This window comes from Theropithecus gelada, chromosome 13 (assembly GCF_003255815.1).
Source record: "Theropithecus gelada isolate Dixy chromosome 13, Tgel_1.0, whole genome shotgun sequence".
NCBI classification, from domain to species: Eukaryota; Metazoa; Chordata; class Mammalia; order Primates; family Cercopithecidae; genus Theropithecus; species Theropithecus gelada.
This window is the reverse complement of record NC_037681.1, coordinates 28340201-28484379: the sequence shown is the minus strand read 5'-3', so window position 1 is coordinate 28484379 and position 144179 is coordinate 28340201. Positions and strand designations below refer to the sequence as shown.

General features: G+C 42.6%; 1 long non-coding RNA gene across 1 annotated transcript; it reads left to right on the top strand.

The window, feature by feature from the left end:
- The first annotated feature begins 55649 nt into the window (after positions 1–55649).
- Positions 55650–117001, top strand: LOC112604984. Its single transcript, XR_003115317.1, has 4 exons — positions 55650–55688; positions 58215–58352; positions 66781–66916; positions 115099–117001. It is a non-coding gene; the product is annotated as an uncharacterized LOC112604984 (long non-coding RNA).
- The last annotated feature ends 27178 nt before the right edge of the window (positions 117002–144179 follow it).

Below are 144179 nucleotides of genomic sequence, written 5' to 3'. Positions count from 1 at the left end.
CCTGGGAGGCGGAGATTGAGGTGAGCTGAGATCACACCATTGTACTCTAGCTGGGCAACAAGAGTGAGACTCCTTAAAAAAAAAAAAAAAAAAAAAAAATTCCTTCCATCCCCTCAACCCCCTGCTTAAAAACCTTGAGTAAGTGTGAGGATCTGCCCTCATCAAAGACATCCCATAGTCCCCCAGGGCAGTGGTCCCCAACCTTCTTGACACCAGAAACTGATTTTGTGGAAGGCTATTTTTCCATGCATCGGGGTTCGGGAGATGGTTTGAGGATATTTCACGTGCATTTCCATTTATCATTAGATTTTCACAAAGAGCACACAACCTAGGTCCTCGCATGCGCAGTTCACAACTGGTCTTGCGCTCCTGTGAGAATGTAATGCTGCTGCTGATGTGACAGGAGGCGGAGCTCGGGTGGCCAGGCTGGCTCAGCTCATGGGTGCTCACCTCCTGCAGTGCGGCCTGGTTCCTAACAGGCCACGGACCAGGACCAGTCTGCAGCCCTGGAGGCGGGAACCCCCGCCCTAGGGTGTTTAAACATAAAGACTATACTCCTCGCCCCCACCTCAAATAAATACAGTGTTAGGACTTTCCCCCCGAATATCAAATCACTGTCTTAAACGTGAGGACATTTTTTTGGATATGAAAACATAAAAGAAAGAAGTAAAAACCAACCCTAAATCTTATTTCACAGGTATAACTGCTGTTAAGCACACAGTGATCATTGTTCTAGATTTTCTGTCTGCACGAACACTCACACACATCCAAACCCATGCTAAGCACATTCAGAAACCTTATCGATGCAGATTATTTTTGAACTATGGCGGGTGTCCCTCCCTGTCTTTCCCAACCTGGAACCAAGTAGATTTGGATAACAAGGCAGTTCTCACGAGGCAGATTCACGATCTAAGCTCCCCCGCCGACATGAGAGAGGCTTTGGATATGTGTGTGTGCCTGTCCCAGACTTTCCCAGAATGGCTCCATAGCAGATGCAGTTCTCTTAGTCGTGCCCTTTCAGTTGATGATACGTTCTGCTGGGGCAGAGATGCTTTCCCTTCCACTGTAATTCAGTCCCTCCCCTCCCTTTCAAATAAGGTGGAGCCACAGCAGAAAAGCAGCCTGCCAAGCTAGGGGCTGTTTTCTCAGCATCTTGTGTCTAGCTGGGTCCCGGGGACTGAGTTCTGATTGACGAATTGTGGGTCAAGATGGTGCATGTTACTTCTAGGCCCACTACATAACAATTGCCCCCATCACCCTCTCCTTTCCTCTCCTTTCTCCTTTTTGCTGGGTGGATATCCATTCTGGGAGTCCCAAGAGCCATCCGGTGAGGGTGACAGGCCTGTGGAAAGCTGGGGCCCGCAGGGCCATGCGGAGGGAAGCGCCCACTCCTGCCCTCCTCCTGTTGAGTTTGTATGAGTGGAAAATAAATTTCTATCTTCTTAAATCACTGAAATTTTGTGCATTAATCTAATTAGCACAGTTACACTTGTTCCATATCCATGAACACAGATTTATATCATTATTTTTATTAGTTGCTTTCTACCTCATTTAGGAATATACCATAATTTTTTAATTCCATTATTGATGGATATTTCAATTATTAATGTTTCTGTTTCTTTTATTTTCTTCTTCCCTAATAGCATTACAGTGAATATTTTTAAACATAAATCTTTGAAAATTAATTGAATATCTTTTTGGGATAAATGCACCTAATACAATCATTGGGCCATGTGATTGTGATACAGGTGTTTTAAACACTGATATAATTTTATAAACAGACCCCCAGACTTGCAGCAACGGTTCATGAATGTGTCAATGTTTTGAATCTTCTTCCCAGCATTGTTCAGACTTTCTCTGATATATACAAATGTATTATTTGAATCATATTTCTTTAATTAGAAGAGAGGTTAAAGCTCTTTTTACACATTTTTTGTCTATGTAATTTTTATTTTCTTCAGAAATTACTCATCTTTTTGAAAATATTTATCTTGTTACTTTTAAAGCACTCATGGCATATTAAGAATATTATCTTTTTATGACAAATAGTTTTTCCAATAGTTTTCTTTAAGCTCTTTTGTTGTGTTTTTTGACTATGTAGATTAAAAAAAAACATATATTCAAACTTAAAAATCTTTTCCTAAAATATGTTTCTAGCCATGATAACATACCATGTCTTTTTATAACACAAGATTATAAGCACATACACCCAGAATTTTAGGAATTATTTTAATGTATTTTTTTTTACATTATTGTTTTGGTCCATATGAAATTTATTTTGATAAAAAAGGATGAGGAAAGGATATGACTTTATTAGTTTTTTTCCCAAATCGTTAACCACATTTTTATTTTTATTATTTTTTTGGCGGGGGTAGGGTACGGAGTTTCGCTCTTTTCACTCAGGCTGGAGTGCAGTGGCGCAATCTCAACTCACTGAAACCTCTCCCTCCCAGGTTCAAGCAACAATCGTGCCTCAACCTCCCGAGGAGTAGCTGGCGTGCACCATCACACCCACCTAATTTTTTTTCTTTGTTTTTTTGAGATGGAGTCTCACTCTGTCACACAGGCTGGAGTGCAGTGGTGCAATCTCTGCTCACTGCAAGCCCTAATTCCCGGGTTCACACCATTCTCCTGCCTCAGCCTCCCGAGCAGCTGGGACTACAGGCACTACCACCAGGCCCAGCTATTTTTTTTTTCTTTTTTGTATTTTCGGTAGAGACGGGGTTTCACCGTGTTAGCCAGGATGGTTTCGATCTCCTGACCTCATGATCCACCCGTGCCGGCCTCCCAAAGTGCTGGGATTACAGGCTTGAGCCACCGTGCCCGGCCCTAATTTTTGTATTTTTAGTAGAGATGGGGTTTTGCCATGTTGGCCAGGCTGGTCTCAAACTCCTGGCCTCCAGTGACCCAACCACCTAGGCCTCCCAAAGTGCTGGGAATACAGGCATAAGCCACTGTATCCTGTCTGATTAACCACATTTTCTAATAATCATTTTCTAGTAACTAAAAGTGGTCAAATGCAATGCAGGTTTCTGGTCAGCATCTTCACCTGTGCGGCTGAGCTAGCAGTTTCCTGAGCTGCTGTTGGGATTTGATGGGCAACGTGCAGAGGGGCCATGCTACCCTGCAGAGGTCAGCTGTTCTGCTCCTCCCTCAGCCCTCTGTCTCCTGCCTGTGAAACCTGGGCTTCCTGTTGTGACTTTTGGGCTCACTGCATCATCATGGAAGTCTGAAGATTGGGAGAGGTGGCCTTGGATATTCTTCAGTTCTGTAGTTAACAAGGAGAGTGTCTCAGAGCGGGGCAGGCAGGACTGGAATGTGCACTGAGGCATGTTCTTGTGCAGGCTAAGGGGGTTCTTGGGGTCAGTGCAGGTGTGGCTCTGAGGAAGACTTACTTCTGCTACTTACTCTGAGTCTTGGGGGCTTCTTTGAGCTTCTTTCTCTGAGGGCAGATGTCAGGTGACCATGGAGGCAGCATGGAGTGAAATGGTCACAAGCCAAGGAAGGCCTGGGGTACCATGAGCAGGAGGAGGCAAGAAGCCTTCTCTCTCAGAGGCTTCAGAGGAAGTGCGGCCCTGCCGACACCTTGATTTTGGGCTTCTGGCCTCTGGAGCTGTGAGAGAGTAAGTTCCCGATGTTTAAGCCACTCTGTCTGTCACACTTTGCTAGGAAAGCTCGGAAAACCAGCAGGACACCTGACTGGGTGGCTGCTCCTTCTCCGGCTCTCTGTGTTTCCTTCACCTCCCAAATGGCTCTTCTGTCTCAAATCTGCTTTGGAAGTAGCTGTAAATGACATAGTAATAGTGATCGGACTTGTTGCTATTTCTGCTGCTGTTCTTGTTTTATTATTTTCACCGTCGTTGCAATTGCTGGGAGGAATGAAGAATTCTGACCTTGACATGTAGATCCTTCTGGAGAATGTCATCTCAGCCATTGGTCTCCGGAGGCCTGCTTTCACCTCCACCATTCTGGAACATTCTCAGGCAGGCTGATACTCAGGGCGTATGTGACTCTCAGTGCAGCTTGACAGAGAAAGTGATTCAGCATTCCTGGTTTCTGTTTGAGGCTGTCACAAGCCACACCAAACCATGCTATAGCCCAGTGGTGCAAGCCCCATCTTGGACCAAGAGTGGCTTGATCCAGCTGAAGCAGTGGGTTAGTGGTGAGGGGCACCTGGCAAGCTGGTAAGTTGCAGGTCTGCTTGGGACTGGCAAGTCCCCGAGGCTGTCGGAGCATGATTTAAATCATAGCAATGCTTGTAGACATAGAGGCAGAGGGAGTCTTTAAATGTAATATTTGCCATGAAGCAGGTACCACGTGGGTCTGTGCTGAACTGAACCATGATGAATACAGCCTTCCTTGCAGCTATGGGCATTGGATGAGCAGACCTCCTTCCCTGGGAGGCAGTAACCACCATCCTCCTCTGCTTGTCCTGAGGATGAAAGCCATCCCACTGCTGTGACTGCAGGCTGAACACATTGCCTGCCCATAGGAGATGCTCACTACATGGAAGTACATGGCCCAGTTATTAAGTGGGTGAGCAAATGAATTGGGGGAACCAAATAAAAACGAATGATATAACAACAAATATAAATTGTGGAATTCTAACACTTCAGTGTCAAGTAAATGGATTTCCTCATCACTCCAAAGTAGCTGAATAAAATGTGTGCTTTTGTTCCTCAGCCCTTTGTGTCATTTGAGACAGCTGTCTGTCCTCTTCAGTAGGTGACATTCTGCACATTCATTTGAGCCAGGACTTAGGGAATCTTCACATGCTACGGCCATGCTGACCTTTCCACTGAATTTGACAATCCTCCGTCATTCTTTCCCTAGGAACGCCAAGGACTCAGTTCCATTCATTGATTCCAGTGAGCATATCCTTGACTCATGACATTACAGGTTCTCCACGAAAAGACCAGAAGGCATTTGGAATAATGGTATTGATGGGTTCTCAATATGGAACTTTCGGGTTGAGGACCCACAGAACAGAAGTGACTTAGAAAGAGATCATCATGACGAGATTTCAGGCTAATCAAGCCATTGGTTCCCGTTAGCGTTCTGACAGAATTCCGGATCCTCCGTGTGTCCTCACAACTCCCCTCAGAGACAGACGAGGGGACCCAGACCTTCTTGTCAGCCTCACACTTGCCACCTGAGTCTCCAGAGAGCAGAGATGATTATTCCGGATTGGAATAAGGATGCTGAGATTCAGGTAGGTTAAGCAAAATCTCCAAATTCAAGCAGCCTGTTAGCACTGGGGCTGGAAACTGTACATGTTCAGGGCTTTATGGAGGAGGCCACGCTGCCTCTACCCAGAGCCAATCCTCTGAACGTAGAAGATTCTTTTAAAGTACTTAAACCCTTTTCATTCATAATAACGGGGGTTTGGATGTGAGAGTTAGGGAAGAGGTGCCAGTCTGAATCAGTAAGAAGTTTTCATCACGAAGCACTTCCTAACTGACAAAATGCAACTGTATATCACTTAGGCAGGTAGATAAGATATTGAGAAATTAGTAACAAAGAACTGTATGTTCCAAACTGATATAGGACAGTAATGACCACATAATAAATGAGTTCACATGCAAATAGGTGTTTCTGCAGGGCCTGAGCCACTGAGACATCTGCCAGTTTAATCCACACAGAAACTACACTTGGTTATGCTTTTAACTTTCTTGTGACAGGCTAGGAGCATAGTAGGTTCTTCATAAATAAGTACTGGGTGGACATTATTAAGAATGATCATCTCCAGACACATCTGACCTGGACAGCTTCTGCCTTTAGTTCCTCCAGTGACAAATGGCTGCCCACAGGCTAATCCCCCAAAGCTTTATTTAGAGTGAAACTCAAGGCTCTTGCAAAACAGCCACAGATGCCTTTTCCAACCTCCTCTTCAGATTCTCGAGGAGCCTCATCCTGTTGTCTAGCCACGCGCACAGCTGCTCCTCACCCTGGGCCACGCCTTCTCTGCTGCTGTGCCTCGGGCCACATCCCAGCTCCTTCTGCCTCGCTTGACCTTGGCCAGGGAGTCAGGGAAGGGCAGTGATGCCCCCAAAGTTAAGGTTCTTGAGAGGAAGAGCTGGGGCCGTGGGCTGCTGAGTATCCCTGTGAAGGGTCGAGGGGGACAGGTGATTTTGGGTCTATGAGGCTGTTGTCATGGGCAAGAGGCCCAATTCTAGGCTTTTAGTGCAGGGTTCACCCTCAGGCCATCAGAGTGATTAAATCCAAAAGGCTGTGAGGTGAGGCCCAAGTCACTGAGCAGGGTCCTAACCAGCTGGAGGGATGAGCCTCTTCCCTGAACTCTGCATATCAGAGGGCGCAGCTGGAACAGGCCAGGGGGAGCCAGGGCTGTGCAGTCTGGGGTTCAGTGGCTTCTGGCTTAGTGACTCTGCCGTGTGGTGACCGAGTCGCGTGGAGTCCGTGTTTCTTGGATCCACCTGAGCTCCGATTCTCACGGGTAGGAACCAGGCTTAGGATTTGCCTGTGAGACAGGAGACCCTGGAGGCAGCAGAGGAGACCAAGGTCCTGCCCACTGCCTGGTCTCAGCCCTCCCTCTGTCCTCTGGAGCCAGCTCCTGCAGCTGTGGCAGAGAAACTGGACCTCAATGTGCCTCCCTGGGTTTTGGCTCCAGCAATAATCAGGGACAAGCCCAGTCAGCCCAGAGTGTGACGGTGTGGCCGGGGGACCAAGCCCAGAGTGTGACAGTGCCCAGAGTGTGATGGTGCAGCCAGGGTACCCAGTCCAGAGTGTGACGGTGCAGCCAGGGGACCCACCCCAGAGTGTGATGGTGCAGCCAGGGTACCCAGTCCAGAGTGTGACAGTACAGCCAGGGGACCTACCCCAGAGTGTGACAGTACAGCCAGGGGACCTACCCCAGAGTGTGACAGTGCAGCTGGGGGACCCAGCCCAGAGTGTGATGGTGCAGCAAGGGTACCCAGTCCAGAGTGTGACGGTGTAGCCAGGGGACCCACCCCAGAGTGTGATGGTGCAGCCAGAGTACCCAGTCCAGAGTGTGACGGCGCAGCCAGGGGACCCACCCCAGAGTGTGACAGCGCAGCCAGGGGGCCCAGCCCAGAGTGTGATGGCCTGGCCAGGGAACCCAGCGGGCAGGAGGAATCCTAGACTTCCCGTCAATCTCAGCATGGGAGCACTGGAGTGCCACAACTGGGGGCACATTTCGAGACCATAAAGAGGAACACCCAGTTATAGCCACACCGTTTCTTGATACATGGGCAGTAGTTATCTCAGGCTGTCTAACCTATTACCCTAGCACCCAGTGCCTGAAAGCATCGAACACTTATTGCCTCGCAGTTTGTGTGGCCAGGGGATGGGGAGACTCGAGCTTTGCTTCAGGCTATGGAGGACCAGGCGCACCCTCCTGGTTGACAGGCCTCGGGTCCTCAGGGATGTTGTCAGAGGCGGTGGTTGAGTGTTACACGGGCGTCTCCAGAGGGCTGCTCACGACGTGGTAGTTTGCTTCTCCTGGGGGAGGTTTGAGTGAGAGAGAGAGAGAGAGAATGAGAGTACCACTTCCAAGCGGAGTCATAATCTTATAACCTATCTTTGAAGTGACGTCCCATCACTTTGCCATGGTGATAGTCACCAGAAGCTGGTCATGAAGCTGTCCCAGACTCAAGGGGAGCAGGTCATGGGAAGGCAGGAAAGCGGGAGATGGGCATCACGGGGGCTTCTGCAATAGCAAGCATTGACGGAGCAGGGATCCTGCTCCAGGAGGACATCTATTTCTGAGGATAAGACATGAAAAGGCCTCGTCTCTGCTGACAAGGGGTACTCAGTGTGGACAGGAAAGAGGTGTGAACACACTGTCGGGGTGTGCCAAGGCTGGCTTTGATGAGGGCCGGTCTCGAGTACAATGAGGGCAACAGAAGCATCTGGGTCTGCACCGGTGGAGGGTCAGGGCTGGACTCTGGAGAAAGCAGCCCCTAAGAGGAGGCCTGGCGACCCCATGACTTTAACCCAGTGGATGACTGAAGCATCTGGGTCTGCACCGGTGGAGGGTCAGGGCTGGACTCCGGAAAAAGCAGCTGCTAAGAGGAGCCTTGGTGACTCCACGACCTTAACCCAGTGGATTACTGTTGCCTGGAAGAATGGATGAAGATACACAGCTCCACTTTTCATCAGCCTCCACCTGAAAAGCTCTACCTGAAAGACTCTGCCTTTTGAAGCGAAGGGGTGATGATTCAGGGGGAGCGTCTCTAGAATTGAATAGTCCCTGCTTTGTGGCTGGGAGAGGGACCCACAGTAGCACAGACCATCCTTGGCTATGGCTCCCGAAGGCCATGTGTGTCCCCCACATTGTACTCTAGGTGTTCTGATCCCACTCTGTCTTCACAGCTGCCTCCAACTGCAAAGCACTGGGTTTACAAACGCAGCAAACTGCACAGACGGCTGGCCTGTGCTTGGCTGAGAGCTGACACTTGAAGTCCTGGTCTTCTTAGTAACTGCTTCCATCTGGGCTCACTTTGCATCCTCGCCCTGCATGCAGAGCTGTGCGTTCCAGGGTACATAGAGAGGAGGGCCTTGGTGAAGGTGTCCAGCACACATGGTGAAACTCCTTGGACTCACAGAGACTAATGTGCTCACCGGTGCCAGGGGGTGAATCTCAGGTGCAGTTCTCTGGAGGCAGTTGAAAGCTACGGGAAATTGCAAAGTGGCTCAAAATAGAATTGGGGATGTAGATGGTGAGAGTGCCGGCTGTGGTTTCCCACTGGGACTGGATTGCAACCCTGCTCCGTCACAAGCTCGCCTTGTGCCCACCCGCTGCTCCTCCAGGTGCTGTGTAAGGGCAGGATCAGGAAGCTCCATAGACCTGTGGAAGCGGTTGAGGCCATGTGCACCAACGACCAGGATGTGGCTGATGCTTTAATAACACTATTCCTCCCACTTGGAAGACAGGATTGGTTTTAAATCTGCAGTTTGATTCTACTCTTACCTGCAGATCCCTTCCAGGTATCAGAACACAGCTGGGCAAAGGGAGGTCTTCAGTCTGCCATCACCCCACTGCCCATATTTCCTGGAAGTCCCAAATACTGTGTGGTTTGCTCATTGCACCAAAAGCTAGTTAGAGGGGTAAAAAAATTTTTATCTCCATAGTTCTAGATTTGCAAGTTTTTTTTTTAAGAAACATTAATTCTAACAACGAACTCTCCTCAGAGGCCATTCTGTCAGATAATTCTCCCTCCACTCATTATAAAATGTATGTGCAGTGAAATTCTAAAATTGTACCTAGTATCATCATTGATTTGTGGGGCAGTATTCTGTTTGTTTTAGCATCAGCTGACATGCAGCTTGCTTCACTGAGGCTCATATGTATATAATCGAGAAAACCACCACAGGCATTTCTGTCTGGTCTAACTTTTGCAAAATCATGGTACACAGGTCGTCACTATCCTCCTTTACTTGGACAAGGACTCTATTTATCTGGAAGATCTTGTTTTAAATTGTATTAAGTATGCAACAAAAATGGTCATGAATCCATTGATACTAGTATAATCATGGGTAATCAACTCAGATGCCTTCAGGGCACAGAGAGTGGCAGGATTGTGAGAAGTTGCTGCAGGTGGCATGGTGGGGATGGGAACCAGAGAGTGCAAATCCTACCTAGAAACATCCGGGTTTGCATGAAAATAAAATACGGCACTGGTGAAAACATCTGCAGGCCCGGAGCCCCAAGGCTTCTGGTTTGTAAAAATTGGTTGGAATGTGTCACGTCAGGGAGGCTGTTTCTTGCCTTGTGTTACTGCCGATTTGGAGTGACCCAAATCCACAGACAAGGATACCTCTACAGACCTGCACACGTGCATCTAGGTAATGGATCTGACCTTAGAGGCACAGCCATGCAGCCAGTTATGAGACCTCAGTGAAGTACCTGAAGGCTGCAATGGAGGGCTCCTTTCAAAGGTGCAAGAACTAACTGAGTAGCATGCAGAGTGTTAACTAACGGTTGCAGTTGGACTCTGGGACAAATTAGGTCTCATTCCTGTCACTCTGTTAACTGGGACCTCAGTGAAGTTTCTGAATCCTGTGTAATCTCGGCTCCCTCACTGGAAAGCAGGGATACCATCAGTAGCTCCCTCGTGGACTTGCCGAGGGGGTTCAGCTGGGTGATGCAGCCCGTGGTCAGTGCTCAGCAAAAGGACGCCTCTGCGACTGGGGTTCTTCCTTCTGTGCTTCCAGGGGACCTGAGAGGCCAGCGGAGAGTGGAGGTGGTGGGAAGGCGTGGAGAGGAAACCCAGGGTTTCACTGGACACCAAAGGGCATCCACTATCCTCTAGATGGCTCAAACCCTCTTTGCGGCTGCCTGGGTTTTCTTTCTCAGGGCTGCCCGACCCCTTCACCCCTCTGCTGTGTCACTCATTGTTGGTTTCCTGGCTCTGGTCCTCACCCACATTAGCTGTACCCAGCATGGCCTGGCATGGTATTTGCTGGATGATTCCATGAGCCAAATACAGTCTTCCTGAGGGGCCCTTTCTCTCTGCAGCTGCCCAAGGTGTGACATTTCTCCCTGTCTTGTGAGGCATTCTCAGCCTAGGTGCTGTGTCCTTCCTGCTTTTCCCTGGTGTCCTGAACCTCAGACTTCAGGCAGCTTTGGGCTTACACTGTGAGCGCCTCCACTTACCCCTCTGTGCCTGACAGTCACCTCCCATAACTTCTGAAGTTAAATGGCTCAAACAAGTCACAGGCATCTGTCCTCACTTCCACCCAGCCCTTCATTCCGTCTCTGGGAGACACATACCGCTCAACCTGTCCTCACTCCTCAAAATCATCTGGTGACCCACTCTGAGCTTTCCTCAAGTGTCAACACTTGCTACCGTTGCCTTTTATTTCCGGAGTCATCTGGTGACCCTCTCGGAGCTTTCCAGGCTGCCTGAACCGGGACCTCTGCTTATGGCCATTCTGCCCCAGACGCCCCCAGCCACTGGTCTCATTGCTTCCCACCCCACCTGCACCCCTGTCTCATCTACATCCCCTCTCAACTGTCCACGGTTTGCCTCTCACCAGGGAACTGCATGTGCACTGTCCCTGCAAGACCCTTGCAGTTTCAGAAAAGTCACCGCGCGACTTCATAGAGAGTCAAATTTAATTTGGGGGAAATGCAATGCCACTAATTTTAAATTAAGACATATATATATATATATGTCTCCACACACACACACACACACCTACCCACACACGTATATATAGAATATACTGATCTAGACTTTTTTTTTAAATAAAAAAAGATTTGAAATAATGTCATGCTTGTAGTTTCCAGTTCAGGCTGTGCACCCTGATTCTTAGAGCTGGACGTTGACTCTGCTGTGCTGGTGGTGGGGAACTTCAGATGCACAAGGTATGGGGTGCTTCATCTTGAAAATTAATGTCAAAAATCATAATAGTAATTTCCTGCCTGCGAGGGAGCTCCCCCATCACCTCTAAGGTACTTCCTGCCTTGTGGCTCACTCTCCCATGTGTGAGTCCCTTGGACACACTTCCTCTTTTCTGTCCCTAATGTATGACAAAGTTAGCTATGAGCTATCACCTCATAGCTGGAGGATTTGCCTATTTATTTTTCACTTCCCAAACTGCCTAAGTTCAGGCCCTCAGAATCTCGCTGTATTAGTCTGTTTTCATTGCTGCTGATAAAGACAGACCTGAGACTGGGCAATTTACAAATGAAAGAGATTTATTGGACTCACAGTTCCAAGTGGCTGGGGAGGTCTCACAATCATGGTGGAAGGTGAAAGGCATGTCTCACATGGCAGGAGACCAGAGAAGAGGGCTTGTTCAGGGAAACTCCCCTTTTTAAAACCATCAGATGTCATGAGGCTTATTCGCTATCATGAGAACAGCACAGGAAAGATCTGCCCCTGTGATTCAATTACCTCCCACCGGGTCTCTCTTACAACACGTGGGAATTGAAGATGAGATTTGGGTGTGGACACAGCCAAACCATATCATGCACGCATGGATCCCTTCAGCTTCATACTTGCCAGTGTCTCTGCTCCTTCTCAATTCATGTCACCCTAAAGCTTGTTTTATGTTCTGTTCTAGGTTGAAACCGAAAGACATTAAAAAAAGCAGATATATGTATTTTTAGATTTCTTGAGGAAAGGGTTAATGAGTTCCCCATCCCCCGCCAAGGTTTTACAATCATACAGATGAAGCTCAGCTTTTAATATAAAAAGATTGTAGATTGCAGCAAAGCTGAGAACATTCTGCTCTCCCAGAGCTTCTGATAAAATTCTGGGCTCCCAACAGAAGAGGAATTTGTGTAAGGACTGAGAAAGCAATGGTGGTCAAGGTGATTCCTGTCTTCGTGAAGCATCTATGGTTATTATCTTCTCTCTCCTAGTGACACTCTATGATAACTGATGTCTCATTCCATCCAGAAACTGAGGCCCAGAGAGCTTGAGTCACGTGTCCCTGGCCATAAAAACTGTTCAAGCTCCAAGCCCATTCTTTTTCCTTGGAATCGCGCCCTCTCGCCTGTGTGACTAGGATAGTTGCCTTAGCACCTAGTCAAGCGTCTGTCCCATGTGAGTTGCCAATATTTGTTTGCTGAGTGAATAATTTAGTTCACATAAAGTCCTACATGCACATGGATAGGTATACTGACATATTTCAATCTTTTAAGAATGTTTTTTGACAGGATTGGAAAATTAAGTCAGCTCAAAACTACGGTAACTTGAGAAGGCTAAATGTTTTCCTTTGTTTCATTTTCCTATAACTGGAAGGATATGAACATGACCATAGGAACACATTTTTTATAGAATTGTTCGTGTTCTTCTTTGCTTTGACATTTGCCAAATACTTTTAAAAATCTAGGGTTATTATGTGTGTGGACCATTCTGTCTTAATCAAGATCTGCTCATCACTGTTGTGATGGAAAAGAAAATCCAGCCAAAGAAAAGATTACTAACCAGTTTTGATAAATGTCTTGTGACTGTCAGCAACATTGATGCCAACAGATCTCAGACAATAATTTGAGGGCGTTTTATCTTTGTTGGGTGTTGGAAACTTTTTAAAATTATTTGACCAGGACACTTAAGTGGCACACCCTACTGGATTCAGTGTATCTCTAATTCGGTAGGAAATAGTCAAGTTTCCAAAACTTTGGAAAGTAAAATCTGTGCTACGAAATGTATATTTCACTTGATCTGTAACTTTTGGAGCTCTTTGGGGCTGAGACAGCACTCACGAAGCACATACTGTCAAGACAGACAGGACCTCACCTTTTTGGGTCACTGCTTTGCTAAGGAGACACTCCCCAACGTCTTGCAGGTGGATTGTGGGGTGAACAGCCAGAGGCTCCCTGGGTTACACATGTTTCTAATACTAAGTTCTATCCCTGACTTAAAACTGGTTCCCACATTTTAAAATCACAGGCAGGTTTAGCAGACATGTTCCTGCAGTAAGGAGAAAAAAACCATTTTCTCCACTGCAGACGTTTCTGTGGCTCACCTGGCTCCATGTTCATTTTTTTTCAGAGAGCAGTGAATTGGTAAAGTGTGATGAGTTTTTCTTGAGCAACCCCACGGCAAGGTCCAAGCCCTCCTGAATCTCCGAAATGAAGCCCAGATGATGCCCAGGAGCATCAGCGTGGTCTTCTTGTCTCCTTGTTCCTCACTCAGCAGTGTATCCAAATGTTGCTGAGTCTCCAATGCATGGGCAGGTGCATGAGTGTACCTCTCCATGGAGTTTTGGTGACTTCCACGCTGCGTGAAGATCCTCCTGACAGCCTCTCAGGCACCCTCGTTCCTTCAGCTCTTATTTCACTTTCTTGCTTTGGCTTTTGCTCTTTGCAGCTGCCTGGTTTGAACAGTACATTCCTTTGGCCCAGGTAAGACAGTCCCCAGTTCTGGGCCCTGCATTTTAGAGAATCCCACTCTAGCTTCTCCCGCTGTGCTCCTCCTCACCTGATAAGGCAAACATGTGAGCCTGGGCCCACTGGGAGCCCGCTCCATCCTTTCCACTTTCTAGACAACGCTCTGTGTCCCTGTGACTCCAGAATTCCCTAACCAACCAGCCCTAAGTCTCCTCTGAGGTGTGCGTCAGCTCATCCCAAGGAGGATGGCACTGGTGTCACCCCCATGGTAGCATCTTTCTAAAATTGTACGCGCCAGGCTGCAACCCCTCATCATAGGGCAGGGGTGGCTGCAGGGGTGGTTATCGGGAAGGGGAAGCTGCAGCTTGACTCCCAGGTTGGGGGCTCCACACTCAGGCTCAGGGGAGCCCCTGCACTGTGGGAGCAAGCAGGGGCTGGTGGGGAGAAGGCATAGGTCTGGGGACTGAGAGCCTCAGGTTCTTCTCTGGTCCCACAGTGTTGGAGCTGGGCCCGGGCTGTAGAACTCCCGGAGGCCTCGGCATCCTCACAGGTTACACCTTCAGACCCTGGTGCTTCCCTCCCAGCAGATGAGAAGTGCCTGGCCCTCTGGTCCTCGTGCCAGTCACACCTGAGGAGGCCTCCCATGGCCCGTCCCCTCCCTACAAGGGTACCAGGAAAATGGAGCCTCTGGGCAGGGTCTTCCCTCTGGGGTCAATGCCAGGCTATCTCAGGGCTCTCGCATAGTATCAGACTATGCTGGAGTGGGGAGTGTGATATGCGATTCTTATTTTAGACGCTGCTTATCTCTGAGGAGTATCTGCCGAGGGCTGGCGATAAGGTCACTCCCAGCATCTCCCCTCTCCTTCACCACTTCTCCCTTCATCCCACACTCCCACTGATTCCACAGGGATGACATAGCTGAGAAAGCTGGGCCATGCCCCTGAGTGGCCAGGCCCCTATCAGCAGAGAATGGGCAGGACAGGGAAGAAGGATGTAAGGAGGCTTGCTAAGCACCGGGAGCCCTCTGCAGACGTTGCTGCACTCACTGCACAGCACTCGCGGGGCAGGGCTTTCCTACCATTTTACATGTAGGTAAGTGGAGGCCCAGGTAGCTGTCCAGACTTCTCTAGGGACCTACTGCTTGGGAGTAGTTGGGATTGAAGGTAGCTCTGTTTTGTTCCATATCCCTGTTCTTCCTATTGCTTCAAACATCTGCACTTGACATTGTCTTTCTAAAATCCTACGTGTCCCAGGAGACAGACACTCACCTTTCCTTCTTTAGACCTTGCTGTGAGCCACACAGACATTGGGTTGGGTGGCCAACTCATAGGATAAGGCAATTTAAGCGGGAAAACAGTATATTGTGTTTATAGGATAAGGCACAGTAGTGCAGAGATGGCACACAGCACGGGCATACACTCATGTACACACAAACATGCACTTACACGCATGCACACACACATACACATGCACACATGCACATACACATACATGCACACCCACATGCACATACATGCACACACACAAACCTACTGCTTGATTGACAGAGTGGTCATTGGCTCTGAGGTCAGAAATGTTGGTATATATCTGTCCTAATCAACCAATTTGCAGAAATCCTGGATTTTCTGACCAAACGTGGCAGTAAGATCAGGTTTCACCAAATTTGTACTGGATTCCACTTATTGAGATCCAGAATGGATCTTTGATGTTTCCACAAAAAGTGAGGGTTAAGATGTTAGCCTTCTCTGTCCATGTTCTGGCATTTTCCAGCCACATAGGAGCCAGTATGCTCCATTGATGTGACTGTGACTTTAGAGAATATTGAACACATGGCCGAGCTACATCACCACGGGTGAATGTATGGCATGCATTTGGGCAGCCCTAATGCAACACAGTTGGAGTCCTCCACTCCCACCAAGGCAGGCTCCACCCATCCCTGTGGCCTGGTTCTAAATTGCATTCCCGAAGCTATAATCATCTTGCGGTTGTCAGGACATATGGCGGCTGCCCTTGACTTCCATTTGGGATTTCTCAAAAGTCACCATTGTGAGGAGCCATCAGGAATGTGGTTCCTCTCTGTAGCCACGCTTCTCCCAAGTCCTGGGGTTTGAGCTGCGTGCCCTCAGCCCCCTTTTTGTCCTGCCTTGGCAAAGTCCTCTTTCTTCTCACATAGATCTTTTGAGTTCAACAAAGTGGAAGCTCAAATTCTTCTCTCTCCACTTTTCAATTGCCAATTCCCAAGCCAACTCTTACCTCATTCGAATAACAGAGTCCTTGGAACCTCTACTTACTCCTCAGTCAGGCTTCAGTGCCTCCTTCCTCAAGCAGTGTCTCAATTGCAGGGTGGCACCCTTTGGCCCTAAACTCCTCTCCCAAGTCCAACCCTCTTCCTGGGAGGTGCACACAAGCTGCACAAATTTCAAATAATAAATTATATTTGGTAGGGATCTTATTCACAATCTAAACAACTTTTCCCTTTTTACCCTTGGTGAAACTGGGTTCAGGGGAGATGAGATAATTAGTCCAACGCTACAGGCATCTGGTCACTCAACTAGGAGCAGGACAAAAGTGTCCTGGCACCCCATGCTCTCCTTCTCGTGCCTTATTTTTGGGTTCCAGTTGCATTTAGAACACTCATTAATGCTTTTTTATTTTCAAATCTTGCTGGCCTACATGCATATATTCCTGCCTTTCTTTGTTCCAAAGATTTTTTGATGCAGCTTGTGAGACTATAATACAATAAAATAGCAATATGTAGATGGATGTTTTAAGTCAATATGTGAGAAAATATAAATAAAATGGTATGATAAAACCAGAGGGAAAGTTAGTTATAGGAATTTTTTCCATAAGGTGTTACTTGCTTAGTGAAGTTGAATTGAAAATTAAAGCATGGGCTCCCTGGCAACCAAAGCAAAAAGGGAAAGCCTACAGTTGAAGATTCACACTGTCCACAAAAGAAATATCAATTACTCAGAAGTCAGCTTTTTCTGGTCACATTTTGTCTTATTTCTGGCTCTTTTTCTTTTGTCTGAGGACATACATGTCATATCTGTCATTCAACAAAAGGTACATTTATGTTCCTTCCATTCATTCCATCCAAGCTGCTGAACCATTCCCTGGCATTCTTCCAAACCTAGGTCACTCTCCACAGAACAATGGCTGGCAGCTCTGCTTTGGTAACACAGCCTTTCCTTGCTGTGCTCCCTCCTTGTTTCTGCCCAAGGTTGTGTTCCTTCCTCAGAGACTGGCCAAGGGTGAACTGAGGGATGGCAGCTGCCACGTGACATGTTTGCTGTGGTGCATTTACATTTGCCTTGGTACCTGAACAGCTGGACACATAGGCACAAAACTCCCATCATTTGTGTTCATGTGCTGTTCCCTGCTCCCTGGAAGCTGCAGAGGAAGACAAGGCAGGGAATTGAGGTCTCCTGTCATATCCACCTCCTGCCACCATCACTGTCTGCAGACAAGGCTGCAGGAAAGCCCTGTCTCCTGTCGGTCACCAGGAGCCAAGAAAAAACACTCCAGGTGCAAGTGGCAGCTCAGGGGACTTGAGGCAGGGTGCATCCTGTCCCCTGCAGAAACCAGCTCTTTCTTTACAGTTTTTATATAGCATCTATTTTTATTATCTTTCTGTCTCTTTGCCTGTTTGTCATCCATCTATCCATTCGTCCATCCCTTGCCTGTTTCCATAAATTATTTGAAGCAACGTAGAATTTCAGATAACACAAAAAGATAGAGTAAGGCAGTCAGGGTCAAGCCTAATTTTCTGGCACCAGGGGCCCAGTGGGTTGGATAACAGAGCCTTTGAGTGCCATTACCCTCTAATGATGAGAAGCTACTGTTCTTTCTCTAACGACTTCAACTTTGAACTTCCTTTTCTCTTGGGCATCTTGTAGATTGACAAGTCATCTCTTAGGACTATCCAGGTCCCTATTAACATGCTCAGCCAGCACATACATGCCAGATGATTGTCCAATAATAGTACAACATTTGTGTAATGCTTTACAACAATCACGAATTGATTCTCAGGAGGAGAGGATTCCTACTGTGCTTAGGGATTTTGGTGTTCTGCTTTGTTTTCAGACTTCTGCTGAGGCCACTTGGGAAGAGCTAGAGGACTTCAAAGGTCAAACATCACAGGTCACTGCTCTCCCTTTTTCTCAGACCTTCTTATAGCTTGATCAAGGATGGAGTGGGTGGGAGTAATGTTTGAGAAAGACAGTTGAGTGGGGTGGAGGGAGAGACTACAGTACTGGGGAAAGAACACAGAGCTGGAGGTAGGCTTAGACCTGAACCCTTGCTCAGCAACTGGCTTGCTGTGTGATCGCAGGTAGGCCCCTTTGCCTCTCTGTGCCTCTGTTTCACCAGCTGAGAGGGATGGCATTGAATTAAGTGAATCTCAGACATTTCTTTAAGGTAAGCATTGGGAGTCTGTGCACTGGCTAACAAAGGCTTTTCCTGAAGAAACAGCACATGGTGCCCAGCTTGCAAATCTCAGGACTCTGCCTCATGTCGGGTTCTCAGTTCCTCTCTGCCTCACGCTCCTTTATAGCCCATTACAAAAGCTGAAAGGACAAAAATGAAGATAATGAAACACAATGCGAAGAGCGAATCAGTCAGTAAATCCCTCACTCCATACACAGAAAATTATCACCAGCTGTTGCCCAATTAAATGCAACAATCCAGTAGTGCACAAGCAGTTCACAGGAGATTTCAGTGCATGCTGTGCGCCCAGCCAAACCACTTCCACAAAAACCCAGAAGATTTCAACATAAAAACACATTTTTCCATAAACTACATTTGTGTTTTCACTAGAAGCATCCCTACACGAAGACTTGGTGAACAGTGGTGGACTCGGTTAGCAAACTTCACTCTGGATTTTTGTACACATTCTGCCTTTCGCATCATGTAGAAGGGAATCTGAAAGGAGAACTTCTCATCACAAGTGCAGGAAGACTATCTTAAACTCTTAGTAATGCCCTGTAAGATAAGCAGATAAATGCAATGTCATCAGTAGGTGCACTCTTGCATTTAACAACTCATCATCCATTTATTGTGCATCCTCCAGGTGGCAGGCAGTTTGCTAAGTTTCAGAGGATAAAGATCAATAAGGCAGTTTCTGCTATGAGGAAACTCAAAGTCCAGTGTGACAGATGTGAAAATTACAAGACAATGTTACACGTTGTAAGGGTGGTATTAGGATCTTGGATCAAAACAGCAAGCATTAAGATGCTCAGGGGAGTCAGAGGAAGCTTCTAGAAGGAGCTGTGCTGGAGCTGGGACAAAGGCATGGTTAGCTCCTAAATTTAATATAACCAATTTTTTCCCTATAATGTAGGGGTTGTTGAAGAAATGGTTTTCTGTTGGCATGGATGTGGTGAAAAGGGAACACTTTTACACTGCTGATGGGATTGCAAACTAGTACAAACACTATGAAAAACAGTGTGGAGATTCCTTAAAGAACTAAAAGTAGATCTACTGTTTGATCCAGCAATCCCATTACTGAGTATCTACCCAGAAGAAAATAAGTCATTATACAAAAAAGACACATGCATGTTTACAGCAGCACAAATCACAATTGCAAAAATGTAAAACCATCCCAAATGCTCATCAATCAATGAGTGGATAAAAAAATTGTGATATATATCATATATAAATATATATGCCTATATGATATATAATATATAAAATGATATATGATTTGTATGATATATATGATATATACTCATAAGTGGGGGCTAAGCAATATTTTTATATATTTTATACATATATATAATATAGAATGTATAATATATGGAAAGACATTTTTATATATCTCCTATAAGATATATATTACATACATATATATTTATATTACAGATATCATATATGATATACTACATAGATATTATATATGATATACATATGATATCATATCATATATATGATATATATGCGTGCACACGCATGTGTGTGTACACATCATGGAATACTACTCAGCCATACAAAGGAATGAAATAATGCCATTTGCAGCAACCTGGATGGAATTGGAGGCCATTATTCTAAGTGATGTAACTCAAGAAAGGAAAACAAAACATTATATGTTCTCACTCATAAGTGGGAGCTAAGCTATGATGTTTTTCTTTTTAAACATATGTATTTAGAAAAGATCCTACAAATTCTAATATGTATTTTTGAACTTTTCATTTAAAAATATTTTCTAATTTCCATTATGAATTATGATTTCTCCATAGGCTCATAGATTATTTATAAATGGAATTCTTAATTTCTAAACATATACATATTTTATAATTTTCTTTGTTCGTTTTGACTTCTAGCATAATTGCATTGCCATCAGAGGGCACACTCACTATAAATTCACTCTTTTAAAAATTGGTCATTATTTGTTTATGACCCAGTATATAGTTAATTTTTGTAACTGTCTTTGGTGTGCTTTAAAAGTCCCTGTATTCTGTAGTTTGGGAGATAACATTCTATGTACTTATCAGTCAAGTTTATTAATCAAGTTCTTTAAATCTCTATATTCCACTATTTGTTTGTTGTTATTGTTGTTTTGGTCTGCATGAATCAATCAATAATAAGAGCTGTGCCAAAAGTTTTAATATGATGGTACATTTTTCTATTTCTCCTTGTAGTGGTAGCAACTTTTGTCTTATGTGTTTTGTGACTATGTTATTGACTGCATACAAATTTAGAATAGCTTTTTATCTTCTGGGTGATTTTAATGTTCCATTGTTGTGATTTTATGATCAAAACTCTATGAGTGTTTTGCCTCAAAATGTACTATATCTAATATACTAGGTTTCTTTTGGTTGGTGTTTGCATGGTGTGTGCTTTTCTTTCTTGTTACTTTTAACAGTTCTATACATTTTGTTTAAGATATGATTTGTATGTATAGATTATATTTGGAATTTTTTTCACTCTGTGGCATTTTTTATGTTTCTACTGGGTCATTTACTTTATTTATATCAAATGAAATTACGGATATATTTATATTATTTTGTGCTTTCTATCTATCTATGTTTCTTTTCCCTTTCTTTCCTGCATTCGTTTAGTGGCTACCCTAAGAATTATAACACTACTACTTAATTAATCTATATTAACAAATGCTTTTCTCCTCCTCTTGAACAATACAGTGCCATATAAACTAACTCCATCCCTTTGCCTCCTGACTCACTGGTTGCCCATCTCTCTTGCCCTTGGGAATGTCAGGTTCAGCATCTCCACAGCTGACTGTGGGCCAGGGTTCCTGGATGCCACTCAGATTTTGCCAATCATTACAATCATTGCACCTACCTTCCTTTTAATGATCAATCACTGCCACCTGGTTTTTGATTTTAGGGAATCCTATTGCGTTATGGATATCAAGGGACACAGTTCTGTATCAGCATTCCCTACTGTCAGTCTTGACTTGTAGAAAGCAGCCGCACTGAGCTTTCCTGTGAAACTGATGCTCCATTCAACAGGGCGGTCCTTCTTGCTTTGGAAAACAGCCTCCAGGCCCTCCTGTGATGCTTAATTGGCTGGGTATTCCACTCCTCCCTGTTAAAATCAAGTGATCTTCTATGGCACATTCGCGCCAGCAACCCCACTTCTCTGAGACTTTTGATTTCTTTTTTCATGTCTGAGATGTTCTGGGATTCCTGTCTCACTTAGCATAGGCTGGTGCTTTCTCCTGGCTTCCCAGTGCCTCCACGGTGTGTTAGCATCCTTCCCCATGGCCCTAGCCTGCGTGCTCAACCCTTGGTCACCGGAGATTTTGCCCTTGTCCTCCTATGTCTCACCTTCACCTTGATCCCAGGTCTTCAGGCTCCGCTCTCCCAGCTCCTGCTGATACATGTTGGTAAAAGGCCCTGCAGCTCTTTTGGGGAACAGTCCTTCTCCTTTTCAGCAGGCCCGACATATTCCCAGCCACATTGTGCTGAGACTTCAGTGTTGACCTGGTAGCTAGGAGAGCTGGTGGGATAGGTCTTAAGCAGGGGTGAGGGGTAGGGAGGAAGTGGTTCTGGCTCTCATTCTCTTGTAAGGCAGTGGTCACCTGATCTTAGCAGGGAGGAGTGGGTTACTTCTGCTCACCCAGAGGTTTGGACAGATGAAGGGGCTTGAAATTTTCAAAAGCATTGATGTCCATGCTCCAGCCCCAAATCTCAGCACCCAACTTCCCAAATGGGGATCTAACCTTGGCGTGGTAGTAACTTTGCTGAAGTTGAGATTCGACTTCCACTGGAGCTCTGCTACACTGACAATGAACTTCTGGACCTAAATATCAAGTGTTCTGCCCCAAAGTATCAATCACATTCAACAATGGTCATTGGAGTCTCATGTCCTCAGAATTATCCTATCCCTTGAATTTCTCAAATGTGTGGGGTCTCGCGCCCTGTGCGTGCCCTGCAGTGTGTCCCTTCCTCGTTCATGACTGTGAAATGGACAGTTGCGGTGCAGCTTGCTGGGGCTCTTCATGCTTCTGTCCCTGGCTCCCAGTGACGGGGTCTTCACTGCCTGTCGGCCAGAAGGCTGCCGACTTCCGGAATTCCATTTTAGAGTCCAGTTCCTCAGACCAGGCCTGGCACCAGCTGCTCTAAGTCAGGTTCCTCAGGCAGCAGATACAGATAGAAATCTGAGTCAGGAAGTTGATGGCGGTGTGCCTCTATGGAGGAGTGAAACGGGGACAATAGAACAAATGAAATGGTTTAACTGAAATGTAGTTCATGCAAAGGCCTCCCAGATCCCACAGGGAGTTCTGGACTCAGTGTTGTTCTATCTGGAGGCCAGGAGGCCAGGCCTTTCCGCTGTCTGCACTGGCCGGTCACAGGATGGAGGCTGTCCCTGGGGAAGGGGAAAGGGTCTCTTGCAGAGGCAGCTGTGTTGCATTGCAGGCAATTGGGATAATTCCTGGAGAATAAGTTAGCCCTGAGCTGTCAGTGTTGGTGGAGTTCCTCTGGGGAGGACCATGGAGCGACTGCCTGAAACGTAGTGCTTGTTACTGGCTTTCATAATTTCATAATTCCACACTGTGGACCGAACTGTGTCCCTCCAAATTCGTATGCTGAAGCCCCAGTCCTCAACATAACAGTTTTTAGAGATGGTTCCTGTAATGAGATCATAAAGGTGGGACTTTAACCCCACTAGTGTCCTTATGAGAAGAGGAAGGAACAGGGATGCAGATACACAGAGAGGGCTGTTTGAGGACAGGTTCAGAAGAGTTATAATGGACTAATTTGTTTTCTTTTTTTTTTTTTTTTTTTTTTTTTTTTTTTTGAGACGGAGTCTCGCTCTGTCGCCTGGGCTGGAGTGCAGTGGCTGGATCTCAGCTCACTGCAAGCTCCGCCTCCCGGGTTTACGCCATTCTCCTGCCTCAGCCTCCCGAGTAGCTGGGACTACGGGCGTCCGCCACCTCGCCTGGCTAGTTTTTTTTGTATTTTTTTAGTAGAGACGGGGTTTCACCGTGTTAGCCAGGATGGTCTCGATCTCCTGACCTCGTGATCCGCCCGCCTCGGCCTCCCAGAGTGCTGGGATTACAGGCTTGAGCCACCGCGCCCGGCCGACTAATTTGTTTTCAAACTGGTAATGGCATTTGATCTGCATGGACCAGGAGTTTCCACATTCCAGAGATCCTGCTAGAGAAATGAACACCAAATGGGTTGAGGCTTTAAATAAGAAAGAGTCTGTCATTTCTCCCTCATATACTCATTATTCTTGTGAATGATCAGGACAAAAAAAGTGGGCATTGAATTTCCATTGAAGAGAAACCAAGCTCATATCCAAGAATATCATCCAAGTATATTCTTATGGGGAATGTGAAAAATCAGAGAAGTTCCCCCAAAGAAATTCTGAGTCTTGAGTTCTGAAAAAGGCGGCCAGGGTGGTGGAGCGTGGACAAGTGTGCCAAGTGGTTCTCCTGTGTCTCGAGGGCAGTGATTTCATGAAACACTGCTTCATGTTTGCTTACTTATAAATCAGCGAGACTGTGGAGGGCAGAAAAGATGACTGACATGACACTGTGGACTGAACTGTGTCCCTTCAAATTCATATGCTGAAGCCCCAATCCCCAAAATGACAGTTTCTAGAGATGGTTCCTGTAATGAGATCTTAAAGGCGGGACTTTAACCCCACTAGTGTCCTTATGAGAAGGGGAAGGAACAGGGATGCAGGTGCACAGAGAAAAGGCCATGCCAGGACACAGCCAGAAGGTGCCATATCCAAGCCAAGGAGAAAAGACTCGGGAATCCAACCTTGTGGGCACCTTGATCTCAGCCGTCCAGCCTCCAGGGCTGTGAGGAAATAACATCTCTTGTTGACATCCCGGTCCATGGCACTTTGTTATGGAGCCCTTGGCTGACTGAGGTGCTTGGCAGGTTGTAAGACATTCCAGGCACACCAGTGCGCCTCAGGACAGTGGTTAGAAAGCTCTCCAATACAGAAATGTGGAAATATAGCTTAGGAGCACATGCATATGTAGGAAAAGTCAAGGAAACAAACAAGAAAAGAGACAGAGAAAACTCTGGAAATGATAAAAATCCAGTTCAAGCCAGTGGTTACCTCTGGGAGCTTATCCCCGGGGAAGGTGGAAGAGAGAGGTTGGGGAAGAATTGGTTGAAAGTGGGCTTCAACTGTGTTTGCAATATTTTGTTTCTTCAGCTGGTTTTAGGTGCATTGTTATTGTTTATATTTTTCTTTATTTCTTTATATCATTTTGTATGCATTTTCTCTTTCATAGAATATTAGAAAAAAGAATAGCAAAATATTTCCAAGAGACGCTGATTAATTTAATAAATATTTGCTCAACCTTCTTTTCATGGTACTGATAGAATAGACAGAAGGAAGTAATCCAACACATGTTTGGCTTTATTTTTCAGTGAAACTGTGTTGCCATTGACCAAGCCATCCTTTCTGGTCTGGTTCTGGACCCAACTTATAATTAGATTTTTGCTTTTGCAAGGTGAATGGAGTTATGGTTGCAGGACTTGCATATTTAAGGATCATACCTCCAAAGTGTGATGTCTTTAGTTAAAAGATGCACATTTAACGTGAAGGTTTGAGTTCTGCCATGAGGCCAGCCATCACTAAGATTTGCTGCAGGTTCCATTCAGTTGTCCTTGCAGAAGTTTTTATGCCCCATCGTGTTCAAAATAATATGAATTGCTATGGTCTGAATAAAAGAGGCTCAGCGAGATCCCTCACCCCTTCTCCCATATGAGATCACATCAAGAAAGTACCATCTAAGGACACGAAAGCAGGCCCTCACTAGACACTGAATCTCAAAACACCTTGATTTGGGGCTTCCCAGCCTTTAGAAGTATAGGAAATAAATTTCTGTTATTTAGCCACTCAGTCTATGCTATTTTGTATAGCAGCTCGAATGGTCTAAGACACTAATTATACCTGACATTTGTTATTATTTCACCAGTATCAAAGTACTCCCAAAGACCTTCATATCATAACTTACTAGGCCCTACTATTATGAGACGGAGACTATTCCATCCATCAAAGTTCTCCTGAAGGCGGGACAGGCTGCGTTGGCTGCCTGCTGGCCTGTGAAAAGCCCCAGCCTGGGGAATTGGACATCACTCCCTAGAAGACTTGACTGCAGGAAGACTTAGAGGAAAGGGGTGCAATTAACCAAATGGCAGAGATTGTACAATATAGAATGTGATGCTTCCAAATAGCCCTCACACCTTTAGTAAAATTGTGAGACTGAAATGCCAAAGGGCATTAGATTAAAAGATGCAGCTGAATAGGATGAATGAGCACAGAACCGGGGGCAGAGGCATTGAGGTGGGGGCACTTGCAGAAATCATGGAAACGGCATGAAGCTCTCACTCCAGATTCTAACCAGGTTTCACAAGTGGAGAAAGTCCCATCCAACATCTGATTCCACAAACAACAGAGACAGGAGGTAAGTATAGCAGGTGCTGGGACTATCCCATTGAGGGGGTGCAGTAGCAGAAACCAGAGCCCACGGAGGCAAAGGAAGAGGTGGTGGCAGCAAGTGGCAATGCCAGAGGTTAAGACTAAGGCCTCTCCCTCCACATCATTTCTCCTTCATGAACCCAAGCTGCCCCCAAACCCCAGGGACCAAGCATGGCGTATGAGGGTTCTCCTCCAGGGTGCAGGTACCATTCTGTCACCAGCAAGGAAGGCTGATGGGAAGGAGGTGAGAGCCGTAGATCAGGAGGACGTTTCGGCGGGATCACAGGGTATGAGTGGATGGCACTGCAAGGTAGGTTTCCACTCCCATTTTCTGGGTGTCAGTGACATTTCTTGAGGTTTTACGTTATCTCTGACAATCAGTCCTAATGACAGCCTTTGCGGTGGCCTGGCCAGGCCTGACTCAGCTTCAGCCCCGTGCTGAGGCAGCAGGAAGTGATCTCATCAACTCTGTGGGAAGTTCCTACATTATACTGGGGAAAACAGAATCCAGATAAATTAGGTAGAAAAGAAAGCCCTCATCAGCAAGAATGGGAGTTCGAAACATGAGAAATAACTACAGTAGGATGCTGGGGCATTTTAAGTGGGAAATGTTATTAACTTTGATTTAGGAGCAGATAACTTGGTGTAAAACAGAATACAAATAGGCAGTCAGATCAAAGTCTCTTTTATTTTGCTCACACTTGCTATGTGTATTACTCAAAACTTATAAAATAATATAATTTTCCCTCAAATAAGGTTTACAAACTCTTTGATTAAGGAAGGTGTAAATGTTCCTTAATGAAATAGGTAACTACCAGGCCTGGATTTGATTTTTTTTTTTTTGTCTTCTCTTTAGCTTCCTGTTTCCAAGGGGATTTTTTCCCCCAGAAATATATTGCTTATTGGATGTTGCCTCTCTAATTTTGGAGACCATATGTTCTAGGTATTCCGGGAAAGATCCGTGTTTCAAATCCTGGATCCATTGTTCCCAAAAGCCATGTAAGAATCCCAACAGAGACAGGTCCCTCTCATGGGTATGTCCTATGTCCCAGGGATACCGCTCAGAGCATTTTGTGGCTGAAGACATTTAATCTTTCATAGAATCTCCTGAAGAAGATATTATTGTTATTATAATCATATATATTTGGAAATGAAGACTTAGAAAGGTTTTAACTTAGTCAACATTTCTCAACCAGCATATGGCAAAGTTCCGAAAGCCTATTATTCTAACCAACATCCACCTTGAGGAGCAATGATGTTCACCTGTCTGGCTGCTACAACTTGTGTCCTTCTGTGGGCAGCAGAGTTCCAAGACATTCCCCAAGATCTCATTTTCTGGAGGTGCGTGCCTCCCATGGCCCCCTCTTCGGATTGCCTGCAGAGCCTGTGAAGACGGTGTTATCACTCCTGTGACAGCCCTACTGATCAGGTGACTTTGAGTCCATCAAAAGGTAGATTATCCAGGTGTGCCTGATTTGCTCAGGTGGTCCCTTAAGGAGCCTTAAAATGACCCTTTCTGAGGTAGAGTAATTGGAAAAGTAAGAGGGTCTACGGGTGGGGTCACCTGGTGAGGACCTGAACTCAGCCTCCATGAGCTCTGGCCACCAGCTGACCTTTAGCAAGAAAGCAAATCTTTCCTTGTTCAGTCTCCACAACAGGACAAAGCTGGCTGAGCCCTTGCCTTTGGCCCTGTGAGACTCTGACGGGAGTGTACAGCAAACAGGTGTCGGAGTCCTGACCCACGGAAATGGAGACAATGAGTCTGTGTTGCTTTAAGCCACTAGGTCTACAGTTATTCGTTAGACAGCAATAGAAAACTAATAAACCTCCCTCTTTTTCATTTACCATCTTTCTTTCCTTCTGTCCACAAATACTTATCGAGCATTTATTCATGTATTAGAACATGTGCTAGGAACTGTAGCTATAATGACCAGTAAAGCCAGATAAGGTCTCTGCCCTCACATGGTTTATAATATCACAAAGGAGACAGATATAAATCAAACAACATGAATACATGAAAAGCTACAACTTAGATGACTGAGGAGACCCCATAGCACCATGACAGTGTACAGTAGTTGCCTTGGTCTAGCCAGAGAGCATAGGAAACATGTTCCTCGTGGCATTAACAATTAAGCAGGAGCTGACAGATGAGCAGTTATTGCCAAGGCCAAATTGAAGGGAAGGACAATGCAGGCAGAGGGAACAGCATGAACAAAATCTCTGTGGAGATAAAATAATACAAGTGCAAGGGACAAAAGGAAGGTCCTCTGACTGCAGCCTGGCCATTGGGACAGGAGATAAGGCTGGGCTGGTGCATACAAAGCCTAAAAGCCGTAAGAAGTGCGTTTTCTTTTAGGAAGAACAAGGATGTCTTAGTCAGTTTGGGCTGCTATAAGAAATTACCATAGATTGGGTGGCTTGAATGACAGACGTTGATTTCTCACAGTTTTGGAGGCTGGGAAGGCTAATATCAAAGTCCTGACAGATTCAGCGTGTGGTGGATCTGCTTCCTGGTATGAAGATGGCCTTCCTTTCCTTGTATCCTCACATGGTAGAAACAGTAAAGAGAAAGGAAGCAAGCTCTCTCCTGTCTCCCCTTATGAGGGCACACGTCCACCATGAGGGCCCCAGCCTCAGAACCCATCGCCTTTCAAAGCCCCCGCCTTCTAATACCATCCCATTGGAGCTTCGTGTTTTGACATATGCATTTGTGGGGGATACACACACACATGCCATCCATAACAAATAGAAAGCCTATTACGGGAGAATATCAAGCAAAAGGAACGCAGAAAGGCAGGAAATGGGCAGAACAGGTGAAAGTAAGTAGTGTAGACCCTAGGAGAACTGCGAGTCTCCATCTGAGCAATGGCACAGGGAAGGAGAGAGGTGGGCCAGGGGGCAGAGAGGAGGCAGGGTGTGTGGTTTGGAAACTGATTAGATGAGTGGAACAAGAGAGAAGAGTAGCCAGCTTTGGCTCCGCTGTCCTTAGAGAATTCAGAGGAGGAGGAGGAGGGGGAGGAGGAAAAACAGCATGCGGGAGAAGAGAGAGGAGGGCAAGGGGAAGCGGGGGGAGGAGAACAGGAAGGAGTGAGGCTCATTGGAAGGAAGGGGCAGAGCCTGGTTTGTCCCTTCTGGGGTGAAAGGTGGAACTGTCATACATATCTACAGCCAAAGGCACAATCAGGAACATTTACTACATAGCAGAGGCGGCTGAAATGATGACAGTGAATGGAATCTTGGATGATGCAAAAGCAGAGAAAAAAGGCCAAGGACAGAACCATCTGGACAGCCTCCATATCTTTCTCACCTCTTTGGGTGACTCAAGTTTTCTCTTTCATAAATAAAGGAAAAGTGGGTAGCATGCACTTCCTTTCATTAAGTATCCAATTAATAAAAAAATTGAATAATAAATAGTAAAATTTATAATATATGTATAGACTATAAATAATACAATTTAAATAATTTGAATTCTAGAGACTATGATGTGATAATGAGAATTGAGGCTCTATTATAATGACCTTGAGATAAGACAAATACTCAGATACATTATTATAGGTTTAAATTGGGTGCTTTTATGAAGTTTAAGTCAATGATGTGTAGCCAGCTGTGGTCAGAGGACCTATGGCTGTACTGAATCTCTGAGATACTATTGATTTTGTTTGTCTTTAGCTGAGATTCAATGTATTGTTAATTTTCATTCAAGCAACTCTGGCAGATACAGTTTTCTTTTTGATCTGAAAAAGGAACGGAAATATTTTATACTTTATGAACTCGTTAAATTATTATACGAGAAAGTTTACATTTAGAAATATGGGGTGTGTTGGCTTACACCTGTAATCTCAGCGTTTTGGGAGGCTGAGACAGGAGGATCCCTTAAGGCCAGGAGTTGAAGACCAGCCTGGGCAGCATAGCAAGATCTCATCTCCACATACACACATGCATACACAACAAATAAAAATAAATAAAAAAAAGTTTAAAAAGGCACAGTGACTCACACTTGCAGTCCCAGCTACTGGGGAGGCTGAGGTGGGAGGATTGTTTGAGCCCAGGAGTTGGAGGCTGCAGTGGGCTATGATTGTACCACTGCACTCCTGGGAAACAGAGCAACAAGCAACAATCTGTCAAAAAAAAAAAAAAAGAAAAGAAATAAAAGAAAAGGGTGCTATTTTTATCCAGAAGATGGCATGCTCAGGATCACTTGAGCCTCTCATTCCACCCAGATCCTTTCCCCAGCATATATTAGATTTCCATTTGGATTCAGGCAGATTGAGTTAAAATCCCAGCTCTGTATGGACCATCTCTGTGATTCTGTGGAAATCGTTTATTCTATAATATACTTAACTTCTTGGGCTGCTTGTGAAAATTACAGGGGATAAAGTAAGTGAAGTGTCTGGAAAGTAGTGGTTAATTGGTCGGTAGTAATTGCCTTCCCTGGTTGTCAGGGGTCACCCTTTTTTTTAATATAAAGGCGATCATCTAGACTCCAGTTCTGGGTCTATTTTTCCCCCAAATAAAATCCTATCCTCTCAAGAAGTAAAGTAAGAAAACAGTGAAAGTGTCTATGTCTATAATATTACCTAAATATCTCCTGGGATACTGTGAATGGAGTGAGGGAGTTCATAAAAAATTCTAGCATTTCATTCATTTTCAGCTGCTATCTCTGATATATGGAAGGCTGTAATTTCACAAGGAAGTGAAACCTTACCTCCCACCAGGTGTCAATATATTTTAAGCACAGAGATATTATAACCCGGGAATTATTGAAAACCTATGTTCTTTCCCTGCAATTGCTTGAGGCAGATTTTGAAAGCCACATTTTGAAATCAGCCTATGACGTCATCAGAACTAGCTGTCATCGAGGTGAGGCAGTTGACGACTCTCTGGGTAGGGCTGGTGTGGGAGATACTGATAAACATTTGGCCTGAAGAAAGCTGGAGGACAGATCTATTTTTAGACTTTTATCATGCAGTTTTATCCTGAGTCTCTTTAAAGCTGTGCAACTCTCAACTCTCCAAACAAATGAACATTTCATTGCTCTGTATTCTAAAACAATTTTTTTAAAACTTGCTTTCTGTCTTTTTCTCAGCTCTCCATCTCTCAAAAGGTCAAAAATCAGAAGGTAAATTGCTTGTGTCCTTTCCATGCACCTAATTTCAGCTCATTTTAAGTGTTTAATTTACTTAAATAGCCTTCAGTTCATCTTGGAACTATTTCGACTTAGCAAGAAAATATAAGAACATATACGATTTACTGCCCATAATAATGTCTTGGAGAGGTATGTAGTGTGTGTGTGTGTGTGTGTGGAGTGTGTGTGTGTGTGTGGAGTGTGTGTGTGTGTGTGTGTGGAGTGTGTGTGTGGAGTGTGTGTGCACACGTGTGTGTGTGTGTGTGTGAGTGTGTGTGTGCACACGTGTGTGTGTGTGTGTGTGTGTGTGGAGTGTGTGTTTGCCTCCCCCAAGGAGCAGCAGCAGCGCCTGGTATTCACTCTGTTCCTATTTTTGTCTTTTGTCATCACTGCTGTAACTGAGCCCACTGTCATCTGGTAGGAATATTTACCCGCTGGATCTGACTTGGCTGGGTAGCAGTGAACACACATCTGGAGTCTAGACTTGGCGGCTCTGTGGGCAGGCTCGCAGCCCAGGGCTCCATCAGCCCCAGGGCTCCAACGCTCCGGCGCCCTGCTCTGTTGACATAGCTGGTGGGCTGCCTCATCAGTTTCAGCTGCCTGACCCCCTGGTCCCCCAGCCTCCCCCATCCCTGCCATATCCCGGCTCTGTGCACTTTGGAGAGCCACCAGAGGAGCCCCTCTTCTGCTTCCTTCGGCGAGCCCCTCTACTCAGGATGCTTTGCGGGAGGAGAAGGGAAGGAGGAATCCACGTTAATGTGAAAACTGCAGACAACAATTCTGCTTCAGAGATGAGGGATTGCTTTGAATTGGGAGAAGAGCTCTGATAAACTCACTGAGCATAAGAGAGAAAAAAAATCTGATGGGGTAAAACAGATATATACCTTGGAATATATGGTTTGGGTTTAAATCTTATACCCAGTTGTTACGCCAGATGTATGGCCTGGAAGGTCTTTGAGGCTCAAATTCATTATGTATAAATTCAGGGGAAGAGTGACGACTGCATTAAGTTTTTGGGCAGGATACAAACCTGAATAAAGACAAAAGATCTACTTCAATGTCTGCCTTAAAGCGACAAATAAAAATCAGTTCCCTTTTTCCTAGTCTATGTTTTATTTACATAAATCAGAGTGATTCTTTGACCCAATGCAAGCAAAACATCCTTGAGATTTGCTGAAAATAGAGGATGCTTGCGGGGAAACCTTCATGTGAGATGAGAAGTTTTTGAAAAAGGTCCCACAGCAATACCTGCTTTTAGATAGGAGGTAACAGAGACAGAGGCGACCACATTCTCGTGGTGGCAACATTTTCCATGTAGGATCTTGTTTTCTCTTGTTTATTTTTATAACATGAAACTAGTGTGAGACTTTGATAATGGGTTGGTGACTTCTATAGAATGAGGATGAGCCCCCCATGAGCTGAGAGGCTCCCCTGAAACATCAAGTTTGATATTTCAGAGATTCTTAATACACATGTGTTGGTCTATGCTTTAACAGCAATGAGTTCTTAATGTATTTCCCTCACAAGGAGGCTAAAACACTGTTAAAGTTATTTGCATGTGTCTGATCAGTTATATCTGCAATAAAATGATACCCAAATCAATTTCTTGCAAAAACAATTACTTGGATGTCTACCCAGCAAACAAAAGTGTTTGAGAAATTATAAGTTTCTTTTGGAAAGTCTATTCTATTCTATCGTCGTTGGTAAACCACGGCCTGCAGCCCACAGACAGAAACTGTAGATCTGCATCCAAGCCTAAAATATGTACTCTGTGGCTCTTTACAGAAATGTTTGTTGATGCTTGTAATTATATAAATAAATAAAATTAAAAAGGGTAGTTTTCTCTTTTAAAATTGGGAATACCTGTTGGTATAGTGTGACCATGATATTTTCTGGTTTACAATCCAACCTACATGCTCATTGACTACAGTATTATGAGTGTGTGGGAGCTGCTGTGACAGAACCCCAGTGGACTGCCTGATGGCTTAAGCAGCAAACATTTATTCCTCACAGTTCTGGAGGCTGGAAAGTCCAAGTTCAAGACCAATTTGACTCCTGGTGAGGGCCCTCTTCCTGGCTTACAGATGGCTGCCTTCTCATGGTGTCCTCACATAGAGAGAGGAGGGACCTCTGGTCTCTGTTTCCTTTCTTTTTTTCTTTTTTTGAGACAGAGTTTCACTCTTGTTGCTCAGGCTGGAGTGCAATGGAATGATCTCGGCTCACTGCAACCTCCACCTCCCAGGTTCAAGCGATTCTTCTGCCTCAGCCTGCAGAGTAGCTGGAATTACAGGCACTCCCCACTACGACCGGCTAATTTTTGTATTTTCAGTAGAGATGGGGTTTTACCTTGTTGACCAAGCTGGTCTTGAACTCCTGACCTCAGGCGATTCACCTGCCTCAGCCTCCCAAAGTGTTGGGAATACAGGCATGAGCACCGCACACGGCCTGTTTCTTTCCTTACAGATTAATTTCATCAAGGAGCCTCGAACTCATGACCTCCTCTAAATCTCATTTCCTCCCAAGGGCCCTATTTTCAAATCCCATCACATTGGAGGTTAGGGCTTCAACATGTACATTGTAGGAAGAAGGGGAATACAAATGTTCAGTCTGTAATAATTACACAGTAAATTATTTACCGTGGTGTAAAAAGCCCTTCCTTTTCTGATCTTAACATAGCAACTTCATTCCCTGGCACTCACTTCCACCCACCTTATATTCCAGACAAATGATGAGTACTCACAATAGTCTATGGGAACATGAATGGGGGAATAGATAATTTTGTCTGAGGCCACCAGAGACATTTAAGTGAAAAAGAGTGTATATGACTTGAGCTTTGAAGAATAGCAGATAAATAGGCCATGGGTGTTCTAGCCAGTCAAAGCAGCATAGCCCAGGCCTGGCTAGAGGCATGAAATGCTATGATGTACTCCAGGGAACCGAGTCATGCCAAAGAGCAAGAGATTGGGCATGTGAGGCAACGCTGGATTCACAGATCCACTCTATTACTGACCAGACGAGTGTCTTTGGGAAAGTTCTTAGGTTCTTAGTACTTAGTACTTAGGTTCCTAAGTTTCAATATTCTCACCTGTGAAATGGGAACAGTAATGGCATCTCCCTTTTAAGGCTGCTGTCCTTGTCATTACATATGGTATCTCCCCATGATCCTCCTTCATTGAAGCAAACTCAACTCAAAGAAACATAAACCAAAAAATCACCAACCCAAACAGAACCCCATCTCCATGCTTGTTGCCTGCTGGTCAAGGCCAAACTCAAGGAGGTCTCCTTGCACTTTGGAATCCTGATGATAATACTGCGTAGTGCAGTTTGTCTTGGAAGAATTATACCACCTAAAGCGCCTGAAATCACAGTCAGCAAGCTCTCTGCCTGCTATTTCAATACAGATGTATGCTTGTTGCTATAAGGAGACATTTGACCTTTAACAGTGAACAAGAGTCAAAGAGTTTTGATTTATGTTCAGTTTGGGTTTGGTTTAACCACCTATCATGTTCCAGTTTGTTGACTACTAGCAAAAATTTCCTAGGTTAACCAGACTAGCATTTCAGTTTTAGCAACATGGAAGTATATGAAAATATAATCACTTAAAGGGCTAACTTAGTCTTTATTATGTTTTAACATCATTGGCTTGTACAGTTAGTTGTATAAATAGATTTTAAAAATCAGGTGCCTTCAATATGAGCCCATCAATCTTTAGGATTCTATTTTAGATTTATAATATTTTAGCTCTGGGGCCAAATATATTCTTTAACATTTAAAGTGAAAATTTCTAGCACCTAGATATGTACTTATTTTTGTTTTTTCCTGCTTCATGTAAGTGAAAAATTGAGTCCAAATCAAGAATAAAGTACCTAGTAGATTTTCTTTGTGTAGTCACCAGAATTCATCAGTGCATAAGTCAAAGACTGTAGGATGAAGGACTTCATGTGTCATCAATCAGTCCAGAGACAATAGCTAGCATTGTTCAGTGAGTGTGGGCGTATGTGTGTGTGTATGCATGATTGTGTGTATATGGGTGCGAATGCCTGAGTATGTGTGTGTGTACATGCATGAGTGTGTGTGTGCATGCATGAACATGTGTGCATGCAGGAGTGTGTGTATATGTGTTTACATGCCTGAGCATGTGTGTGCATGTGTGAACGTGCACAAGCCAGTAGGCTTAAGCATGATATAAGCTGATGTTTGCAGATGAGGAAACACTTGTGCCTTAAATAATAGGCAGCATTGGCGCCGCTGAAAATTTCTCAAGGGATAGAGATCATGTGGAAATCTTGTCCCTATTGATTAAGACAAGCTCCAGGGTCCCCTGATGACACTCTTGCCTTTGGATGGAGGTCTCGCTGCATTAGCAGCAGGAAGTGATTTTGAGTCATGAGCTGCTCTCCCCAGTAGCTGGGCTCCTTCTGAGCCGATGGGCAGGAGCCAGAAGTCTATGGAGAAGCTGGCTCACACCACGCTCTATCTGTGACAAGCTGGTTTGGCACATGAAGTGGGAACATCTTCATTGTCACCAGCAGGACCAGTGGCAGAAGCAGATTCTGCTTTCCCATGGCATGCCCCTCCCTGCACTGGGGTTTTTTTTTCTCTTCTTCTTCTTTTTCTTTCAAGGAGCTGAAAACCAAACCTCTCTTTTCAGGAGCTAGTTTCAAAGAAGGTCAGCACTGGGAGGGTCTTAAAGTGAGTTAATCAGGTCTCATTGTTTTATAAATGAAGGATTCAAGGCCCAGAAGAGGGCCTTTCCCAACACCAAGCAGGCCACATCGTCACTGATACAGCCAGAAACAGAAGTGGCATCTCCAGACTTCCATCCATCCAGGGTTCTTTCTACCACCAAATTCTTCCTTGTCTTTTTACATTTCAATGGTCTGTAGAAAGTATGAAGAGGGAGGGAACTGTTCACGCTATTTTTCTGTAAGAAGAGATCATTTTGTTATTATGCTAAACACATTTCCTGGCACATGGTACTCAGTGAATTCTAGCTAAAGACCTCATTATTGAGATTGGCTGTCTTGTTCTTTTCTGTTGCAGTGCTGTTCTGCCTATATCTAGCTTTGCTGTTGATATTAGACTAAGAAGATTCTGCATGAATTCAGTAAAATAATCCAGTTGAAACAAGCCCTAGAATTATTCCCAAGGCAGGCACTCAGCTTCTGAAGCTTTAGAGAAGGTTCAGCATCCTGCTGAAGTGTTATTTTATTTTAATCCCCAATTCAGGGATCAGGAAACAGAGATAGGTTAGACAATGTGTCCAAAGTCACACAGCTAAAGAGTGGGCTCTGCCCTTTACAAAGGTGGGTGAACCCTCTAGGTTCCAATGTATCATCAGCTACAAAGGACCTGATGACATCTGCTGTTAGTAAGGCCAGTGCCCACTGAAGACCCACTGGTATTGGGGAGGTGCTCTCATCAGAAGGTATCAGCCCTGACATCTCTTCATTGCCATTGCCATTGGCAAACTGCTTCCAACCTGGAGCATTTGACCAATTGTATTTCAATTAGTAAAATCCTAAAATCTCTAGGCTGATTTAGAAAATATTTTAGGGATTTCCAGAGCCTATATTTGTGTAATAATACGTAATAATAATGGAAGTGAATAGGTGATTTTCTCTATAGTTAAAAAATGCTTTTATGCATATCATCTCCCTGATTCTTCACAAATCTTAAGAGAGATAACAATCTCATTGTACAAAGTAAACACTGAAGCTCAAAGAGGTTGTGAGTAGCCAAGAGTAGAACCCAGGCAATGCTTTCTTTGTTTCTGATTCTTACTGTATTACATTGTCACAGTGAGCTCGGTTTCTAATCACGCACAGGCCATTGCTGGATGAGATCTGGCTAATGGTACCCAGGGAACCATAGCGTTATTTCCCCAAGCCCCCACTGTTTCACACACAGATACCCTCTGCTACATGCATCGCAATATGGGCTTTGTCCATTCACATCGTCTTTGGTTAAAAGGGGGAAGAAAATGGCAGCTTTTGGAGAATATAGATGAAAGAAAAAATATTAATCATATATATTCAGAATAGCTGGTAGACAAAATCTCGACCCTAACCCCGCCTCTGTCAGTTTATGAGTAGAGCACAAGTTGCTTCCATTTCTAGAGGAGTCTTCTCATCTACACATTGCAGAAATTGTATCTGACAATCACTCAGTTAGTCAGCTCTGAAAGACCATCTTTACAGATGCTGGCCCGTCTACAAAGAACTGGGTTCTATTAGAGTCTTTATACAGTAATCTCAGGTTATGCCTTCATATCTTCTGTCTAGTTTTGGTCTCTTAAAAGCCAAACTATGAGAATCAGCATTTCTAAAAAGTCTGTATTGCACTCCCTTCCATAAAAGTGAATGAATGTATACAGCGAGACCGGGTGACACATGGTGGCCTGGGTTTCAGTTCCAGTTCAACCACTCTTTAGCTGTGTGACTTTGGACACATTGTCTAACCTATCTCTGTTTCCTGATCCCTGAATTGGGGATTAAAGTAAAATAACACTTCAGAGAGCTGTTAAATGAATTTTAAAATATTGGTCGATGCCAATGTGTGTAATTATTTGTAACTTGTAATAAGTGCCATGTACACTTCAATTGGAACTTTTCTCCTCTGCGTGGTATATTCTCGTTTTCCTGCCAGATGGTCACTCACTCCTTAGCCCAGAGGATAAGTTATGGTTGGACTAAGGCAGTGCTGGCTGTCTTACTCTTTCCCATCCATTCTCATGGTGTGATGGGATTTGGGCCCATGGGATGTGAGAAGAGCTCTGCTTAGGGACTCTGGGGAAAGATTTTGCTCCCTGATAACAGAGGGAGGGACTGGAGGGGAAGTCAGGGACTGGAGGGGAAGTCACTATGGCTCCAGCCATTCTTTGTCTCACTCAGAGCTGCTCAGTGAGAATAAGGTATTAAAAGCCACAACAGCTGTGACTTTAAGAGGAGACATTCCTGACAGTACTGGGACAAAGGAGTAGGAAGGAGAAACAACTTGGGTGAAGTTTGTTGAGCTTCAGAGCCAACTCTGCTACCAGCTCTATCCAGTCCTTATTTCCCATGAAATAATTAAATGTATTTGTGCTTAAGTCAGAGCTGGTCATTTATTTTGTTAAATACCCCCCAAAGCATTCTTAAGACGGTCTAAACATGCGGTAACCTTGTCCCTTAATCAAATCAGACCACAGCAAGGAGGAAAGATACAATGAATACTAAATGGTCCTAGCATAGTTGCCGCAAACAAACATGAGATTTCATTCTGGGCTTCCTGGCTGCCAGGGGGAAACACACACACACACAATTTTGCACGGCATGCAAGATCAGAAAGAAGAAAACAACCAACCTGAGTAGCCAAAACTGTTTTGGCAATACGTTTGAAAAGCCATTTCTCACATTCAGCATCATAGAGGTGAAACCGAAAGGCTGAATGTGCACCTTCTTGACAATTTTACATCAAACTGCATTTGTTTTTATAAATGGCTGGTTTTGTTTTTTTTTTTTTGATAAGGAATTCATCACTTAAAGCACAAACAAAGCAAGGACATCATGCTAAAGTGAAACCCTTACTGTTTTCTTTGTGACTTCTTGCTCTTTTTCTTGGTTCTAAATTTCTACCCCTACTTCATTAACTTTATCTCCACCTGACTCTGTTCCTTTGATGAAATTGCTTTACATGTTTTCAGGACCAGAGAGAAAATTTATTTAGTGGTATGTAAACACCCTAAGTTGAATTACATGGATTCATGTCGGTACATGTAGTTGTCAATGTGTATCATGATCTTCTAAGATATGGACAAAAATAAAGTGAACCCTGCCCTCAACCAGGTCCTCTCCCTGCCCTCAACCAGGTCCCCTCCCTGCCCTCAACCAGGTCCCCTCGCTGCCCTCAACCAGGTCCCCTCCATGCCCTCAACCAGGTCCTCTCCCTGCCTTCAACCAGGTCCCTTCCTTGCCCTCAACCAGGTCCCCTCCCTGCTGACAGCAGGAGCTGAGGTAGGGGTTTGGCAGCATCCGTGGGGCTGTCCTGGGTGGAGGGAGCCTCAGAAAGCTCCAGGATAAAGGCGGTGGGAGGGGGTGGGTTGCCAGCATGGATAGAGCGTGCATCCTGGGAATCACATTCTGTCCTAAGAGGAGAGTATTGGCAGGAAATGCATATTGATTATTGATGACCAGTTGCTTGGACAGTGATTGCCTGGTACAATTACACTTACGCTTTCTTTTCAAATAATCTCCAGCTTTTAGCTCAGACTAATTAGTGTCTGTTACAGATGCAACAACAATCTCTGCTCCTGCCTGGATAAGATTAGAAATGGCCAAGGAGGGACAGGAGAGATTTCAATGTTTCTGAACTTTAGCTTTTCTAATACTTGCTGGGGGAAAAATGTAACTTTAATCCCAGAACATACGAACATTTGCAGAGAGCTTAGGAGACAGAGACAAGATGTTACTTGTAAAATAGGCCCCAGGACTTGGTGCCAGAAAACAAACTCTGAGGAAAAGGGACCTTTGGGCACTGTGGCCTAGGTGTTAGAGAACCTGGGCAGGCAGGGGCAGGCCCATCACTGACAGGGGGACTCTTAGGATTCTGGTGAGTTTGGAAGGGAATAGGAGGCCTCCGCTGGGTTTTGAATTCGGAAATGCTTCAAAATAATCAGCCAGATGAAAGAGCTGATGAAGTGGATGTTTGCAGGCCTGAAGCAGACAGACGGTCAGCCCCCACAGGCTGCGTGTGTTAGGATGTGCACTGGCCAGGACAAGCTTGGGGACTCCTGTGGGAGAGACCTGGTGCCCGGGCAGCCCCAGGGGTCAGTCCACCAGGTAGAGCACAGGGAAGGTGGAAGAAGGCACACTCGTTCTGGAAAAACCTTGCTCGTCCAAAAGAAGTCAACACCTGGCTCAATCGTGTTCTGCACGATTAAAAAGGGGCATATAAATTCTTGCTGTTGTTTATTCAACTGCAGCTAGGACTTAAAGTTTCACGAGAAAATGGGAATGAGGATAAACTCTGGGAGATGGGGTAGAGGTGGTATCTGACAACATCTGACTGAGAGGGAATGTGGAGGGGTCCCAGGGAAGATGTGTGACTGTCCCCCAAAGGTTACCTGTGGAATCTGCTGCTGTGTCTCTGTGCTGCCAGTGAGACAGAAATGTTTTGCTGGCAGAAAACTGACCCTCACTCCCTAGCAGGGTGTCCTTGACTAGAAGCTCCCCTGTCTGAATCCCTTTCTCTCCATCGCTGAGGTCAGGATAACCACAGTCGCCCAGCTGAGCTGTGGGGAGGATTAGCAATAGTTCCTGTGTAACTCACAGCACGGTGCCTATGCATACAAGGTTCCCAGGAAAGGAGCATCGATGCGCGATGGCTGTGGCTGGAAGCTCTGCGGTTGGCACATGGCCAGGCAGATAAGTGCTCTGTCCCAGGTGGCATGGCTCTGCCAGGGCGGGACAGGGCTGAGATATCTGTACTGTGGTCTGTCCTGGGTTCCTCTCCATGCTTCGTGCATCAGGTCAGCCTGGGCAGGACCAGCAGATCTTTAAAACTGAGGTCCTGTGGTTCAATAGAAAATAAGTATTTGGTCTTTGCCCCTGGTTCCTGACACAGAGGTCCTAAAACCCTTGGAATTTACTGTCTTGGAGATTCTGGTGAGAGGACTTTTAGAGAAATAAAAGGGGGTCAGATGGCTTCAGGATGAGAAATTGAAGTCAGTCATCAATGGCAATGGAACCTTCATAAAACCCCTAAACAACAGGCTTTGGGGACCTTGCAGATTGAGGAGCACACTGAGGTGCAGGGAAGGTGGCACCCCTGCAGAGAACTGGAAACTCCGTGCCCTCTGCCAGCCTTGTCCTGTGGGGCTGTTCTGCCCGGCTGTTTCTGGGTGGCATCCTTTACAATCAACTGATAAACATAAGTAAAGCCCTTTTTCTGAGTTCTGCAAGTCATTCTAGAAAATGATCAAACCTAAAGAGGCGGTTGTGGGCAACCCTGAATTTGTAGTTGGCCGGCAGAGGGTGGGTGACCTGGACATCCCATTTGTGGCTGGTGTCTGGTGTGAGGGCAGTCTCGTGGAACTCGGAGTCTAACTTTGGGCATTTAGTGTCAGGATGGACTTGAACTGTAGGACACCCCGTTAGCTGGTGAATTGGTTGGCACTGGAAGGAGAAGCCACACAAGTGCCCACGAGAGAATGAGCCCCTCGTTATCCAGGGCAGAAGACTTAGGAGTGAGATGAAGTCAGGGAAGGCAAGGATTAAACCACTCTCCCGTGCTTAATGCCTTTTTGTAGCACAGTCTTCACTTGGGTGAAACAAGAATGTCCCTTGGGCACTGGTATCGGATCATTTAGAGTTTATAGTAACTCCCTGCCCATAAAGTGTGAAGTTAATGTGAAGCATTTTAGTCTCGAAAAAGTAAATCCCCATTGTTTTAATAAAGAAAATTTAAAAATCACAGACAACATTTATTGGGCACTTTCTAAGTTTCAGGTACAATTCAGAGAGTTTCACATGGATAAACTCAGGCTGTACTCATAAAAATCACCATGGAGGAGGTACTATCATTGTTTCCATCTTACAGTTGATGGAACAGAAGTTTAAGGAGATGAAGTGACATGGCTCCATCACAAGGACAGGAAGGGGTGGTTAAAATTGGAGCCTGGAAGAAGGACTTCTATGACTTACCAAAAGTATCCTCACTGAGAAGTGCTGCATGTTGAAACAATGAAAGAATATGCAAAATGCGGAAAAACTTATATATAGGGGGCAAAAGCAATTCTTTAGCTTTTGGTGTGTTTTAGCTTATTTCTTTAAGATGGGATCTGGGATATTGAAATAGGTATATTAGCTATATTTCAATATCATAAATACCTGATGAAAAAAGTATTAATGCAACTAAAGTGACTAACGTGAGCAGCACAGAGATTTCAAAGGTCTACAATTTATTAAATGTAATTTTCAGGAACGTGAAAAGAGCCAGAGGCAGGAATCCAGTGATCTGGTTTCAGCATTGACACAAACTGAACCTAAGAAAACTGACCATGCAGCTATTTAGTTACCTGAGCATCCTGCCCCACCACCCCTCACCATATCACTATAGAGACATTTGGGAAATCTGGTGTCAGGACATTAGTTTGCTGAGTTGATATGATTTGAGGGATTTTATACCTTTTATCTTGCCTTTCATGCCTTTACTCACTTGTACATCCAGTCAACTCCTGTTTGTCCAGGGAGTCTCAGTCCAAGTCTGGCCACCTTCATGTATTGCTTCTTGACACCTCTGAGCATGCTGGTTGTGTTCCAGTAACCCTCTTAAGTACCTCCGTGAATGGAGTGACATATTGCATTGCAATCATTAGTTACAAGCTATGTCTGCTGGGTCTTCCTTGAGGGTTCTATCTTTGCATCTCTAGTACCTGGCACACTGCACAAATTTTAGCAATTGCTTAGTAAATATTTGTGGAAAGAATGAGTGACTTTTCCTGAATAAATAATTCTCAAAATGTGGAGAGTGTACAATAAGAAGCATGACAATTAGGAATATAATGACTTGGACACATCTCTTGGTTTCTGTTGCATATTTCAAAACTCAGTACGTAGAAGACCCTTCTTCCATGTACTGGGTTTTGTATTTATGTTTTTTAAATTTTTAGTATTTTGAGTCTAATGCTGCAAATATGGCACTCTTGAACATGCATGAGATCATCAACTTGAGAGAATGATCATTTATTAGCTATAGGAATATATTTTGAGTGAATTAGATCTCGATGAAGAAAAGAAGATAGAACATTTCTCCTCCTCACCTCTTACCCAGCTCAACAAAGAAATGAGTACCATTCCAAAGGCACATGTCAAATGATAAAAGGAACCACAAAAAACCTTAGTAACTGAGTAAGAGAATATGAAGAAAAAGGCAAAATAAGAAAATCAGAAATTTGCACATCCAAGATCACAGAGTTGGTGGTGAACACTGTTTCACTAGCTTATTTGCAGAAGTGAACTTGGCTGCAGGGAGCACATGGAAATTCGTAGAACATGCAGGCATTGCCAGGTCTGAAAGGTAGAGTGGGAAAAGACTCTACCTTTTCCCTGGGGATGAGTGACTAACTCCAAGTGTGCCTAACAGATAAACATTGAAGTAGGCGCTCTTGATTGGTTTGGGTGAACATAGGATTTTCTGTGCCTGGGATAAAGAGAGAAGAAAACCAAGAGTGACAGGATAAAATCTGAGGAATCATTAACTGAGAATTTTGGGGGAAAGTGAGGTTGGGGAGAATGCCGAAATCCATCTCATTCAAATGGAAGTGAAGGGGACTGAAGGCAAGGCTGAAATACAATCAAAGGAAAGGAAAGCATGAGCTTTTGGAAGCAGTGAATGGAAGACCCTCTATTTATTCCTATGAAGATCTGAGAGGGGAGGATGGGAGAGACACAATCCCCGTGCCTAGGTGACTGAGCTGATCTTTCCAAATAACTGTTGGAAACTCTCTCCTTCTGTATGTGAAGAAGATGCTATATCCTTTTACATAAAGGATTGAAGAAATGGACACAGACTTATTGGTGAGAATAAAAGTACTGCTGGAGTTGAAGAACTATATACATAAACATGGCAGCCAAAGCCAAGAAAATAGTAAGAGTCCATATTTACTATGAAATTAGTTGAATTGGAGAGAAATTATTATCTTGATTTACCAGCTTCCTACTCTTAAGGATTATATTACATGTTCTGAAAGGTCTAAGAAATGTAAGTTGGATGCAAAGGGATTTGAAGAAATGGAGTAGGTCTCCTCCAACTTCTCCATTAGAGTTATAAAAAATTTAATCCAAACAAGAATTGGTGCATGCTTGCTTGTGCAAATTAATGAAAACTTCTCCAGCTCAGACATTTTGGTGTACTAGCTAAAGGGTTTTCCAATTTTAGGTTAGGGAAAACTGTATGTCATACAAATTATACGTTCAAAGTATTGGTTACATGGGAGAAAGCTCATTTAACAGATAAATATTATTAATTGTTCCATATGTTCTTGCTTAGGGCTTAAAACTGAATAAAATTATTAAAAGTTAAACACTCTTTGAAAAAGAAATAACAGCAAAGATCTGTTTGTAATTATTCTATTCTGTTAAGGAGGACTTTCTTTAGCAACTAAATACAAACCATCCCAATTTTAGGTAATCTTCAGCTTTTTACTGCAATCCACAGAAACTACAACCAACTTTTAAAACCCAATCACTGAGTAGATACAGAGAACATAGGCTAGTAACACAGGACACATGGTTTGGCCACTTTGATGTCTGAATTCTTTGTAATTTTGCATTTGAAATACTACCAGGTATTTCTGAAGCAGAAACAGAATGTACTGAATTTGTCATGGCTCGACTTAGTTGCAATTAGAACTGAACCAGATAAGCAACTCTGTTGGAGGATGAAAAAAGGAAGCATTTACATATTTGAGTCCCTGGGTCAAAGCCCCGGGAGGAGAATTGCAGAGAAATAGAGAGGGATGGCGCGAGTCACCAGCAGACATCTTTGGGAAGATGATCCCATGTTGGGGAGTAGAGCACAGGAAACCAGAGCTGAAGCTGCCTCGTACACCATCCAGGTGGCTTTCATCTTTGATAGATGGAGAGATGGGCCCACAAAGGTTGAATGATTTCCCCCAGACACACAGGAAGTTGATGGCAGGGCCAGCCATAGACCTGGAATCTTCCCTCGTCGCTCCTGTTCTTTCCCTCCACACTTAATGGGACTATTTTCATTGTTTACTCTGCAACGCAGACTTGCACACCTGAAAGTTGTGCTGTTCTCTCAAGCATCTCATAGGAGGTGAAGAGGTGGACCTGAGAACACTGGATGTTCTTCACATCCCCCACGAAGGGCGGTGAAGTAGAAGGGGCCCCTCTGAAACTGGGGGAGGTAGGCTCTTCCTCCTGGCTTCTGAAACTGCAAGCCCTGGGGCCTTCCATCCCCTCAGAGCAAGCCTGCCTTTCTTGGGAGGAGCAGATCACACTCTCACACCTGTGGATGCCCTCTGCTTAGGGTTCTGGGCTGGGGTGAGCCCTGCAGTGAGCCAGGGTGGAATCTGTCCAAGAGTCACCTGTACTCTCAGTAGCGGCTTGAGACCCTGGGAAGAAAACCTGCCCAGCTCTGCCTGGACAGGCCAGTTGCCTCCCAAGTGCCAGAGCTCTGCTCGGCCCCTGGCATCTGGCATCACTTGTCCATTAGGCATTTACCAGACACCTGCCACATCAGATGTTCTGCAGCACTCACATTCTGGGCCTCTGATGAATACAGCACTTGCTCTTGGGAGGCTCCCCATCCAAGGAGACTGTGACCCGTGACAGCACACTGTGTAACACGTGCCCTGCTGAGGCCTTGACTGCAGACACCACGGTGGCTCTTGATGTTTTCTTGTCCCCATTCCTTGGCTGATATAGCATTTGAGAAAGAAACAAACAAAACAAATCCCTTTTGTTCCCTAGGTTGAGACAGCACCTATCATGAGGAGGGACAGCATCTGTCATGAGGAGGGAAGCCAGAGAGAAACGCCAGTCTGCGGACTCCTGCAGTGTGCTTCTCTCATTTTCTATCCCCACCCCCCACACAAACCAGCTGTTTTATATGAGTGGAAATGGGAACCCAAATGCCATTATTGACAAAGACAATAAAGTGCATTTGAGCTGGAAATGACCTAGAGACATCAGTAGCACATCCTGTTTATTAAAAAGTAACACATCAGCAGCACGTGTTCGCAATAAAACACTCAGACAGCAGACAGGGTTCCAAGTTGAGGGCCCCAATGACTGCTGGACATTCCAGAAGAATGGACACAGGTGAGTTTAGAGGTGAGGAAGCACAGGTCGTCTGAGGCTGTGAACACGTGTTACACAGTGTGCTGTCATGGGTCACAGTCTCCTTGGATGGGGAGCCTCCCAAAAGCAAGTGCTGTATTCATCAGAGGCCCATTCGCAGACACCCTATGCCCAGGTCAACTCTTGTGATAATAATGGGCTCAGCTGCATCTCATGTCCTTATAGAAACCTTCTGCTTTTATTAGGTTGGTACGAAAGTAATTGTGATTTTTGCCATTTACTTTTGCACCAACCTAACTTTTGCCATCATGTTTGCCTTAGCACAATTACACCTTTAGTGGGATATCATATGCCATGTATTCCCCCAAGGTGCCTTCCTACTCCTCCTCCAGAAACTGTCCTACCTGCTCTTTTAATTTTAATCCATTCAATCCTCGTAACTATTCCATACTACACTGTTGTTATTATTATTATTATCAATATCTTGATTATGTGGGTTTGAAAACCAAGGCCCAGAAAGTTAAGTAAATCGCCCCAGGTTATAGAGGTAGTAAAGAGTAAAGCTGTGTGTTCCTCCCATAATTAAAAGCTCTTTTACTGCTAGAATGATGGTTTCAATCTTTTCTTGAGGACCATAGTCACTGGCACATAGAAAATGCTCAATTAATATTCACTGATTGAATTAATGAATTCCTAAGGAGAAGAGGTCTTTCTATATTATTCTAGTGCTTTGTCACATACTGTTTGTTAGAAGTGACTCATTCATTAAATTGACTGAATGCTCCCCAGTCCCCAGTTTCTGCAGATCCAGGATGAAGAGCAGGCAGTCCCAGACTTGATTTCTCTGTGTTTGTTCTCCTGTTCCCCACATGTATGGAAGATAGGACTTAAGAAAGGAACACCACTTTCACCTTGGAGGAAAATATTAGTTCAGTAATTTTCTCATTATCGTACTTTGGAAATAAGAGCTATGGGAATCAGCTGGGAATGGGAAAGAAAAATTTCAGAAAAAAATACTCATTTCCAATTTCCTGGCATAGGAAAGTTGGCCACAGGTTTTGAAATTAGGTAGGGATCAGGGATATAGGAACACCCTCTTCTCACCTTCTGTCTTCCAACCATTTCAAAGTCCCTCACCAACCTGCACATTCCAAGTGTGCAGCAACCTTGTGCCAAGGCAAATATGGGCTTTGGATTAGCATTTGAACTCGTGGGCACTCCTCTGGCCAGTGTTGATAAGGTTATACAGCTGTGTTCTCCCAGCACAATGGGCCCCATGGTGAATGAGGCCATGAATTGGTATTTAGACAAATTGGGCAGTATTTTCTGAACTTTCTGTGCCATATGTCCATTCAAGAATGGGATAATGAGTGCATGTGCAGAGGCAGCAGCACTAGACTTCAACAAAAATAACATTTCCGAACCAGCAAAACTGCAAACACATGAAAGGCAAACGTTTCTAAACCAAATCTTATCCCCCAAATCAGTTGAACTATAATAATAAGAACAACCATTATTCTCATTATTACATAGATTTCTCATTTGTCTTTGATTACTGAGAAACGAGGAAGCCCTTGTAAAGTACTTTTTCCGATAAATGAGGCTTTCCATTCCAAATATCAATGAAGATCGTTATAAATAACTTACTGTCTTCTCTGCCTTCTTAAACAAAGTCTCTGAAGAAGAAAAGCTAGTGGAGTTCTCCAGCACTACCGGGGGGACTAATATCTCCCAAAACGCATGTTCACTGGTGTATTAGGGTACTCTAGAGGGACAGAACTAATAGGATAGATGTATATATAAACGGGAGTTTATTAAGGAGTATTGACTCACACAATCACAAGGTGAGGTCCCACAATAAGCCATTTGCAAGCTGAGGAGCAAAGAAGCCCATCTGAGTCCCAAAGCTGAAGAACCTGGAGTCCGATGTTCTAGGGCAGCAAGCATCCAGTGTGGGAGAAAGATGTAGGTTGGGAGGCTAAGCCAGTCTAGCCTTTTCACGTTCTTCTGCCTGCTTTTATTCTGGCCACGCTGGCAGTTGATTAGATGGTGCCCACCCAGACTGAGGGTGAGTCCGCCTTTCCCCATCCACTGACTCAAACGTTAATCTCCTTTGGCAACACCCTCACAGACACACCCAGGAACAATACTTTGCATCCTTCAGTCCAATCAAGTTGACACTCAGTATTAACTATCACAACTGGGAATCTCAGAGTGTGCTTGTATTAGTTTGTTCTGGCTGCATAACAAAATGTTACAAACTGGGTGACTTAAACAACAGATATTTACTTCTCATAGTTCTGGAGACTGGAAGTACAGTACCAGGCTTGGGTTCTGGTGAGGGCTCTCTCCTAGGGCTGCAGATGGCTGCCCTCTTGCTATGTCCTCACATGGCAGAGAGAAAGAGCTCTGACAATTCTTCCTCTTCTAAGGACACTAGCACTGCAGGGTCAAGGCTCCATGTTTATAATCTCATTAGATCTTAATAACCTCCTTGGGCCTTGTCTCTAAATACAGTCATATCAGGGTTAGGGATTCAAAATATGACTTTTGGGAGGACACAATTCAATCCATAGCAGTGATCTTATTTGGAAGTACAGTAGTGATTTTGCAGATGTGTTTAGTTAAGATGAAGTCATCCTCAATTAGGGTGGGTCCTAATTTAATTACCTGTGTCCTTATAAGAAGTGAAAACAGAGATAGGCAGAGAGAGAGAGAGAGAACACCAAGTGAAGACAGAGGCAGAGACTGAGGTGATGCCACTACATGCCAAGGCATGCCCAGAATTGCTGGCAACCTCTGGAAGCCAGAAGAGGTGAGGAACAGATTCTCCCCCAAGTTCCCAAAAAAGAACCTACCCAGCCGACACCCTGATTTCAGACTTCTGGCCTCCAGAATTGTGAGCGGAGGCATTTCTGTTGTTTGGAGCCACCGAGTTTGTGAACATTTGTTATGGGAGCCCCAGGAATCTAATCCACTGCTGTTCCATTACCATAATGACCATCACTACTCCTCTTCAACATGGCGATTTAGCAAGGTGTCTGCTGGGCTGTTTTTGTATTGGCTTCCTGCCATGCAAGTGTGGTTCTATGAAAACTTGAGCTCTTCCCATCAGTTTTCTTCCTCTACACTGCTGTAGGCATGAAGACACCTCATTAGCCGGGGGTGGTTGGAAGGAAGAGGAGGCTGGAGGTGCAGCCACCCTTGGCATATGTTAAGTGTTAGCTATTATTCCACGGAGTGGGGGTTGCTGGTATTCTTTTCATTTCTCTAACCAATATAATCTACCTTTTAAAGTATTTTAAAATTTATAATGCATTTTCACATTATCTCAATAGATCCCCCTCACATCACTGAGAGGCAGACAGAGTATTATTAACCCCATTTTACAGACGAGGAAACAGAGGCTCAAGGAGTTATTTGATTAAAGTCACTCTGCTTGGATATGATGCTGCTGAGACTCAATCTGAGATGCCAGGCTCCTTTCTTTAACCCAAACTTACAAGAGTATTGAATGAGGAGTCTCAAGAGAAGGGCTCTGATTCTAGCTCCATCCCAAATTCCCTGGGGTTGCTGGTGGTGTGCCTTCAAGTTAGATAGCACATTGCATTTTTATGAATGGTATTATACATTTAAAATCCATTTGTTCCTACAGGTAGACGCAGTACGCTGATGGTGAGAAAACCACGGAGCCTTGTCTCATGGAGCTTTTGGGTCTGTGGGGAAGACAAGCAACCAAACAAGCAATGGCCATCAAGCGAGGCAGATGCTGTGACAGAGGAGGCCCACAGTGTCTTACCTCACTAGAGGAGGGGACAGGGAAGGCTTCCCAGAGAAGGACAACTCGAGTCCAGAGCTTCGAAGCTGCATCTCAGCTGGCTAGGTCTATAGGAGGCATGGCTAATCCAGGCTGAAGGAAAAGGCAAGAGGCACATTCTGCTCTGAAAAAAAAATTAAAGGAAGGGTGAAGGAAGAGAGAGGAAGGGAGGTAATGAAGAGAAGGAGAAAGGGAGAAAAGAAGGAAGGAAGCTCATTTTGGCTAAAACGTAGAGTTAGACAGTGGGGTAGTGTGCAAAGAGAGATGAAGTTTGCAAGGGAGGTAGAGGCCAGGTGAGAAAGAACCTGGGGGCCCTTCTCATGGATTCAATGTGACCTAAGAGGAAGGGGAAGCCACTAAAGAGTTTCCTGCAGGGACAGTGTTTCCAGATGTGTTTTAGAAGGCTCGCTTATGCTGCCACAGGGAGTCTGGATTGGAGTAGAAGCAAAGTCCATCAGCTGGCTACACGGGAATTCAAGTGGGGATTGGGGTAGTGACAGCGGAGAGAAGTGGACCCTTGTAGAGGAGTAGAATCGACAGGTCTGGTATTTAATTCAAGGTAGGATGAAGGTCAAGGAATGTCAAAGATAACTTCTCTTCCTGGCTCAGGAAGCAGCCCCGAGATACAGTTTACAATAAATCATGTCTCTTAGTAACCACAGGAGCAAAGTGAAAATGAGTTAGTTTAGAAGTGAGAATGAGGTTCTGTTGGGTTTTAAGTGAAGTAGTGTTTATATTTGAATCATATTTTCCATTTTCAGTTCTTCACTTGTTTCATTCACACAATGCATTTTTAATGGTTCTGAATGGACTTTTTAGTTGGGATGTTGATTTGGGATTATGATGAAAATAATTCCCTTACATATAATAATTGGTTATATTATACCTTATTCAATGAATTTTCTCAGATGCATATAGCATGCTGAGGGCTGATGTAAATACATCTGAATGAAAAGTATACTAAAGACAGGCAAGGTGGTGCCCAGTAATTTACTGGGAAAAGAGTAGTGTTCCTGGGAAGACCCTTTGCTACTTCCCAGTGTCTACTGGGGCTAACTGAAAATATTCATTAGGAAAATACATGAGGGAAAGAAGAAAAAGGAAAACACGATGTTAACACGTGTGTGCATGAGGGATGGAAGGGTGACGAAGTTAAGTGGAAAGAATTTTGTTCTGTCTTTCAGCTTTATTGAGGTTTAATTGGCAATTAAAATTGTATATATCTACGGTGTACAACGTGATGTTTTGATATAAGTATATGTTGTGAAATGATTGCCAAAATCTAGCTAATAAATATACGTATAACCTCACATAGTTACCATTTGTTTGTGGTGAGAATACTTGAGATCTACTCTGTTAACAAATTTCAAGTACATAATACTTTATTATTTACTGTAGTTATCTGCTGTACATTAGAACTCTAGGTAGTGCTCATCTTTTATTTATTTATTTATCTATTTATTTATTTATTTAGAGACAAGGTTTCTCTCTATTGACCAGGCTGGTGTGCAGTGGCACGATCACAGCTCACTGCAGACTCAAACTCCTGAACTGAAGGGATTCTCCTGCCTCAGCCTCCAGAGCAGCTGGGACTATAGGTACGTACTACCATGACCAGCTAATTAAAAAAAAAATTGTAGAGATGGGGTCTCACTATGTTGCCCAGGCTTGTCTTGAACTCCTGGACTCAAGAGATCTTCTCATATCAGCTTCCCAAAGTGTTGGGATTACAGGCATGCATTGCCGTGCCCGACCCTTATTCATCTTATAACTGAAAGTGTGTGCCCTTTTGACAAATATCTCCCCATTTCTCCTGTCCCCTAATCCCTGGTAACCATCCTACTTTCTGTTTCCAAGAAGTCAAGTTGTTTAGGTTCCACATAGAAGTGATATGATGCAGTATTTGTCTTTCTGTGTCTGGCTTATTTCACTTAGTACAACATTTTCCAGGTTCAACAATGTTGTTGCAAAATGTCAGGATTTCCTTCTTTTCTAAGGTTCAATAATATTCCATGACATATATGTATGTTTGTGTGTGTGTGTGTGTGTGTATCGCATTTTTAGTCTATTCATCTGTTCACAGATACTTAGATTTTATCCATATTTTGGCTATTGTGAATCATGCTGTAGTGAATGTGGAGCTGCAGACATCTTCTCTAACTACTGATTTCCTTTCCTTTGAATGCATGCTCAAAAGTGGAATTGATGGATCTTGGGGTAGTTCTATTTTTAATTTTTTGAGGAATGTCCATACTGTTTTCCATAATATCTCTATCAATTTACATTCTTACAAACAATATATAAGGGTTCCTATGACTCTACACCCTCTCTAACATTTATTACCTTTTGATTTTTTGATAGCACCCATCCTAACAGGTGTAAGGTAATATATCACTGTGGCTTTGATTTACATTTCCTGGTGAATAGTGATGTTGAGCATCTTTCCATATAACTGCTGGCCATTTGTATGTGTGAAAAAAGGTGTATTCGTGTACTTTGCCTATTTTTAAATCAGGTTGTTTTTCTTGCTGTTGAGTTGTATCAGTTCCTTACATATTTTGAATATTAACCCCTTATGAGATGTATTGTTTGCAAATATTTTCTCCCATTCTGTGGGCTGCCTTTCCATTATGCTGATTGTTTCCTTGGTTGTGCAGAAACCTTTTAGTTTGATGGAGTCCCACTTGTTTACTTGTGCTATTGTTACTTGTGCTTTCAGTGCCACATACAAAAAGTCACTGCCAAGACCACTGTCAAGAAGCTTTTTCCTTATTTTTTCCTTTTAAAAATTTTACAATTTCAGGTCTTACATATAACTCTTTTTTTTTTTTCCTTTCAGTACCAATCAGCCTTTATTCCTTGTATTTTCCCAGGGAAAGGAGAAGGGAAGAGAAAAGAGTCAGCATGCCTTATAAAATGATTAGAAAATGGGAAAGGAGGTTCTGGGTACAGCAAAATCAACCATCAAATAAACACACCCAGTGATGACATCACAAAAGTGTGTAGGGGCTCAGTCTCCTGCAGTTCAGGAATGAGGGGAAGGTATCAGGAAAATAAAAGATAGGTAAGTCTTTAATTCATTTTGTGTTTGTTTTTGTGTATGGTATAAAAATGCAACTTTATTCTTTTGCATGTGGATATCTAGCTTCCCAACATTTGCTGAAAGATGATCCTTTCTCTATTGTTTATTCTTGGTGTCTTTGTGGAAGATTAGTGGACTACATATGCATGGATTTATTTCTGAGCTTTCTATTCTGTTCCATTAGTCTATGTGTCTGTCATTATGCAAATGCCATACTGTTTTGATTGCAATAGCTTTGTAATATAATTTGAAAGCAGTTAAGTGTGATACCTTCAGCTTTGTTTCTTCCTTCTCAAGATTGTTTTACCCACTTGGGGTATTTTGTGGTTCCACATGAATTTTAGAATTGTTTTTTTCTATTTAAAAATGCCATTGAAAACTTGATAAAGATTATTTATGCATAGATTCCATTGCATTGTATGGACATTTTTACAATATTGATTTTTCAGATCCATGAATATAGAATATCTTTCCATTTATTTGTAGGTTTTTTTTTTTTTCCAATTTCTTTCATTGTTTTATAACTTTCAGTGCACAGATGTTTCACCATCTTGGTTAAATGTATTCCTAAGTACTTTATTATTATTTTTTTGATGCTATCTTCAATGGGCTTGTTTTCTTAATTTATTTTTTGGACAGTTTGTTTTAGTATGTAGAGGACTAATTGGTTTTTGTATGGTGATTCTGTATGCTGCAACTCTACTGAATTCATGTATTAACAGTTTTTTGGTGTAGTCTTTAAAAGGACATGGGGAATGAAGTAGAAATGTTTCAGTTTTATTTTTGCCTCAATTATGTATGATCTAATACAAGTTATAAAATTTATCTGAATCTCAGTTACTACATCTGTAAAATAGAGATAATAACATTAGAGTTAAAATATTTTAATTATGTATAACCTGGTGCCTGGCATATAATAAACTATTCAGTGCCTAATAAATAACTCTCATTATGATTCATTTCTCTAAATTTTTAGATGTCACCAGCATCTCCAATTTTAGGCAATGGGATCCCCTGTGTAATGGCTCTTAATGCCTTCTAACATTCACAAAGTAAAGAAACAAATCAAAACTCTTCCTAAGGGATGGAAACTTCTCAAACGTAACCCAAGCCAAGAACATTGACTTATTTTGGAAAGTTTCTTTAGAAATTCATCAGGCTATTGTTTCTGGGTTTGAGTTTGATTTGGTTTGAATTATGTTAGTAATTCAAAAAACAAAATAAATATTGTAAATAAATAACAGAGATACCCTTTAATTTCAGAGCTGAGGAAGAAAAGTACACTTTGTGCTGGATTTGCAGCCAGCCAGTTTCCAGACAAGAGTTCCTGAAGATCAGGCCTCTTCCAATAGTCTGATTGTGTGTAAACCAGTCAGCATAGGAATATTCCTACAGCCAGCACCTGGCCAAGCAGTGGTCAAAGAACAAATCATTGCAAGTTCCCATGTGAAGAAGTCATAGTGTCAAAAACCTTTTAAGGAATTTTAAAAGTCACCACCAATGTGCATTTGGGTCTATTGGCTGATAAAGCTGTAAGAAACGGCCTTAGTAACTTTCAGATAGGGACCTCTCATTGATATTGAAACAGGAAAATTTTTCCCTTGTCCCCCAGGCAGGGCGTGCGACAGGGGGAGTGGCTAGCTTCCTCAGTGCCCCACTGCTCAAACCTCTAGGGGAGCATACAGATGGGCTGGCTGTGGGGTTGACCCCACAGCAGTGTCTAGGGATGAATGTTTCTATCTGCTGAACCCCTAGTGGGTGGGCGTGTGTTACAGGGCGCTCTTTCAGCTTAGCCATCCGCAGGTGGCTTGTGTTTAACTGTTCAATCCCAAGGACAGGGGGCTTTCTGGATCCTGGGGTTTCTTGCCTTGGTGTACCAGAAGAATCTGATCATATGTGGGCTTGGAGAATGAGTGCAAGGTTTTATTGAATGGAAGTAGCTCTCAGCAGATGAGGGAGCCAGAAGGGAGATGGAGTCGGGCTGCTCAGCTGCCCAGGTTCTCCTCCGCCTGCCCCGGCCAAACTCCGTGTTGTTCTGCCAGTCAATGGCCTGCTGGCCTGCTGTGGTCAGTCAGTGTGCTTTTCCACCGATGTCCTTTTGATGTCCAGCCACTTGTGTCTTTGTCCACTGATGTGTTCCCCTCGATGTCCAGCTACTTGTCTCTCTGCCTGCCAGGGTCCTGGGGTTTTTATAGGCACAGGATGGGGGTGTGGCAGGCCACAGTGGTCTTGGGAAATGCAACACCTGGGCTTGAAAACAGGAGCGCCTGTCCTCATTGAGGCCAATGGGCACAAGCCCAGTGTGGAGCCCTAGCCAGGGACCATGCCCTTCCCTTCCCAGCACTTCCCTGCCCCACTTCCGTATCAATACTGTAAGGTATCACAATGACTTCGCAGAGTGTCATGCTGTCCTTTGCTTGCATAGCACTTTGTCGTTTGTAAAAGGTTCCCATTTACAGGCTTTCCCTTGAACTTCAGAGAGATTAAGTCACCTGCCCACATGAAATAGACTCTCATTGCCTAACCAAATTTAGCTTATATATTTTTTGAACACTGATATGGTTTAGATTTGTGGCCCCACCCAAATCTCATGTCAAATTACAATCCCCAGCATTGGAGGAGGGGCCTGGTGGGAGGCCACTGGATCATAGGGGAAGATTTCCCCCTTGCTGTTCTCATGATAGTGAGTTCTCATGAGATCTACCTGTTTAAAAGTGTGTCGCACCTCCCCCTGCTCTCTCTTCCTCACCTCCCCCTGCTCTCTCTTCCTCACCTCCCCCTGCTCTCTATTCCTCCTGCTCCAGAGGATAGGACATACCTGCCTCCTCTTTGCCTTCTTCCATGATTGTAACTTTCCTCAGGCCTCCACAGCCAGGCGTTTTGTAAAGCCTGTGGAATCATGAGCCAATTAAACTTTTTTCTTTACAAATTACCTAGTCTCAGGTAGTTCTTTATAGTAATGCAAAAATGGACGAATACAAACACTTTCTATGTGCCAGGCATGTAATAACCACGCTCATATATATGCCCTCATTTGATCTATTTGACCATCCCTATTTTACAGACAAGCAAATGGAGGCAAAGAACATTGAAGTCACTCTCCTGCTACACACGCTGAGGTGATAACCAAAGCAAGATTTGAACACCACTTTCTTTCTGATTGCAAACCTGGTTGTTTTCTTATTATACTGTTCTAGTAAATAGCAAATGTAGTAAGTTGTTATTTACTTACTTTCAGGCTGCTCCTGCTGGGCAAAAAGAACAAAGGAGAAATAAGAGGAGGAGGAGGAGAGCAAGAGATAGAGGCAAGGAACTGGACTGGAAATCTACAATAACTCATGGAGGGAGGAAATGTCTTACAGAAGAGGCATCAGATCGAACATCCAGTGGTGTTTTCTCCCCCTCAGTTTCTGGAAAACCGTATACTTTCATTTATAAACTCTATGCCCAGACCCCAAAGTAGGAACCAGGAGCTCCTTTGAGGACGTGCAACCCTTCTCAGAAGTCTCACATAACAGCATGAGGTAAGATGAAGGCGGCACTGCGGGTCCAACCCTGGCTGAGGATCAGGGTCTGGCACCCTCTGATTTCTCCAGCGAACATTCAGGTAGGATAGGGGAGAAAGAGGAGGACGAGGGGCTCCCTGCCACCTGGGAGACCCACTGCTTGGTCAAGCCTGCCTGGGCCCTGCCTGGAGTCAGCCACAGCCAAGTAACACAGACGATCCTGGAGAACTGAGGATGACTGGCTTGATTGACAGGAAGGTGGTAGGCTCCAGTAGCATCACTGAGGAGCCCAAGGGCAAGACTTGGGGCACCGCAGTATCCAGGCTGATCAAGGAGCATCTGGCCAGAACCCAGATCAAGGTAGCAAGGGAGCTGCGCTTCCTGTGCCTTGAGGGTCTTTTGACAACTAGCCTTTTGTGTGAAGCTGGTTTCTCTAAAGGAAGTGAAAGCATGTGAGTATGGCAAGCTGCAGTAGGGGAGGAAACATCTTGTTTACAAATGTCAGGCGGTAATTAGCCCATTTTAAAGAGAGGAGCCACCACTGATGGCTTTTGTTAGCTGAAAACCTCAGTGCTTTCTTGTGGCTGTGCTTGAAGAGGCCGGGTAGACACAGAGACTCTGAACCCAGTTCATAAATAGTTGATTTCATATTTTAAAATGTTGCACTAAAACTGTCACCCCCTCTCGTGGATCACAGATGGTGAAGAACTAATTTGTTACTGTTTGATAACTGCTTTTATGTATCAAAGCTCTTATTTACTACTCTGTGGGGGAAATGACAGACTAAGAGCAATTGTGTGTTTTCTTTCCGTTTTTCTTCAACCGCTAGGCTTCTTGTTTTTCCCCTGACGGGTCTCTTCTTTGAAAGAGAAAATGGTGAAGCTTTTGCATATGCCAACTTGGCTGAACTCAGTTTTGGGGGAATTGGAAGATGTCTCTCCCAGCACAGACCAGCAGACTTTTTTTTTTTTTTTTTGGATCCTTTTTAATGTGCCCATGCTCCATAGTAACATTCAGGCCAGCCTCTCTTCTCTCTTAACTCACAAAATGTTTCTAATTATCTATGCAAAGTGAGTCTTTGCTTGTAAGAACTGTCCGGCAAATGTAAGTGCAAGAAGATGGGTAAGCTGGATCCAGCTCATCAGACTTTCTTTCCTGTAACCACTCACTTCATTCATTCATTCAGTTCATATTTGATTCACTTTTTCATTCAATTAGCCGGTTGTTAATTCTTTCGGAGTTTTTGGCTAGATCAGAGCTTAGATTGTGGGCACAGTGGAGGCTGGCACTGGTATGTACTCACCCCTACCACTCCTACCTATGTCCTTGGCATGTCTTGAGCATAACGTAAAATGCCTAGAGAAAAAAAATCCAACAATTAGTTAGCTCAGTTTAGCCAACTATAGACTGTGAGCTAAGAATAATTTTTATATTTTCAAATGGTTGGAAAAAATCAAGAGAAGAACAGTAATTCTTGATATGTGAAAATTATCAGAAAATCAAGGTTCAGCTTTTTGGAACACTGCCCCACCCACCTGTTGATGTATTGTCTGCGGTTGCTTCATGCTACAATGGCAGCGTTGAATAGTTGTGACCGGGACCATTGTCTGCAAAATCTAAAATATGTATTACCTGGCCATGTGCAGAAAAACCTTACCAATCCCTGAGCTAGCTCATTCCCTGCTTTCTTTAACACAGCAGGAACGTACTTGAATCATACCCATGGTTGTGATTCAGGCATACGCAACCTCATCACTTGCTACTTACCCTTCGCTCACTGTGCCCAGTCATCCCACCCAAGGTCACCTCCTGCCCCGCATCTTTGCATCTCCTATTCTGCTTACATGCAGAGCTATTCCTATTCTTTCTCCACATCAACTTTATTCGTTCTTTTATTTCAGAGTTTATATCAAATACAATTTTATCAGAGAAGACTTCGTAAATCCCCAGACCAAATTAGCTCTTTGTCATCTGTTCTTTTATGGACCTCCATTTTTTGTTTTCTCCTTTGATAAGAGCATTTATGAAAGTTTTCAGTTATATTTTTCTTAGTGCCATTATTTAATTAATATCTTTACACTAGCCTTTAAGATTTCTGACAGCAAAAGCAATGACTGCTCATTTTGTCATTGCACCCAGGTGCTCAAAAAGGGCCAGGGTGCAGCAGTGAGTGCCAGTCTGAATGAAGGAAGCATGCGTGGCCTGGAGCCTCACTGTGTTCCAGGCACCCAGGTAAGTGCTCTGCACATAGTACCACACGTTGCGTTCCACGATAAGGTATTCATCTCATTTTACAGATGGAGAAAATAAGGATACTTTCTAGAATTTGGCAGAGCTCTGTCTGGCAGATAGAAACAAGTTCTATTTGACTCCAAATCTCTCATCTCATTCTTATGACTATTTTACCGATAAGGAAATTGTGTGTAAGGCATCATGATTCAAATCAATTCTCACTGGGAAAGAAAAATGCCATGGAAAACATTTTATTCTATACACAAAAAGGTTTTCTCAGCATGTTTTATCAACATAATCATCGTCACATTATCATCATTAAGACATGAAAGAGGAGCGTACAATGGAGAGGCTCTCCTTCCCTCCTCAGTCACTCAAGAATGCGATGGTAAATGGGGTTTTAAGCTGTGTTTTGCTCTACTTTTAATCGTGTTTCCTTTCTCGAATAATCACAAGATGCTAGAGTGTTAGAAAGAATATTAGAGGGAATCTAGCTCAGCCAGTTTCCTCGTCACACCCAGAAGTCTGAGATCACTTCCCCTGGTCGTAAAGTGTGGGCTGACGTAGATTCCCAGCACAGACCTCCTCCTGCAGCGTTTGTTCCCAGGACCTCTCCTCCACTCCACTATTCTAAAAGCACAAAAGAAAATCTCTCCAGCGCTTTCTGTAATTGAGAATAAATTGCCCATTTGCAACTTCATCATGTCGTATTTTGAGATTTGAGATTGTAAATGCATTTTCATGCATGTTCGTTTAGTGATGCCCCCACATTTACCCTGTTGCCATGTTAGATTTTGGAGTGCTGAACATAGAAAATCAAGGAAACAAATTTTCCCATGTCACTGTTTGGAAAATGTTCATGCCTCATAAATATTGGAATGCAGATTTCATCATAAGTCAGTCTATGTTGAGTGCCCACTCTCTTCCGAACTCACACCTCCCTGTTAACCTTTGTTCAAGTGAAGTTTAGAAGGGTTAAATGGTATATTATCAACAAGTTGATGACATTAAAAATGAATATGAACAGAGATCAATAATTCAGCATGTAGTTTCAGAGTGTCCCTTAGCTTTTGTTAGAGTAGAAGCTGATAATAATGATGACAGTTATGATGATTAAAACAATCGCTATTTAGGAGCTATTTTACATTTGGCGGAGCCCCTTCATCATGAATTTTCTCATGAAATATTCACAACTTTTCTTGTTAGTATCATTCAGTATTATTACTGCCTTATGCAAATGAAGAAATAGAGCTACAGAAAGTTTATAGGAATTTCCACAAATCATATAATAAATAAATGATAGAGCCAGGGAAATTATTCTTTTGTCTTCTAAGGAGTAGAGGGAATTTCTATGTTACCAAATATATCTTGTCATCTTTTCTCTAATTCCTAAAATTGCAGTAATATGAAGAAAATCCATGAAAGAAAAATTCCAGTGGAAGATTAAAATACTGGAGTCAACTCGGGTTGGAGCAAAAATCAGTGGCTGCGTATTTGCCTGAGAGGGTCCAGTTCCTGCTGCAGCCTCATGTCATAGTTCATCATGCATCCCTTGCTGTCACCAGAACGTCCCAGTTTGGGCAACAATCGTGTACTCATGTGATCGCCCCAGAGACAAAGGACTGAGCAGGCTTGCATGGGGGTCAAGGAAGGAAAGGACAGGAGAGGATACCAAGAGCAGAGGCCCAGGGTCACCTTCTCCCCAAAAGCTGGCTCTGAAGTGGTAAAGGCACAAGCTGCATTCCACAGCAGTCACTGACTTGGTGATGTGTATCTTGACAGGACTTGGGGTTTACACAGCATCCAGGAGCTCCCCATCTAAGCTCCCTTTCACAGCCTCCATGTAAACGTCTCCCATCTCCCCAGTACCCTGCTGGCCTCTCCACACTGCCCTGTCCCTCTCCAGCCATTCTCAGCTTTGCTAACATTTCATGAAAAACACCTCCTTTCTCTTTGTGCCATGGTCTTTTTCCTTAATTATACCAAAACACTTCTCGGGTCAACTAGTCTAAGCATGTCCTACAGACATCCCGGCCTTCTTTCAGCATCACTTGTGGACAGTCTGCAGCCAAAGCCGGTGTCCAACAGAGGCCCTTATGTCTGGCTCTGTCAAGCAAGATCACATTCCTCCCTGACTCTCAGGAAAGGCTCACGTGGATCCCACAGACTTCCAGAATCCCCAGCCCTCATTTCCTGGATTCCAAAGACCCACCATCCCAATCTCCCAAACTTTTCTCTGCAGCTTTGCACATGCAACTCAAGTGTGTGGGTGTGTGTGTGCGCGCGCGTGCGTGCACACACACGCACCCACACATGCCCATGCACGTGTGTATAGGAGTGGGGGATAAAATAGAAACCTCAGATAACACATTCTGAAGTCATCCCTTCACCATCATCTCTCATATGTTTTTGTTTTTTGACTAAAAGTGACAACATGTTTACTATTACTCTGAGCCCCACATGGCAAGAGAAAGGCTCATTTCATACATTCCTTCTCGCACATTCTTCTTAGGAAACACTAATGTGCATACTTTTCACCAAAAAAGAATCAACAGTGCCTTTCTAAAGTACAGTTGGTGCCTGCAACTGAATGCATTCAAATCTTAAATACATGGAAGTATAGAAAAGGATGTCTGTATACTTCTTAAATATGTTTATATTCTAACATGGGAAACAGATGTGAATATAAAGAGAGGGGATGTGTTTCCACAAAGCCAAAAGTATGTGAGAAATGTTTAAAATGGTCACAAAACTGCTCGTATAATCCCCGACAGAGGAGTTCAGCCGGCACTTCTCTTCGGCCCACTTTCTGTATTACTCTGGCAGCCGTATTGATTTGATTTTTCGAGTCTTCATGCCCTGACCAAGGTCCTGCCTTCTGAACGGGCATCATTAGGGCTTCTTGGTTTGTTTCTCTCGAGGGAGATGTTTTATGACCTTGAAGGTATCAGTTTTCATTTAAGTGGAGGATTGAGAGATGCCAGGCTAAGGCATTATTTGCCTGTATTTTACCATAATACACAAATAAGTTCTGATTTTCTGCTTGGAAACAGGAAAATGGTCATTTAAACCATTTAAATATTATTAACTTGCTTGGGAAAAGCGGAAAAAAAACCCTCAAGCTATAATGGCATCTACAGCTCACAGGATAGATTTATGGAAGTTTTTATTCCTTGGTAGAAATATATCTACAGATGCCCCATGGTAAAATTAGGTAGGCTTATGGCACTTAGAAAACTGAAATCTAGAAACACATGGAATGAGTAAGATGATATTTCCAGCAATCAATGCATTCTATAAAGTGATTGGAGAGAGCTTCCTCTACACAACAATTTTGGACTTAAGATTCCAATTCAGTGTTTCTTGCCCTAAATTATAGTAAAGGCTAAATCTCATTATGACAAACCGTAATAGATCATCAAAATTCTTGAGTTAGACCTAGAAATCTGTTGCGTTATGCGCCTTGATCTAAATGTGACTGGGACTTGGAAACCTTGTTATACTGAAAAGTCTGGCTATACAGATATTTGGCTGATGTATTCAGTGATTCTCATTCCTAGAGCAGGAAAGGGAATGAAGTATAAAAGTTTCAGATTGTTTGGTGAGCCAGATCAGATCACAAAGTTGGTCAAGTCCAGGATGGGGGCACTGACCGCTCATAGGAAGCTGCTGTAACACCTGTTTACTGCTCATCCAGCAAGCAAACAAGCTTTGAGAACTCTTAGAGCTCCCTGGGTGGATTTGGTCACTGAGGCTGGCTTTGTTACTCATGGAAGTGGGACTCAGGTCTGGATGATCTTGGGCTAAGCTGAGCAGAGCATAGATTCTGCTAGGTCGCCAGAGCTGTGGACTGACGAACTTCCCCCAGGTGGGGTAGGTGCAGGTGTCCATTCAGCACCCAGTTGGCCACTCATTGTCATATAAAAGAGTTCTTCATGCATGGCCATTATATAGGTCTACTTAAGATTTCAGTGCAGGAGGACTAGCTACAAATGAAACTGCTAAAATAGTCTCCTGAAATGAAAGATTATGCTGATACCTGATGTATTAGTCTGTTTTCACACTGCTGGAAAGAACTACCTAAGACTGGGTAATTTATAGAGGAAAGAGGTTTAATTGACTCAGAGTTCCGCATGGCTGGGGAGGCCTCAGGAAACAATTATGGCGGAAGGTGAAAGGAAAGCAAGAGGTGTCTTATATGGTGGCAGGAGACAGAGAAAGCAAGGGGGGAATGTGCCACACTTTTAAACCATCTTGTGAGAACTCACTCACTATCACGAGAACAGCAAGGGGGAAATCTGCCCCCCAATATTCAATCTCCTTTCATCAGGTTCCTCCCCTGACACATGGGGATTACAATTCAACGTGAGATTTGGATGAGGACACACAGCCAAACCATATCACCTGTGTTTGAGAAAACACTCTTCTCTGAAGGGTAAGATAGTAAAACAACATTATTTTAAAAAATGAAAAAAGAAACAGAAACTAGCATTTTAGAACCCAATACTTTCTTCCTTTTTGATGACAGACTGCCAAATTCCTTTGGGCAAGCTCAGAAAAAGAAAACAAAAATATATGAATAGGGCAATTTCCTCTAGATGTGTAGCTTAGCGTACTCATCTTATATGGAAAAAATATCAGCTTTACTCTTCATCCACTAGAGAACTAGCAAAAGAGTGCATTCCTATGGGAGTTTGTACTCTAAGAAGTCTTTCCATATGCGACAGAAGGGGAAGAAATATCCTTTCACACACGTGCCACTGAGCAGTCTGTTCTTTTAATTTGGCCAAATGTTGTCTAGGCTCTTCTTGGAGCCTCATTCACTGAGACATTTATTCCCTCATCTTACCCTTATTTTAAGGTATATTGAGAAATTAATAGGATCCGTGAACTGTCTTTTGTAGTTCATGCTAATATAGTTCTGCCTGAGAATCCTAAGAGGAGCTGTCTGAGAGCTTTCTAATATCAGAAAAGTTATCTGAAGTTAGAAAATAGGCAAAGATTAGTAAGTATTTTCTCAGTGCAGAGCTGGTTTTGCATCTTTGATTGACTTTTTGTTGACCGAGCTATTTGACAGCTTTGTTAGGGGCAAAGTTAACTTATAGATTTTCATCTGGTAGAGATGCAAATAATTACCATCCACTGGGGGAAACCTCCTCCCAAATATGGCTTATGACCTTGTAAAATATCAATCGTGTCTCTCACCTAAGCAGTCTTTTCCTAATGTTCTCATATTAAACTGTCCATAAATATCCAGCTCCTCAAATTCTCCTTTGAATCCGTATTAACATCTTAGCGGCTTCCTTACTAATTAATGACTGAATAGAACTTGGACATTATGTTCATATTTGTGTGAGAGTTGTGTTTTTGAACCTTTTGAAAATTAGACAATAGCTCTAGGAAATAACACAGTCCAGAGCCTAGAAATTTTCTTTGAACATTTTACATACTTCTTTGACTAGCATTCCATTTTTGTACCTATGCTCTACCCATGGAGCTTTTCTGAGAAGGATTCAATAACTATCACTCTTCCCAAGAAAAATGTACAACTCTATCTGCACATGCCAGTGCCATCTGGATGGAGATCGGACTCCACAGCAAACAGGATGAGGCAAAGGAAGTCCAGTGGATATTCCCAGGTTTAGAAACTCTGACAGCAGGATATGGATGTGCCAATCAGAGTCAGATGCTGCTCATGACTGTAATAACAGATGCCACTCAGAAGTCTTGCGCCCCACCCTGTGGTCCTCTCAGTCCCTCCAATCAGATCCATCCACCTAGAATGACTGTGTCTGCTTCATTCACAGAGGCAAGTAAAGTCTCTGGCGAACTTTTACCTACCTGCCTCTTTCGAATTGGGAGATTTGCCCTCCTTGTCCAGATGCTGTCTTGGCTCCAGGCTCGTGTCTGTCCCCAAGAGACCCTGCTTTGTCTCAGAATGCCACAGGGCTATTAGCACAACTCTTTCTGATGGTTAGTCATGATAATTTGTACCTCTGGCTTCACTACTATCTACAAAAATGTGCTTCATGACTCATTATCTGTTCCTGTCTTCTCCGGTTTTCCTTTTCCAGGCATTGTACTCCCTCTTTGGGTACCAAGACTACTTGGCATCCTCTCTTTTTGTATTGTTGAGTAATTCATCTCTTCTTTTCCAGTGTAAGTCTTGGGGATTTCAACTTAGAAAATAGGACAGTAAGGTATTTTGCTAAGCAAAAGAATTATAGACTCCAAGAAATGTCAAGTCTCTAGGAATTAGAAATAGCTATAGTCAGTGTTTCTATCAGTCTGAATAGCATAACTTTTAATGTTCACCCTACACTAGCAAAGGAGGCTGGATGGGAGGTGGCTGCAGCCACTGAGGAAGTATCCTGGAGAAAGTATTGGTTTAGAGAAACAGTGGGAAATTTGGTTTTGAAACAGTTCCAAGGGAATTTCCCACGGAACATCCACAGTATCATGGGATGACTTCCAAAGCTTGGAGAAGTTTGCTTCCCCGCTGAAACTTTCTGTCCTTCTGCAGAGTTGAGGAAAGCCTTTTCCTCATTTTGGCTCTTAGTCATTGGAAACCATTTGTTTCTTTCTCTCCAATCCCCTCCCATGAGGCTCTGCCATTCTGAATTACACAGAGGTAGCTCCTTTTGATGCTCAGGGTCCTGTAAAACAAGCAGAAGTTACAGACTTGGAGTGTGACCGATGCGGCAGAGCCCGGCCCCTGCCCACAGCATCCCTCCCCAGGATTGCACATATGCCCGTCCCAGTTCTGTGTGGTCTTGGCTGCAGTGGCCGAACATAAAGCTTCAGCTGCTGTTTAACAGCTTGGATTTTAAAGAGCTAATAAGGAGAGATTGAAAGCTGAATATCTAATGCTGTCTTCAGATGCAACATTCTATCACCTGAACAGTCTGTGTATAGTATTAGTTGCTAGAAAACTGTCCCACACATGCTTTTTATATCTTACCCTCAACCAGAATGAACCCCTCAAATGTACTAATCAACCAACCAGAGTATGCAGATCTCTGTTAGGCCAGAGCAAAGCAAAATTTTTCAAGTTCTAAACTTACACGTATGGGAAGTGAAATTAACCTAAACTCTTACCTTTTGTCTTATAAAAACGATGTCCTGGAGGATCTTAGAAATTTCCTGGGAAATAGTTAATTACCTATTTTAGAGTCTGATAGTTAAATGTAGCTATTATGGAACAGACTTGATGCCATTTTGACCAACCATAGTCCAACCTGCCTAGGAATCTATATTGTGCCAAGAATCTTTCAGAGGTAATTTAGAGAGTGTACATTTTTTTAAAAAACTAATTAGTAGAAAGATAACTGGATAGAAAGCTGGAGATTTAGGTTCTAATTTGGGTTTGACCCCTAACCAGCCATGCATCCCTGAAGGTATGACCCTAGACTTTCAAGGCACCAATTTAATCTGTAAGGCCAAGTAGTTGGATAAAGTACTTTCGAAGTGTTTCAGAAAGGTTCTTATAATAAATACTTTCTAAAGGTTCATCAGTAACCTTTACTTACTTCTATGTGCATTTCTAGTTAAGTTCCTTTTAAAGAAAAGGAGAAAGATAGAGTCTCTGCATTCTCCCTGTTCACTTTTTTTCCGCCAATCTAAGGGATGGAGCTCTTGCCATCAGGTAGACATTGGCCTAGGCTATTGCTAAGAGCTTCCTCCAAACTTCCTGCTTTCTCAACAAGGCATTTATTGTAATGAATCCATCTCACATTTTTGACTGCCAGCACCTGAGCATATCTTCTCTGTTTCAAGACCTTTGCTACTTTTGGGGGGCCCTGGGAGCCTTGATGGGACACAGAAGCCACCTCCCATCACGGAAATTTCAAATGCCAGGTAGTTGGCCTTGACAACCTCCCATGCACCTTGGCAACAGACGTGGCACTCACCATCAGACAAATATGCTGTGGGCTGTAAGTCCTCAATGGGGCAGAGATGACAGAGATTCTGTGGTGTGGCCATGGTGTGGCTGTGGTGGTTGTAGCCCAGTTGCTTACTTGGGAAGTGGTGCTGGTGCCACCATACAGGAACCAGGTAAGTGGCACTGAGGTGCAAGATGCAGCCTGCTGCTGGGCCACAGGGCTGTCTTCAGCAGACCAGTTCTGTGGCCTGATTTAGGGGCATTGTTCCCAGTGAACCACCTGTAAATGTGCTGCTCAACCCCTCTCAGTGATTTTGCAAAGTAATCTGCAACATTTTAATACAATCTCTTTATGTCTAACTCAGCCGCACTCAGTTTATTTGCCTTGCAACTGCATACTCTGACTTTAAGTATAATTGGACATAAAATAGAGGTTTTCTTATTCAACGGTTTCCAGAGACCAAAGCTAGATAAAATCATACATCTAAATTTCTATCTCCTCCACTAATCTGTTGGTTCTTTGAGATCAGGGATGGTGCTTTGTTTATTTCTACTGCTTTAGAACTCAATGCACTCTGACATCTTTCACAGAATAAGTTCTCACATGGGAACCCGAGCAAAGTGTAATGGATGTTCCCAGGAGCTGCCTATGGGATTGAAGAAACACGTATGAGAGGAGTAACATTTGGGCTGGAAGCGAAAATACAAGTAAATATATGTCAAATAGGTAAGTATGGAAAGTGCATTCCAGTAGAAGAAAATGAGTGTAAAAATACAGAATAAGCCATTTAGAGTATAGCAATTAATTTGGTGCTTGAGGACTACAGCAACGTGTTTCTTTCCCGGTCGAAAAGTCTAGCAGTAGAATTACAGTTGTGCATCACTTAATGACAGGGATACCGTCTGAGAAATGCCTCTCTCTTTGATTTTATCATGGCATGCACTTACATAAACTTAAATGGTATGGCCTAGTGTATACCTAGGCCGTGTGGCATAGCCTGCTGCTCCTGGGCTGTAAACCTGTTCAGCATGTTACTGTACTGAATACTGTCGGCAATTGTAACACGATGGAAAGTATTTGTGTATCTAAACATAGAAAAGGTACAGTAAAGGTGCAGTACTATGGACGACTGCCCCATAAGATTGTATGTGATGCATTATTGGCCAAAACGTGTTATGTTTGGTGCATGACTCTATAGTACTGTCTCATGAAATCGGCACAGGTCAGGAGCTGCAGACAGTCAAGAGCACATTCACAGATCAGAATGGCTCCCACTTTGCCAATCTTAGCTTGAACTTGAGTGAATTCATTAATTGACTGCATTAATATATCCAGAGGCAGAATTGGCACATAAAAGGTGGGTAGATCAGCCATGGATTGGCATCTAGTTTATAAATCAGTCTTGCTTGCTTGGTTAATGTGAGACTGTCACAAAAGATACAGCCTTTCTATTTTGATGATGATAAATTAAGGTTTCTAAACCAGGAAGGAGCAAACTAAGGATAGAGGATAATTTACAAAGAAAATGCCACCTTGTGGGAAATGACTGGCTAGCTATTCCCTTATGCCATGGTTTGGATATTTGCAAAATACCCCTTTACTTTGAGTTTTTGTATTTGGCATGGCTAAAAAGTAGGATTTCTGGCATGTAGGGATGGCACGTATGAATAGTAGAGCCAGAAGAAGAGTGTGGAAGCTAGCTGTTTGAGAAAAAGCAGCCCCAATTTCGCATGCTTTATGTACTGGGCAGGAGTAAAGCTTCCAGGCTGTGAGTGGGGATGAAAGACAAATTAGAAAAATCACTTTGCTTCAACACACATTATGTGAGTGGACTATGGAGATGTGGGCTTAGCAGGATGACAACAGCTTTATCATGTTCTCCAGGAGGTCACTATATAGTGGGAAACAGATGAGGGTCTCAGAATTGCATGACAAGTCCAACAACAGGTACCAGCATGAGACATGGCAATCCGACTGATCATCCACATGAGAAGAGATTGGGAGGCCAAGTGAACCCACTCTGACAGCTTCTCCCTGGCAGGCTGGGTGAGGAGGTGGGCTCTGTCGTTAATATCCAGTTCCACTTCTCATGCCCCTCCTGGTCCTGTGGACCCTCAGCCCGGCACCTCCAGGAGGATGTTCTGGGAGGATGAGGTTGCATCCCACCATCTCCCTGTGGGTATTCTCCACATCAGTTTCGTCTGATGGTTCAATTGTCGATGAGTGTCCAGCCATGTCATCTTTCAGAAGTTGACTGAAGTTCTATACTGGCTGACAGTCAATCCCTCCTCCTTCTCTTTTGGGACAATTTTGGTTTACGGATTTTGTTTTGAGTGTGAGTTCAATAGTTCTTAAGGCAGAGGAGAGGTAAGAGGGTTTGTCCAGCCTGTCATATTTTTGCATTTCTCATTTCACCCTCACTCCAGCCTGGAAAGACAGGTGATACTATTAATCTAATTTAAAAGGTAAGTGTGCCTCTGTGAGTTAGGAAGCTTGCCAAGGCGGCACAGCTCTAAAAGGCAGGGCCAGGCTGGAGCCCCCAGCAGCCTCCACTGTGCTTCCTCGTGCAAAGTGGGCTAAGGCCAGGGGTGTTCAGCAGGGTGCATCCAGTGTGAGCTCAAGGAGGTTGATGCTGTTGGTGGGAACTAGAGGAACTTTGCAAGGTGAAGGTGTGTCTTAAAGCAGTTTGCTTTATATTCACACTTTGCTGAATATTAGAGCTTTTAAAAATCCCCATGCATAGCCACATGCCACACCAATTAAATGAGAATTTCTGGCAGGGGGGTTCAGACATCCAGAATTTCTAAAGCTCCCCAAGTGATTCCACTCCAATCAGGATAAAATGCAGATTCAGATTCAGTAGTTGTGAGGTGGGACCTGAGAGTCCACATTTCTTTCTCTCCTTTTTTTTTTTTTCCCCCTGATAAGGAGTCTGGCTCTGTCACCCACGCTGGAGTGCGGTGGTGCGATCTCAGCTCACTGCAACCTCCACCTCCTGGGTTGAAGTGTTTCTCCTGCCTCACCCTCCTGAGTAGCTGGGATTACAGGCACCCGCCACCACAGCCAGCAAATTTTTGTATTTTTAGTGGAGACAGGGTTTTGCCATATTGGCCAGGCTGGTCTTGAACTCCTGACCTGAGGTAATCCACGTCCCTTGGCCTCCCAAAGTGCTGAGATTACAGGCTGAGCTGCCGTGCCCGGTGGAGTCTACATTTCTAACAAGCACCAGCGGATGTGGATGCATCCAGGCCCCAGCCAACATGCTGGGGAGTAAAACCTTAGACACGTGCAAGACCCTTTATTTCAGAGTTAATTTTCAGAAAAACAAGCCTAGTTTCCTTGGAGGAGTCCTTGCTGGGAACGAGTCTGTCCTCAGGTGATGCTGCCTTGCCAGGCCACATCCCTGGTATTGCAGCCACTCTGCCAGATCGGTGGCAGTTGGAGCAGCACCTTCTGCCTGCGCCCCCCTCCCCCACCCCCCGGTCCTGCCAGGCTCAGCTGAAGTTTTGCCCTAAAGTGTCAGACATGTGTGCGGTAAGGAAAAATCATTTTATGGGGAAATCTCCTTTGACTGAGAGTGAGTTAGTGAAGAATCAAGTTGGAAGAGGGGCATTTCAGTTGGAAACTAGGGAACATTTTTCCCCGTGGCACTTTATTAGACAGCGGAATGAGTTTCCCGGGCGGTAGCAGCCACTTGTTTCATTTAAAAAGACCAATATACAAGAGGTGCTGGCAGAGGGATAGATGAAGTGACCTAAGAGGGTTTCTATTGCTCTAGCTTCTGTCGCCAAATGAAACTCAAACAGCTTTTTCATATCTTAAACAGACCTACATAGAGCAATTATGAAAATTCCATCCATTATAAATACCTCTTTTAGCAGCACTTTAGAAATATGCCTCTTGGGTCCCATTCATCCTCGGTAGATGGGATTCGGATGGTCAGGTGGGGGAGGACGTGTGGCTGGGGAGAAGGAAGGTAAGGTCTCATCACCACCTCTCCGGATCCCAGCCCAAGGCAGCGGGCCTGGAGCAGCAGAGGTAGGGCGGGCAATCGCTTCTTCATCTTTTCTTACGGTGTTTTACAAAATGATGCTGCTATATGTGTTGGTCGTATTTAAAGAGCAGATGCAGAAAACTCACCAAGTGGACAATGCAAAGCAGGTGACCATTTGCAAACAGGTTTTCCAGGGGCAGCTGGATTCCTCACACGGCTTCGAGTGGATCGCACCCATTTTGTGTCTGATGACCGCTGGCCGCACGGGACGAGCAGGCAGGTGTTTTCTCTCTGGCTAATCCATGGAGCAGGCTGCGTGGAGACAGGCCTGTGTGAAATTGCTTTTCACACCGTGAGGGAGCTGGGATGATCTCTCCACAGTGTAACTGCACGTGCACACTGGCTGGAGTATTCTCATTTCAGAGAGGATTGGAGCAAAGTTCTCACTTCTCATCAGAGATACACTGGAGTAGGCAGAAGTCTTTCTGTTCCCCTTAACAAGGTTGAGGGAAGAATGCAGAAACAGTGCAAGAAACAGATTAGACTTCAGAAGTAAAGCAACTTCCCTGACATACTCAGATTTATGGCTTTAATTAGGAAGGCCAACCAGGGTCATAGGAAAAGCAGAGGAATGACAGACCTGGATTCAAATATCATTTCTACAACTTGTTAATTGTAAGATTTGGGCCAAGAACCTGGAACAGACTTCGTTTCCAGTGGGAACAGTCATACCATCAAAACCGGTTGAAGTTCAATGTAGCAGAACTTGTAACGAAGCCTGTTTACTCTGCACAAATGAGTCATTATTCCTCACTGACATGGTTTGGATCTGTGTCCCTGCCCAAATCTCGTATGGAATTGTAATCCCCCGTGTTAAAGTTGGAGGCTGGTGGGAGGCGATTTTGGGGGTGGATTTTCCTCTTGGTGCTGTTCTGGTGATAGTGAGTTCCCGTGAGATCTGGTTGTTTAAAAGCGTGTGGCCCCTCCCTGCTCTCTCTTGCTCCTGCTCCTCTATGTAAAACACCTGCTCCCTCTTTGCCTTCCACCATGCTTGGAAGCTCCTCTATGTAAAACACCTGCTCCCTCTTTGCCTTCCACCATGATTGGAAGCTCCTCTATGTAAAACACCTGCTCCCTCTTTGCCTTCCACCACGATTGGAAGCTCCCTGAGGCCACCACTGAAGCAGAAACTTCTATGCTTCCTGTACAGCCTGCAGAACCGTGAGTCAATTAAACTTCTTTTCTTTATAAATTACCCAGTCTCAGGTATGTCTTTATACTAGTGTGAGAACAGGTTAATTCATTCACTAAATATCCTTTCTTAGCTGAATTCCTAGGGAAAAGCACCACTGATGAATTATAAAGCTTACCACAAGCTTTGATTCCATGATTAATGCTCATTCTATAGTAGCTAGAGAAATAGTTTAAGATACCAACAAGGCACCCCAAGGTACCATCAAATTAAGCCTCCGTGAAAATGGTTAAGATGAAGAATAAGAAATATTAGTTATTATCATTTAATCACTTACTGTGTAACCTAAGTTCCGAATTAAAGAGTTCTTGGTGGATGTGTTTTTGAAGACAAAGCTGCTTTGATTCTGTGGGAGTTTTAATATTTACATCCGTTTCATTATGTAAGATAAAAACCACTTTAAATTGTTACCAAGAAATATAAATTATGAAGTAATGTATGCGGCAGAAATCCTCACCTTGTCCTTGACCTTTAACCTCTGGTTAATGGGGTGAGGGCGGGCCTTTAGGAATGGCCAAGAATGACATGATATTGAGGGACTGGGGCAGGAAACAATTTAAAAACAATTGAATTTACATATAGTTAATGAGTATACATTTTAGAATATACAAGGAATATCTGTTACTATACTCATGGTATATATACACTGGAAAATTAATTTAAAAATAAATCAGAATGGTTTGGTTTTGGATTTGTTATAGGCATTTGTCCCAATGCCTATAATGTTAAACATCCAACAGTCTTTCAGGATGCCATGTGATCCCAGCAGGGCCACAGACTCATACATGAAATCTACCTTCAGCTCCTTCCAGACCATCGGGGTTGAGACGATGGAAGTGTGAGTCCACTGTGTTGTTAGACACGTAGTGACCAGGGCCACAGACAGGTTGAGCCCATTTCTGTGGAAGGGAAGAAGAGAGTGGCCTATTTAGAACTGTAGAGGAAAGCCAGGCTTCAAGGAGAAGAGGCGTTTGAACTGCATCTTCATCTTTTATTAGGATTCGAATCCAGAATGAAAAGAAAGGAAATGTTGAGCCTGAGCTAAGGATTGGGGCAAGAGTGTAAGCTGCCAGAAGGGGAAATAGTAGGAACTTGAGTTAGGATGAGTTGTGAACAGGTGTTGGCTTTCAGTGTCTAGCTCGAGAGCTAGGCTGTTACTTCCTGGGTCCTGGGGAGCAGGTGAACTACATGAGAGTAAGGACAGTGTTGACAGAAATCTGAGTCTGTTAGCATTTAGTGGGGCACAATGGAGGGTCCCGCAGCAGGGAGGCTGGGAGAAGTATTGTGACCGTCCCCATGGAGTAACAGTTCTCTACCCTGACTTAGAGAACAGATGCTGAATGACAAGGGTAGTGGGTGGGTTTCTTCCACAGAAGTGGAGGAGACCTGCTTTAACCAGATCCTGTTATTGGTGTGGATCATTCAACACATGCAGAGCCAGTCCTAGAAAGGGCCTCAGACAGTTCTTCTTATTGAAAGGGACACATTTTACCCCTTGAAACTGAACAGACCATGTTTTCTGTAACAGTGTCATCAAAAGGACATTTGGTAAAAAATTGTGCTCAGCAGGTTTAGGTGAATTTGTCAAGTCTGGAGTTTTTCAGGCACAATACAATCTAAGAAGAAAAGCACCACCAACAAATCCAGTAAGAATGTTTCTTTAGGGTCTCAAGAGGTGAATGATGAGACTAGGTTTGAGTCTTCAGGGAATTCATAAAACATGAGAAAGAAGAAGACTAGTGATTATCAATCTACCTACACATCAATGCATTGAATATATTATCTCTAATCTTCATAAAAATGCAAAATCAATTATGACTCATTCTACGGTTGTGGAAATTGTAGTTTGGAGTAAACAATTAGTCAAAGGCCACAGAACTCACAAATGTTGAAACCGAAGCTTGACTTTTGGTCAGACTGACTCAAAATCTCTCTGCTGGAACTCCTTATTTCAAGGAGATTAGAATCTTCCTCAACTTCTATTTATGGAGATCATTAGAACACGCAAAAATACAAAATTCATGACAGTGCAGTCTACACAAGAGCATTGGGGGTAGTATTTGAAATAAAATTCTGTGATTTTAAAATTCCTTCTTTCCATGTTTCTCCCCTGCTTCTACTAACAGTGTTCTTATTAGAGAAAGTCAGAGAGAAAAGCATTAGTCATAGCTTAGTTTTGCATTTCAAAATTTAGCTGTGATTATCAGGAGCCAAAATTTGGAGAAATTAGCATCCAGTTTATCTCCAAATTACAGGATTTCATAGACTGTTAGACGAACTGGTCCCCTTTGTCTTCTACATCCCAATTCTATCCCGGGGAAGGGAAATCAAAAGTCTTCGTGGATTAGTTGTACGTGTAAGATTTTTTCCAAAGAGTTGGAGAGAAGCAAGTGTTAGATGTGGGTGTGGGTTTCCTGATCCCATTGGTGACTTCCAACTCTTCCTAGAAAGGGAGAAGTTGGAGAAGTTAGGGATAGAAACTTCCTTAATGTGAAGGAGTCCAAGAGCCGGAGAACTTATGTCTAGCTTTTAAAGCATGTAGCCTAGGGATTATTAGGGACTACTTACTACTTGAAATCTTGTTGAGATTAACATCTGCCTTCCCTTTCTCTTAATGCTAGGATATTTTGATTTCACAGATTCAACCCCTTAATGGATACAATGAGAAATAAGAGAATAGGGCTAGGGGTTTCAGGTAGCTCTTTACAGTCTAATTGTTGGTCAGGTACATTTTCTGGGAGGAAGAAACACTGGCATGTGGTGTAAGGAAAATTATCCTAGCAGACCTGAGTTATTAGATATCCTTTTTTTGTTTCCTGTTTTTTTTTTTTTAAAATTGAGATAGCATCTCACACTGTCACCCTGGCTAGAGTGCAGTGGTGTGATCTTGGCTCACTGCAACCTTCTCCTCCCGGGTTCGAGGGATTCTCCTGCCTCAGCCTCCCGAGTAGCTGGAATTACAAGCACCTGCCACCATACCCAGTTAATTTTTTTGTATTTTTAGTAGAGATGGGGTTTCACCATGTTGGCCAGGCTGGTCTTGAACTCCCGACCTCATGATTCACCTGCCTCAGCCTCTCAAAGTGCTGGGATTACAGGGGTGAGCCACCGCTCCCGGCCAGTTATTAGATTTTTTAGACAAACAATCTTGACTTCTCTGGGTCTCAGGCGACTTACCTATGTGCTGCTGGGCCACTATGTGAAGATAGGAGTCTTGTTCCAAGTTTTGTCTGAAGGTATTTCCCTATCTGGGATCCTGTGAGAAGGGTCTAGAAGAAATATGAATATGCACCAGAGTGGAGAGTGAGTATCCCTCTGTAACGGTTTTGTTTTTCAGTTTACCTGAAAGGAGAATGGTAAGGTCAATCAAGGGATGGTCGAGGGAAAACCTGCATGGTAGTTCCCTAAAAAGTTCCACATCTTTCAGTAGCATCCTCCCTCATCTGGGGCAGTGGGCTGTAACCACAGACCTTAACAGATCCACCTTGAACCTCAGGCCTGTCTTCTCACATCTTGAGTCTCTCACCTGCTTTGAATGGCCTCCATGTCCATCTCTTTACTGCCCCAAGGCCTCCCCCTGGCTGCTTTCTTTCTTCCTTCCCCTGGGCCTGACACATTGTCGGAAGGTCACTTCCCAGTGTGTCCAAGGTCCCGGCTCTGGTCATCCTCATTCAGCCTTCACAGTGAGGCCCAGGCCAGGTTCCGACCAAAGTGGTAAGTTCTCATCTTGTTGAAAGGGGCGTCAGAAATTTAGCTCCAAAGGATGGAGACGAAATTTGGATTTCTATAGTCCAGATATTTAGAACGACTTTGTGATTCCTTCAGGGAGGTTGTTGGACCTGACTAGAAATAGTCATTTCTCGCCTCATCGTGAGCTACTCCCCTTGCTAAGTCCTCAATGGCGCACCTTCTTCTGGTTCAGTCCCAGGCTGTGTGCCCTGCGTGTGGGCTCTCTTGCTGCCTGACACTTAACGTTCTGCCGGACCTGCTGTTCCTTGTGAGGTCTGACTTAATTATTTCAGTGCAGGCGATGCTGAAATTCCTCTTTGACATTCCTGATCCTTGTCACATGATCACTGAACGCAGAGCTCCTGTGAATCTACCTGGAGAGGACGTCAGGTGAAGCCAGCACCTTCTCCTGTGCGAGACAGCACTGACCTGTGATGGGTCGGGGGAGAAGGAGTGCAGGTGAGCAGATGTGCACAGCACAGCTCCAGGATCCTTTGAGAAAGCAGGAACCGAAAGCCCAACCTTACTCCCAAGGCTCAGTTATTAAAACTTACTGCTTGTCTTAGCATGGTGCTTGGTACACTGCAAGCCAGCCCAGGATGGCTCTGACCAAGGCTTCCTGGAAGAAGAGTCTGATGAGCCTCCTGAAATACAAGTACCATGGGATATAGAGAGACAGCCAGTGGGCCAGTCCCATGGAGAATCTGCCATTACGAGGACAATGTAGATTGCCATCTAGGAGGAGGTGAGTGCCCAAACCTTCTCAGAAGCAGCTCTCCTGGGAGCCCAGGCTGGTGTCGGTGTGGTATGCATGTGGAGGTAGCTTCTGTGGGCAACATTGTTCTCTGTCTCTACTTGAAGAGAACCACAGTGTCTGGTCCAATAAAATATGGCTTAGAGCAGGAGTTTGGGGTTCAGATGCATCCCCCCGGGATGCCTTGGAAGGAACTAGCTTTGGAGGTCATGACAATTCCTCTACTCAAGGGATATTTCTGGCTTCCAGCCCCAACAATGAGATGGGAGCTTCCAGGGCAACTCTGAACACTAAAAATGACCCACGAGCTTCTGGAGATTTCGCTAGGAAAGGCGGCCCTGTGGAAGGAGTGCTGGGTGTCCTGGAGTCTCACAGTATTTAATAACAATGTTCAAAGTGGCTGTGATTTATTTCCACATTGGTTTGGAGCCAGCAGGACACATTGTTTAGTTGTTCTTGAGCTTCTGAAGTATCTTTGGGGACAGCCTTCTTGCCCTCCCGTGAAGAGGAGGCCTGCAAACATGGGGACTAAGCCATTGTCATTTTCCCACCTCCGCATTCTAGAACATATCTGATGATCAGAAACACAAATTTCATTCTGCTTGTTCCATAAACACCTGCCTGTTATCTTTTTCCTTCTGGCATCTTTGGAAAAAGCTCATCTGAGATCATCTACACTTTGCCCCTTGATGTCCCAGGCTTTCAGAGACTACCTGGATTTTCTGTATATCATGTTCTAGTCACATGATTATCAGTGTACATCTCAGATAATCTGCCTTAATTTGAATTGTAAAACCCTACGACTTTCTGTATGCAATCTGTAATCAATGCAGCAGCTCCCCGGGCCTTTGTGCTAAAGTACATTTGCAGGTATTATTCGATCAAGGGGTTAGAAACATTTACATGATATATTTTACTGTATGTGTTCACGTGTATATGATATTTGTGTTTTTTTATTGTAAAGATTTTGAACATGCCTATTAAATGTAGTCACTGTAGATCTTCATTTCAGAAATATCATCTTTGACCTAAAAGTAAAAATTTAAGGTATGCTGAGTTAAAGAACATAGTTCTTTTTATATACAGTGGCTTTGAACATATCATATTTAGTGAATTGGGCGATAATGATGAAATTTTTAAAATAGGGAAACTGAGGCCTAAAGCAATGAAGTGACTGGGTCAGGGTCATATCCCTAACACAGGACAGAGCCTGAATTTGAACCCAGTTCTCAGGTTTCTTCATTAGACTGTGTCCAAGAAATAACACTTCTAACCTAATAAGTGAACATTTATGTGGTAGGCAGCACTTCCCAGTTTACCTGGCATTTCCGAAATCCTCCTTCAAGCTTAACGACAAAGTGAACAGTGCTCTTCTTAATCCCAACGAGGAGGAACTTTTTGCTGAGGGCCACACAGCCGGGAACCAGGACAGCAAAGACTAGCATCCATTTATTTTGATCATATGCACTTTGGTTTGGTTTTATGTTTGTTTGTTGCTTTTTTCTTTATTGTTTTCCTCACTGTCTCTCTCTTCCCTCCTCACGCCCTTCCTCTCTCGGAGATCACTTGTTTACCTCATCCCAGTATCCTCTGGAAAATGAGGAGGAAATACACATTTTCCAACTCCATGTCCACAGGAGGACTTTTTCCAATAGCATAATAATTATGCCTCAATTCTTTCTTTCCCAATTGTAAAAGTAACGTGCTCATTTTGTAGGAAATTTAGAAAATACCAAAAAGTCTAAAAAAGAACATACAAATCCCATTATTTCATCATCCCCAAATAACTACTAGTAATCTCTATACATTTGTTTATTTACATATGTCCATGTCTCTTATCATCTATGTTTCTATCTGTCTAGCCATCCTATCCTCTATTTGTATATCTTTTATTCATGTTTCTGTATCTCTGTAATTGTTTTTACAAATTTCAAATCATAATAAATATGTGTTTTATTCATAAATGTGTAATGAATAGTGGCCTGTGTAAAAAATAGTTTTCAGAATAGCTACTGATATGATTTACTTCATCAATTCTTTTGTTGGCTGTGTCTGTTGTGTCCATTACTTTTCTTTTGTGATAAATAACATCACAGTGAACAACCTTATAAGATGCCCTTTCTACTCCCTCAAGACTCAGGTGTCTTCTCAGGTTGCTTATGAGTTAGTTTTTCTTTCGAACACTGGGGAAGTATGTGTGGTACTGGGGCCTTGGTGAGTGCTTCAAGGACAACGTTGGCAGCAGAGAGACCATTGGATGCTCTGCGGCCCACGGCTTTGCTGGTTTCGATGAGCTCTTGCCCCCATCAACTTCCTAAAAGCAGTTACCAAAGTCCCTGTTAGAATACCAAATGGACAAGGGCTTGGTGTTAGGAAATGAGTTCCTCTGCTTTTGACTCCAGTTAGATAGAAGGGCAGGTCCTGATTCCTCCAGGGGCATAAGCGTCAGAAGCTGAAAACTGGCAACCAGAATCCAGAGCCTTTCGGACAGTATCGATTCACCCTTGGGAATGCAATATAACTGATACTCCAAGTTTCTTTGTTGTGTGCTTAGCCTAGTGTGATAAGTCTTGTTTCCTCATTCAACAAATATTTATAAGTACCTGCCTCTGCGAGACATGCAGTTGGTTGCCTGACATTGTACTAAGCCCTCCTTGACTTTCATTATGTCCTCTATCCTTCACAGCAACTCTGAGAGGGAAGTCCTCTAACACTCAGTGTCTTCAGGGTAAGAAAACGGAGGCTTAGCAATGTCAAGGAATGCGCTCCCCCGATCACACAGCTCGTAAGGAGTAAAGCTGGGATATGAACCAGGCTCTTCTTCCTAGAGTCTTTTCAAGTTAGCACTGTTCATTTTGGACTGGATGATTCTCTGGGGTGTGTGTGTGTGTGTGTGTGTGTGTGTGTGTGAGAGAGAGAGAGAGAGAGAAAGAGATAAAAACAGAGAGAGGGAGCTGCCCTGTGCCTTGTAGGGTACATAACAGCCTTCTTGGCCTCTACTCACTGGATAGCTTCAGGAGTTTGTCACCGTCCCCATTTGTGACAACCAAAAACATCCCTGGGGGCTGAACCACCCCCGTTGAGAACCACTGGTCCAACTCTTTCTCCCTGCTTTACCCACCATGCAGTGTTTCATCTCATGGGAAAACAGATTTTATCTAACAAATGCAGTTCGGTAGAAAATAGTTTCTCGTGCCTTCCTGGGAGGAGGAGTGGTAGAAGGTGAGACCGTGTTTACTGGCCTACCTCACCCACAGGGGGGAAGGCAGTTTTTCTTCTCGGTGTGGGTAATTTCATTCCATTCTTCAGAGAAAGCACATTTTTTTTCTCCCATCAAGTGACACGCTGGTCAAAATAGGAATCTTTTTATTAACATTCTGATCATCAGATAATTGTATGCGTGCCCATCTCTACGCACCAGATTGCTCCCTTTTCCTTTCCCAAGTTGCCTCTGTGTTTCCCAACCACTTCCTACCTGGCCCTAGGGGAAGACAGCAGCATGAGAAAATGCCGACACTTGCTTCCAAGTTATTGTGAAGAAGAAAGAAAGTTTACAAGAGTTGAAAAAGTCAGTCCCTGAAATTAAATGACAATTGCTTCTCCTTAGTTGTCCAGAGAGGAACCAGAAGTTGCCAAGATTTCTGTCCAAATTGGTCATTAAGGAGGTCCGATGCCACTCGAATATTACCACCAGAAACTGCAAATTTCATTGCTACGTGGGTCTGAAAGCCCCTGTTCTGCATTCAAATATAGCTGCAAGCAGCTGTGATAGAAAATTGGTCATTTACCAGTGCTTAATGACTAATGCCCTACCCAATCTGAATTAGCAAGATTTATGACAGAATTGCATTGTGCGGCTGAACTCCCTGCTGTTCTCAAAGAAATCGCAAGCATCCGATGTGAGGGAAGGATAGTGTTGTCTGCGCCTGATGGTCGAGGTCAAGCATTTATTCTCCACCTTAGAGGGACAGGGCCTGGAGAACCTTCCATCTCCTGACCCGTTTTAGAATCAGGCTGCACATCTGCAGCATTGACCCAAGCAATCATTCCTGAGGGTCATCCTAAACAACCCTGGTTGAAAAGTATCTATGGTCAACTCCAACTTGAGCTTGCCAAGGCAAAGAGATTCACTTTCCTTATTCAGGCCAGATTCCAGCTCATTTCTTTCTTTTCTTTTTTCTTTCTTTTTTTTTTTTTTTTGAGATGGAGTCTCGGTCTGTTGCCCATGCAGTGGTGCAATGTTGGCTCACTGCAACCTCTGCCTCCTGGGTTCAAGTGATTCTCCTGCCTCAGCCTCCTGAGTAGCTGGGATTACAGGGAAGCACCACCATGCCCAGCTAATTTTTGTATTTTTAGTAGAGGCAGCGTTTCACCATGTTGGTCAGGCCGGTCTCGAACTCCTGACCTCATGATCCACCCACCTCAGTCTCCCAAAGTGCTGGGATTACAGGCTTGAGCCACCGCACCCAGCCGATTCCAGCTCATTTCTTCTTACCCTTAGGGACTACACAGAGAAAGATGATATAAAGTGAGAGGCACTGTAAGGAGTAAGAGCTTTGGCAGGGAAGTCAGGCTGCCTTGGTGCTAACCCTGGCTCTGTCACTTGAGAAGCCTTGAACATTTCCTCATCTACAAAATGAAGACACTGAGAATATTTCTTCATGGAAAGTGAGTAGGATTGAATGACTTAAGCCGCATAAAGCTCTTAGAACACTTTTTTTGGATCCTGGTGTGGGTTCAATAAATGTTTGCAGCCACCATCCTCATCAGCATCTTCATTTTCCATAAAGGAAAGGCATGTTTTTAAAGGATAATAGTCTTTTAAACATGTAGACCTGAATGTTTGATTGATTCACTGGTAGATTTGTCTACTCTTTTAATCATCCATTGACATAGTCACTTAGTCTGTATTCCTTATTTGTTAATGAATATGTTTCCCACACTGAATCAGGCTCTGCAGAAACAGAGATAAGAAAGAGACATTGCCTTCGCATCCCTCGGGGACTGCTGGGAAAATCAGCATGAGCCAGGTGGGCTGCGGTGCATTGTGTGAGGAACCGATGTGAAGGTGTGTGTGGCCCTCCCTGAACAGTGGGGCTGGGAGGGTGGCAGCGCTTTATGGCAACACTGGCAAAAACACTCTTTGGCACCAGAAAACTGAGCTATGTTATTTAACCCAGGGTAACAGACCTTTGAAGTACATTTTATTATTTCCATTTTACTGAGGAGGAAGGTAAGGCTCAAAGTCTATGTGCCACCTACTAGTGGTAGAGCTATGCTCACACCTAGACTTGGCTCCAAGTCAAGGACAGCCCAGCTCACTGTACCTCTGGATGAATGGGGAGGGGTAGAAATTCAACACAGAGTTCCCCAAATCAGAGACTCATATTCCTTTTGCTTCATAATCTCATTCGAATGAGCCAAGCATCCATGCCATCATCTAGTAATAATTTTCAATATGCACATTATATTACACTGGAAGCAAAGAATATAGATTGTGTAGGGAAGAGTGTAGAGGACCACCATCAGCAACCCTCTTGATTCCCTTCTCTACCCAGGATTGACCTCTGCTTGCAGTGCATTCTGTGTTCTTTTAGGTCTTTTTTGTGCACTTACAAAACAGACATGAATATACTTATATATACACACTTCACCTATGTCTTCTTTAACCACACAATAGACCTTTGAGGGCTTATAAATGGACAGACAAGGCAATGTTTCTCTCCATTTTTTAAACCAATTTAACCTTCCTGCATGGCCAAAAATTATTTCTATATTTCTAGGGCAAAAGCTCCCTCCATCAAAAGAGCAGGAGACTATCGTAACCTGAGGGCATGGCCGGGGTTAGCTGTGAGTGAGGGGAGGCCACATTGTTGCCCAGTGAGACAGGGCCATCCATCTTCAGCTCACATCTCCTGGGAGCAAAGGATGCCCCCTTTGCAAGTGTCTGCTCTTGTGGAATCGGTGAATAATGCATTGTTTCTTTTTGATGCCACACACCCCAGAGCCAGGTGGCAAGCTCACGACAGGCAGTTTTTTGCTCCTGGAATGTTTTGGTCCCAAGCCACAGGAGGTGGTCCACTGGGGGACCCGCACCTGTCAGATTGCAGGCATTGTCATTGATTAGACCGCTCCTCCAGGCTGGCTGGAGCCATGCGTGCATCTCAGAGAGGAACGGACAAAGACTTCCCAGAACAGATGTTGCTGCTGGAAGCAAGGAAATTTCCCTCACTGCCTAGCACTGCTGGCGCCCAGCTGGGCACAAGAGCCAGGCTTCAGCCACACACACACCCTGGGCTCCAGGCCCCTTGCAGGTAGCCAGACATGCAGAGGCTGACAGATGAAAGGCTGCTCTCCAGATGTCCCCTGCCGAGGGTGAGGTGGCCTGTCCAGAAATGTCGTGTTTGGCAGCTGCTGAAAGCCGCTTCTCCCTGCTGTTGGCTCACGGTTCCTGCAGGGATAGGAGAGAGGCTAGCATTAAAGTCTAAAGAGACAGCATTAAAGAGAATTTAAAGGGAATTTTTGCCCTCACTCATATTGATACAAAGCTGACAATGGGATGCACCTTCTTGGTATCTCATTAATGACATTTTATAACGTAATGAGAGCCACAGGATTCTACTAACACGTACTTCTGATAATGTCACCCATCGATGGCTTCCCAGTGATGCCAAGACAGAATTCAACTTGTTCAGATGGCTTCAGCTTCAAAATGGACAATTCCACACACCGTCAGCTCACACGTGTAAATAGAACGTGGTTTTTTAAATTTTCTGTCGCTTCCATAACCTACCTTATGAGTGCTCACCCTTGTGGGCAGTAGAAAAAAGTGGAATTCCCAGATGAGGAGTTTGTAGCCTCTTTTAGTTTGAATGCATACTTTTACTTCAAATATTGACTATGAAAAAAATTCAGCTCTTTCTCATTATTTCAGTGGCTGCTTTTAGCTCTTGTAGTATCTTGTAAATGCAAAGTGACTGTGCCTCCCTGGGGTCACCCATGCACACCATGCCAGTGTTGTCTGTGTAAGGTCCCTATTGGCTGCATGGATAACTCAGCTTGTTGCCTCGGCTTGCCCCTTCTGGGATGTGGTGACCTGGGAAGAGATGGATAAATAAACAAAAGAAGAAATGAAAGTGCTGTTGTGAGCCAGGGATATGTGGAAGCGAGGGGTCGCTGGGCTGTGCGAGTAGCTTGACTTAGTGGAGATTCATCAGGAGCCTGGAGGGGCACCGAGGAAATGGGGATCCCAGACTCTCGCTGGGGTTACAGCCCCAAGACCTTGAACGCCTGCATTCTCGGCATTTTGATGCCATTTTTTTCCTTCTTGTTTTCTTCCCTCCCCCCTCCCATTTTTTGTTTGTTCCTAGAAATATGACCAGAAAGTATGCAGTCACTGTTAGCCACCGCACCCCGCCGGGGCTGAGCCTCACAGCGCGCTGGGCCACTGCAGTAGACACTTCTCTGAAAATCTGGCCGGCAGCAGGGAAGGGGTGGGAGGTACGGGCCGAGGTCGTGATTTCGCAGCGTGGGCAGTTGGAAAGTCCAGGACTGTCATCTCCTGCTTTGTGAATCCGCACAGCCGACTTTGACCAAGGCCCACCTAGACAATTGTTTCTGTAAAATGTAATTAGGAATAGTAAGATCGGTGTCCACTATTTCCATAGCAATGGGTAACAGGAAGGAGGCTGGGCTGCCTTTTCCTTACTACATTATCCCATGTTGTCATAATGCTTTGCTTAATAAAATATGCTCACATCAACTTGATAAGAAAGAAAAACTTCAAACTAGGGTTATTAGTCCCTGTAGCTTTCTCTGAAATTAAATAAATAACACACTAATAGCCAACATTCGTTTTATGTTATTCGCTCTCCTAAGCACCTTACATTCATTCACTTGCTTCATTTCCATAACAACCCTATGAGATGGGTCTTCTTATTATGTCATTTACAGAGGAGGACACAGAGGTACAGAGAGGTTAAGCTGATTCCCTGGGGTCACACAGCTAGCAAACGGCAAAATCATGCTTCCAACCTGTTGGTCTGACTCAGAGTCCGTGCTCCTAACAGCTTTCCTATATTGTCTTTCAAGAGAAAACGGAATTATGCCATTCCCAGGACAGTGACCCTGATGGCAGGTGGGTTTGCTGGCAGTGAGCTGAAGGAGGAAGAGGGTGACTCTCTCTACCTGCCTTGGGAGGGAAGTAACTCCACCTTGCAGGATTTGCAGGAAACCTGAAGGCTTTCCGAAGCAGCCCCTAGGAGAAGCTTTATAAACTGACTTTCACCAGTCCCACGAGGCCTGGCTTCACTAAAAACAGCTCCAGAGAAGGCCTTCCTTGTGTTTGGGGCACAAGGCCCTGCTGGTGACCAGGAAGGATGCTCTACAGTGGGGCAGAGGCCATGCCACTCAGGGTAGCCCAACCAGAGTCAACTCTGAAGTGTGAACGAAAGCACGTGTGGTACAGACCACACGGCGAGGGCTGGGCCCGCTGCACCAGCCCAGCGGGGCTCCCTGAGAGTGGTGTCCACCTGCTCATGGGCCCTGTGGCTTCTTGAGGGCATCTGTTCTGCCCAGCTATGGCCCCCCCTGTTATAATAAGAGGTCTAAACAGAGAGCAGTCAGCATTCCTGATGGGCACAGGGCCTACATGTACACCAAGACGTGCCTGTGTATTCCACTACTTCTCACATACATGGAGAAAAGGGTAAGGAACATAATATGTGTTCAGTTCCACCCTTACCAGGTGTCACGTGCCCCAGGGGATGCTCTCACATAGGTGGCCACGTTCGTTCTCATCACCCTCCTGGGAGGTGGCGTCCTCAGCTCCATTGCCTCCGAGAAAGAATCTTCAAGACCTAGGATCGCCTGTGAGTGACCCAGCTGATAGATGTGGGAACAAGGGTAAGATTTCAGTTACCACAGACCCCAGAGCCCTGACTTCTCCCCACTGTCACGTTGATGTTCTAGGAACCTTGAGGAATCCCCGAGTACAGAGTACAGAGGGTGATCTAGAGAGGTTTTACCTTCCTCTTTCAATGGGACATCAGAGCTTCCCAAAGCAGAACAATAAGGCAGATAAGGCTCCTTCTCCTGTGGTGGTGGGGGGGGTGGTGGGAAATGAAACTTGATTTCCACTGGGCCTATTAATTTCCCACCTCTGCTTTATAGAGAAATATGACACAATGGAAGAAAAATTTAAAAGAAAATAAGTGCTCACACCCTCTGTGGCTGACTCAAAAATGTCTCCGAGTGCCCTGTATTTATAGCTGGAAAGAGCGGAGAGGAGCAGCTGCTCGCTGTTATTTCGAAGAACTTCAGGCTTCCGACCAAAATAGTCTCTGAACTTTTGAAACTCATTCTAATAGTCTCGAGGAGGAGTGAACCAATATCCTAGAATTTGAGAAGATATTTTTAGTTTTGAAAGGAACGGTGCCCTCCCCTCCCTCCATCACTCTTTCTCACGCTGCCTGTTGAGCTTTGTGTTTTACCAAGGGGTGGGGGCACGCAGAGGGCCGGTGCCCAGGGAAATTGGATTAGGGTTCCATTAAGTAAAAACAAACAGAGAGAGAGAGAAAGAAAGAAAAGAAGACCTCAAAATATGTATAAATTAAAAAATGCTCCATTGAGTCAAGAAATAATTTAAAATATGTTCATCAAACTAAAAAAATATATAAGAAGGCTGTTTTTTTTTTGTTTTTGTTTTTTTTTTTGAGACGGAGTCTCGCTCTGTCGCCCAGGCTGGAGTGCAGTGGCCGGATCTCAGCTCACTGCAAGCTCCGCCTCCCGGGTTCACGCCATTCTCCGGCCTCAGCCTCCCGAGTAGCCGGGACTACAGGCGCCCGCCACCTCGCCCGGCTAGTTTTTTTGTATTTCTTAATAGAGACGGGGTTTCACCGTGTTAGCCAGGATGGTCTCGATCTCCTGACCTCGTGATCCGCCCGTCTCGGCCTCCCAAAGTGCTGGGATTACAGGCTTGAGCCACCGCGCCCGGCCAAGAAGGCTGTTTTTAAGCTTAATAAAAGTGCTTATTAAAATAGATTTGCAGATGCTATGGCCCATATGCATCGTGCATATCTGTGTTCCCTATATGCATATATTAAGCGCAGCATGTTCTATGCCATATGCATCTATTCTTTCCTTTAATAAGGCAGTCCTGGTGATAGATGAGGATGAATCACAGATCATCGAGTCCATTGAGTGCCATCCTCAACCTAAAAGCTTTATTCTTCCCCTCTTCTTAACCCAGACATGGAGCCCATCAGCAAGTGCTGCTCGTTCTACACCTAAACTCGATTTCAGGGCTCTCCTCATGTCTTTCCCTGCACTGCTGTGTCTGGTCCAGGCCACCTCTGGCTCCTGCCTGGGTCGCTGCAGCCAATTCTAACTAATCTCATCTCTTCCACTCTTGATTCCCCCAAACCAGTAACTGTGGTGGAGTTGGGGTTGCTTTTTATGCCCTTTGAGGATCAAAGTCCTGATTTTGGTGAAGACATCATCATCGTCCCTTCAGAACAGTTTTTCCTCCATTGCATTAACCTTGGTGGGGCTAGAGGTTGAGGATCCACCCCGGCCCCACACTTCTGCCGAGGGGTTTGTGTGTGATCCAAGCTAAGCACTCAGATGCTGACTCCCAAACTGGAATCTTGAGCAAGGGTGACAAGAACCAGGACTATTGGAGGCTGAGGATCAGCTCCTTCCTGCTGCTGAGATGCTCAGAGAGCTTTTCTAAGAGCAAGTTTTTCAGAGGTTTTATCCCTTCAGATTTCTTCATTTAGCCAGAATTAAATCCTTTTGTTTTGAATCAGAAAGCCTTAACCAATCCAGAAGTCTACTGAGAATGTAGTGAGGAAACATTATTTTTCTCCTTATGAGTTCAATGGTGTCCCAGTGTGCTAAGAATAAAATCCAAGCATTGCAGGGTGCTGGACAATCTGGCCCTGTCTATGTATCCAGTGAGACATTTGATGAACATCTAGTAGGCTCATTTTATAGACCAGGAAGGAAATTGAGGCTCAGATGGGTTAAACAACTTACACTAAGTAACGAAATTATAAGCAATGAAGCAGAGGCTGAAATCTTTCTGATGACATAAATCTTTGCTCTTTCCTTCACTTCATAGGATATATGGTTTCTTTTCTCACTAACTTATTCCCTACAATCAGAGCAAAGAAACCCATATATACAATGTTGCTTATGGCAAGATCATTTTCAGAGACCCTGGAAGAGTGTATATATCTTTCTTCCATCCAACTCAATGGGTGTCAAGTGACCCCAAACTCCAAATTCCTTGAAAGCTTACCTTAATATCCAGTTACTTGTTTAGTTTGTATAACATCTTTGAAGATGCTGTGCAAATTTTTTTAATTACATGGAAAATTATGTTTGCAACAGAACAATTAGGGAGGAATTAGTTCAATATGGTAGCATTTGGGGGCATGTAATAGGCATGGCGGGATCTTGTTGTAGATCATCAAATATTTGTCCCTTTGGGTGAAAGGGCATTGTGAAATTCTCCCACACTTATAATCCCTAGTTTTCCTTTCTCTGTTACATTATTTGCATAAAATGGAAAGAAGACTTTACAGGAACCAGGGCTGAGAACAAAGTGGGCCATGTCTCACTCTTTTAGCTCCTGCCAAATAATCTGTAAATTATAGTCCATTGCTGTTTTTTCATTAATTGCACATATTCTTTTTCATTTGGCTGCAAATTCCATCACTTTGGCCAAAAATGTGTACTTCTGTGACAGCACAAAGTAAGCACTTTGAAAGGACAGGCAGTTCAGAAAGAGTAAGTAATTATACCAAGAAAACCAAATGCAAGAGGACAATAAAGCTCCAAGATTGAAATGAGAGAAAAAGATGAAATAAAAAGAAGTCACCTTATCATGTTTTATGTGAATAGATTGATAAACGGTGCAAGCTTTAAAGGCCAGATGTGCTGGCTAGCTCTTCTTTCCCCTTCTTCCGTCACATGTCCATGTCTGAGTGGTGGCATTCTTTCCTTTCATCCTCCTTTCCAGATGCAATGGAGGCACCCAGACTTGAGGATGCAGGATTCAGTCCACCCCTGGTAAACACTGGACTCACTAGGGATAAGTCTTGAGTGCCGGGGGTACCACTGACTCCGTGCCTTCTACGTGTGAAACACCTCACTCTGCGTTTACTGCTCTCAGTAGCACTGTGTCATAGGCATCATTGTCCCCATGAGGTTTTTCAGAAGAGAAAACTAAGAATTAGTAACTCCAGTGGATTTTCCCAAGAACTCACTGGGCAATTTGGTAGGATCAGGTGTAGACCCTGGTCTGTGTGATGCCAGGGCTGGGCAGACATGCCTGCTGAAATTCTGAACGTCATCCATTTGTCTTCCTGCATTGGAAACCTTGAGAGACTATTGGACGGGATGGGGAATTGCCTCAGCACACTCTTCCAAAGACGACTTTCGATTCATGTTTCAGATCCACCTATTAAAGTCCTTGCAAAAAAAAAGTTATTTGCAAGGGTGGGGAGGCCAAGTATGGTGGAGATACTGTCTTGATTGTGCTGTACTGTCCAAATGTACAAACTGTACATTGGAAGGGAGAATTTCACTATACATAAATTATATCTTAATTATAAAAATAGAAACAAGTATCTCATAATTTCTATGTCTTAAGAAACAAAAACCAAAGATTGTGATGATTGACCTCATGGCTTAGCAGAGTTCGGGTTCCCATTAGGGGAACACGAATCATCATTAGAGGGACAGGATCATCAGTTGCTCTGTCTGTCATCCCCTGAGCTAGGTACCTTTGAAAACCCAATCTTATTGGAAAAAAGTCAGACTTAGAGTTGATTAAAAACAAACAAAAATCCTCTGATCTATGATCTTAGTCCATCCTAGACAGGAGGACTATGTTTGTGTGCTTGTTTTTTTAAACAAACAATTTGCTTATGGTTAGCAGACTGTAAATATTTTGCAGGACATTACTTCCCCATATTTAATCACTTAATTATATGTATTTTAATGGGAATCTAATTTGTAATTTCTAAATAATCAACATCCTGCCGTGTCAGGGCTTCGAGAATAGTGGAACAGTTTCCTTGACATGGTGTACGTTCCCAGTGTATCTCAGAGCCCATTCCAGAGCTCGAACAATACCATTAGAGGTAGTGAAGAGCAAGGTTTTTGTTTCTACTTAACATATCGCCTGTTTCCAGAATGATCAGAGTGGAGAAAGACCAACAATATCTGAACTTCTCAAGCTTGTTGGATCTTTACAGCTTACAAAAACAGAAAACATGTGTGGTGGGCGGAAACATGTACACAAACTCCCAAATGCCCAGTGCTAGTGGACCTGCTATAATGAGGGGTTTTCCCAGAATTATTTCTAAGGTAATATTGTTTTGTATCTCACTGGTATTGACCTCTTTGACCATGCCGAGGGCCTTCCCTCCTTAAGACTTTCCCATGCCATGTCAACGTGAGTTTGTATAGAAAAATTGAGTTATGGTGAGTATTCTGGGAAAACGGGGTTTACTATGAGCATTAGGCTTACATGAACACTGGCAGAGCATGGGAGAAAAGGTCAGGTGCACTCCAGTTGAAAGATGAGAACAGACACTGGGACCTTAGCCTGAAAGGCCAATGGTGGTTGTTCCCACAGGCTTGCCAGGAAACTGCTAAAATTTTCAAGAGCTCCTTTGAAAACTCCCACCAACTGCCGCAGTCTGCATCAGCCAGACCAGTGTACCCACACTGCCTGCCCAGTACCCTCTGTGAAGCCCACCTCCACTTCCAGGTCTGGCTGTGTCCAGCTCTAGAGAGCTGTGGAGTCAGCGCCACTTCTGCTTCCAGATCCATGTAGGTTTCTCTTGTTGGCAAACCGGGAACCTCATGGGAAAAAGGATCCTAAGAAATAGCATCATTCCCAGCTTCTGCTCCCACTGTAGAGAGTGGGGAGTGGGACAGTGCCTTGACAACAGAGCATCATCACACACCTGCTGTTCCTTCCTCTGGGAACACTGTTCCTCTTACTCTATCCTTCAGGTCTTACCGTACGTGTCATAGACTTGGTGCAGTCTTCCTGGACAACCAAATCTAATGTTTGAGCTTCCTAATTAATCTTTTATAATATTCCAATTTTTCCTTCATAGAGCTCATTATGATTCATTGCATGTATTTGTTGGTTTTATTGTTTATTGTCTAGCTTCATCCTAGAAAATAAGTTTCCATGACGGCAGGTACCAGATCTGCTCGGTTTGCTACTATAAGTCTAATTTCTAGCATAGTACTTAAAAACAAATATATTTTGATCACATTTCTGAATTTTAAATTTTTTCTCAGATATTCTGAATTGTAAATTTTTTCTCAGACATTTCTCAGATTTTCAGATATTCTGAATTTAATTTTTTTCTCAGATATTCTGCCATTCTTTATCATACACAAGGTATATATGCCGATCTAAACAATAAAATAAAAAAAACCATGGAACATCAGTTATTTGCAAGGCAGTCTTCTAGAATCCTAGGGAGGGGCCTACAGATATTAAACAGAATGAGGTTCATGGCTCTGCTTTTAAATAATTTAGTCTTGAACACATTGGTTCCAACATCATTAAGAATCTCACCTGAAGAGAGCCCTTTACTTGTTTCTACTTAAGTTTGATATGGCCCCTATATCTCATAAAAAAATACAGGCCTCTTTTATTTATGTAGTTTATGCAATGGTTTAGAGTAGAGGAGCTTATATTAGCTTTCAAGGTTGTGAACAGGATATATGAGCTGAGAAATTTGGAATTAGTCTGCATAGCTACAGTTTCTGACCAACACAAATACTATTGCCCCGAAACAACAACAACAACAACAAAAAAAACAGCTTACAACAAGCAGCCTGTGGTGCCGGTGCTGTGGGACATGAAGCTCTATATTACTATTTCAAACCGTTTCAGGCAAGTTTAGGGCAAAAATAAAAGTATGTGAATCTCCTTTGGCTTTGGATGACACAGAAATACTATAACTTCAAGATCTCTATTTTTTTTTCTGTAGGAGGGAGAAGATTCTTTTAAAAAATTGTCTTCATTTAGATGTAGTATTACAGCATCTACCCACCAGGTTAGATGTCTATCTAGTTAAGAGGGGGATTTTAATTAAAGAACATAAAATTTAAATGGTTTGGAAAATGTCAACATGGTTTCCTATTTTGAGCCCAACACAGATGATAGAACAAGAGGGTATAAATGAAAATTAAAGAAAAACAAATTCAGAACAGATGTCAGGAAGTGTTTCTTCTTCTTCTTCTTCTTCTTTTTTTTTTTTTTTTTTCCATGCAGAGAATCATGAATATGTGGAATAGCTTACCAGGCAATAGTTAAGGCAAAAAAGAGAGAGGTCATTAAATCAACAATTAGATTTCAAAAACAATGCGATGTGGTGAACCAAATGGTCTTTCTCTTTCCTCATGTTTATATGTTTCAGGATGAATGACATCTTTGGACATCCCTCAAGCCTTCACTATGTAGACCATGCAGAGAGAACTTGCAGATATTGTAATGTCTGTATTCCTACACTTCAAATGTGAGCTTGTGGAGTGTCATCTTGGAGATTTTCATCTTGGAAATCTTCCACTCAAACACATGTGCTTCAGGAGAAACACGAAGTGTGAAAATGTTAAGTTCCAAGAAAGCACAGACGTGCGTCTAATGAATAGATTTGGAAATGATGGGTAGACACGGACAAGGATCTCATCTACTGCATTTGCTAAATAATCAGACCTAATCTTAACATTTTAGCTCGCTCTACTCATGGTTGTCCATGTGGCAAGGGGTCATGGAGTGATAACATATCCTCTGTAGTCAGGGCCTATGAAGGGGTGACAGACATCTGCATGTACAGGATACGCCCTGTATTTAATGAGTTTTGTCTTGTGTCCTATATTGACTTTATCAGGAAGCCCTAAATGTCCCAGACTCAGCCTTTACCAATAAATTACAAAAACTGGCTCATAGAGCTATTTTTCTGCCATGGTAATTGGCGCTTCAGTCATTTACCTAGCTGACAATCATGCCTCTACACACAAAAATTTGGACAACCTCTTCTGGTCTTTCCCAAAGGTCGGCTGAGGGAAGGCCAAAAGAGGGGACTGAGAAAAATTAAAAGTACATCTTTTCACCCTCAAGAAAGGAAAAGATCGCTCTCTGGCCTGCGTCCCAAGGAGTGAACAAGTTTCCAGCTGTGAATGAGAGATAACTTCACATCAGTGCACTTGCTCTGAAAATCAGCCAATCCCTGATAGCTTCACTTGTGTTGTGCTTCTGAAAAGCAGCTGGTCAGCAACAGCCTCGCTCCAGTAACTGCGCTCCTGACGATCAGCCAATCAATGACAGCTCCAGCTCCTGAAAGTCAGCCTGTCAGTGACAGCCCCTCACTTATAGACGACAGCCAATCTGCCAGTCTTCACCCCAGGGACAGTGCTTCTGAAAGTCAGCTAACTCCAGTGACCAGGGGTAGAGCTCACATCCTGAGTCCCCTACACTCTCACCTCTGGAACAGGCTGGGTTTCTTCAAACCTCATGCAAGATCAGCTCAGGCTTGATTTGAGAGAGACTGTTCCTCCCTTACAATTTCAACTCTTCCTTGGAGGAAAATGAGAAGTGCCAGGTAAAAATCTACTTGCATAATTTGAAAATGTAACAGTTCCATTAACTATTATAGAGATTATCAAAGATATAAATGCCTCACCTTTTATGGCAACTGTGGGTACAAGTAATCAAAACCAGAACAAATTTCCCTTTGCTTTTGTAATATTTTTTTTTCTCATGTGAAGACTCTTCCAAAAGCAATTTCAGAAACAAAAGCAAATTTTAGGAAACACGTATGTAGGGTTGAAGAAGATGATAAAATTTGATGACAACATGGTTTTTGTTTGTTTGTTTCTTTTGGCCAGAAAATAATATTTCAGGAAGTTGATCAGGAAATTCAATGTAATCCTGAAGTGTGGAAAAAATAAGTTAAACCATGAAACATGGTATTTTGTGCTTGAACAAATCAAATTTGAAGAGCAATTCTCAGAGTGCCAATATATAGCCAATAAACTGGTCTATAATGATAATATTGAGCATTATTTTCAATGAACAAAGAACAGAATAAGTTAGATGTGCAGAAGCTATGTTTTGAGGTAAAGAAACAGAGACACTAACTGTAACGAATTGTGTAAGGAAGTTCTGTAAAGCAAGGAACTATTAAGAAGCGCCAAATCACATATAATAAATATAGTTAAGTATAAAACATAATTATTTCAGATTAGCCACAATTAATGTTTTAGTATTCATATGTCTCTTGCAACATTTTATTTTATTTCGGTTTACATATGTATAGGCAATTAGAAATAACTCAAATTTAACTGGGTGTTCTAGATTTTTATTTGCTAACTCTGGCAACTCTACCTCACTGATACTTAAGACCTATAAATTTTACTGAAATAAAGGACATGTTATCTGATTTATTTTCTCTGTTAGCCACGAAAGAACATGTCATACTGCTTCCGATAACCCAATTCAGTGCAAAACATGCAACTTTAATGACCAGAGAAGTGGAGAGGAGGGATGGTTGATTCTTTTGAATTCTAAGTTTTCCTGGTAATGAGCGAGTTGACTGGGAGGAAGTTAGTCCTCCTTTCTAAGTTTAGAAATACTACAGTGAAAACAATGTATTTTTAATACTTCACTGCTTAACACAACAACTACAAAAAATGGCTGTCTGAGCTGTATGGGGAAAGGGAGGGAGAGAAAAGAGGCAAGGAGGCAGCAAAGTTTTGCATCCTCAGATCTCATATCTAGTTTTTGTTTGTGTCTTTCTTTTGTGTTATTAATTTCAAATACATAAAGCTACTTAAACTGACATAAGAAACCATATTCTAGTAGATGTAACCAGGTTAATAGTTAAATTAGAGTAATTTTAGTAAAATACATCATTTTAATTATATGAGTATTTAAATGCACTTCAAGCTGTCCATTAAAATATAATATTCTCTTATAGGACTTCAAATATTTTTTAGTCAATATAGTTCTAATAAATGGGTCTGAAACAATTGTAAATTTCAGCTAGCCCAATTTAGTATTGGTTCCAATATCATACTTTCTTACATAGAGAAGTCCCAATTGATGGTTCTAAAATCATAGACTGTATTTTATCTTTGGTACCAATGAGAATTTTTTCTTGCCATATGAATATATTCATTATATGATGATGATGCTAATTTTTGTTTTTATTTGTTGTGGAGGAATGTCAAATTAATGAACCAGTTACCCTTCTCAAAGACTCTCAACACATGTTCCTTACAATTGTCAAAGTCAGTCAGAAAAGTAAGGTTCTTTAGATGTCGCGTGCAAACACTTCCTAGATTTCTTTTGTGTATGTGAGATTATCCCATTGCTTTAACCTGCCTGTCATCTTTGATGACATTGAGCATGAGCTGTTTTCCCCGGATAGAGTAGTTTTCTGTTTATCTTGCAGAGCTTAGGTCTCCATTGGGACCACTAAGGACTTATAATGGCCTGGCTTTCAGGCACAGAGGGACAGACTAAAACATAATTCTGTCAAATAAAAACAAATATGCATTTAGGTAAGAAAAGATTTTTTCATGAGGATTTTTGCAATAAGGAGGGAAAAGACTACTGCTGTAGAGAGAATACTCCCACCATAATATCTACAAGTCAGAAATAAATTTTCTTTTATAATGGGATGTAAATAAGGCTAGAAAGAACCAGGTACAGGGGACACGTGTGAGCAGGTGGCGTGGTGGTTCCAGCGCTTGGGGGTGGGCCAAATTTAGGGTCCTGTAGGGGAGGAGGGAAGCTTAAATAGTTTGGTTAAGGCAAGTTAGCAGGTGTTTTGTCCAGATTGGTCAATGGGTAAAAATAATTCAGTCAATCATTTATGGGGCAATGAATGGAATTTGGACGGTCTATTTCTGCCTGTGTCATAGGCAAATAAACAGGCACCTTGGAGTCTTCTCTAAGTCACAGGAGGAGAAGGGTTTCTTTGCAAAAAGCCTTTCCCAGAAGACAAAATGTGAGGAGATGTCTTTACTCTTTCCTGTTTTCTAGTATCACAGGGCTTGGGTAAATTGTCAATCTCATCTTGCAGTAAAATAGGTAATAACTAACCAAGTAATCAATACATCCATGTGAGCTAGAATGCAGAAATATAATATACTTCCTGTAAAAATGAAGCTAAGCTATTTAATGACCAGTACAATCAAGAGACTAATTGGGATGATCCAAACTTCAAACACGGAACAGGGCACTTTGGCTGAATTGCCTCTAAGGCACTATTTTGTCCATCTCCACCACTCCAAACGTTAGCATACTGACTTGCACAGTCCTGCTCAGAAGAGGTTGAGTAAGCTGTAACCTCACTCCCTGGCCCTCCAAGCACACTCTGCACTCTGGCCACATGGACACAATCAAAAGATCTTTCTCTACCTCAGGATTTGTCTTCATCCTGTTCTCCGTGAGCAGCCTTCTCCTGTTTCTCTGAATATCCAAATTCCACCCATTCTTCAATATCCAGCTCAAATGCCACTTTTCCCCCCAGATTTTCTTGGTAGCTTATTTTCTCCCTCCTTCCTTAATTTGACCATCTAGCACACTTTTGTATTGAGCACCTACCATGTATAGGGGTCAAAGCTAGTTGGGCTTTCTTTTTATGCCCATTGTTGTACTCGTCATTTGAGTATTACTCACAGTTCATGATTTATGATTCAACTTTTATTGTCACATAACCAGTGGCGTGCTGGTTAATGTTTACTAATAGCCTCTGTGGGGCGTGTGTGTGTGTGTGTGTGTGTCTTCCGATTTGTAGCATTTTCTAATTCCAATGGTGTCAGCTACTCTAAATTTTGAAAGGAATACATAGAATTGGTTCTCAGGAGCCTGTATGAGCCAGCCCCAGGATGCTACTATACTTGACTGTGTAAACAATGTTTAAATAAGAATGTTAATGCCTTGTTTACTTCACCAGATGACAAGACTCTGTGGGGCAGGAAGTAGTTTACCAATTAACAATAGTAATAAGGACACTACTATTTACCGGATGAATATTCATTGAGTAAATGAATGAAAAAATAAGTGAATTGAAACATGTTCAATATAATGTATAATTGATCATGTTTTCCCCAGTGGCTTGCAGAAAATCTTGCATTTCATAGGTACTGAAGGATATCTGCTCATTTGCTGAATGAGGCACTGATTTTATGGGGTTAATTTCTATTCACTGGCTTTAGGCTTCATCGTGAAATACAAATGTAGCATAATTCTGCAGATATGTAGCATCTGGATTCACTCCTATGCCCTTCCGTCTTTATTGTAGAGGCTACCTGTGTTTGATGTCCTCCATTTTAGCCACGTGCTTCAGGAGAGTGCCCAGTCTCATGTGTATCGTGATTGGTCCAAGCCCATCATGATAAATGGTTTGCCCTCACTGCTGATTGATTGGCTGAGGCATGCCCATAGGCTGGCAATATGGCCAATGACACTGAAAGAATGCAAGCCAGGGGGCTTGTGGGAATTTTCTCTCATTTAAAAATTGAAGTCAAGGAGAGAATTTGCCTCCTCTGACTTTATTTGCTGTATAGGAATGTGTGCTGCAGGCGTCCGTCCTGTGATCACAAAGGAAGTGAGCTTGAGGACAAAAATCAGCACATTAAGTATGGGGAGCAGAGAGGAGGAATGAACCTGAGTTATTGGCAATGCAGCTGAGCAGGAGAATGGACTAGTGAAGGAATTCTCCTCTCCCTGAGTATCTTATGCAGATAATGAATTCCTTTATTGCTCAACCTACTTTTACCTACAATGTATCCTGGATGTATTAGTGTTGTTATGATGATGATGATGATCAACACCATTGTTATTATTTTGTTAAAAGCTGGCCTTGTTGCCTTTTTAGAAGCAAGGAATGCAGACAAATGCTTGGGTAGGTGAGAGCTGGTAGTGCCTCCTCAACATGGTTTACAAGTGAGGTGGGAGTATTACTGACTGAGAGTTGGATTTGAAATGGAGAGTCTCAGCATCATAGAATGGACTCCTAAATGCAGACTCTTCAGAGCTGTATTTGAAATTTTTATCTAAGCAGTCTGATTAAGAGAGAGCAGATAGGCAGATATGTAAACAGGAAGGCAGAGCTGCCCCTTATAAAATTCTGCCCTGGTGATATGAAGTCCAGAGCAATCTGAGAAACAGATGAAGAACACAATCATAAGATATCTAGTAAGTCCGCTTTTGGAGGGTTTTGCACCAGAAGGTAAGAAATACCCCGCTAGTATAACGCCAAGTGTAAGAATATTTCTGTACCCAAATCAGCATGCCCACTGTATTAGTCGGATTTCTCTAGAGGGACATAACTAATAACATAGATGGATGGATGGATAGATAGATAGATAGATAGATAGATAGATAGATAGATAGATAGATAGATAGATAGATAGATAGATAGGGGAGCATATGAAATATTAACTCACAAGGTCCCACAATAGGCAGTCTGCAAACTGAGGAACAAGGAGAGCCAGTCCGAGTCCCAAAACTGAAGAACCTGGAGTCCGATGTTCAAGATCAGGAAGCATCCGGCAGGGAAGAATGATGTAGGCTGGGCCCACAAACCCCTGAACTGTCCCCAAAATTGATGGGTGGAGAAGTAGTAAGGACTTCTTTTTCACAATCAAAGCATGGATGTAGGAACAGAGACTCAAATCATCCATCCTTTGTAAAGTCACCTTGCATTTCTATCCCACCTTTTCAAGCACAGATTTAGCACCATCATTTGTGGCAGCTCCTGGTTTCCAGATCAGGATTATAAAACTGCAGGTTATCCAGGAACCTAAAAGACATATTTTTAAAAAGTTGTAAAAGAACTTACCACTCATATTTAAAGTCAACTAACTTTATCTAGAGATCTTTATGAGCCAGACCAGGGACAATTAGGAAATGAAAGATTTAAATAAGATGAAGGTAATTGTTCATTCCTGCTCATATCTTCCAAATATTTCAGCATTTCTGAGATTGTTTTTTTAAAAAAAAAATTTTTGAGAGTTGGTTTTTAGGGGAATGTTTTAAACATTGATTCTCATGTTATCATTCTCCTGATGCAGTCTGCCAGGACGTTCCATTCAGCTGCCACAATCTGCTCATCCCTGTCTTATGAAGGAAAACTATTCTCAAATGAAAATCTCTCTCTTTTTTGCACTAGTATATTTCACGAAAGAATAAAGGTGTCAAATTTCAGAATTTTTTTAAATTTTAAAATATGGACATTTCCCAAAACCTGTCTTTAGATGATCACATTCAAGGTGTTCACTTATGTATTTGCTACTCTTTCTTGGGTATCACTGAGCTTCACCACATACAGTTTATTAATTCTGCTTGTTAATTTATTTAAAGATACAGAGCATTCACTGAGTGCCCATCAAAGGTAGTATCTAAACACTGGGAGCTGAGATCTACAGAACATATATTCCCTGTCTCATAGAACTCAGGATCAAGTGGGAATATATTTATTTTGTATGTTCTCCGCATAAAACGAGTCCAGTGAGAAAGAAACTCAGAAGAGCAGTTTAGCACCAGAGCATGAAAAACACAACCTTCTCCCACCTCAATGCTCACCAAGACGAAGCAAAAGGGGTTTTTGAAACAAATATGGATTTGAACCCTTCTGCAACTTATTAGGCAGCCACATCCTCATAGTCACATATTTAATTTCTTGCAGCCCAGGATTCTGCAACCATAATTTAGCCACCTTGCTGTATTGCTATAAGGGATAAGGGAGATGTCGTGCAGCAGTTACCTTGTTAGATGATCAACACATGCCAGTGACCTTTCTCCTCTTCTCTCCTCTGGGAACTCCAAGCCTATCTCTGTATGCTATTTTATCCTTTTCATACTTCTAATTCGGTCTGTCAGCACGATAATTTTGTCATGGTATTAAGTGGGTAAATAACTTCAAAATACTGATAATCAAAATGGGGAGCAAGAAATATATCAATGGAATATTTAAGCAATTCAGTAGGGTATAAATCAATGTCAGCGTGCAGTCATATGACTAAAAGAACTGGAGGATGCTGTGTTTTTTCTATCGTTAGCAAGTTTTGATCTACTTGAGAACAGAGTACATACACAGGAGATGTCTCCACTCATGAAAATATCTTCATTTATTCATTTGTCCATTCAACACACACTCACAGAAAGCCTATTTTCATATATTTAAAAATAGGTTATGAAATTTTACTGGTCTAGATATATTTGATAAGTGCTTGAAAAGAGAAGTAGCGATGAATCCTCCCATTCCCTTTTGAGAGGGAGGTGCTAGATTTATCCTCCTTGGGCTAAATCCCTCCACCCCCCTTAAAGAGGAAGGTGCTAGATTTTTCCTTGTTGGGCCAAATACACCAGGGCTCAGCTGGCACTGCCACTGCACCCTCCACTCCATGTAGTCTGAGCAGGGAGAAGCTGATGGATGTTGAAGAGGTAGCACGTGGTAGCCTTGGCTGTAATATGGAGCTTCCCCTGGGCTATGTGGATCCCGAAGAAAGTAGCCAAACTTGGGATGCTTTGAAGAGACTAAGACCAAGACAGTAGCCAGCATCACAAGGCTGTGGGGTGGAGTCGCAGGCACAGGAGCTGGTAATGCGAGGGAGGGCACCAAAAGGGGGTTGACAAGCTCACCATGTGTTTCTGGGAAGCATGCAGTATTCATGTTGCCCATGGCTTCTGAAAAACTTGTACATCCGCCTCCAAAGAAAACTCCAGTATTGGAATGTAAGTCATGAGAAGGACTTCAGTGAACATCTCATAACAAAATCAATCCAGTTAAGACTTCTGTACGTTTTCTTAGGTTGTCTTCCACTTTACTCTGACCCTTGTGGTGCTAGTCTCAGGAGTAAGAGGAGGTAACTAAACCAGGCAAGAGCATGAATATCACAGCACTATTCACAATAGCAAGGACATGGAATCAATCTAGATGTCCATCAATGGTGAAATGGATAAAGAAAATGTGGTACAAATACACCATGGAACACTATGCAGCCACGAAAAATAATATCGCATCCTTTGCAGCAACATGGATGGAGCCGCAGGACATTATTCTAAGTGACCTAATGAGGAAACAGAAAATTAAATTGCCATGTGATCTCTCTTATATGTGGGAGCTACACATTGAGCACCCATGGAAGGGAATGACAGACACCAGGACCTAATTCAGGATGGAAGTTGGAAACAGAGTGAGGATAGAAAAACTACCATCAGGTACTATGCTTATTACCTGGGTGATGAAATAATCTGTACATCCAACCCACAGAGCCTGTAATTTATCTGTAGAGCACATTCTGCACATTTACCCCGGAATTAAAATACAAGTTAAAAACAACAACAGCAAAAAACAAAACAAAACAAAACAAACCACATTTCCTTCTGCACTGAAGCCACTCTAGCTATGGGTTGGGCCTGAACTGGGAATAGGGTGAAGGTTTGAATCAGGTGAAATGGACTTTTCTAAACCTTAAAGTAAGTCCCAATTACCAAATTAGAAGATCATAAAAGAGACTGTCCAGAAATTAGTGTAAATATGAACAGGAAGGGTACTGCTCCAAAGCGTGTTTGAAAGCAGTAATTGGAGGAAAAATACAGCTCTTTTCCTATTGCACCCAACCAAGTTGCAGCCCCCCCCCCATTCACTGCTTAGACAGCCACAGAACTCTGAGCATTCAACACATGGGGCCCAATCTGCAGATGCTACTGGATGGGGCCTGATCAAGAGTCAGAAAAGTCATGCTCCCAACTCAGTACACACATTCACTCCCTGTATAGTCCTGGACCAGTCTTTGAAAATCTCTGACTGGAATGCAAAGCTCATAGCTTTCTTCAAAGATAATCAGACTTATATTATTTTTTGACTTCACTTTAGTGCAGACTTGAACTCGCACAAATTGAGTAATGAGAGCCTACTTAATTGACTAGATACTTATTATTAAAAAGATGAAGGGGATAGGAAAAACCAACCATATCTCCTCGCTCCTTCCATTCACTATACTCATGAAGGCTTAGATGACTCTTGAAGGTACTTTGGGGGCTATTTGCTGATATCTGTGATTCAAGGGACCCATTCCCTCCAAGTAGTGACCATAAACATGGATCCATTAATACTCATTGATGTGCAAGTAAAGAATATCTCAGGGAATAGCGTGGACCCAGAGGTGGGAGAAATCTGGGATGAGACTGATAAAATCACTAATTGTATGACCCTACCACGTGGGCCTTCACTCAATTCTTTTGGATGAGGGGCTCCGGGAATACCAATTGCGTATTATAGCTTTAGGCTCTAGAAGCAACAAATCTAGGTTAGTAGTAATGTATTTTTAAATAATTCACAAACATACTTTATAAAGGAGTAAAATGGAGGGTAAAAATATTCCTGGTAATAAAACACAGAGAAAAATACTTTTCCATTTTATTATCATAAGCATAGTAACTACTATGTACAAAACAAACATAGACCTTGCACTTTGCAAGCCTGATTTCCCTTCACAAGTATTATGCTCAGGAAGAAGACTCTAAAATTTAGTGTCCTTTAGCTAGTCAGTGGTAAAGACTGGATTCTGATCCAACTACAGCTGTTTCCAAAGTGAATGCCCTTAACTACTGGGTAATACTGCCCTTCCTTCATGTTTGAGTGGAGCTTGGGACAAGACTTCTTAAATGAAACCTCAGAATAATGCCTTGTCATTATTTCTCAGAACAGTTTGACTTCAACTGACAAACATTTATTGGACACTTACTATTGTAATAATTCACCATCCCTTGCAATCCATTTCCTTAGTAAGAAAAAGTGTTGGAACTCCTTTTTATCCACTGAAACAATGTTGGCTCCTGGTGGCTAGAGTTTCAGATCATCTGTATTGGGAATGATTGCAATAAAAGAGGGACAAAGATGTCATCAACAGATAAAAACAAACAGAATGGAGGACATTAAAAAACGTGATTTGTGCAATGAGGTCTTGAGAGAGAGAAGGAAGGAAAGATGGAGTGATGGCAGCCTAGATGTGGCACTGCATGGCTGGGTTCCTCAGAGCTGGGCACCCCACAGTGATCTCATGGCCCACGCTCTAACATGGGCTTACATGGAGAAAGCTAGTAAAATCTAGGAAAATGGTGAAAAATACTTACAAATATTTTTATGTCTCACAAATCCACAAAACTTTGCTTGTTATGGCATAACCTAGGGTGCAAAAGGAAGGACATTTTCATACATAAGACCAAACATTTATTGAATATTTTGATGAAGGACCAGATGAAGGCAAAATAAATGACCTCTAGTCTATTTATAATCTACAACGAAGTCAGATGAATTCACAACCATTTTAGTGACACCAAAAAAATGATTATTGAGACTGTCTAAACAGTGAGAAAAGGAAATTAATTTGCAAACCGCATTATTACTCAGCTAGCATTCTTAGTATGACAGGATTAATTTGTTTGTTATAGGTAGCTTTAATATTGTATTTAGTTTGATTGCACTGTGGTCTGAGAGACAGTTTGTTATAATTTCTGTTCTTTTACATTTGCTGAGGAGTGCTTTACTTCCAACTATGTGGTCAATTTTGGAATAAGTGTGATGTGGTGCTGAGAAGAATGTATATTCTATTGATTTGGGGTGGAGAGTTCTGTAGATGTCTATTAGGTCCGCTTGGTGCAGAATTGAGTTCAATTCCTGGATGTCCTTGTTAACTTTCTGTCTTGTTGATCTGTCTAATGTTGACAGTGGGGTGTTAAAATCTCCTATTATTATTGTGTGGAAGTCTAAGTCTCTTTGTAGGTCTCTAAGGACTTGTTTTATGAATCTGGGTGCTCCTGTATTGGGTGCATATGTATTTAGGATAGTTAGCTCTTCTTGTTGAATCGATCCCTTTACCATTATGTAATGGCCTTCTTTGTCTCTTTTGATCTTTGTTGATTTAAAGTCTATTTCATCAGAGACTAGGATTGCAACCCCTGCCTTTTTTTGTTTTACATTTGCTTGGTAAGAAACTCACTCAAAACCACTCAACTACATGGAAACTGAACAACCTGCTCCTGAATCACTACTAGGTACATAATGAAATGAAGGCAGAAATAAAGATGTTCTTTGAAACCAATAAGAGCAAAGGCACAACATACCAGAATCTCTGGGACACATTTAAAGCAGTGTGTAAAGGGAAATTTATAGCACTAAATGTCCACAAGAGAAAGCAGGAAAGATCTAAAATTGACACCCTAACATCACAATTAAAAGAACTAGAGAAGCAAGAGCAAACACATTCACAAGCTAGCAGAAGGCAAGAAATAACTAAGATCAGAGCAGAACTGAAGGAGATAGAGACACAAAAAACCCTCCAAAAAATCAATGAATCCAGGAGCTGGTTTTTTGAAAAGATCAACAAAATTGATAGACTGCTAGCAAGACTAATAAAGAAGAAAAGAGAGAAGAATCAAATAGACCCAATAAAAAGTGATAAAGGGGATATCACCACTGATCCCACAGAAATACAAACTACTATCAGAGAATACTATAAACACCTCTACACAAATAAACTGGAAAATCTAGAAGACACGGATAAATTCCTGGAGACATACACTCTCCCAAGACTAATCCAGGAAGAAGTTGAATCCCTAAATAGACCAATAACAGGCTCTAAATTGAGGCAATAATTAATAGCCTGCCAACAAAAAAAGTCCAGGACCACATGGATTCACAGCCAAATTCTACCAGACGTACAAGGAGGAACTGGTACCATTCCTTCTGAAACTATTCCAATCAGTAGAAAAAGAGGGAATCCTCCCTAACTCATTTTATGAGGCCAGCATCATCCTGATACCAAAGCCTGGCAGAGACACAACAAAAAAAAGAGAATTTTAGACCAATATCCCTGATGAACATCGATGCAAAAATCCTCAATATAATACAGGCAAACCAGCAGCACATCAAAAGCTTGTCCACCATGATCGAGTGGGCTTCATCGCTGGGATGCAAGGCTTGTTCAACATACGCAAATCAATAAATGTAATCCAGCATATAAACAGAACCAAAGACAAAAACCACATGATTATCTCAATAGATGCAGGAAAGGCCTTTGACAAAATTCAACGGCCCTTCATGCTAAAAACTCTCAATAAATTAGGTATTGATGGGATGTATCTCAAAATAATAAGAGCTATTTATGACAAACCCACAGCCAATATCATACTGAATAGGCAAAAACTGGAAGTGTTCCCTTTCAAAACTGGCAGAAGACAGGGATGCCCTCTCTCACCACTCCTATTCGACATAGTGTTGGAAGTTCTGGCCAAGGCAATCAGGCAGGAGAAAGAAATAAAGGGTATTCAATTAGGAAAAGAGGAAGTCAAATTGTCCCTGTTTGCAGATGGCATGATTGTATATTTAGAAAACCCCATCGTCTCAGTCCTAAATCTCCTTAAGCTGATAAGCAACTTTAGCAAAGTTTCAGGATCCAAAATCAATGTGCAAAAATCACAAGCATTCTTATACACCAACAACAGATAAACAGAGAGCTAAATCATGAGTGAACTCCCATTCATAACTGCTTCAAAGAGAATAAAATACCTATGAATCCAACTTACAAGGAATGTGAAGGACCTGTTCAAGGAGAACTACAAACCACTGCTTAACAAAATAAAAGAGGACACAAACAAATGGAAGAACATTCCATGCTCATGGATAGGAAGAATCAATACGGTGAAAATGGCCATACTGCCCAAAGTAATTTATAGATTCAATGCCATCCCCATTAAGCTACCAATGACTTTCTTCACAGAATTGGAAAAAACTACTTTAAAGTTCATATGGAACCAAAAAAGAGCCCTCATTGCCAAGTCAATCCTAAGCCAAAAGAACAAAGCTGGAGGCATCACGCTACCTGGCTTCCAACTGTACTACAAGGCTCTAGTAACTAAAACAGCATGGTACTGGTACCAAAACAGAGATATAGACCAATGGAACAGAACAGAGCCCTCAGAAATAATACCACACATCTACAACCATCTGATCTTTGACAAACCTGACTAAAACAAGAAAGGAGGAAAGGATTCCCTATTTAATAAATGGTGCTGGGAAAACTAGCTAGCCATGTGTAGAAAGCTAAAACTGGATCCCTTCCTTACACTTTATATGAAAATTAATTCAAGATGGATTAAATACTTAAATGTTAGACATAAAACCACAAAAACCCTAGAAGAAAACCTAGGCAATACCATTCAGGACATAGGCATGGGCAAGGACCTCATGTCTAAAACACCAAAAGCAATGGCAACAAAAGCCAAAATTGACAAATGGGATCTGATTAAACTAAAGACCTTCTGCACAGCAAACGAAACTACCATCAGAATGAACAGGCAACCTACAGAATGGGAGAAAAGTTTTGCAATCTACTCATCTGACAAAGGGCTAATATCCAGAATCTACAAAGAACTCAAACAAATTTACAAGAAAAAAAAAATCAACAAGTGGGTGAAGGATATGAACAGATGCTTCTCAAAAGAAGACATTTATGCAGCCAACAGACACATGAAAAAATGTTTATCATCACTGGACTTCAGAGAAATGCAAATCAAAACCACGATGAGACACCATCTCACACCAGTTAGAATGGCAATCATTAAAAAGTCAGGAAAAAACAGATGCTAGAGAGGATGTGGAGAAATAGGAACACTTTTACACTGTTGGTGGAACTGTAAACTAGTTCAATCATTGTGGAAGACAGTGTGGTGATTTCTCAAGGATCTAGAACTAGAAATACCCTTTGACCCAGCCATTCCATTACTGGGTATATATCCAAAGGATTATAAATCATGCTGCTCTAAAGACACATGCACATGTATATTTATTGTGGCACTATTCACAATAGCAAAGACTTGGACCCAACCCAAATGTCCATCAATAATAGACTGGATTAAGAAAATGTGGCACACATACACCATGGAATACTATGCAGCCATAAAAAAGGATGAGTTCATGTCTTTGTAGGGACATGGATGAAGTTGGAAACTATCATTCTGAGGAAAATATCACAAGGACAAAAAACCAAACACCGCATGTTCTCACTCATAGATGGGAATTGAACAATGAGAACTCTTGGACACAGCAAGGGGAACATCGCACACTGGGGCCTGTCATGGGGTGGGAGGAGGGGGGTGGGATAGCATTAGGAGATATACCTAATGTAAATGACGAGTTAATGGGTGCAGCACACCAACATGGCACATGCATACATATGTTTAACAAACCTGCACGTTGTGCACATGTACCCTAGAACTTAAAGTATATATATATAATGTATTGTTTATTTTGGTAAAATATAGATATCATATAATTTGTCATTTTAACAATTTTTAAGTGTCCAGTTCATTGCTATTACTGTGTAACCATCACCACCATCCAGATTTAGAATTTTCCATCTTTCCAAAGTGAAATTCTGTACCCATTAAACACTAACTCCTCATTTCCACTCCCTTCAACCCCTGGTAACCTCTGTTTTGCTTTCTGTCTGGATACCTCACATACAATATTTATCCTTTTGTGTCTGGCTTGTTTCACTTAGCATAATGTCAAGGGTCATTCATGTGGTAGCACACATCAGATTTTCATTACTTTTTAAGGCTGAATAATATCCCATTATATGTATTTACCACATTTTTTTTATCCACTCATCTGTCAATGGACATTTGGATTATTTTCACGTTTTGGATATTGTAAATAAGCTGCTAAGAACATTGGAGTACAAATATTGTTCAAGTCCTTACTTTGCATTCTTTTGAGTAAACACTCAGAAGATGAATTGCTGGATTTTATTGTAACTCTGTGGTTAAAATTTTGAGGAACAGCCACACTGTTTTGTACAGAACCTGAACCATTTTACATGTCTAAAAGCAAAGCACAAGGGTTACTATATTATATCCTGTTGAGTGTGAAGACACTTACTTCCTAAAAGTTTGCATACCCCCTCCCCACTACATTTTCTCCACACAGATTCAGTTCTGACCTTTTTTATTAGTCCATTCTCATGCTGCCAATAAAGATGTACCCAGGACTGGGTAATTTATAAAGAAAAGGTTAATTGACGCACAGTTCCACAGTGCTGAGGAGGCCTCAGGAAACTTACAATCATGGTGGAAGGAGAAGCAAACATATCCTTCTTCACATGGCGGCAGGAAGGAAAAGTGCTGAGTGAAGAGGGGAAAAGCCCCTTATAAAACCATCAGATCTTGGGAGAACTCACTTACTATCACAAGAACAGCATGAGGGTAACCACCCCCATGATTAAATTACCTCCCACTGAGTCCCTCCCATAACATGTGGGGATCATGGGAAATACAACTCAAGATGAGAAGTGGGTAGGGACACAACCAAACCGCATCACCCTTAAATCACAAATTCAACTTGGCAGGTTGCAGAGTGGGGGGATATTCTAAATGGGATTTCTGTGACGGGGTAGAAAATAATAACAGAGCATTGACACTTTTTCAAACATTTTTTTACAAATATTATTTCATTTAATCGTCACAATACTGTGAAGCAGGCATCATTATCATCATGATTCTCAATTGACAGGCAGGTTATTGGAGGCTGATTGGCTTATGTGACTTCCAATGTGCTATGGAGGTGCCCAGGGTGTGAAGTTCAACAGATCTATCTAGTTCTGCCACTCTGAGCAGGCCTTCAGCAAATACTGTGATAATTTGCTAAGGTAAGTACCTGCCTGTCCCCTGCAGCTAAGGTCCATGGCTGAGCCTTCCTACTGTGACAGCTGACTCACTCCTGGGTGGCTCAGAGTGTCTCTGTTTGCTGTATATGCAGCGATTTGTATTCAATTATTAAAAATTTAGTTTGTTTGTGAAATAATTGTCCATCCCCTCCCCCCCAAAAAAAGGCCAACTGCTAGTGCAGATGATGAAAATGAAGAAAAAGTGAGACAAGCTAAGGCACGTACGTTTCTTCACCAGAATATAAAAGTGAGTAAACTAAAGAGAGAAATGAATTCAGCAGTGGCTCAGATCTGAGGAATGAACAAGTTCACCAATTTCTCTCTACAGAAATGAGAAAAAGACATTTGTGAAACTGTTGCAAATGATCCAGCCAGTGAAAAAATTGCTCATCAAGTGAGAGATAAGACTTAAGTGAAAACTGAAAAGGGGGTTAATGTGTGGAGTGAGAACATGCACAGGAAACACACGACTTATGATGGAAACGGGGCTCGGCAGGAAGCCCAGATCCTGTACAAACATTTCCATGAAGCAGCAGATGGGAAGGCTCCAGAGTGGCTCCTCAACCAACCTTTGCTGTGAGTGCAATTGATTGGAAAAATTGAAGAAGTATTTCTTTTTCTTGGATGATGCAAAGTAACAAGGAGAAATGGCACCCGTTAACCTCTTGGTCGATGTCCGGTTTTCTTCTGCACTCAGAAGGATCCTCAAGAGGGACGTGGTAGACCAGAAGAAGAGTCAGACACTGCTTTAGACACCTCTGTTGGGGCCAAAGTGTCTTCTGAACACAAGTATCCAGGAGGAAAGCGAACTCCAAGATTAAAGGCAGTCAAAGACAGAGTCTTCTAGACTTTGGGGATATGGTGGGCTTTAAGGTTGAGCCAAGTTTGCTGAACCATTCCTTAAACCCCCATTTAGAAGCAAGGCTAAAAACTTCATAGCCATATAGTAACAATGTAGGAAAACAATGCTGGGATTATGCCACATTTCCTTTTCCCAGGAAAACTGTATTATCCGAGTGGAATTTGGATTTCTAAAGATCTCAAGACCCTTGTCTCCTGTTGTAGCTGGGGATGTGGATCCTAAAACACCCTGCTAAGAGGTGGGTGGGCCATGGTTCAAACACAGATAAATTTGACTCCAAAGTCTAGGCCCTTTTGACTCTTCTCTACCAACTTTCAGAAGTTGGTCAGCAAACTTACTCCCCAAAACCGTGGAATTGGGGCTAAGATTTATGCAAAGGTCTAGAGTTCTTTTCTGGTCCCTCAGCCCTTCCTTCCCTCTACTCTACTACTGGGGAGTAGTGGGCAGTTCGCTAAATGGCACCTCCATCTAGGCACCTCATATACAATACAGCAAACTCCCGTAATGTGATAAGCTCCATTTTGATTTTATATGTTTTAAAGATATTTTTCTATCAATATCGTTCACAATTTAATTACAATAATTAACATAGTTTTCCAATATTATTTTTGCATTTGATTATATGCCTAAAAATGTTGCAGCTGTGTTTACCTATATGCCTTTTGTCTTAGGCTTCATTTAAAATGAGAAGTAAATATCATTTTTATATATAGCTTTCCACTTGCTTTGTGAACTATTTTCATAATACCCCAATTTAGCCACAAACATCCTCTGGTGTGCTCAGATCTCTCCAATTAGGGTGAGAGGGGGACAGAAATCAGGGGACAACATCGGTTCCCTGGCCCTAGCAAGCGACGATTCCAAGTACGAGGAAAATAAATATATTTTTCTTCATAAAAACAATGTAGATAATTTGTAGTCCTATTTGGCTATCCATATCGTTGCAGGCAAAATGGAACAAAACAAAATCCTTTTTGGCGACTCTACCTCAGAGGAGGGAAAGAAAGCGAGTTGCTGACCAGAAGCCAATTTCATCTTGACTGTTTGGAAAAAACGAAAAAGACAAAAACTTTTAAAGACCACATGGCACAATTCAAGAGCAGATCAGAGCATTAGGCTGCTTCTCCATGTGGAGTCTGGGTTAGGGCTGGAGCACCCTGTGGTAGGTGATGCCACAGGGAGGAAGCGAGGTCGAATTGTCAACTCAGCATCCTGCCTAGATCTGGACCATGGGCATTAGTACCTGGAACTTCAGACAGATTCTGGAGTCCTGAAAGCAGAAGGTGCAAGTGGATAATTCAGATACATATAGGGAAGTCTGAGCACGTTAATTGCTGACTGGGATTGATGATTTCAGTGAAGACTGAAGAGATTATTGAAACATAAATGCAGAAAACTCAATCGTATACTTGGGAAACACATCTAAATCATGCATCTGCCAGGAAGGCTGGGCATTAGAGTGGTTTGTTTGTTTGTTTGTTTGTTTGTGATGGAGTCTTGCTCTGTCGCCCAGGCTGGAGTGCAGTGGTATGATCTCGGCACACTAAAACCTCCATCTCCCAGGTTCAGACAATTCTCCTGCCTCAACCTCCTCAGGAGCTGGGATTACAGGCAGGCACCACCATGCCCGGCTAATTTTTAGTAGAGACGGGGTTTCACCATGTTGGCTAGGCTGGTCTCGAACTCCTGACCTTGTGATCTGCCCGCCTTGGCCTCCCAAAGTGCTGGGATTACCGGCGTGTGCCACCATGCCTGGCCCTAGAATGTTTTTGTTCTTAATCTTGTTTGGTCGTTCGGAAAGTATAATGTGTTTACCATGGCAATCTCAGGGTGATTTTCCATAGAACTGTGTTGCAACAGGAGACAGAGCTAGGGTTGGATTGCCCGTTTGGGTGTGCAGGTTGGGAACTGAGAGGAAGAAAGGCATGGGAAAGGAAGCTGGGAAGTAGGAAGGGCAGTTCCTCATGGGTGACTTCTGTGCCTCCAGGCTTCTGATGTTGACATTCAACTAGCGCGCATGCACACACACACACACGCCTGGCCTCACAGGCACTCTGCTGGCCAACAGCTCACTTAAGGTATGACTGTGGCACTTTCAACAGTAGTGCCAGGTATCCCCTTGCCTGAACATTCTAGGGGCCCTGGTGCCAGAGTACAGATTCCCCCTTCCCTGAGATAAGGCCCCATGGTGGAGACATGAGACTGCTTGTGCTGAGGACACTGGGGCGTGTAGCTGCAGCCTCTGATTCCAATTTAGAAGTTAACAGGACACTCTGGAATTCAACATTCTGGAGGTTCATATTTTTGATTTTTATCATTACACTGCTATGTGATCCCAGGCAGGGCATTTTACCTCTTTGAACCTCTAATTCCTAACTGTATAATGGGAATCCCAGTTCTGTCAGGGATTGTGAGAATTATATGAGATAATGTGTGCGTGCTGTTTTAAAGGATCTCTCAGGGCCAGCCATTATTATAGTTGTTCATCACACAAATGCACCCAGATCCTGGGAGTGAGTCTCCTGCTGAAATTCACTCATTCAATCAAATACCTAAAACACGATTGTTTACCAACCCGGTTATAAACTCATATCACGTAGCTGAAACAATTTGAAACATCATGAAAAGACAATAGAGACTTCATACACGGGATCCACGGGTACTTCTCCAAGTCAGATGGCAACAGTGACTCCTAGACACCGCTGTTCTTCTTCTTTTGGGATATCGCCATGCAAACACATAAACATATTCAGCAGGAGAAGTGACTCTGTGGAGTGTTTCAGAAGTAACAGTTTATTAGATAACTCAATTATTTTAAAATAACAATTGAATCTCAGTATTTAACAATGTCAGAGAAGATAATTTACCCTTTTCAACCACATGTAAGTTAATTTGGTGCTCATTAGCTTAAACCAAAGAAACTAAATTATCATACGGATAGAGACTCCCAAGTGTCCAGCTACATATATCTTGTATATGACTGACCAGAAACATCTCTCTCCTTCATTGAGGCATTTATTTTCAGGTATTCATTTTTTAAAATGTTGGATTTATTAGGTTTGCATTACATAATGTATCACAGTATTTAATTGCACAATTTTATTGTGAACTGAATAACTTTTTTGTATTTAATACTGTATTTATCTTTCATTTATGTGATGGCATAACTCTTTACCAATAAATTTACTTGAGAATAAAAGTGAATCAATTTTAAAAATATGTAAATATTAGCAAGAATACATATTGTAAACTTGAGAATGAATAGATTTGGGAACGGTGTTCCAGGATATACATATGCAATTGATTGAATAGAATGCTCTGCATATAGTCTCGTTTTAATACATTTAAGAATGCTTATAGCCTAGAATTTAAAGAGCTACTTTGTATCCTTAGAGGTAACGTGTGATCACTCATACAGGTATACTTTCTTTTTATATAAAAAATTGCTCTATGCTCATTTTCTTTTTCATTTATACTATATATGAGACATTCTTCCATATCACTAAAAGTGTCTTAATAATTTATTTTTTAATCCATAAATGATGTTCTTTAATATGGATGTAATATAATTTTTTTAATTATTTGTTTTAATGACATTATATTTCTAATTGTGGAGTATTACAAGCAATGTTACAAAAAACAGTATTCAAATATTCATGCACATGGGTAAATATTTCCCTGGGAGAGGTTGCTAGAGATGGAACTGGTGAGCCAAAGTATCTTTTAAATCAACAAATGCAATTAAAATGTCCTTTAAAAGCCTATTCTACTTATAGAAAGCAACACTTCATGATACGGTCTGATTTTTCACATTCTGTCTTTAAATATTATAATTCTTTGAAAATTTTTATCAATTTAAAGAATGAAAATAATATCTTATTTTCATTTGTTTTTGTCATCTGTAATATGTCAACTTATATCCTTTATTTATTATTATTTAAAATTTAGTAGGTGATTTCTTGTTCTTAATTGATATATAGAATTTCTTTTTAAATAGTTTGGATACACATCATATTGTGTGTATGTGTGTGCATGTTTGTGTGTATGCACAGGTATATAACAAAGGTGTTTCTACAACTGAAAATTGTTTTTTAAATCTTGAATTTGTTTTTCTTCATAAGAAACTTTTACATTTTTATGTGGTCATATTTGTCATTTTTTCTTTAATGCCTATATTTTAATCCTTGCATAAAAATGCCTGTCTTACCAAAATGTTACTTAAAATAGGCTTCATATTTTCTTATACTTTTTTCTTTTTTTTTTTTTTTGAGACGGAGTCTCGCTCTGTCACCCAGGCTGGAGTGCAGTGGCCGGATCTCAGCTCACTGCAAGCTCCGCCACCTGGGTTTACGCCATTCTCCGGCCTCAGCCTCCCGAGTAGCTGGGACTACAGGCGCCCGCCACCTCGCCCGGCTAGTTTTTTGTATTTCTTAATAGAGACGGGGTTTCACCGTGTTAGCCAGGATGGTCTCGATCTCCTGACCTCGTGATCCGCCCGTCTCGGCCTCCCAAAGTGCTGGGATTACAGGCTTGAGCCACCGCGCCCGGCCATACTTTTTTCTTATAGTTAGTCCTTTGTATTCTTGGGTTCCACATCTGCAGATTCAACCAACTATACATCAAATTATTTTTTAAAAATTTACGAAATAAAAATAATGATACAAAAATTAAAAATACAAATAAAAATACAGCATAATATCTATTGACATAGTATTTACATTGTATTAGGTATTGTATGTAATACACGACTTCAAGTATACAGGAGAATGTCCCTGGGTTGTATGCAAATACTATGCCACTTTATTTCAGCAACTTGAGCATCTGTGTGTCTTGTATCTTTGATGGTCTGGAAAGCAATTCTCCCCAGATATAGAGGGACAACTCTAATTTCATTAGGGCATTCCTTTTGCATTATATGAAAGAATTCTAGCTTTTTCTTTCTTTAAGTATAATGACAATTTTTTCAACACTACTTAGTTTACTCTTATTTGAGATTTAATAAATGATTGCTGTATTAGTCTGGACAGTTTAGGATACACTATGGCAATACATTAACTGCAAAATCTCAGTGGTTCCACACGGCAATGCTCTTTCTTCTTATGCATACCAATGTCCTTGGAAGGTAGCATGGGCTCAGCTCAGCACAGCTGCTTGGGGAGCCAGAGTAATGAAGGTCCCACCGTCCTGAGGCTGCTCCAAAGGCAACGTGTGTTTTTCCTGGGCACAGCATTACAACATAGGTGAGGCTAAAGGATCACCAGGTCCTCTGAAGCTCAGCCTGGGAAGGGCTCTCCTGGGTCCCTTCTGCTCACATTGCCTTGACCAAAGCTAGTATGAGGGCCTTGCCTAATGTAGTAAGGATATAGAGAATAGGATGGAATGCAAGTGTTTCTCCAAATTTAATCTATTCCATTTCTAAAGTTGGAGAGTGAGAATTCGATAGCAAGTTCAGATAGTGTGGAGAACTGTGTTCTCCAAATCTCTTTGATCCCGAGTTTTGAATAGCAAGTAGGGAGAATTCATATAACATGGGGTAATCCAAAAATTGGTTGAATCTATTCAGTGTCTAAATTTAGAAAGCAAGAATTGGAAGAGCAAAGGATACCTGTACGTGGAGAGTGTTGCTTTTTCTGCCAGAGCTTTCTATAAAAATAAGTAAATGTCTGCAATGAAAACCAAACAGAGTGATCTGCAAATATAATCATCAACTGTGTCTGCACTTGGTAAACTCTTTTTATTTAAAATCTTTAATTATGAATTTAAATTTCCAATAGTTTTCAATTACCTATTTGCAAATTCTTAAATTATACTTGAAACTGTATCTTTTACTCAATTGATAAAGAACTTTAATTGTATGGCAATGTGAAAAATTGTTAAACTTCTTTGTGTCTTGGTTGCTTCATCTATAAAATGAGGGTAAAAATAATATGTCTACATTGGAGGAATGTTGTGCATATTCAATGTGTGTGTGTGTGTGTGTGTGTGTGTGTGTGTATATATATGACCTGGCATATAGTAAGGGCTATTTAAGTATGAGCTATTATAATAGTCTCATAGTTGGTTATTTAAAAATCTCTAGGTGGAAAATGATAGTTTTCAAAATTAAGCACCCCCTCTACTCAACTTACAATCTATGTCTGATTGGATTTTCTAGAAGCTGACCCTGAGACATGATTCTTGGGCCAGTGGTTTCCAGGAAAATGTGTTCTTAGGTGAAACCTGTCAGAGAGTGAGGATAGCAGGCCAGGGCAAGGGGAAAGTCGTGCAGGTGTGGCCTCAGCTGTGGCCCAACCTCAGCCTGACCCCACAGGGCCTTCTGGCTTGCGAATAGCATCATAGAGTTATGCTACTTTGAAGCAAGAGGGCTGCCTTCAACATCCCTGTATCAGTTAGTCATTGGCTACAGGCTGTATTAGGTGATATAAGTAATGTAGAGATGATTTCAAGTATATGGGAGAATGTGCCTGGATTATATGCAAATACTACACCATTTTATAGCAGGAACTTTAGCATCTGTGGATCTTGTATCTTCGAGGGTCTGGAAAGCAAACCCCCACAGAAAGAAAGCAGAATCTTCTGGGCATTTCTGAGCAAGTGGACTTCCTTCAGCTGAGCACAGTCCTCAGGAGAAGCGGACAGGTGCAAAGTGTTGGGGGTTGGAGTGCTCTGGCTTCCAACAGCATTGAAACCAACAGCATTGACTACAGCGAGTTTCTCAATCTTCAGGAGACATCCCAGCCTCCCTGGGGACTGCTAACGCACAGATTGCCAATTCCCACTCTATGAGTTTCTGATTCCGGAGGTCTGGGATGGGGCTCAATAATTCATTCTTCTAACTACCTAATGCTGTTGGTCCAGCGACCACACTTTGAGAAATGTTGTACTATGTTTTTTTCATATATTTAAAAATTCTCACCTCATTTATGGTTTAAAACTTCTAGAACAATTCTGAATAGTTTTTGTAACAGTGAGCCTCACTTTCCTGTCTCTGCCCTTGATGGGAATGTCTCTAATGATTCATCTTTCATACAGGGACTTCTTGTGGTTTACTGGGCAATTCCTTTTGGCAGGTTAAAAAAATTCCCTCTGTTTCAAGCTAAAGCCATTTACCAGGAAGAGATGCTAAATTTTATCAGAGGGTTTTTCCAGTAACTATTGTGATAATCATGTTTCTTTTTTCCTATTTATTAAGATACCAAACATGAAATTTACTTGAAGTCCTGGATTAAACACTGCTTGTTTTCTCTAATGTTTTGCTCATTAAATATACTGACAAATTTAATTTATTATTTTTTTAGGATTTGATGTACAAGTTCATACATGATAATGACTTACTGTTTTGTTTTCATTATTTCTTCCTTCCATACTTTCTTGATACCCTTTTGGTGTCTTGGTTTCAAAATTACACTAGCGTCATAGAATGAGCTGGAAATTAGCCCATTATTCTCCATGCCATGGAATGTTTTGCAAAACGTAAGAATGATCAGTTGCTTGCATATTTGGTAGAATCACCTTATAAAACACAGTGGGTTTGGTGTCTCTTCTGGGGTCCGGATACTGCTATGGACTGAATGTTTGTACTCCTGTAAGATTCATTATGTTGAAATCCTAGCCTCAAGGTGGTGGTATTAGGAGGTGGGACCTTTGGGAGGTGATCAGGCCATGAGGGTGGAGCCCTCATGAATGGGATTAGTGCCCTTATCAAATAAGGCAAAAGGAGCTCTTTAACCTCTCCCACTATGTGAGGACAAAGTGAAAAGGTCCCATCTATGAATCAGGAAGCAGGGCCTCACCAGATGCCAAACCTGCCAGCACCTAACTCTTGGACTTCCAGCCACCAGGACTGTGCAGAAGAAATTCCTATTGCTTATAAACACCCAGTTTACGGCATTTTGTTATAGAAGTGCATAATGGACCAAGGCAGATGCTATATGATATTTAGGATTGCTTCTGTATATTTTTAAGACTTTTAAATTTTGGAATAATTATAATTTACAGAAAATTTACAAACAGAGAAAGTCTCCACATGCCCCTCACCCCACTTCCCCTACTGTTAACATAACTGTGGTCCATTTGTCAAAACTGAGAAATGAGGATTGGTATGATACTATTGACTAAATTACAGACATTACTTGGATTTTGTCAATTGTTTTACTAACTTTCTATTCTGTGTCAGGTTCCAATCTAGGTACCACATTATGTTTGTTCATTACATCTCCTTTGTTTTTCTTGGGCTGTGACAGTTTCTTATTCTTTTCTCGTATTGCCTGGCTTTGAACTTTTGAGGAATCCTAATTAGGTATTTTGTGAACTGTCACTAAATTTTGCTTGTCTGATGTTTTCTCACGGTTAGACTGGGCTTACAGGTTTTAGGGAAGAACTCTACAAAAGGGAAGTATCTTTCTCATCTCATCTAATCAATGGATATAGGATGTCAACCAAACTTATTACTGGTGATGTTAATCTTGACAACACGGTTAAGGGAGTATCTGCCAAATTACCACAAGGAAAGTTTCTATTTTTTTCATTCCTATAAGCAATTTTTTGGAAGCAAGTCATGAAGTCCAGCTCACACTCAAGAACAGGGAAATTAAACCTCACCTTTTTGCATGGGGGATATCAACTTTTAAAAAAATTCTTCTGAAAGGAGACTTGTCTCTTGTAGTTTCATGTTTAATGCTTTCATACATTCATTTTTATTAATATGAACTCATAACTACTCATTTTATTGGAATAATCCATTTTGTTGCTGACAGTATTTCAGCTTTGACCATTGGGCTCTTTCAGGTTGACTTCTGTGTCCTTTGGACATGCCTCCATCTATCATTATTATTATTTAATTTTTTTAGCACTTTCTTACTTTTGTCACTTCAAGATGTTCCAGGCTTAGTTTGTATTTTTCTTACTCTATCTTTAGAATCAGCCATTTCTCTAAGGAGCTTTGGGTTCTTTTATTGGAGAATGGTATTTGGAAAGTAAGATCTGGGCATTAGGTATGCTTATTGCTACCAGGATGTCACAGCTTCTAGGCCCTCTCAGCTGGACAGAGGTAGGACATATATGTGTGCGAATTAATCTCCATATATCAACATATCTATAATTAGCTCTGTCCTAGTCACTATTTAATTTACAACCACTTTTTTTTGGTAGATGTTTGCAATCCATATTTTACTGAGTGATTAACAGTTTTAGTTTTTGGTAACAATTCATAAAATAGAAAATTGCAATTTTAATAGAGCTTTTCCAAATCTGGAATTATATACTCTCTCTGGAGTATAAATTATTCATCAAAGTCTTTTCTTCTTATATGTTCATTGGACTTACCAAAGGCTTATGTATTTAATCTGATTGTTTCAAATATAGTTTGGTTTTACTGATAGAGCCTAATTTTTGTTTTTGTATATTTAGAATGTATCTTGCTACTTTTCCAAAATAACCATTCATTCTAGTAATTGTTATCTTCCTTGGGTTTTTCTACATACATAATTGTGCCATCTGAAGAAAAAGGATTTTTACTTCTTTCTAAACTTTATAATTTTTGTTTCTTTTCATTTGTTTGTTTTATTGCACTGGCTAGAACCTCCAGTATAATGTTTAAAAAGAAGTAATGAGAGTAAGCATCCTTGTCTTGACTCCAACATATTGATTAATTTTTGAATATCATAAAAATCTTCCTACTCCAGAAATAAATCTCACTTGGTCATAATGCATAATGTATACATATGCATATGTGTGTGTGTGTATTTGGATTTAATTTGCCAATATTTTGTTGAAGAGCTTTGAGTCTATGTTTATACGGGATATTTGTCTGTAATGTCTTTTGTAACACCACAGTCAGGTTTTGACATCACATTTACTTATCTCATCCATTTGTTGTTTCTCAGTCTGGATTCTAAAGCACTCACTGGCTTTGGGCACTGAGAAATTTCTTTGCTGCGTGCCTCCCCAGATGCAGACTTTCAGCTGACTCTAGCGTTAGTGTTCAGCTTCATCACTCCGTGTGAATCCTGAAGTACTCACTAGGCTCCTACTATGCATCAGGCACTGTTCCTGGGCACTGGACAGGAAGAGCAGAAGAACTGTCAAAATGAACATCAAACCCAACCAGCCTTTAAGTTTAAATTTCAATGATATTTTCAAAGACTTTTGGCCAGAATACTTGGTGCTCTCCTAACTCAGGCGTTTTACGTTCTACTGAACCTTTGTAATCCTTATTCATGTGACCTGTGCTATTCCACATCTCCAGTTCCATTTGAACCTCCAGCTTGGAAACAAGTATGACTTTATGGCCACTCAGAACTGTGTGTATTCACCCCTGTTGCCTGCACCACTTCCACACCTCTCTCATCCCAGGACTCAGTGCTAAGACATTATCCAATCATTATATCTAGAGAGAACCCATACAAGCACTGAGATGAGTTAGGAAAAGATTTCCCCAACTCTGACAGCCATGTAATTCATAAAGATTTATTGATTGATTTAATAAATATTTATTGAGTGCCAACTATACGCTAAATATAATACAAGTATATATTGTATTAGATCCTGTGGAATCGATGATAAGTAAGAAAGAAAATATTCATGCTGTCCTGGAGTCTGTATCCCATGGGAAAAATTGCAGCTTTTAGTACTGCCCAGTGACATGAAAGTACACAGACTGGTTGTGCTGAAGAATGCTAGGTACTGGGGCCCACATGTGTAGATTCTCATGGAAACCCTCTAGGAGATATTTCATTTGAGACCTGAACAATCAATAGCATATAAAATTACTCAAGTACCTGGGGAGAGATTCCAGATAACGTGGAAAAGCTTTGATGAGGGAACAAGCATGGCGTGTGGGAGGGTGGGAAAGGAGGCCAGTGGGCCAGGGCACAGGGAGCGCAGCAGGGAGCCTGTGACGTCGGGACAGCACAGCAGAGGGCGGGGCCATCACGCAGAGCTCCCAGTCAAGGGGCGGGGCTTGGGATGTATTCTGATTGAAAACCATTGGAGGGGATTAAGCAAGGATCTCAGCTGAGCCGCTCCTTAGATATTTTATTTTATTTTATTTTATTTTATTTTTTTTTTTTTGAGACGGAGTCTCGCTCTGTCGCCCAGGCTGGAGTGCAGTGGCGCGATCTCGGCTCACTGCAAGCTCCGCCTCCCGGGTTCCCGCCATTCTCCTGCCTCAGCCTCCCGAGTAGCTGGGACTACAGGCGCCCGCCACCTCGCCCGGCTAGTTTTTTGTATTTTTAGTAGAGACGGGGTTTCACCATGTTAGCCAGGATAGTCTCGATCTCCTGACCTCGTGATCCACCCGCCTCGGCCTCCCAAAGTGCTGGGATTACAGGCTTGAGCCAAACGGTTATTCTGTTATTCTGGCCGGGCGCAGTGGCTCATGCCTGCAATTCCAGCACTTTGGAAGGCCAAGGCGGGCAGATCACGAGGTCGGGAATTCAAGACCAGCCTTCTTGATGAAATCTGTCTCTACAAAAATACAAAAAATTTAGCCGGGTGTGGTGATGTGCGCCTGTAATCCCAGCTACTCGGGAGGCTGAGGCCTAAGAATCACTTGAACCCAGGAGAGGGAGATTGCAGTGAGCCAGGATCATTCCAGTGCACTCCAGCTTGGGTGACAGAGCAAGACTCTGTCCACCACTCCACCCGCCCCCCGCCAAAAAAATCATTCTGATTACAGTACAGAGCGAATTAAAGGAGAATTTCAGAACTGAAATCAGAGAAACCAGTTAGTAGCAACAACAGCAGTCCAGGTGAGACAGCAAGATGGCTTGGTCTAGATTTATTTCAGTGACTACAAAGGTGAACGCCCTCTATTTTGGATATAGAACCAATAGAATCAAATGATGACTATCCTTGAAGTACGGAGAATAGTAAATAATTAAAAATGACTCCTAAGTTGTTAGTTTGAGCAACTACATTGATGGTGGTACCATTTATTGCAGTGTGGAAAACTCCGGAAGAAACAGATTTGGTGGTGGTGGGAGGCAGAACTTAGGAGTTCTGCTTTGAAAATGTTAAGTTTTAAGACCGATTAGACACTCAAGTGCATAGTGTATGTCAAGTAGGCAATTATATGCAAAAGTGTCGAATTCAGGGGACAAGTCAGAGCGGGGATGTAATTTTGAGTTATCCAGGAAGATAATATTAATTACTAGACTTGCCCTTGCACTCCCAAAGTCTAATCAAAATTGCTCTTGAAATTCATTTTGAAAAATGCCTTGCATGGGACTGACATACTACCTTTAACTAGTCCAGCACAGCCGTATTTTCCTCCGATGTTCGAACATTTAACCATTTTTAAATCTGTTTCTTTGATGAAGTCACACTGGCTTGCACTTAGCAGTTGTATTGAAGGGAATATACATTTTAAGGCATTATAATCACATCCAGCTTAAAAGTGTAATAGACATTTCAAACTAAACATTTCCAAAACAGATGTCATGGTTTTCTGAAAACTCTATCAAATTTATTTCTATCAAAATTATTTCCCAGTAACCCCATCTCAGTACATGGTATCCTTATTCACCTTGTTGCTCAAACACCCTAAGAATAATTGTCTCTGTGAGAGGTTCACAAAATAGTAACATTGAAGGAGTGAAAGGTTTTGTTTCTTCTCCCATTTGTTTGGTGAGTGTGGTATCTGGCCTGCAATGTGGGTCCCGATGCCCCCATCCCAGTCATTTACACCCTCATGCTATCCTTTCCCACGCTGTACCAGGGTTGGTCTGTAGGACAAAGAGGATATGGAGAGCTGATGGTGTGTTACAAGACTAGATGTGAAAGGCCCGAGCTTCCATCTAGGGTTCTTTCTCTTGAATCACCTGCTCCGAGGGAACCTGGTTGCCATGTCTTGAAGACACCCAGGAGGCTTCATGTGGAGAGGCCCACATGAGGAGGAACTGAGACGCCCCCCGCCCAAAGTCAACAGCCAGGAGGAACTGAGGACTGTAGCCACCAGCCGTGTGAGTGCACCAGTTTGAAAATGGATCCTTGGTCCTTCCAGGATGTCCGTGATACAGATCTGACCAATAGCCTGACTGCAGCCTCATGGGAGACCCCAAGCCAGAGCCACCCAGCTAAGCCAGGCTTCCAACCCTCAGAAGCTGCGTAAGATCATAAAAATTGATCTGTGTAACATCAAAAATTGCTCCAAAACTTGTGGTTCTAAACCACTAAGTTTTGGAGCAATTTGCTATGCGGTGATATATAACTAATAGAGCAAGAGAATATGTCCATTCTATGTAAGTTGTGATCTCCAGCTCTGAAGGTGGCTTGATCTCCTTCCTACTTCTCTCTCTCCCTCTCCCTCTTCATTAACAGTGAATTCACCACATTTCCACTAGTGCCCCTGCTCCACTCTAACAGTGCCTCTCTCTACATGCATCCTTTTAAATCTGCAAAAGAGATAAGCATGTTACTGAGCTTCAGCTGAAGGGCACCACACTTGGGCTAGAAAGCAAACCACTCATCGTGTTTACTCGCCGGGCTCAATACCTAAGTTGCTTTTGATGAAAGTCCTTTTGATAAAAGGGAAAGTGATACATGAATTCTGTTGACTTTTAAAATTAAAGACTGTATGGATGGGTTCCTGGAAGTTTTTGGTAATTTCTGAAAATTAGCCCTTTACTTCCAAAAGAAAGCATAGAATACACCAATCGGAAAGGAAATTGGAGATTATTTACTCCAGTGTGCTCATTTCTTTTTTCAGGGACAACCACTGTGGTCCTCAATGAGGGAGTCAGAGACCAACATGTCTTCACCGATTGAGTGACAACTTGGATGAGACCTCGGGGGTTTCAATTCAGTGCCTTCACTATACCTCCCCATGTACTGAGCACCATGGCAACGACCCATTGTCACTCACGACAGAGCTGACACTCCCAGAGCTCACCATGGGCCAGCACCTTTCTACATTTGTTATATTCACAAATTCCCTCTCTTCTCATAGGCCTGTTAGGTCAGTACTAGTATTATTCCCATTTTGTAGGCAAGATAATGAGATACAGCGAGGTTAGGGGGCTTGCCTGCATTTGCTGTTAGTTATTGGCAAGCCTGGGATTTGAATTCAGGCAGTCTGATTCCAAAGTCTGTCTTCCTGTATTCATTTTGTTATCTATGTACTTTCAGAAAACGTCCTTTTCTTCTCTACATTCATACTGTAGCAATATATTACAATCTATTCTCAAACACTCATCGGCAGTAAAGTTCTGAGTCTAGGGCAACTTTTCTCTTCATCATTAATACTATTGTATTATTTGAAGTTGGAAACTGCCAAATTTTGCCTCAAACTTTTTTCCAGTGAGAATGAGACATTTATACATTTTTTTATTGCAGGAAAAATAGTAAATGTTATGGAAATACTATTAAAAAATCTTATGGGAATTATTTTTAACTTCTTTCATATAGATGGGAATAGCTCCTGTTTTTTGGTTCTTCTGATGAGTACATCTCGAAGTGTGCAGAAATGCTTGTGGAGTCAGATTAACGCCAATTATAAAACACCTCTTAGGGCTGGTTCTTAAGCCAAAATCTGGAGGTGATTTCATTACTACACCTTCATCTCCACTTAAAACTCTGCGCTCACCCATTGAAACACATTTTTGATACCAAGTGCTGATTATAATATGGTACTAATGGCCTTAAAAAAGGCTGAAATGACGTAAGTAAACTTGCTTCACTTTAAATTCAGGTCTGGGGGGCTCTGAGGCTAGTCTGTAAATTCACAAGCCATCTGGATAGGGTGATCATTTCAGTTTTACCTTCAGCTCCTTTGTGTCTCATTCAGTAATGAGCTTGGAGATTATTTTTTAATATTGGCTGAAGAACTGTCTAGTTTGTAGTCCTGAGAGAATAAGGATGATTTCAGATTGCCTGAAGAACAGAAGTTACTGGAAAGAGGCAACTCAGTTTAACTTTTGAACACATGGGAAAGATTAAGCCCTTTCTTTTCAAGAGGACTTGGTATTGTTCCATGACTCCAGCCTGGTAAGTCAGGATCCCAGGGACTTAAGATACTGTTGCTTTGAATATGCCTTTGAAAGAAAGCTCGGATTGAGTGGAGCTTTTCTTATGGAACTAATGCTTACAGAGAGTATCTCTGAGCCAGGTAACTTGCCAGGCACTAGGGAAACAGCCATGAAAACAAACCATTTCCTATATCCTCGAAGAGTTCGCAGGGTAATCTCAGAAACTGCCATGCTACTCACTCCCTGGACCTTCCAGGACACTTTCTATAGGCAGGAATCCCAGCTGCGTTTCATATGCATAGAAGATGTGGTCCCTACTCGTAAGCAGCTTACAATCTTGTTGGGGAAATGAGCAAATGCAACCGAATTAAACCCAACAAGAACTTGATTATCTACATTGTGTGAAAGTAAAACTGGTCAATTTCCTCTTCACATGCATGTAGGGGGTATTGAGCCGTACATGGCAGACCTACGCAAGACATTGCAGGGAATTAGAGAGGGGATGCAGCCGATGCATGCTGGAACAAGCCTGAAAAGGAGGTCTCAGTAGAGTGGAGGTGGGGAGTGGAGGAAGGAGGATGGGAAATTGACTGGGAAATTAGAGAAAGATTTGCACCAAGCTCAACAGTTGCCTAAAGAGTAATCACAGATGAGCAGGATTTGAGGAAAGGATCAGCCAGTGAGCTAACAAGCCGATTTTCTAATTTGCCAAATTTTGCCTCAAATGTTTTTCCAGTTAGAATAAGACATTCATGCATTTTTTGTTTTTGGCCAGGCACAGTGACTCATGCCTGTAATCCCAACACTTTGGGAGGCCAAGGCAGGTGGATCACCTGAGGTCAGGTGTTCGAGACCAGCGTGGCCAACATAGTGAAACCCCGTTTCTACTAAAAATACAAAATTAGCCAGGCATGATGGCACACGCCTGTAATCCCAGCTACTCGGGAAGCTGAGGCAAGAGAATCGCTTGAACCTGGGAGGTGGATGTTGTGGTGAGCCGAGATCGCACCACTGTACCCCAGTCTGGGTAACAGAGTGAGACCCTGTTTCAAAAAACAAAAGAAAAAGAATGTGACATTTATACATTTTTTATTGCAGGAAAAATAGTAACTGTCTCTGTTCCTTTGATAGAAGGGTAATATATCACTTTTCAAATATATCTCTTTAAAATTTCATGTTTATTTATAAAATTGAAAACTGCTATTCTTATGTCCTTGATGGTTTTGTATGAGGCATTTCTGTTTTGACATTCTTAAATTATAATATTTGTGTGCATATATCTGCTAACTATAACAATAGCATAACAAAATGTCTCCTACTTATTTATTTACTATAAACCATAATTTCCTTGAAGTTAAGGACCATATTTAATATGTTATCATTTTTAATGGTGCCCTGGTATTAAATAAATATCTATCAAATTGAAATGACAATGGAAATAATAAGAATAATGACAATGAAATTAGCAACCGGTAAATATGAGCCTGAAACAGCTGGATCAGATTATTTCCACTAAAAACTTGAGTAGATATTAACCTCCCTAAAAGTTTGATAGCCTCTAGAGTGACATGTGGAAGTCCAGGAGCAAGTTCCCAGAAGTATTGTTCTTGAAAATATTATAAGTTTTTTGCATGGATGTGAGAATCCACCAACGGAAGCAGAGTGGGGAACCTGGTGGGGAAGGAAAGGGGTGCAAGGCATGAGATACGGGAAGCAGGCAGTGGTTCCTTCGGATTCTCTAAGGAGCACTGTGCTAACAAGACCAGACAAGATTAATGATCGCTAAGCAGAGGTTAAGTGTGCCGCTGACAGGCTCTGTCAGAAAAACAGGATCGGCTGGAGCGGGGATGTTGGAATGCATGTTCCATGCACTCTGATGACACTAAAGGAATTACAGTCGAACACACAACATTGCTGAGGCCTATTGACTAGGACCCGGATTATGACCGGGACAATTAGAGTTCAGTAGCTGGGCAAAGGAAGGGAAAACAGCAGAAAAGACTCAGAGGAGATAGACAGAGGTTCAACTTCAAAATTAACAAAGCACATTCTTTCTTTGAAATGTTTATAACAAGAACTACGTCAATAATGCTATGAATGAGGGGAAGGCATACCATGTTTTTTAGTCATCACTAATTTTATAGTTTATCCCCTTTTCTTTACTGACCAGTTTGCACGGCTAAACAGTCTGGGTGTTTTTCCTTTCTGAGTTGAATGAATGGCTGTCTGTCTGAGCAAACCGACAAGAGAGTTAGTGTAATTTCTTTCATTGCCGTTACTGAGCACCAGACCATGCCAGTCTGCAGTGCTAGGCTTGGCAAAAAGTAGATTCACAATAAAAATCGTTATATCACTATTCATATTTATCACTATTAATTTTTTAATACATGAGTTTGTAACTTATACTACCACAAGTATGTTTACTATAAAGCATTTTGAAAATGAATAAAAGTAAAACATAAATAAAAGCAGAAAGGAAAAGAAATACAAATTCTCTATAATCCCTCAGCCCAGAGATATCAGTGCTCCTACGTGGAGGATCTTTTTGTAGGCATGTGTGTGTCTTTTTTCTTTCTTTAATAAAAAAACACAGAAAACAGATTTCACGTTATTTATTTATTTTTTGAGACGGAGTTTCACTCTGTCGCCCAGGCTGGAGTGCAGTGGCATGGTCTCAGTTCACTGCAAACTCCGCCTCCTGGGTTCATGCCATTCTCCTGCCTCAGCCTCCCGAGTTGCTGGGACTACAGGCGCCCGCCACCTCGCCCGGCTAATTTTTTGTATTTTTAGTAGAGACGGGGTTTCACCGTGTTAGCCAGGATGGTCTCGATCTCCTGACCTCGTGATCTGCCCGCCTTGGCCTTCCAAAGTGCTGGGATTACAGACTTGAGCCACCGCGCCCGGCCTAGGTTATATTATTTATTTAGAAGGCTTCAAAATCTGCTCTTATAATCTTATGTTATAACTTCTAAGTTGTAGAATCTTGTCAGGTTCAGCAGAACAACTGCCATCGCAAGAAAAACAGAGAATTGACCTCTCAGGGACTCAAGACAAACATTTTGAGAAGCAAAGCCCTAGAGTCCCAGGAAGGCAGGAAGAGCCAAATAAAATACTAGATTTAGGGAAAGAGTGTTCTTGTTCAATGAAAAGTGTTTTCTTTGCTAAGAATGGTCCTACTTCTTTACCTATTTGGGTTTTCCCATTTCCTCTGGGCTTAGCTTAAATTCTATCATCTCAGAGAAAACTTAGCAGACAAGTCATTTCCGAATTGAGTTCTCTCCTTTAAACTCATAGCACCATGCCCAGCAGGCAGCTCAGCAGATCGCCTCCATGTTTATTGGTGAAGGAGGGAGGCACTGAAATTGGCGTCTGCTATGGTCGGACACTGCACTGACTATTTTACATACGCTTGCTGTGGCCTGAATCTTTTTCTTCCCCACCAATTTATATGTTGAAACCTAATCCCCAATGTGATGGTATTCAGCGGTGGGGTTTCCTGAGGGAAGTGATTAGGTCATAAGTGGGGAGCCCTCGGGAATGGGATAAGTGCCCTTATCAAACAGGCATAAGGAAGCGCCTTTGTCCTTCAGCCATGCGAGGATGCAGTGAGAAGACGCTGTCTGTGGTGCAGCAAACGGACCCTTGCCAGACACTGAGTCTGCCAGAGGCTTGACCTTAGACTTCTCAGCCTCCAGAGCTGTATAAAATACATTTCTGTTGTCCACCTAGTTTATGGTATTTTGTTCCAGCAAACCGAGCAGACTAAAACAACCCTAATGATATATTTGTGGAAAATATTTCATAAATAGGAAAATGAAAATGTAGCAATTCTATCAGGAAGTAGCTACATTTTTTGTGCCTTGTCTTAACTTGACAAATAAATTCACTGATTCAAATAAATTATTTCATTGTTATCTCTTGTATTATTGTTTTTCATTGGAATCCTTACCCAGTTCTTAACTTCTGTCTCATGCCTTTGTGTCAATTTCCCCGTGAGCTCTTTGAGGGGAAGGTGCACATCTGATTCCCACTTGCATCGCCCTTTATGGAGTGAAAAGAAATGACAGGTGTGGCCATCAGGCTGCAGTTCAGGTGTTCCCATTATCGTTTAATGTCGTACAACAATTTGGCCTTTGAGTTTCTGCCTGTCGGAAAACATATCTTCATCATCCTAGGAGTTCCTTTCTTTCTTTATATTCCCACCTCTTGGGTATAGGTCACAATTTTAGGATCTTAAGAGGTGATAAATGTCGGCGGCTCCTTTGGTCTTTCTCCATATGGCAGAAATCGCCATGGTCCTTATCTGCATAGTGCCTATGGTGCCCTTAGGTTTGGTGGCCAGGGCTGGCTATGAAACTTGCACAGCCCTGTGCAAAATAAAAATGTGGACCCTGGCTGGGCACGGTGGCTCACACCTGTAATCCCAGCACTTTGGGAGGCCGAGGTGGGCAGATCACGAGGTCAGGGGATCGAGACCATCGTGGCTAACATGGTGAAACCCCATCTCTACTAAAAATACAAAAAATTAGCCGGACGTGGTGGCGGGCACCTGTAGTCCCAGCTACTTGGGAGACTGAGGCGGGAGAATGATGTGAACCTGGGAAGCGGAGCTTGCAATGAGCCGAGATCACAGCACTGCTCTCCAGCCTAGGCAACAGAGCTAGACTCCATCTCAAAAAAAAAAAAAAAAAAAAAAATTGTGGACCCCCTTGTCCAAAAAGCAGAAAAAAATAAAGGGCCACTAAGGATCCTAAAATATAAAGCTTCTTTCTTCTGGTGTCTCCCTTTCATCTTGTTGTGGTGTTTTTTATTTGCTATTCAATGTCTTTCTAAGTAAAGAAAAATAAAAAAATCTAAATAAATAGTGTGAATTCTACTGCTTATCTTTATATTGCACAATACCAGTTTTAAATACAAACATAATAGCATTTAATTTGTATGTAGAATCACCAAAATTATACAATATGTATTTTGTAGTTTGTAGGTGCGTATATATTTTGTTCTTACCAAAACAGTGAAAGCTCCACACAAAATTCACTCAAATGTTTTTATATCACTCTTGATATATCCACCTCTCCCAATATCCTCTCCCTTTGGCTTACTGATGAGGAAGAAGGAAAGGAACTGCATGTTGCCTTATTTTCCCTTTCCTTGTATGTCATCATTTTCTGTAAAAGTGGATGTAAGGGGAGTCATCTGAGTAAGAAAGGAAATAACTGGGTTCTTTAATTGCTTGTGTTTCTTTGTACACTCCTGTTTCTTTTTTGTTTTTGAAACAAGCTTGGTTCAGTCAGAAAGCATGGTATCCCTGGGCCACAGGCCTCTTGCTGACTCAGCAGTGGACCTAACAGGCTTACCTGGTATCACCTTGAGTCTCCCTGACGTCCCAGGCATTGTAGAGCCCCCAGCATTCTGTCTTTATGGGGCGTTATGGGCACTGTACATAAATGGGTGGCCAGGAAGCACCTTGTGGATAGGCACACTGTGGGTATCATTGTGGGACAGGCACATCTCCACTGTCCCATCAGATTTTACTTACAAAGCACAAATTCAAAGATAAAAACATTAAGAGATCCAAGATGGTGCCACCAGAGCATCAGCCAAGCATGGCCCCTTCCAAGTGCAGAGCTCGTGTGACTGCACAGACCACACGCCCTCCGAGCTGGCCCTACCAGCAGCTTTCTGCCACACTAGGGTGCAGAAATTTTTGTGAAACTTCCCTTGATCCTGTCTTGCCCTGGGTAAGCTGTGCTGGCAGAAACAGCATCAGAACGCCCCTGCTCTGGGATCCACAGATGTCCCTTTTATTCTCCCTATGGTGGCCATGAGAAAGGCCTCTCAGACCTCCAGCTGCAGACAGCGTGATTGAACAGGGGACTTGCTGCTGCTATAGTTGGAAGCCCTGCAGCCTTTCCTTCCATGGGCAGCTCCTGGGCAATGATGCAGCAGGAATACTGCAGGAGACCTGCTCCTGGGGACTTGGGATTCACTGACACTGTCACCAGGCACTGTGGCCTCCTTGTGCCAAGAAGAGTTACCAGACGGCAGGGAGAGTTGACCTTGACCAGCAGGATAGGGTAGGATTGTTTTTGTACATTGTAAGCAGGGAGGAACCCTAGACCCCTGTAACCGTGAGCAGACGTGTGCAGCAACTCTAAACGGAAATGGGTGTGATGGCTAAGGACTCTACGTTTTGGGTGGCACTGCCAGGTAGCTAAGCCACTGAGACCTTGTGAGGTGAGAGCTGAGTGGGAGAGGAATTCGGAATGAATCGAGAAGGGCGAGGAGAAGTCCCAGTGTGGAGTTGAGACCACCTACAGTGACAGAGGCTGGGGTTTGTCCCCCTCACCTCCCTCTTCCTAGTTTGCCCTCAGAGGCCTTGCTCTTCTGAGTCCCTATTTGATCCTCTTTTTCTTATCTCTGGATAAGGGGCGTGGCCAACACCTGTGGCAAGCCCCATGATATGGCTTGGCTGTGTCCCCACCCAAATCTCACGTTGAATTGTAATTCCCAGTGTTGGAGGGGGGGCCTGGTGGGAGGTGATTGGATCATGGGGGTGGATTTCCCTCTTGCTGTTCTCATGCTAGTGAGTGAGTTCTCATGAGATCAGGTTGTTTAACAAATGTGTAGCAACTCCCCCTTCTCTCTCTCTCTCTCTCTCTCTCTCACTCTCTCTCTCTCTCCTGTCACCATGTGAAGAAGGCACTTGCTTCCCCTTTGCCTTCCACCATGACTGTAAGTTTCCCGAGGCTTCCCCAGTCATACCTTCTGTATAGCCTGCAGAGTGGTGAGTCAATTAAATCTTTTTTCTTTATAAACTACCCAGTCTCTGGTAGATCTTTATAGCAATGTGAGAATGGACTAATACACCCTGCTAGCTCCAAAGTCCAAGACCCAGTAGGAGGAATGGGGTAGGCTCATTAGCACTTCAACCTCTAAACCTTCCTTTAAACTCTCCATCTTGAAGGCTGACCCTGGATGCTAGTCTGTGAGAAAGAAAGAAAGAAAGAAAGAAAGAAAGAAAGAAAGAAAGAAAGAAAGAAAGAAAGAAAGAAAGAAAGAAAGAAAGAAAGAAAGAAAGAAAGAAGGAAGGAAGGAAGGAAGGAAGGAAGGAAGGAAGGAAGGAAGGAAGGAAGGAAGGAAGGAAGGAAGAAAGGAAAGGAAAGGAAAGGAAAGGAAGGAAAGGAAGGAAAGGAAGGAGGAAGGAAAGAAAGGAAAGGAAGGGAGGACAGTCCCCTTGCCATGTGTGGTGCTCTGAGAGCCTGTGGAGGGCACTGGTGAGATGAGCCCCTCCACTTTCTGCCTGACTTTCACAATTAGGCTCAGCACCTAGTGGCCCAGGCTGGGGCTCTGCACACTGGGGTGCCCCCAAAGGCATCTTTCAGAAACAGGTATCCAACCTGCTTTGTCTTGAGTAACAGTGGTGCCCCAAGTGTCAGATCCTCCCACAGGAAAGGGTTACATTTACTTACATTCTGGGCTTGAAATTCTCTGGCTGCAGTTGTGTTGTGGAAGGAGTTTTTGCTGTACCTCACTCAGTCACCTCCTCCTTCCTCGCTGGAGTTCTGTTCTTTTTGGGTTTCAGTTGTTGGGATGACATAGCCTCTTTTTCAGAAGATTAAAACTGCAGATAAGTAAATGAGGGGTATTTGCCTATCTACCTTTTCCTTCCTTTCTACCTTCTCCTGTCTCCATCTAAACTACAGTCTTCAGCGCCCACACCCTCAGAGTTGTCTGATGACACCTTCCACTCCTGTAATTTCAAATACTCTCTCTAAGTCTCATGCTCAGCAGCGTCTAAATATGGGCAATATGTCCTGCATCTCATAAAACCCTTGCTCAGCCTCTCCCTGTTCCAGCTACTGCCCTTGTGCTTACCTTCCCTTCATGCTCAAATCTCTAAAAGCCTTGTCCATACTCCCTTCTCTCTCACTCTACACACACATGCAGGCACATAGACACACACACACATACACACACAAATAAATAAACCACATATGTGTAACACAAAAGTTCGAATGGTGCACAGGAATCCAGTGAAAAGTGAGTGCTTCCCCCAGTATAGGCCATTAGCCACTCATCTGCCCTCCTAGATGAAACCATCATTATGAATTATTTTTGTATGTTTCCCAATACATACAAGTATATATATATGTGTGTGTGTATATATATATATATATATATATAGTTTCTTTCTATATTTTAGGATATGTTTAAGAGAGCCTGTTTTATGTCTGTATGAATAGAACTTCCCCATTCTTTTTCACGACTGCATAGTATTCTATTATAGAAATGAGCTACAATATACTTCACAAGTTAAGTATTGAGAGGCCTTTCATTTATCTCTAGTCTTATTTTATTATGATAATACTGCAATTTATCTCCGTGTGTGTGCATTTGTGTGCATGTATGTGTGTGCAATTATATCTCAAGGAAAAATTATCAGGAAAAAGTTGCTAGATCAAAGAATATGTGCATATAGAGTTGACACATATTATCAAGTTATCAATTTTTTCTGTTTCCTTTGCTACTGCAATAAAAAGATTGTTTTCCTATACCATTACTACTAAAAGTTCACCTTTTTGAACTTTTGCTAATCTGACAAGTAAAAAATTGTATCATATTTTGTTGTTAATTTGGCTGTCTCTTATTATAAATAACACTGAATATCTTTTAAAATGTTTAAGAGCCATTTGTGCTTGTGCGAGTGTGTGTGTGTGCAAGTCTGTGTGTGCACTCGCCTATCTTGTTCTTTGCCCGTTTTTTTATTGAGTTGTTTGACTTATTTGACTATTTTAAAGTGTCTTTATAGTTTAAGAAAATTAGTACTTTATTTACTTTTCCAAGCGTGTATCTTATCTTTTGATTTTGTTTAGGGTGGTCTTGTCGGCAGAAGTATTTTATTTTTATACGACCTACTTTATCAATCTTTTCTTTATGGTTTCTGTTTCTGTTCCTGTTCTGAACTTTGAGATGTCTTTCTCATTATTTTAATGGATATTTGTTATAATCTGATTTTCATCTTGAAAAGATTATTCTAGTTACAGATTAAAAATTAGATGAGGTGATAACAATTAGAAGGCAATCGTAGAAGTCCACATGAGTAAAATTAACAGCCAAGCTTATGATGATGGCAGTGAAAGTGGAAAAACAGGGATGAATTCGAGATTCATTTAGGAGGCAAAATAGACAGGCAATAGATTGGATATGGGAGAAGGTTTTTTTTTTTTTTTTTTTTTTTTTTTTTTTTTTTTTTTTTTTTGCTGTTTGAGCAAGTATTTAGAGGATATCATTTACTGAGCTAATATTACTTTTTGTGTGGGGGATCATGAGTGTGGTGTAATACACATTATCTGAAGGTGAATTTGAGATTTCCTAAGGGAGCCATTGAGTACTACGTCTCAGACTGTGTACCGGGGACGCATGCATGAGGAGTGGTGAAATAGTCACGGGTATTTGACAGCATGGGCCCAGATGAGATTTCTTATGAAGACAACATGAAGAGAGCTGGGAGCCAGGAAGGGCTTTGAAGAAGTCCAGCCTTTCGTTGCTGAGTGTAAGAAGGTGATGCTGCCAAAGGCATGGCTCGTGAGCGAGCCCTGGATGCTGCCTGGCTTCCAGATGTACGAGATGGGATGGACCTCGAGCAGAGGGGGGCTGCAGGGTCACCCGGCTGGCCGGGCACAGGCAAGTATCTGCGAGGGTCACTGCGGAGAATTCATTGGGCTGAGTTGCTTTGTCTACCAGGGAACTCTGGGACCCCCATATTTTGCTTTGTGTGGTTTTCTTTCTGCCTTTGTTACCATTTCCACGTTATGAGAGGGGATTCGAGAAACAGATTTCTGTAACTGTGCCCCAACATTGACACCAAGTGTTTTCTCTCTACATTGACTCGTTAGTGAGGCAAAAAGATTTCTTCAAGAGGAATATGCTACATTCTTTCCAAGCAAGATGGCAGAATATATTACAGAAATCACATTTGTACCTCAAAATCAGGAGATGAAAAACATGGGAAAAGAGTTTTTCAGCAGTTCTACCTAAATGCCGGTTACCATCTGCCTTGTTATTAGTGTGGTGTCGTAGAAACAGCTTGGATTTTAAAAGTATATGGACCTTGGTTCAAATCCCAGCACTGTCTCCTGCTGCAGCTGTGGCTCTGAACAAATGGCTTAACCTTTTTAAACTTCAGTTTTCTCATCTATGAGGTGAGGATAATTGTGTGATTTCCCAGAATTGAATCGAATGAGATGGCACGGACGAGGGCCAGGCAGAGGCTCTGTCACACAGCAGGTGCTTAATGATCTCTGGTGGGTCCTTTCTTCTCCATCCACATCCCGGATCTTTAGCAAGCTCATTCAGTTCTGTGCAAGTACAGTGCTTTTTTCCTCCTGTTAAAAAAAAAAAAAAACAGCAAAATCCTCTGAATTTCATTCTAAGCAACAAAGGATTTCTCAGGTAAAAAGGTCCATTTGTGTTCTAACAAACATTGCCGCTGGTTTCTGGGTAACTGTAGTTGGTGAACAAAATGGTTATAGAGACAGTAGAGGACAGGATCCAGGGACTTGAAAATTCATCTGTTCAGAGCAAGAAGACAGCAGTGAGAAGTGTAGTGGCAAAGGGATATGATGATTAGAGAAAAGCGTAGCCTAATTTTAAGCCTAGAGGCTGGAACTAGGGCTTCTTATGGCATTACAGTCAATTTATTAATCTTTTGAGAGGCTTCACCTAAGCTACCCCATACAGGAAAGATTGTGACATTTCTGAACCAAAGACTAATTTATGTACCTCTCATTTTAAAGCACCTGGGCACGATATTCCAGCTGATGCAAACATTCAAAGCTTACCAGGTTTTGAGAGAGAAGAGCACACCTGTGTTGACAGGTGGAACTGTCCTGGCACCGGGCCAGTGTGCTCGCACCGCGTCCAAATCTCTGGCACTTGTTTGCTGGTGCATCGGGTTGTACAAGGTATTTGCCTTCTCTGGCCCTCAGAATTCTCACCTTTAAAACGACAATATGATGTGCCCTTTGACCTCTGTGATCCTTTGCAGTCTGACAAACTATGACACAAAAGGCCTGGAGATCTTTGTACCTTTGCTGGGGCTGATATTGGTATTACAACCCCAGGAAGGACTCCATCGCTCATATGAGCAAATTGTATTTTTATTATTCGCATCTCATTGTGCAGCAAAGCATGTATCATTGGTTAATTAATGCTGCCAGCACGGCACTCTGCTAAATGATTGTTTAGCCTAGAGTAGAATAAAATGCTACAATGACCAGTACAGTATCATTATGTAACAGAAAATTAAAAATCTGATAATTTGATTGGAAGTCTCAGGTGAGTTTTTTGTATAAAAATGTTAACCTCAAGTAGCTATAAGCAGGTAAATGTTTTATTCATCCCACTGATATGAAATAAATGCTTATGATATAAATTATGTATAATTAATGCTCCTGGGATAAAAAATGTATGCTAATAGGTTGTCAGTTAATTAAGAAAGGAATATGAGGTAAACAAAGGTGATTATAATTTATCTTGGGACCATAAACAGAAATCGTGCCTTAAATAATCTCTTTAAAAAAAATACATTATACAGCAAATCCTTCATTTTCCTCCAGAGCGGCCGCCTGATGGTATAGAGCAAGTGTTCAGTGGAGATGTTAAATGAGGAGACGGCTCGGGAGAGCAAAGCAGGCTGTGGGCTTACCAACAACAGCTCAGCTGAGGTGGCCCCGTGTGAGCAGTCCTGGTCTCCTTAGGAACATTTTCTGAAACATAGTTTTTTGGAACCTAGAATCTATATTACAAGAGAGGAGAAAATACATCAACTGATGAAAACTTGAAAAAGTATACCTACACTGAAGGCAGTCTTTGGCATGCTGGCTAATTTCATCTCTTTGAAACTGCCTAATAGATACACTATACTTTTCCCTGTATGTGGCTGGGGAAAGTCACAGTGATGGAAGATAGGGACCAGGAAAAGATAACCTCTGAGTATTTCTGAGCTCACTCGGCTACACATTCATTCATTCATTCATTCATTCAACAAACATTTCTTAACTACATAGAGTGCTCAGCATGGAGGATAGAAATGTGCTGTGGGTATTGCCATCTTGTCTCTTTTCTCCTCTCGCATGGTGGTCTCCATTGACCTATGGGATCTGGGTATTCAGGTGAAAATATCCAGCTGAGAGTTGGATATAGAAGCTCAAAGGTCTGGGGGAAAAATGAAGGCTTAGGCTATTTGAGCTGTGTGAGCAGGGGACAGAAGGGAGTGTCCGGGGATGATGAGCATTCAGGGGCAGGAAGTGGTGAAGTCCAGCAGGGAAAAGCACTGCACTCCAATCAGCAGGTCAGAAGGTCACTTGGAGAAGCCTCTAGAAAGGCAGAGTCACCCACTATGTCACTGCAGCAGAGACGGTGAGCCAGGAAAAAACAAACAAACAAACAAAAACAGAAGTTTCAGGTAGATTTTGAAATTATGCAAGTTTGGTGGAAGCAGCTACAGCAAAGTGGAGGGTGCAGGCTCCACCACACCCACTCAAAAGGGTATCCAGAAGCAGACAGAAGATCATGGCAGCCTTGCCAGAGACCAGTTTAGATGAGACGTGAGTAGGGGAGAGGTTTTGGATGGTAAGCCAACATGGGAGGAGTCAGTTTGGAGGGTAATTCAGGTTCAAGAGTGAGACAAGAAAGAGTGGCTCAGTTTGGGGGATTGTAGAGACACACTCTTGTATAAACTGCTGGAAAGAGTCCGTAAAGGAAGATGGGAGGATTGATGGCATGGCGGAATGGTTCTGCATGAAGAACCCAAGGCCATCCTCCATCCCTGAGGCAGGGGAAAGGGGATGAGGATGGTGAGGGCCTTTCTGCAGGCATATGGGCAGAGGGACTCAGGTGTCCTATTGGCTTCAGGTTCTTCTAAAGTAGAAGTTCAAGATCAAATGCAGGAACAGGCAAAGGAGGTGAGCAACTAAAATCATGGTGAATATTGAGAATTGTCATCAAGAGAAACAGGAGAGGAAATTCACCAGGGACGAGAAAAAGCCTAATTGCCTCCTTCAAAGTGCGGTTTCCTTCCATCTGCAGTTCATTCTTTCTGTTATGCAGAGGAGATGGGGGACTGCCAGGAGATGGAGGACTCTGTGAGATGGGGGACTCTGTGAGGGGATGGGGGACTCTGTGAGATGGGGGACTTTGTGAGATGGGAGACTTTGTGAGGAGATGGAGGACTCTGTAAGGAGATGGAGGGCTCTGTGAGATGGGGGACTCTGTGAGATTGGGAACTCTGTGAGGAGATGGAGGACTGTGAGATGGGGGACTCTGTGAGATGGGGAACTCTGTGAGATGGAGGACTGTGAGATGGCGGACTCTGTGAGGAGATGGAGGACTCTGTGAGATGGAGGACTCTGAGATGGGGAACTCTGTGAGAAGATGGAGGACTGTGAGATGGAGGACTCTGTGAGATGGGGAACTCTGTGAGGAGATGGAGGACTGTGAGATGGAGGACTCTGTGAGATGGGGAACTCTGTGAGATGGGGACTGTATGAGATGGGGGACTCTGGGAGATGGGAGATTCTATGAGGAGATGGAGGACTCTGTGAGATGGAGGACTCCTCTTCCTGCAAGGAGGACTTTCCATCTTCCTTTCTCTTATGCAGAAGAGATGAAGGCCCCTACAGGGAAATTCTCTTCTTTAGTATTCCACATACTCCTTGAGTTGGGGGTTTAAAATGCTTATTTTACCAAACCCTCTCCTACAGCTTTATGAGACATTAAATGTTCTCTTTTTTTACCAAATGAGAAAATAACATTTTATCTGACTCCAGAGATTCACAATCTCCAATTTAGCAGGATGAAAAGAAGAGAAGACATTTCTGTAGATGAGACCATGACAGGAAGCTGCCAACCCCACAGGCTGTTCTTATCCTGTGCCCAATACCAGGGATGTGAGAAAGTTTTTCCTACAAAAGAAGCTGGGAAGAGCTGCTTATGATTGGCAGATCCTGCATCTCTTGAGTTACGTATGATGAGGGTTGTTACAAAGCACCACAAATGCATGAGGGACCCTACACAGTGGGGGCAGAAATCCCATCAGCATTGTTCTCTGCCTCATTCAGACACATAGAACTCCCAGCACTTTCATGTCATAGGGGCATCAGTTTGAGTAACTCAGTATTTACAAACTCAAAATGGTTTCTGAGTTACAGATGAAAAATCATGCCATTCTTTCATGAAGTGGGAAATCTGCGTAGAATCAATAGATTCTGTCCAAGAGTCAAGTCTGACCTGACAGGAGCTGGGTGACTGAACAAATTAGCTACCTTCAATTTCCCAATCTGTGCAACAGGAATTTCAATTCCTGCTCCCCAGGACAGTGTCAGGTTATCAAAAAGTCCCCAACATATTGTCTATCACCTAATAAACAGTAGTGCTATTTTCACTGTAGTTGAAGATATTTGTCATTGTTGTCATAATTATCACCATCATCTTCATAACCATGGCCCTGAAACCTATTAACTATAAATTTTAAATAATTTACTCTGTCAGTCAGGAATATGGACAACACTCCAGGTATCTCCAGGCTGAATTCTTTTAATGTAACATTTTAATTAAAGTATAAAATTTATTTAAAAATGCACAGATATTAACAGTGAATTTCAATAAAATTTTACCAACTGAACATGCCATGTAACAAGAATCCAGATTTAGGAGTTTGACCTTAACAAGAAGTTCCCCTCCTTCTAATCATTACCTCCCCAAAAGTAACCACTATTTTGAGTTCTAAAGCCATGGATATTTTTCTGATTGTTAAACTTTGTGTAAATGGAATTATCCAGTATGTATTGTTTTGTATTCAGGCTATTTTGATTGTGAGTCATCAAAATTATGATTTGTTGGGAAAATGCGTAGTTATTTCATTCTCGTTGCTTTATTGTGTCACATGTATGAATACATCACAGCCTATCTCTTCTATGGATTGATCGATGGGTTTGTAGTATGAACGACTCAAATACTGCTGCTATAAATAGTTGTATGTCTTTTGTAAACATGTGTGTGCATTTATATTAATATATGTAGAGGTAGAATTGCTAGGATGTAGGATGGACGGATGTTCAGCTTGAGTAGATAATTTCAGTTTCCCAATGACATGCAAGCATAGTTGTACCAACTTACTCTGAAAAGTAGGTGAGTTCTAGTTGCTCCAAACGCAATACTTAGTTGTGTCTGTCATTTAAATTATAGACTTTCTTTTGTGTATACGGTGGTTTTAATTTGCATTTATCTAATAATGACTTAATCTGAGAAATTTTTAACATGCTTTTGGCTACTTAGATATTCTTTTCTGAGGTACCTACTTTGAGATGTCTTTCTTTCTTATTGATTTGTGTAAATTTTTATATATTCTTATTAGTCTTAGATATATATCATGCAAATATCCTTTCTTCTTTGTGGCTTGACGTCTCCTAATGGTGTCTTTTGATATGCAGAAGACACTAACTTTATTGGAGTTCTATTTATCATTTTGTGTGTTATGGCTAGCAATTTTTTGTGTCTTGTATAAGGTCTGCCTACCCTAAGGTTATGAAGATGCTTTTGTATGTTTTCTTTTAAACGTTGTTGTTTTACTTTTCACATGTAGGTCTATACTCTGTCTGGATTTTGTTTTTATGAGGGAGGCGTCAGGATTTATCCTCCACCTCAACTCTATGTGTATCTAATTGACCCAGCACCTTGCATTAAAAAGATGACTCTTTTGTCATAGGAAAATTTTAATACAAGGAAATAAAACCTAGTAAAATTTTGGAAAAGCTGGGGGAACAAAGAACAGTGAAGTTGTTGCTAAAGTTTTCAGCTTGCAACACTACAGCAGGAGCTGTGGAGGAGCTTGCCTGGGAGCTGCTGAGACCATCCCACCTGCTTCCTCCCCACACTGGTCTGTGAGTCACCTGTGCTTCTTCCCGCCACAGCTGCTGGAGAACACGGCCTCCTTCCTTTTCATGGAAGCCTATGGGGAAGAGATTCTAAGAAATGCAGTCCTAGGCTTTGTCTCTGAGACAAAGTGGTAGGGAACACTCCGGGAGGTGGAGATGATGCCAACGTGCAAACATAGTTCACAGAGTCACTGAACATTCTTGCACCTGTGATGCCGAAATTAGTTTTGAAGTTGGGTCAGATGGTCTCTAAGAACTTTCTACCTCAAACATTGATTAAAACATTAGATATTATAATGCTCTCTTAATAAATTTTATTCATTCATTGAGGTATTGAACTAGGCCAAAAATATAAAAAGAAAAAGAAGGAAAAGCACTTTCGTCAGAGGCACTTCGAATACCACTGAAATAGGAGCAAGCAAACAGATGACACAGTGCAGGAAAATAATGGCTATGGCTGTAAGGACACAGTGCAGCAGGTTATAGGCAAAGGTGTAGCCAGACCACCTGAGGGCCACTCCTGCAGTGTTACTGGAAGGCTGTGTAGAATCCTGCCTGGAGGAGCAGAGCAGGAATTGGGAGCCCCAGAGAAAGAACAGCAGGTGTACCCAGGGATGCCATTGTAGTACCTGGGAAAATGTAAACTCAAGCTTTGTTTTCTTTTATCTTGAATTTCTTGAGGAAAACCACAGGTGCCTTCAAGGAAACAGATGGAAGTTGTAATCTGTTTTGTGTAACCAAAGCGTTAGGCAGTGTTTGTATGGCATTGGGCAAGTTACTTCCTCTCTGTGCTAGGATCTCTTCTCTCAGTTAAATCTCCAGGATTCTTCCTGCCTCTTGCAGTATGGGCTCTTGAGGGTTCTTGAGTTTGTTCTTCCTTTGCACTTTATTTGCAATGGCAAAAATTCAGGCATGCCGGGCTTACAAGTTAGAGACAAATGGCATCTAAACTGGCTTTCTCTTCTCTACAGGTTTCTTTCCAGAATCTTTGGACAATAGGTGGAGTGGCGGCAGAAAGGGGAAGAATGGACGTGGTGGGTGTGAGCCAATCACAGCATATTCAATGATTTCACATGGATTGGAGAGTGTTGAATCATGAGGAGGCTGGCAAAAGGGCCCTCTCCTCATGAGGTCTGGTTAATATCAGGAATTATTGCCTCAAACGCTGCAGGTGTGGATCGATCTCTTTCAGTCCCAGTAAATGGGGCTGCAACTGCCTTTGACAACCTCAAAGCTGCACAGTGCTCATGCCCCGGGGCAGACAATGATGTGGGGGAGTTGCTGATTTTAGGATAGAAAATTACAATGCTTATATAGTAAACAGCACCTGGAAGTTTACTAATGATTTTTACAATTAACAGCAGCAGTGCAGTCTGATTATTCATGCGTGCTTTCTATGAAAGAAAAGAAAGGAAGCAGATGTTGAAAAAAGTCACATGGCTTAGATTTTATTGGGAGGGGAGATGTAGTGGTGAAAGAAGGATGTATGAGTAGGAGTAGGAGGAAGGAAAGAGTGTGAGGTAGAGAATTCTCACTGTTGTTTTCTTCAGGCTCTAATATGCAAATCACGCTCTTTCAAATTTCAAAATTAACCTCAAGGTATGTTCTATATCATAAGAACTCTTTTCTACAGCACGTATATTTAAAAGCTTATATATTTTGCAGTAGCTAGGCAATTTTGTAAGTGCATTAGGTATTAATAAAATATATATGATTGGGCATTTTAAAAGTCTTTCTTTTTTTTTCTTTCTTTCTTTTTTTTTTTTTTTCTGAAACAATCTTGTTCTGTTGACCACGCTGGAGTGCAGTGGCACAATCTCGGCTCACTGCGACCTACACCTGTCGAGTTTAAGAGATTTTTGTGCCTCAGCTTCCTGAGTAGCTGGGACTACAGGCGCCTGCCACCACACGCGGTTTTGTTTGTTTGTTTGTTTGTTTGTATTTTTAGTAGAGATGGGGTTTTGCCATTCTAGTCCCAAAGGACTAGAATTACAGGCGTGAGCCACCACACCCAGCAGTTCTATGTATTCTTTAAATGCACCAACATTTTCGTAGTTGTTGAAACATCTGGCATTTTTTACATACAGTAACTAACCAATTATTGATGGGAATTTTTATTATTTTGGATATAAGAAATGTGCTTGAATAGATTTTTGCTTCTGTTTAATTTTTCATTAGGTAAAATTCCAAACGATGGGATCACCTGGTCACAGGAAAAGAACAACAACAATCAAAGAAGGCCCTGGCTTCTTGTTACGCTATTGGACTGGAAAGTGCTCTCAGGAGCTGGTGTGTGCTAAATTCAGCCCAGTCTCACCAATATCGGAGTGGGGGTCTCTGTGTGTTCACGTGCACATACATGTGGACATGCATATTTTTCTATCTATGCTTAGTATCACAAGATGGTTTTAAATCTATTATTTATTAGATTATTGGCCAAGAAAGAATTTTCTGTTTTTAAATTTATTGAATTTTCTCCCACGTATCAAGGGACCTTTCATGTTTCCCTCATTTACCTACCATTGGAATCTTCACATCTTATTGAAAATCTCCTCAGGCAGTAAGGTCTACGAGGGCAAAGATATATCTATATATACACAGAGATGAAGAGTGACTTGCCCCACTTTTTGTCTCTCTCTCCTTCCCTCCCTTTATTTTTTCCTTCCTTCTTTCTTTCTTTTTCTTTTCCTTGCCTTTCTTTCTCTTTCTTTCCTTCCTTCCTTCCTTTATCCATCCCTTCCTTCCTTCTTTCTCTTTCTTTTCTTTCTTTCTTTCTTTTCTTTCTTTCTTTCTTTCTTTCTTTCTTTCTTTCTTTCTTCCTTCCTTCCTTCCTTCCTTCCTTCCTTCCTTCCTTCCTTCCTTTATCCATCCCTTCCTTCCTTCTTTCTCTTTCTTTTCTTTCTTTCCTTCTTTCTTTCTTCTTTCCTTCCTTCCTTCCTTCCTTCCTCCCTCCCTTCCTTCCTTCCTTCCCCTTTTCTTCCTTGCTTTCTTCCTTTCCTTTCTCTCCTCCTTCTCCTTCTTCTTCTTTCTCTCTCTCTTTCTTTCTCTTCACTCTCCACCCTCTTTCTTCAATGTTTCTGTTGCTGAGGACCTCGGTAGACAATAATGGCTGTATTTGAGATTCCTAATTAACAAACCAATATGGTTTAATTTTTCTTTAAATCTAGGTTCAACCTGGATCAGAAGCCAAGACCAATGCTGCACTTTGAAGGGATGACTAATAGTTCTGTGTTGCTGACCTATCTTACAGTCTTTCTCTTCTATCCGCAGTGGACCGTTTGGCTGATCACGTCACTCTACAGCTGAACTTCTGCCATATTTGTGCACCCACGTTGAAGACAAAAATACGTATGAGAAATAGAAACACTCAGAGCCTGTCGCTACACACAATTTCAACACGAGGGCAAATAGCATGGTGACAATGGCTAATCCCTGCCGTTTACCTTTATTTCTTCCTTAAAAGTTGAGACACATTAAGTCAGTGTTTACCTACGAGATAAATCTCAGACCTGTCACCAAGAGAGCTCTGTGGAGATTTTGTAGGTAAAGAGAGAAAATAATGCCTCGTATGTCTTTAGCAACATATGCACAATGCTTCTTAGTACTGTGGGCAGTTAAATGCATCTAGGAGTCTCAGTTCTTCATCTATAGGTTGTGGATGGTATAAAACACCTCACAACATTCTTGGGTAGTTAGTTGTGAAAATGTGTGCAAAGCACTCACCACAGTGCTGATCACACATGCACATCTCAGTGACCATTAGTTCTCTGTCCCTTTCTTCATGGACAGATGGCAAGTGCAGATCTTGCACATTATAAATAGTAGAGTACTTCTCTCCCCCCACCTTTTTTGTTTAGATAGAGTCTTGCTCTGTCACCCAGGCTGGAGTGCAGTGGCACAATCTCAGCTCACTGCAACCTCCGCCTCCTGGGTTCAAGCGATTCTCCTACCTCAGCCTCCTGAGTAGCTGGATTCTCCTGCCTCAGTCTCCTGAGTAGCTGGGATTACAGGTGCACGCCACCACACCCAGCTAAGTTTTGCATTTTTAGTAGTGAAGGGGTTGGTTTTACCGTGTCGGTCAGGCTGGTCTTGAACTCCTGACATCGTGATCCTCCTGCCTCGGCCTCCTGAAGTGCTGGGATTACAGGCATGAGCCACTGTGCCTAGTCAGTAGTAGAGTTCTTAAACCAACATCCCCTAAGGGTCTAAACACAGGCTCTACTAAATTCTACCTCATCTACTGAATTTCCCAGGTGATGGGAGAAGCCTTGTCTTTGTTCATTCAGAGGAGTTAACATCTGGATATTCATAGGCACATACTTTTATCCCTCCTGAAATGTCAAAGCTTATACAAATACAAAGATTATAATTAGAAATTGGTCTCCAGCCTTTTTGGACTTGGCTTCTCACTTGAGATAGAATCAGAAGATTCTGGAGATATTGTCTAATTGACATGAAATGCCTTTCTCATTTTCACTGTCCTCAATCCTGTAAGTCATAAATCTAAGCACTTCCTGTAGAGAAATGCATTGACTTCTTCCAGCAGGCTTCCAAAGTGAGCATTCATTTCTGACTAATCCATATATACTAAGTTTCACTGGGCTTTACCAGCTTATCAAGAACACAGGAACAGTATGTGCAAACAAAGAGACTGGCTGATATCATGATAGGACATTTTCTATTTGGTTCAAATTGGCTTGTTAAACCCTGCT